General features: G+C 37.3%; 6 protein-coding genes across 7 annotated transcripts; 5 read left to right on the forward strand and 1 right to left on the reverse strand.

Moving 5' to 3' along the window:
* Positions 1 to 1,061: 1,061 nt before the first annotated feature.
* Positions 1,062 to 38,533, forward strand: LOC119776643 (FYVE, RhoGEF and PH domain-containing protein 5-like). Of its 2 annotated transcripts, none has more exons than XM_038275188.1 (21): positions 1,062 to 1,382; positions 4,445 to 6,845; positions 14,588 to 14,729; positions 15,575 to 15,633; positions 15,740 to 15,770; positions 18,120 to 18,271; positions 18,817 to 18,973; positions 20,729 to 20,819; positions 20,942 to 20,992; positions 21,374 to 21,432; positions 25,200 to 25,271; positions 25,525 to 25,593; positions 28,628 to 28,711; positions 28,851 to 28,930; positions 29,025 to 29,121; positions 30,328 to 30,465; positions 30,639 to 30,741; positions 33,906 to 34,042; positions 34,124 to 34,222; positions 35,167 to 35,321; positions 37,283 to 38,532. In XM_038275188.1, exons 1-21 carry the CDS (start codon positions 1,373 to 1,375, stop codon positions 37,317 to 37,319), a joined length of 4,224 nt encoding a protein of 1,407 aa, XP_038131116.1. In that variant the 5' UTR covers positions 1,062 to 1,372; the 3' UTR covers positions 37,320 to 38,532. The 2 variants fall into 2 exon arrangements, with proteins under 2 accessions (XP_038131116.1, XP_038131117.1); XM_038275189.1 differs by having other exon boundaries at positions 1,290 to 1,382; positions 34,124 to 34,249; positions 37,283 to 38,533.
* Positions 38,534 to 46,462: 7,929 nt separating this feature from the next.
* On the forward strand, positions 46,463 to 72,028 carry prkcda (protein kinase C, delta a). Its single transcript, XM_038275237.1, has 18 exons — positions 46,463 to 46,579; positions 53,977 to 54,106; positions 54,241 to 54,440; positions 54,529 to 54,595; positions 55,677 to 55,833; positions 56,347 to 56,378; positions 56,565 to 56,650; positions 60,990 to 61,119; positions 61,203 to 61,303; positions 62,299 to 62,392; positions 62,518 to 62,648; positions 62,756 to 62,929; positions 63,012 to 63,103; positions 65,832 to 65,894; positions 66,953 to 67,091; positions 67,197 to 67,385; positions 70,552 to 70,680; positions 70,783 to 72,028. The coding sequence occupies exons 2-18, from the start codon at positions 53,998 to 54,000 to the stop codon at positions 70,939 to 70,941; spliced, it is 2,052 nt and encodes a 683-aa protein (XP_038131165.1). The 5' UTR covers positions 46,463 to 46,579; positions 53,977 to 53,997; the 3' UTR covers positions 70,942 to 72,028.
* Positions 72,029 to 72,850: 822 nt separating this feature from the next.
* rft1 (RFT1 homolog) lies at positions 72,851 to 77,362 on the forward strand. Its single transcript, XM_038275191.1, has 10 exons — positions 72,851 to 73,063; positions 73,134 to 73,219; positions 73,316 to 73,438; positions 73,994 to 74,285; positions 74,475 to 74,609; positions 74,691 to 74,951; positions 75,038 to 75,182; positions 75,269 to 75,374; positions 75,465 to 75,714; positions 76,882 to 77,362. The coding sequence occupies exons 1-10, from the start codon at positions 73,001 to 73,003 to the stop codon at positions 77,044 to 77,046; spliced, it is 1,626 nt and encodes a 541-aa protein (XP_038131119.1). The 5' UTR covers positions 72,851 to 73,000; the 3' UTR covers positions 77,047 to 77,362.
* Positions 77,363 to 79,848: 2,486 nt separating this feature from the next.
* On the forward strand, positions 79,849 to 80,993 carry mustn1a (musculoskeletal, embryonic nuclear protein 1a). Its single transcript, XM_038275269.1, has 3 exons — positions 79,849 to 80,013; positions 80,091 to 80,217; positions 80,724 to 80,993. The coding sequence occupies exons 1-3, from the start codon at positions 80,005 to 80,007 to the stop codon at positions 80,819 to 80,821; spliced, it is 234 nt and encodes a 77-aa protein (XP_038131197.1). The 5' UTR covers positions 79,849 to 80,004; the 3' UTR covers positions 80,822 to 80,993.
* A 1,718-nt stretch (positions 80,994 to 82,711) lies between these two features.
* Positions 82,712 to 89,853, reverse strand: ruvbl1 (RuvB-like AAA ATPase 1). Its single transcript, XM_038275270.1, has 11 exons — positions 89,713 to 89,853; positions 88,792 to 88,878; positions 88,566 to 88,698; positions 87,201 to 87,352; positions 86,831 to 86,920; positions 84,944 to 85,093; positions 84,790 to 84,853; positions 84,497 to 84,695; positions 84,306 to 84,408; positions 84,146 to 84,237; positions 82,712 to 83,040 (listed from the first exon to the last, which is right to left on the reverse strand). The coding sequence occupies exons 1-11, from the start codon at positions 89,851 to 89,853 to the stop codon at positions 82,881 to 82,883; spliced, it is 1,371 nt and encodes a 456-aa protein (XP_038131198.1). The 3' UTR covers positions 82,712 to 82,880.
* Positions 89,854 to 90,580: 727 nt separating this feature from the next.
* Positions 90,581 to 106,014, forward strand: eefsec (eukaryotic elongation factor, selenocysteine-tRNA-specific). Its single transcript, XM_038275262.1, has 7 exons — positions 90,581 to 90,884; positions 95,172 to 95,379; positions 95,504 to 95,600; positions 96,559 to 96,723; positions 98,120 to 98,743; positions 102,278 to 102,434; positions 105,519 to 106,014. The coding sequence occupies exons 1-7, from the start codon at positions 90,581 to 90,583 to the stop codon at positions 105,698 to 105,700; spliced, it is 1,737 nt and encodes a 578-aa protein (XP_038131190.1). The 3' UTR covers positions 105,701 to 106,014.
* The last annotated feature ends 38,165 nt before the right edge of the window (positions 106,015 to 144,179 follow it).

Below are 144,179 nucleotides of genomic sequence, written 5' to 3' on the forward strand. Positions count from 1 at the left end.
ACTGTGACAAGCAAGAGTCTTCCTTTTTATTCAGAGACCTGGACCAACCCTTCACATAGTCCATTATGTAACATGTCGATCCATTGCCTATTTTCCAACAATATGAGCCCCATGTGTATGTTAAGGCTCCATTAAACATTTGGTCTTCTCTGGAAATATTAAAGACGTTGCTCACTTAGATACAAATACAGAAGAATGCAGTGTAATCCTTTAGGTTAATGTAAGTAAGACAACAAAAGACAAGACAACTAAGGACAAAGTCATCTTTTAGAATAAGCAAATATTTCACAAATATTAACATGGTAGAACATTTTCAAAAATAGCAAGAATTTAGTCACTTTCTATAAAATTTGCCTTAGCTGTTTAAAATATTGCATTAAATGCATTTATCTGCAGAATTAATATTCCAGTCCAAAGTAAGACAATTAAGTTTAATCAATGGATGTTTGTTTTGTTAGTGGACTGTCTGCTCTACAGCTTCATTAAGGCAAGCTGATTCTGTCAAAGGTTAATACTATCATATGTTTTTGTGAATCAGTGTTATTTTCTTAGAGAGAATTAATAGGATTACTACACAGCTTTAACTTCATTAAAACGTCAAATCATCTGCAGTACAGGCATTGATCACAATACCTTTACAGGCATCATAAAGGGGACCTATGGGTTAGGGCATAGAGTTTGGAATCCTTAGGCTATGAGTTCAATCCCCCCTCTCACAGCCTGCCACTCTGGGTCCCTGAGCAAAAGGCCCTTAACCCCACACTGCTCCCCAAGGGGGCCGCACAATGGCAGCCCACTGCTCCCCAAAGGGATGGGTTACATGCAGAGAGTTTATTTCGTTGCTCTGTACTTGTGACAGTGTAATGACAAAAAATAAAAAATAAAAAAAAAATAAATAAAAATGAAAGCATATCCCTGCATCATCCAGTACAGGGGATAAAAACAAAAAATACATAGAAACAAACAAAAAACCAGCTGATCAGCTTTTAACTTTCGCTGGTACTGGGATGTTACAGCTTTCGGATGTCCCTGTACTTGTCCGGATTTGCAGCGCCTGTGTGTCTGACTCTGCGGAGAGATGTCTGTGTCTGTGCGTGGGTGCGTGGGTTATCAGGGCGCGGATCGAACCTCCACATTTGGTTTCCAGTCGCGTCCTGCGCGCAGTCTGACGCGCAGGAGATCAGCTGAGCAGGGAAAGAGAAGAAGCCGCGGTGTTATACTGGCGCAGTCTCTCAGCATCTGCTTGGGCATTTTTAACAAAGTTTAGAGTCGCGTTTTCCGTCCTGGATCCGCTTCCAATCGTTTTGCTGGAAGGCTGGTGCGCCGTGGCTGCTTTTGCGGAGGGGATGTTGGAGGAGGTCAACGCGCAAAAATGAACACAGGTGAGATTATATTTATGTTCATTTCGTGTAACATTTACAATCACAATAATTAGAAATCTCAACATGATTTAATCACATTTTCTAGAAAATAGAGGAATATGGATCGTTATAGTTACATGATATCACGTTTTGCTTTTCTTACATTTCAATGAGGATGAGAGCTTTTCAGTATAAGAAACAATACTCCCTTTGAAATAAGTTAGTTTCTTTCCGTTTTACCATTTAAATGTACAAATCTAAATGTTTAATGAATATAATATTGATTTTTAGGTCTAACTGTATGTAATATTGCATATTAAAAGTAAAAAAAAAAACCCACAATGTTTTATAAAGTTAACAGTTTAAAAGAGCAACCCGTTTTTTAAAGTTATGTATTGTGATTAAGGTGCATCTATAAGCTATATAAATGAAATATTTTTGCTTTATAGAGGTTTTATGGATTGTTTTATGTATTGTTCTTAAAGCTGTAGTGGCCTCCTGACAGGAGTCTCTCTGGCTTGAATCACAGGAAGTGAGTCAGGGAAATCCCTCAGACCTCTTTGTATTCTTTTTGGGACTGTGTTAAAGCATGCATTACTAAGTGCTCCATTGCCTTTCTGTAGCACCAGATTTAAACAAATTGACTGTAGTTTTAGAAACTAGACATCCTATTGACCAAGACTGGCCAAGGAAAGGAAATAGTTTCCTTTTTTGTTTTTTTCCCCAGCTGTTCATTGGGATTAAGATGGCTATACTCTGCTGGAAGATAAAAAACTTAGTTTAGGTTATTTTTCTAACCCAGTCCTGTGGTGGCTATTCTAGAACCAATTTATCGAGGTGGGGGTCAACATTTTTTCATTGTGGCACAGAGCAATAGCATGATACAAAAAAACAGGGCAATAGTTTTAAATTTGCTCTATTAAATTAGGTACAGAACCAAAGAGCCATTTGTAGCTTTAGAGACCCCAGATTAAGGGAATGAAAACTGTGATGCTATCTCAGTGCAACTGAAGCTAAAAGTGCATCACCTTCATATTAAAATCATTGTTGAAATAATACTGTAAAGGTAGAAAAGGTAAATAGATCCAAGGGAGTAATCAGGTTGGGTTTCTTTGCCAGTGCATACAGTATCATCATTGGTAAAGTATTCAGTATTATATCTTCAGTACAGGTGGCATAACAGGGGGCAGGACCAGTTCAACAGGGGTACTGGCCACTGCTGGTCCCTGTGTAGAACTGCCCATGCAGTTCTGGGTCAGTATAGTATTTTATTTCCTTTAAAGCTAGTGCTAGAGCCAGTTCCTTACTGGTTTTATACAATAACTGTTTAAGTCTATCACTAACTTAATTTCTAAATGTTTAATATGAGCATTTAACATATTTATCCCAGCAAATAGATTCTATGGTATTACACACAATGACTTAAGTTCTTTAACAACAAAAAAAAAGACTGACTTAGTAAATGTTTTAGAGAAGAACTGGCCTTTCTTTGGTCAGTGGTACCACCCTCACTGGAACACAGGGGTTACAAATGTTTGGGGCATCATTCATTTATATCACCAACAGATTGACAGTGTTTTAGACTTGGCTTAGAAATAGGTTTTAACTGTGTCACAGCTGTGTGCAGCACATTTTCCATCTTAGGATCTGTAATGGGTTACATTAAAATAAAAAGTGGAGAGAACACAAATTACCTTATGTTATTCACAGCAAATTAGTCTGTTTACTGTGGAGTTTAAGATATGGTGCTCACAAACATTTTAATTTTATAATTTTTTTTCCTAATCTCCATCAGCCAGTATTGGCACCTTTTGTTTCTGACAAACATTTGTTGATTACAAAAACCAGTACCTCAGGGACAGAGAAGGGGCTTACAGCAGTTTAAATACATAGAACCGATGCTAAGCAAGAGCTACAACCATTTTTAGCACAGAACATAGTTGAAAAGTCCCAATATGGACTGATTATTTAAGTCAACAAAGTTAGGTTGTGGGTTAGATATAGTGTATTAGGTTAGGTTCTCAACTAAAAAAAGTATGCCTAATATCGATGCAACCTAAGAATAAGATCAAAAGGATAACCCATGACCTGGATTACTGGTAATATTTAAATTAAAACAGGTGACCCATCCATTTCTATATTCCATTTAATCCTTGCAGGGTCACAGATGGGTCGGGCTTATCTCAGTGGTCAATGGAAGCTAGGCACAAAACACTCTGGGTAGGTCACCAGAAGGCACATGAACACTGGGGCAATCTAGAGGAGCCTAAACTCTAAGATGCCTTGTTCTCCACTCCCTAGGCAAGCACACACAAGATAAAAATACAATTACCTCAAAGAAAGAGCAAAGCAGAAAATTTAGTTATCTTTTTCCCTATAAAGAACATCTTAAAAGATCACATCAGAATGCATATAAATGCATAAAAAAATGAATACAATCATTGTGTGCTCCCAGTAGCAGCTAAAAGCCTATGCGGTAAAACTAACTGGAGTTTAAGATATGTTTGTTTTATTAAAAATGCTGGAATGTCTATTCTGCTCTTCAAATCCAAACTAAACAGGGTTACAATTTTTTGTTAAAATGAATAGTCTTCTGTCCAAAACGCACCAACCCAGGATGTAGTAGTTTGTGGAGTGTAAATTGGTTAGGTTGTGTGTGTTCAAGAGGCCAGGCCTTTCTTGTTCTTGTAAAATCAACAATATCAAGACCAACTGCTGGCAGAGTTTTGCAGTCTAAATTTAACTAGTACCCATTTGAAAAAGGAAATGTGGGTCAATTTTTATGTCATTATTTATACTTTACCTTCGCCAAATATTATTGGCTTGCTTGTATGGTAAAAGCATTTTACTACCTGGGTGGTTAGCATAGGAGATTGCCTACAGGAAATTACTGTTACACACATTTTGTTCAGAAAGCGTTTCACCATGATCCTAGAGTTAAAACTCTGACACACACCATTTAGTTCTACATTTTTTTGTAAATTGTTGAGCCATTTTAGGTCACAGGAGCACCATACAAATGACCCTGTAAGCTATTTTAAAGTCAATAATCTTACAATTTCCTTTTCCTGTTGTTCTTCTAGACTGCACCCGACCTTCAGTGGCTCCAACGCCAAGATTTGTTTGTCACGCCAGCCTGAAGCTACCTTCCCCTCTTACTTCTGCATCTAGGGGTCCTAAACCTTCAGTAGCCCCAAAACCTAAAGTCAATGTAGCTTCCAATGGCAACCTGGAAGGATTCAGTAATGGCAGGGCAACAACTTCTGATGGAGAGGGTTGTGAAGCGATTGTGAAACAGAATGGTCTAAACAAAGTTATTATGAACCTATCAACTGGCAAGAAACATTTGAATATCAGTCGTCTTAAATTTGTCAAAACAGATTTAGAAACCATGTTGAAAGGGACTGAGGACAGTGGTGGGACTGAAGAGGAAAAGGAAGAAGATGAAAGTCAGAACGTGGATGAGGACTGCAGACTAAGAGACAATACCCTTAGGGAGGAAGGTTACTCCCCGAAAACACTTTGGGTTAGTGACGACAGGCTCACAGCTGACTCTGAGGTCACAGAGGAAATGATTGACTCAGATGACATGGATGCCGAAGGTTGTGATGGTGGTGAGGCACTGGCTGACACTGACGGCCTCTCAATGGGAAGCATTTCTGTTCATAGTGCTGAAGATGGGTTGTGTTACCACTCTGCCCTGAAGCATGAAAGTATTCAGACAAATGGAGACAAAAGTACCACGAATGATTTATCAAAGTCCTCTACTAAGGAAAATGGAATCTGTGTTAGGGACAGAATGATGGACACTGATGCAAAACATGGAAGAGAACAAGAGTCAGGTCCTGATTTTTGTTTTAAAAGCCAGAAGATCATGTATGCCCATCAGATTAAGGAAAAAGAAGAAAACCTGCAGGAAGATGGTTTGTGTAACATATATTCTACAAAGCACAAACAAGTCTGTCATGGAGATATTGAGCCATTCTACATCAGCTCTGATGACATTGTTAACATGGAGGCTTCGCTTTCAGAGGGAGGCATTACGCCTGTAAACGTAACTGGAGTATCAATTAGAAAATACATAGGAACAGCAGAAGATGGACATTTGATGGACTGCGTGAACTTTGACAAAGATGAGGAATATGTCAATAAAGACAAGGTTATGGAAATGAAAGATGTATTGAACTATCTGGACAACCAGGCAAGGCTCAGACATGTTGCCATTTCAGTGCCAACAGACACAGACACCTCATTGACGTCTTCTTTCTCTGAGAGCCAGTTGCTATCCCCAAATGATTCAGATGTGTTTAAAGACGAAGAGGACATGGACGGTCATATTGTGCCCTTTCTGGATGAGACCATTGACATGGAACACAATGTTACTGATGAACATGTTTATGAAGAACCTGGAAAAAGTTCATGTGCTGAAAGTGGTACTGCTTTGGATGGCTGTGCTGGCAGTGTTCGAACACGCTCTTTGTCACATTGGACCACCGCTGCTGTGGGTGATCGGGGAGTACAATTCCTCCACAAGACCTACGTTAGTGGATTAGGACAACCTGTACTGAGCAGCAGCCCAGTGTTAGATTCAACGAGGCATAAGAGCTATTCCAAACCTAAATATTTGTCCCTGTACCCACGGTCCTTGTCCATTGAGGGACACCATACACCTCTGTGTATCTACAAGGAGGGATCTTACAGGCATAGAGATGGCATTTCTTCATCTGAAAGCTTCTCCAAGTGCTCTCCTCTGTCATCTAGTGCCCTGTCCACACCTACTTCTTTAATGGATATTCCTCCTCCCTTTGAGCTGTCCTTTATTACAAAGAAGCCAATCACAAAGAGTTCCCCCTCACTTCTCACCAGGGATGATTCTGCAGAGAAGGACAGGAAAAAGAAATCCTCCATTAAGCGCTTTCTACTTAAATTTGGGTGGAAAACAGACAGTAAGTCAGGAGTAGATACAAAGCCTTCCTCTTTAAAATCCTTAGTCGAGGTGCCCGATTGCACACCAAACAGACTTCTGAATTTAGACAGGCAGAGCATTAGTGGTTCTCCACAACTAAATTTAAGTCCAGCCAACAAACCTCAAGGTTCACCTGAGCCTTCATCCACCTTTCTGTTTTACAAAGAAGGTAAAAGGAAAGGGAACTCTGCCTTTTTAAACCGGAGCGTTATTCGAGTGGAGTCCTTCGAGGACCGCTCCAGGGTGCCTTTTGCTCCTCTCCCTTTGACCAAGCCTCGCTCCATCTCCTTCCCCAATACTGATACCTCAGATTATGAAAATGTTCCTCCCCTCAGCTCAGACTATGAGAACGTTCAGGTGCCACAGCGAAGGCCTGTTCAGCAGATGCCACTCACAAACTTCTTTAATCATCCCAGCCGCGTCTTGTCTACAGCGAATGAGACAGATGGCTATGTAGACATGAAGAGCCTCCCTGGCTTTGAGACAAAACAAAACCTACCAGAACAGGAAACTGAAAGGTATGTAAACAAGTTTCTCCATCACCCTTAATTATCAGGATCTGTACTCAGTCATGTGCCACTTGTACATAAAGGTTTATGGAATTAAGACTGATATTTGTCTAGTTATATGTTTTGGCACAACTGAGCGCCATTATTTCCTTAAGGTCAAGGGGCTAACAGTTATCTGGCCCTTTATTTAACTTTTGAGAAGACAAATTCTTCACCTTTTCATCTTTTATTGTGATAAGTAACATTTTTATAACATCGCAGTGACCAAATGTTTTAGAAAATGTCCAAAATCAAAGCCTTATTCAGCCATGTTAAAATGCTTATTTTAGTATATTTCAAATATACAAGGTGTCATGATTCAAATGTGATATTGTTCATATGTTTTGTGGTCATTTTAACAATATTTAAGATAAGATAATCCTACAGATATTTCTGGTTACATAAAAGACAAAATGGCTGTTTAGGCATACTTGTGCTGAGGAAAAACATAATTAGTTGTATCAAAACTATTAGTGTTTTAAAACTTCAGCTGCAGGATTTGTGTAACCTGTTGGTTAAGAGGTCCCCTGCAGGTAGTCTGACTTACTTTAGTATGTAATGTCATCCACATTACATCATCAAACATCTCCCCTGATAGGGTAAGATTGAGCAAAAATCAGCATCATGATCACGTCATGTAAACTTGCTTTAGAGCAGGGGTGCTCAAGTCCATTCCTCAAGAGCTGCCATCCTGTAACTTTAAGATGCATTTCTTCTCTAACACACCTGAATTGAAAGGCTCAATTCCCTCATTTAGCCCAGCAGAGGCAAGGTAACAAGCTACTCATTTGATTCAGGTGTATTAAAAATGGGGTGCATCAAAAGGTTGCAGGATAGTAGCTCTTGAGCACTGGACTTGAGCACCCCTGCTTTAGAGAGTTTTATTTAGTGGTAAGAGTTAAATTACTATGCTTAGATTCTTCATCTCACACAGATGTTGTCGTTGTCAATATTATTGTTTTACAAGGATAATTCACAGTTTATTTGCACATTTTGTCAAAAAACTGAGGAAAGACATCTAAAAAAATCAGACCAGTGTGGCAAAAGACCTTACTGATTTTCTTGTCTAACCCCAGTTTTACACTAAAAGGTATTGTGGAGGATTGTAAATGCACATCCCTGTATCTGCTCCTGAGAGGCTACACCTACTAAATGCGTGTGAGATCATGCACAAGCCAATTTTTCTTCGGCACGCTCTGTTTAAAAGTTGGTGTTCTCATAGCTCATACAAGCTTACTGTGCCCGAACATCCGCCCTAACCCCTAAATCCCTCAATCACTATATAGAACTGGGACTATATAGTGGACTTTATAGCGAACCGTTTGGACAGATGATCAGTACTTTTTGCTCCCTGTTGGTCAGATAACTCCTCCCTCATTGCCATCTTAATTATTAGCTACCACTGTCGGGTAGTGACAGCTTATGGCGACATCGGGCTGCTGTGACAGCAAATCCCATAATACTTTGCGTGGAGAGCTCTCAGCGCAAAGCATTCCAGGATATATCTGCCGCCTCTGAGGCCTTTCTTTTCTGCTCACACACTTCGTACACACTTTTTCTCTTACAACCGTCTGCTATTTAACCACGGTGAGAAAGGCGAGCTTCAATGACTGTTTGAAACCATTGCTTATCATACATATACGCCTGAAAAGTTACATGCACAGAAAAAAATAGCTAACTGGTGACGAGCATGTAGGACAGCCTTACATAAACACATCACCAGAATGATTGACAATTAGGAGGACCACTTATTTAGATGATCCACCCAGAAATATTGTCCTCTACACCTTTAATTGAAGGCAATGCTGTCAAAAATACAAGCCATTCTAATTAATGCTGCAATTTCCACTTGTTCAAGGTGTTGTGGCAAGACACCGTGTCCTGACATCTGTCCTCCATCAGAGTCTATTTTTCATTGAAACGGAGAGAAATTAGTATATTTTAAAAGATGAACTTAGCCAGAAAGGAAGTCAGAAATAGGTAGAGGAAAGCAGATCCAATACATTTTAACTAGAAGGAGCAATCTGGATGCATGAACAGATCTCACAGTGCGGATTGTCGCACAGTACAATTGGTGATTGATGACGGAGCAGACATGGAACGTAGTCTGTCCGAATCTGCGGTTACTGTGTGTCCCAGTGTGTTGTTAGGACATGTTTGATGGTAGAATAGACAATGCTGGTGTAGGGGCGGTCTTTTCATGTCCAAGTTAAAACAAGCTGGTTTCATTCACCATCTCTCCAGTGGAGAAAAAAAATGTCTGTCTCACTGATTTGTAAGATAGAGCTTGTTGCCTCTCCACTGGTGTTATTAGCTATTATGATCAAATATGGTGTGTTAATGTGTACTCATCCCCCCCAGCATTCCTGCCTGCTTTGCCCGTATCATGCGGACCTCTGAAGATGAATAATAGTTGGAGCTGTTTGGACTCATTGCTCTTTTCCTGCCAGTCTGCTACAGCGGGCAGAGATACAATCTAAGTGTGCTCTGTAGTCAGCAGAAGGTGTCGGCAGAGCTTCCCTCTTCATGGTTCACAGTCTCCTGTAATTTATGTGCCTGTGCAGCAAACCAGTACAACATAGGCCAGTAAGAAATAGCAATTCCATTTGAAAATATTGCTAAATACAGTATATCCCGAAAAGGAAAAATATACTAATGCATTAGCAACTAGCAGAACTGTAAACAGGGCAATGGAAACACTGTTTATTTTTGCAGGTTGTGAAGTTTGAGTCAATATTTAACTAATTCCCCAAATTTGTGAGTCTTTTAATAAAAATATGTATAACAGCTGATATAGAAAGGCAGAAAAAATATGTGATTGGTTAAGTCGATGGATTTCTTGAAAGCCAATTGTGACCACATATGAAATTAAGACATAGTTTACAGTTTGATTTGGTTGCTGGCAAAACATAATGATATGATGAACACATTTTACTTTTCAATATTTTTGACAAACTTAATACTCTTAATATTATGGAGAAGAATAAACCAATTTTTATTACAGTCAATTTATTAGGTACACCTGTTCAATCTCTTGATTACACAAATCTGAGTGATTTGAGTATTTTAGAAAGTGTTGATCTCCTGGGATTTTTTTCTGTTTTGCAAGTTACTTTCTCTCAAATTTACCATGCATGGTTTGAAAAATGGTACATATGGTACGATTGATTTGTACTGGATGGTAAAATGTTAAGTGTTACCCAAATTACTGCTTATTACGTCCAAGCAGTGGCTTTATGTTCTCACCATTTCTCAAATAAGAGCAGCAATACTTGAACATATTTTTAATCAGTATCCAGCCAAAACGATGTTTCAAGTAAGAGCATTTGGTAAAAATGCCAATAAATTACTGTGTAATTGTTCGATCATAGTACCTGATTTAGTATTTTAAGATGATATTAGAGAGCAAAAATAAGAAGTTGAAAATATAAAGTTAACTTCTGGCAGTTTAAAGGGTAAAAAAAAAAAAAAGAAAAAAAAAAAAAAAAAAGTAATAAGAAAAAAATAACACACTCATCCATTTTATGTACCAATACTTACAGAAGCTAATGTATATATTTAAAATAGGGCAAAGACTTTTTTGAGACGGTTTCAACTGTTTATTTTTTCTGGAGTTCCAAAATCAGCTGGCTGCGCAGATAGAAAATAATAAGCTCAATACAACTTCTCTATAATTTAACAAAAACAACCTATGCATGGTTATATAAATAAAAGATATAGTGCAGTAAGACTACTCCTAGAAGTACATATTATACAGAAAGTTAACGTCCATCCACTTCTGCATTCAAAGTATATAAAATACCATCCCTGAAACCACAACAAACTGAAACTGAAAGCACTAAGGCTGTAGGAGAAGGTGGCACCAACCCATCTCTGGTCAAAAAATGTACACAGACCGTATGCATAATTGAACAATAACAGATTGGAAAATGTTACTTCATTAAATATCTTTTTTAAGGTTATAGGGTCTAAAATTTGGAGAAAACAGTGAAACTATCATTTTCAGATAGCACATATTTTTAGCCCCCGCCTACCTGTGAATTGTTGTTAACTGTGTCTATACTGATGTATTAAAGTACTGCACTGTAGCTTACAAATCTTCCTTTTGCAACTGTCAACAGGATAATGAACTGCATTAAAAACCTCTGATCTCCTAAAAAATATTAACTTTGCAATGTCAGAGAGATTAAAGTACTCCATTGGCCTTTGTGGTCGCCAAATCTCAATCTTTAATATGATCGAATTGGACATTTAGATCATTGATGAGGAGTCAAAAAATCTGCAGCAAGTGTGTGATTCTATTATGTCACTATGGCCCAAAATCTATAAGGAATGTTCCAGACAACAATCATTGACAAAAAGATTGAAGCAGCTCTGAAGGCAGGAGTGCACACAGTGAAGTGTTCAGTTCTTGTTAAGGTTAGAATGAACATGGTAAGATAACCTCATTAAAATGGTTACCAAGATGAGAGGCTTCTCAAAGATTACTCAATTTATTTAACCCTTCATTTACCATTCAGGATCTAGTCTGCGGTTATAAATAGATTTATTTTACATAATATAATAGACCTACCTACCCTCCCAACAACAGACTACATTTTTTTTAAGATAATCAGAAACAGAGGTAATGTACCTCAGAAAACAAACACTTTAATGAATTAATAATAATAAATCAGAGGTGCATATTACCTGAGTAAATTTAGTTAATCATAGTACTTCAGTCATATTTTTGAGGATCTATACTTAATTGAGTATCTTTAAACCCAGATCTTTTCTTTAATTTCTTATATTAGAGACAAAAAATGTGCTTTTACATCTTTGTTTAAAAATCTGAATCTCACTGCAATTAAGATATGACCAGAATAAATCATGAAAGGATATGTTTATTTGGAATCGACACTTGAACAAGAGAAGAAGAACTGGTCCTTTCCCCCCCTTTACTTGTTGTTGATGGTGAAGATAATGCACCACAATATTGTTTGCAGGTTGTTGTTTTTATAGTTTTTAGTGTGCCTCTTAAAAAACAGAAATGCCCATGTATTTTATTCCTATAAAGGGGTAAGGAAGTTATTGAAACCAATAAATTTTACTCCAAATATTATCCTAAAATTTCATAAACCAAAATTACTGCTAAGCCATTTCATATTATTGCTGGTAAAGTCTGATTAAATTTATTTCATTTTGCTTGTAAGTTATTTTGACACAATGTACTGTTTTTTGTTTTTAGGACACATTTCATAGTTTTCTAACAGAAGACACATTTAGTTCTCTCAGGCAGACAGTGCAGCAGTGGATGCACTTCGTTCTTACATGTCAGGCTTTTGTGTTATTCTTAGTTCTTATGGCCAGTTCTGTTTAAACCTGTCTTTAAACAGGTTTTAAATAAATTCTACCTTTATTGTTTTTACCAAAGAGAAATAATGAAACCAACAAAAACAGTTTGTTTTACTTATTTTCAATTGCAAAAAATACTTAGTACTTTTACTTTCCTCATTATTGTGAACTATTTTCTAATTTTTACCTTAAGTGCTTTTCTTATCAGCGACTTCCCCTTTCAGCAAAATTGTTTTCTGCCAAGGTATATTTAATTTTCCATAGTTATTTTTTGACTACTTTACAGACGTCTGCACAGAATACTTCATTATTCACTCACACTCAGGACTATGAGACCCTTGAAATTTTAACAAATTCCAAGATCCCTCACAGTACTATAACTAAATCTTTCTGAGGGATCTGCTCTTCCTGCAACACTTTAAAATTTAATTTATATTTACATTTGGGTAACTCTCCTGTACTACACTCCTGTGCTGTGTTCTCCTTTAGGGTACACAACACACTAGCTCCCATGCACTAATCACGAGCACAGTTACACTGTCAAATGGTTTGATCATATGTTAGAGTCTTACTTGCTTTCTGTGATTTTGTCTCTTTGTTTTGGTTTGGGGAATGCTATTCAGTGACAAAGGATTCAGGGAAATGTTTGACCTCAATAACGCAAAAACCCTAGAGACTGTAGCAGTAAAGCTTCAAATTTTTGAATCCTCCAGTTGATCAACAGTTTAACTTCCACCACAGGGTAGTTAATCTTGTTTGTATGTTTAAAGCACATTACATATTTTTTTCCTTATAGTTTTACATGAAATACATATGATGTGGCTAATATCCAGTTAATTCCTGTTTTAGGCAGAGGTTATGTTACATTTGAAATATAGTATATGTTGCTTTTTCACAAAAATGTAATCCTTGTATATATATATATATATATATATATATATATATATATATATATATATATATATATATATATATATATATATATATATATATATATATATATATATATATATATATATATATATATATATATATATATATATATTACAGGATGATTTATTGGTAAAATATTGACTTAAAAAAATTCTGTCTCATTTTATGAGATTTGAGGGAGTTTTGTGTGCTTGAGCTTTTGGTGAATCCTGCTTTTACCAGCGCTCTGTAAAAACTAATTGGAAAGGAGAATCGTATTGCCTGCAGAAACCATATTAGTTAATAATTAGTTCGTTTAAAATTCATCAACAGTCATGCTTGATTCATGATTTCACCTTAAATCTTACCCTGAAGAAATATTGATTATTATTCTTTTATCTGCTTTTGTGATTTGTTACTGTACAACTTCCTCCTGGAGCTTTTTCACGTCATAGCAGCCAAGTTAGGAGTGGCAGCAGTTTCTACAGAAGTGATATAAAAGCTTAATATAGAAAGTGTTCATGTGCTGTAGTCTCCTAACTCCAGCCCCTGGTGTCTAATTCAAAGTTGCTTCCAGTAAGCAGTAATGGGCCATGCAGGGTTTAATGTGTTTGACATAGAAACCAGAACAGCTCACATATTTGGATCGTATGGTGCTAATTTGCATCTCAGTGGGATTAAATCCAACAGTGCCGGGAATAAAAACATGGCAGTGGCATTGCTAAGAGAGATATACATTTGGAGGAACATACTGTTACTATCCATTCGATTAAAAACTTGACTTTATTTGCTTTGTTCACATTTCCAACTGAGCTACGACCATTAGTATATTCATTTTGGTTTCCCTGCAAAAGAAATGCTTGCAACATAAAGTACCAACACGTGTCCCTAGATGGCTGCAGTTGTCACTGGAGGGTGTTCTGAACCATTTTATTGCTTTTTACAATCCCCCCATGTTTTATTTATTTACATTCTCTTTGAACACTAAATATGCTTATTATAGTTATAATTCATTATAATTGTAGAATAACCTGAAGGACGGTAAATTAGATTTTAATGTTTCAATTAAATTCATGTGAATTGTGTATGCATGTATGTATGTGAATGTATTCTCACAACTTGCTGTTAAACAAAGAGCGATGTAAGGTATACAAGAAATCTGACTGCAGAGACAGAATATAACATTTCAGTTTGTAGTCTTGACTTGTTTAATACTTTAAGAAAACAATTTTTTAAGCAAATGTTAGCGGTACCATTGACAAAAATTATGGGAAAGTCTTAATGTGTGTTTGCTTTACCTATGGTCTATTCATATAAATGGCTTTGAATTGTCTTGTAACTTCAATGTGCTATACAGTTAAACTTACCTTAAAGGTCAGGTCTTATTAGGATGCTTGTTTCTTTATGTGACCTTTTCTAGATACCATAGTATATTTTCCTTTTTATTTAATGTTCTCTTATCAAAGTGCCTACACAGAAGCCTACAATGTGTGTGCTGTGGCTGCTGGTGCAGTTAGTGACTGTCAGAGGGAGACAGTTGGGGATGAAGATCAAGGACGCACCTCTGAGGAAGAAGATGGTGGGACAGACGTCAACTATGAACGTCAGGTTAGCCTCCACAAATGCTGAGTCAGGGAGATAGGAACTAAATGCTTTTAATGTTGTTCCTTAGAGAAACATTTCTACAATCATCTGTCCTTTTGCCTAAAAGAAGGATAGGATGTAAATGCATTCATTCTTGCAGCAAAGTAGTTATAGGGTACCTTTATACAATATAGTTTTACTAAATTTTTATAATCAAGGGTAAAGATAAGCAATTTTTTTATTTTTTCATAAAGTGCAGTTAATGGCGACCTACATGTATTTCTGATGGTACCTGATGGTACCTGGAGCATGCTTCTGATACTGATTGGATAGAGAAAGGACATGATAATTTGATTACAAAACCTTTGGTATGCAACCAAAGTGAGCTTCTGGCCTAGAAAGTTGTGGGAAGACAAGGTCCTTTAAGACCTGTTGTAACAACAAACAATGCCTTTATTCTCTTTGAGAATAGCTTATGTGTTTTAACAGAATAATTATAATTCATGTAAACCTTATTTTTTCTTTCCAATTTATACCAAACAATTTTATAGTAAGAAGTGAATTTATTCATTAAGTTGTTTTCATTGGGGGGACTGTAGTTCCTTTCACAGAATGGTAAAGAGAAGGAAATTAGAAGAGTTAATAACACAACAATGATTCCTCTTGTTTTACCTCCTTTTATTGCATAAATATCTCACAAATCCAGATTTAGAAGCAGATTAATGGATGATAATGGCCTTCTTCCATAATGTCCCTCTTAGTAGGAATTTAAGCACTTTTTTGATAGCCTGTGAATAGGAGAGACTTGATCCATCAAATTCAAGTCCTAACACCTGAAGTTAAAACTTATTTGATATCACTGTTTACAGACTGATGGTCGATCCAGGGCCTTTTATATCGTTAAAGAACTGGTGGATAAAGAGAGACTGTGAGTATAAATATTAAGTGTTTCATTTCTAGTTTGTTTGTCTAAATTAACATATTTCATTCCTTCATGAAACCTAACTCAATCTGTGTTTATATTTTGGTGTTAGACATGTGGAGGCCCTGAGATTGCTTCAAAAAGTGAGTGAAGTTTCTTTTTCATTCTTATTGAACTCAATGTATGAGTGTTATAAATGCATTTTGTTTCTCAAAGTTAAGTGCTTCGAATTGTTGAAATGGTTTTGATATCAGGCTAATAGAGCCTGAGTTAATATAAAAAGCAAGTTGCCAATGATGGATTTATTTATTAGGGGGAATAGGCTACCCAAACCAACCTGGCCATATGGGAAAAAGTGATTTATACAAGGATTTATACAATCAAGAACTTTCTTAAATAGAACTTGTCTTACAGCATAAAGTAGGCTTCAAAAGTAACCCTCTATACCTTACTTAAAGTAATGCAAGAACATGTGTGAAATATCCCTCAGCCTGCAATCTCTGAGGTTTTTGGACTCCCTTGAACCACAGTGAGAGCATAAATATTGGCAAGCCTTGCTACACAAGATGGACAACAAAACATAACATAAACACTTCCTTATTTAAAGGAATAGTACACCCAAAACATGATTATCCTTCATTTTCTACTCACCCCCATGCTGAACAAAACTCTGGAGTACTTTTTTGATATCTCAAATGCATCTGGAGATCGGGGAGGCTTCTTGCTGTCTGCTGACATTCAAATAATGGAGGTCTATGGCGCCCGAGACAGAAAGGTCCACAAAAGTCCACAAAAACGTGTCAATATTCCTCCATACTGCTCGTCCAATGTAATCCAAGTGTCCTGAGTGGGTAGCATCCAGAATTTACTCGAAACGAAGTCATTTAGAATGTTTTTAGAGCATAAACAGTAGTGTATAGGATTTCCTAATAGCGCCCCCATGCGCGCTCACGATTCTACGGAAGCCGGCAGACCAAACCAGCGCATTCAGCTCGGCAAAGAACTCATGCTCTTCCTCATCACTGAAGTCCTCAGACATTTTTCTTTCGTTGTTTCTTTCTTTGCACAGGTAAACAGCACATTTCTTCTTCTACGCTTGCATTATCGGCAGAGCAGACGCTGAATGCGCACTTTCTTCCGGTTTGGTCTGCCGGCTTCCGTAGAATCGTGAGCGCGCATGGGGGCGCTATTAGGAAATCCTATACACTACTGTTTAGGCTCTAAAACGTTCTAAATTACTTCGTTTCGAGTAAATTCTGGATGCTACCCACTCAGGACACTTGGATTACATTGGACGAGCAGTATGGAGGAATATTGACACGTTTTTGTGGACTTTTGTGGTCCTTTCTGTCTCGGGCGCCATGGACCTCCATTATTTGAATGTCAGCAGACAGCAAGAAGCCTCCCAGATCTCCAGATGCATTTGAGATATCAAAAAAGTACTCCAGAGTGTTGTTCAGCATGGGGGTGAGTAGAAAATGAAGGCTAATCATGTTTTGGGTGTACTATTCCTTTAAGATAATTTTTCATTATTCAACAGTAAGAAAGAGACTTGGGTAAATAGTTTGGAGACAATAACCACTTTTGAAAAAACCCACACAAAATCTCATGTAACATTTGCCTATAAATTAAGTTTTCAAAGCAGGTTAGTCAAAGTCAGAGGCTAAACATGGTGGTTGAGGGTTGATTGTTTGATTTTGCTATTTTAGTTACACCAATCCATACTTTAAAAGCTATTTAAAAAAAATCATTAATTAGTTTTTGTTGATTTATATGTGAAGCTTGTTTGGACTGAGGCCAGACAATGGAAAGTCAGACGTTAATAAAAATTTGATCAGCTTAAATGAATATAAATCTAATATGTTATTATATGGTGGGATGTACTTTATTTTTAAAGTTCCGTTTTGGTTAATAGGCAGGTTATGTTGTAGATGCTGGGAAACATTGTCTTTCATCTGAAATTTTAATTTGATCACTTTTAAGCTTCTTTATCGGATGCTTTGACTGGACATACTACCTTATATGTTTAGACCAGAGGTAGGCAACAATAGTCCCCCAGGGCCACTGTCCTGCTAGAAAAAGCTGTAGGACAGTGGCACTCTAGAACTGATGTTGCCAACCCCGGGTTTACACTCACCTACTTTGTGCACCAGAGTCTGACTTGTAACACTGAACTGTTTTTGTTTGCTGAATGTTGTTTAAATTACATACATAAAAGTAGTACCTCAGTGGAGTTAAATATTGAGCAAACCCAGCTCTTTGACTATCCCTCTATTGTGTGAATTAAATTGGTAATACCACTGCAGCTTGAGTTCTCTTAGAGGTGATGAGATTTCTTCAAATAATTCCAATTTATAATGCCTGATATGACTGGTTATTCTCTGGTGGAGAAGGACAGAAAAGCAGAAATGAGGCTGTAAGCAAAGTGTTGATGTTAGTATTAGATTTATACTTGAACTGTATTATCTATTGAAGCTCTCCACTTGTTTCAGGACTTTCGGAAAGCTGTAGGATCTGCTGTCGGCGACGATGGGCAGCCTGTGTTGGATGACGACAGACTCAGAGAAATTCTCAATGAATTGCCTGACATCTACATGCTGCACCGCAAAATCCTCACTGATCTGGAGAGTCGAATCAGACATTGGTAATTAGTGATGAACTTTGTTTTGTCATCCAATATTGCAATTGAGATTTAATTTTGATTTTCCTTTGCACCAACCAGAGGCATGTAGACGTTTCACTCCAAGGCTTTACTGTTTTCAGGCCTTGAAAACGTACTTGTCCAGATTCAAATTTAGCAGAAATTTACTCTTACTGTTGTGTTGAAAAGTGCTTCCTTCTTTTCTTTTTTTTACTTTATTCATCTTTGTACTCAAAACAAACAACGTTTGCTCTCCTTCATTAAGTAATGTCTTTTGAAACTGAAGAGTGTTGATGTTGATATCAAAACCTGTTAGCATTAAGGTATACTACTGTACATTCACTGATCATAAATATATAGCATTTTTTTAGTTTATAACCAGCAGGTCACTGGTAAGAACCAAACAAGCTGAAGATCTATATGCATCTGTATAACCAAACACATTTCACATCCATAAGAAAATATCCTCTTCCATGATCTCACATCCGTGAACTTGGACTGACATGGTTTCCTCTGCATAGTTCTACCTTTGTTTTCTTTCCATTCAGGGAGGACAGCCAAAGGATTGCTGACATTTTCCTGTCCAGGAAAGCGGAGTTCTTGGTCTTCACCACTTACATCGGCCACTATGACAGAAGTATTAGTTTACTGGAGGACAGCTGCAGAGCTTCACCTGCGTTCGCAGCCATCGTTCAGAAATTTGAGGTCAGACCTGCTGTTTCTCTTATTCAAAGTATAAAATCTTTACTTGTAATTTTACAGTGGGTACGGAAAGTATTCCGACCCCTTTACATTTTTCACTCTTTGTTTCATTGCAGCCATTTGCTAAAATCAAAAAAGTTCATTTTATTTCTCATTAGCGTACACTCACCACCCCATCCTGACAGAAAAAAAACAGAAATTTAGACATTTTTGCAAATTTATGAAAAAAGAAAAACTGAAATATCAAATGGTCATAAGTGTTCAGACCCTTAGCTGTGACACTTATTTTTAACACTGTCTATTGCTGTCTATTTCTTCTCCTCCTTGAGATGGTTCTGCTCCTTCATTGGAGTCCAGCTGTGTTAAATTGGACTTAATTAGGAAAGGCACACACCTGTTTATATAAGACCTTGCAGCTCACAGTGCATGTGAGACCAAACGAGAATCATGAGGTCGAAAAACTGCCCAAGGAGCTCAGAGACAAAATTGTTGCAAGGCACAGATCTGGTCATGGTTACTAAAGAATTTCTGCAGCACTCAAAGTTCCTAATAGCACAGTGGCCTCCATAATCCTTAAATGAAAAATGTTTGGGATGACCAGAACTCCTAGACCTGGCCTTCCAACCAAATTGGGCAATCGTGGGAGCAGAGCCTTGGTGGGAGAGGTAAAGAAGAACCCAAACATCACTGTGACTCAACTGCAGATGCAGTAGGGAGATGGGAGAAAGTTCCACAAAGTCAACCATCACTGCAGCCCTCCGCCAGTTGGGGTTCTATGACAGGGTGGAGGGACGGAGGCCTCTCCTCAGTGCAAGACATATGAAAGCCTGCATGGAGTTTGCCAAAAAACACACGAAAGACTCCTAGACTACGAGAAAGAAGATTCCCTGGTCTAATGAGACCAAGATTGAACTTCTTGTTGTTACTTCTAAGTGCTATGTGGGGAGAAAACCAGGCACTGCTCATCACCTGACCAATACAATCCCAACAGTGAAACATGGTGGTGGTCACAATTTAAGAAAAGATTAATGTATGTAATTACAGAGATATCCTGGAAAAACAAAACTCAGAGTGCTCAGGACCTCTGACTGGCCTGAAGGTTCACCTTCCAACAAGACAATGACCCTCAGCATACAGCTAAAATAAGAAAGGAGTGGCTTGGGAACAACTCTGTGACCCTATTTGACTGGCCCAGCCAGAGCCCTGGCCTAAACCCAATCGAGCTTCTCTGGCGAGACCTGAAAATGGCCGTCCACCAACGCTCTCCATCCAATCTGACAGAACTGTGCTGAGTGTACATTAATGAGACATAAAATTAACTTTATTTATTTTAGCAAATGGTTGCAATGAAACAATGTGTGAAAAAATTAAAGGGGTCTGAATACTTTCCGTACCCACTCCACTGTACCTTTAAATTCTTGGTGTTCTTCTAATCTGACATAGCAGATTAGAAGAACACCAAGACCAATCACTTCATCTATAAAAGTATTGAATTGATAATATTTTTAATTAATACATAGAATAATGATTATATACTTTTATATGATCTTTTATTTATTATCAACAGGAAAAGTATATTTTAAGCTGGGCTGAACAGCCAATCAAAGCAAAAGTGGTTACTTAAAAAACAAATAAGAAGACAGATCATATTTTGCAAATATATGCAGGGAAAAAACAAAACCTAAAAACTTTTGGAGAAATTTATGGTCTAATAAAACTAAATTTAATATGAAAGCTGTGCAATTTTTCATTATTTAGGAGCAAAGCCCAGTCGGGGAGAAAGTTTCTTTTAAAAATCAGCTCCTGCAAGTTATTGTACGTGTGGCTCAGTATCGCCTGCTCCTCACAGGTGAGTGAATTACAAAAAATATCCCATTTTTACAGATTAGATCTAAGGTGAATTATACATGATAGATCCACGTTTCTTCCTCTGGAGACACTTAGTTGTTTTTTTCCCCACTCTGCACACAGATTACCTGAACAACCTTTCCCCTGATTCCAAGGAATATGAAGACACCCAAGGTACAGTTAACATGCTGCTAGAACACAAACAAAAACAATCTTTACACTCTTTTAGTGCCAGGAGAGCTCTTCATGACTCTGTAAGGCTTTATGTTCACTTACCATGAAACTACCATGAAAAAGCCAGTTTAGATCTTTTTGTTTCGAGTGATAACCCACTAGAATGCCACAGCAGCTTATTTCTGCTTATAGAAAGATTTGTGATACATCGGAAGGCAAGTCTCTGCAACACTATCTGATGTGTCACTGCTGATAAGGGAGGAATCTTAGTCAAAACACGCCTCCAGACGTCTCTCCTGTTGTACCTTTGACATGAGGATAACGATTTACAAAACAGTTGTAGAGACTGATCTTTCTTTTATTTGTGTATGTCCTCCACAGCTGCTGTAGCAATTATGTCGGACATTTCAGATCAAGTCAATGACAGCTTGATACAGGGGGTAAGTGTCAATTCTACCTTTGACAGAGAGGATTTATGGGTATGAAATGAAGTCGTCTGATTTACCTGCTTCCTGAATAAACACATGGTAGTACAAAATAGGTAATCCTTATCTCCAAGAGTATAAATGATGTCAGAAAAGAATCCTGAAGGACTACATGGACACAAATAAAATTAATAAAAATAAAAAGGGTTAATGCAAATGTGTCTCACTTCATCAAGTGGCCAATGTGACCAGTCACCCACAAGAGCTTCTACTACCAACCTTGCATATAACACAGCTGAATAAAATGTCCTTTATGAGCCCTGAGAGAAGTCACATATCATCAGTATACTAACAATGACACAAAAGTTACGTATCTAAGTTCAGGCGTTTGACTTTAATCTCATTATGTAATACATACATTACCAAATATGATTTTTTTTTTCATTATAATATAGGGCAGGGGTCTGCAACCTATGGCTCTTTGGACCAGGGGCGTTGCTAGGCACAAAGCTTTACTGGGGCACCGGCCCCCTAGTGCATACGCCCCTCCTTCTATACATAAATACAGACAAGCACACTGCCCAACCCTGATACATTCCTACCAAAATTACCAGTTGAGATAATAATGAGTATAAGAGCATATTTGTTTTAACAAACATGAACATTTTCAACATTGCAGCTATAAAAAATAAGACATCAACAACTTTGACATATAAAAAGTTTCCTTATACACATTCTGAAGTAATCATTAATTCCTAGGTTACAGAGTTTTAGTTCGGGGGAAATTTTAACTCATCCTGAGCTAAGTTTTCCTTTTATTTTTTGAGCATTAAAGTGTACCTCCTATTTATCATTTTTGCAAAGTGGTCAATCACTTGTGACTCAGCTTAGAAAGTTCTTCCTTTTCAACTGATAAAATAGCAAGATGATGGAGCCTGTCTTGTCCCATTGTGCACCTCAGCCAAGTGTGGATCCTTCTCAACACACTGAATGACCTTTCACAACTCCAGCTGTAGACTGGGATTGTGATGGAGATCTGGATGACCTGCGTTAGTGTGGGGAACATGGTGTTATCAAGCAAGTTGAAAACACACTGCATATCCTTGATGACAAGGCTTTCTTTTTTAACCAGGAAAAGCTCAAACCATTTTGAATTAAATTAACGTTTTTTTTACTCCAAATTTGTGCTGGGGATTGTGGGACAACTTCACTTGTTTAGGACCATCATGCTTTCCCCCTAAGTCACTAATCACCCCTTCTTGTTTGTGGAAGCTGGTTGTTGCATCCTCATCACCTTCATGGTCCTGTCTCTCCTGTCCTTCACCTGTCTCTTGCCTGTCAGTCTCGCCTCCTCCTCCCTTTCCTACTCCAGCACCTGCATTCTCATTCTCTACAGCAAACATAAAAAAAACGCAAATTTATAATTATGTAAATATCTATCATATTACTTATAACGTTCCTAATGTAACTGGTTACATTAAATCACTAATTCATTACGGGACCTTACCTCTCTCTCTCTCATCTTGTTTTACTGCTTCCCTGTCTCTGCGTCGTGTGAGGAATTTCCTGATATCCATCTACAAACCAATGCAGTAATTTTCAGTTAGTAGCCTATAAATCATGTGGTTTCACTGGGAAAATAATAAAATTGACAGGTAAGAAACTAAACTAAAAAATGCGTCGTGGCCGCACAGTGTCCCATCCAACTCAGTTGAGAGCAGCGTGTTAATTTACCTGCAGTTCATGCAGTGACATGCGCTGACGTCGGGGCGCTAATACATCCTCAATTTGGAGTTACCAGCACACTTGCTGCGCATTTGAGTAGAAATATACGTCTCCTTCCGTTGGAAATATCTAAATTGATGCATTAAAAAAATGTAATACTGTTGCAAATATTCATGAGATTTATACTGGGGCACATCTCATTTATACTGGGGCACGTGCCCCAGTAAATGGGGTCTGGCGACGCCGATGCTTTGGACCCTCTTTAAAGTAGATAAAACTTTTAAAGAAATAACCATTGGTAAATTTAGTAGTCTTTGAAGCTTCAGGTTTTTTAACGAATATTTGAACTGAAATTTCACAACAGAATGGCATTAAAAGAACCTGGATTTTGGAAAGTATGTTTTATCATTTTTCGCAAACTATATTCTATAAACAAGGCAAGTTTATTGGTGTAGCACAATTCAGTACATGGACAATTTAAAGTGCTTTACATGAATTAGACAACAAAATATAAGAAGAATAAAAGCAGAGTAAAAGCAAATAAAGATAAAAAAACATGCTAAATGCAGGTATTAAAACAATTGCATCACATCCTTAAACTATTAATACCTCAGTTAGCAGTTTAACTTCAACAGTCAAAGGCGGTTCTAAACAAATTGGCTTTTAACTTAGACTTTAAAGAACTCAGGCTTTCAGCACTTTTACAGCTGTAAACTAAAAGCTGCTTCTTCATGTTTGGTTCTAGTTCTGGGTGTACAGAGGAGGCTGGAAGTAGAATACCTGAGGGGTGTGGGAGGTTGATACACTGACAACAAATCTGTTATGCATTGAGGTGTTGATACATTCAGTGATTTATAGACCAACAGAAGGATTTTAAAGTCTATTCTCTTAGCTACAGGGAGCCATTTTATGGACTTCAGAACCAGGCTGATGTGCTCTACTTTCTTAGTTCTAGTGAGAACACAGGCAGCAGCGTTTTGGATCAGCTGCAGCTTTTTGATGGTCTTTAATTGGCAAAATCGTGAAGACACTGTTGCAGTAATCAATTGTTCTAAAGATAAATGCATGAATTGTTTTTCCTAGATCCTGATTGGACATTAGCCCTTTAACCCTGGAAATGTTCTTCAGGTTCTGAAACGCTGACTTAGTAACTGCCTTTATGTGCCTCTAAAGGTTCATGTCTGAGTCCATCATGACACCCAGATTTCAGCCAAAATCCGTGGTTTATAGCTGTAGTAGCTAAAGCTGTGAGCTAACTCTTGATCTCTCCGATTTTGGTCCGAAATTTTATCACCTCAGTTTTGTTTTTATTCAGTTAAATATGCTGCCTCCACATATTGATCTCTTCTAATCATCTAGCCAACGCTCTGATGGGTTCATGGTCACCTGACATTGTGATGTAAAGCTGTGTCGTCTGCACAGTATACTATATTAATATATATATTTACTGTAATCTAAGCCCATCCATCCATCCATCCATCCATCCATCCATCCATCCATCCATCCATCCATCCATCCATCCATCCATCCATCCATCCATCCATCCATCCATCCATCCATCCATCCATCCATCCATCCATCCGTTGCCATGTATACGGTACATAAATATGGTTACAACAAGGTTCCCTTTGAGCCTGTAAAAATGTATATTGTATAAAACCAGTAAGACTCCAGGCTATGTTACCGTGTGACAATGAAATGCAGGAAAATTGAATATATTCCTCTATAACCTCTTTATTATTGTATGTTCCTATTTTAATGAAAATCCTGTTTGCTAACACAACAGCCCCACATAAAGCTCTGCTACATGCTGGGTTCTGCTACAGCATCTCTGTAAGCCTGTAAGCATTCAGAAGCAGTTTTATAATCACTAGCATCTAATGTTTTTTGTACCTACTCATGCAGCCCAAATAAAAACACTTTCATCTTTATCTAAACTCAATAAGATGTAAGTCTGCTGATTCAGGTGAACAACCGTAGTTTCTAACTCTTTATCTCTTCTCTTGTATTTTGACTTCTCCTCCCTATCACTGCTCATTGCTTTGTCTGTTTTTCAGGAGAACCTGTTGCGTCTGATCAACATAGCATACAGTGTTCGTGGCTCACGGGACCTGCTTCATCCTGGCAGGGTATGACTGATAAGAGCATTGTTTTCTGTCTGAGTCTTTCTTTTTCGGTCAGCCCACCCTGTCTGCCCTCCACCGCTGTTTGTTGGTGCCCTTTTACACAATCAGTGAGATGGGAATACCCTACCAGGCTGCCTAAAATAACACTACCAGACGGCTGCAGATGCACTATGCTTGTCAGGATCAGAGGAGCAGTAAGGGGTGCCTTGTTTGATTTCACCATTTTTTCTCTCTCTCTTTTTTTTTGAACTGTCAGGTTTTTTTGAAGGAGGGGACCCTGATGAAGGTCAGCAGGAAGAGTCACCAGCCTCGACATTTGTTTTTGGTAAAGGCTACTTCCTGCTTGTGCTTGCATTACACTACAGCACGTACAGTTTATCATGGTATTTTCATGGGAATGTAAAAACATGTAAGGTTTACAGATATTTAAATAAAAAAATATATGTTTAAAACATAGAGGGAATAGTTCTCAGCCTGATCTATTTTCAAGTCTAGACTGAGCTTGTAGGAGCAGGGGTTTCCTGGCAGGATGTTTCTGAATGCTAAGTTCCTGAACCGGTGCTTTACTGCCGGTAGAAGGAAGGCTGCAGGGATCACTCAGCTCCCTGAGATCTGTAAGATCCACACAGACATCCTACCGTTCTTCATGTGTCCGTGTTGTTAGCTACTTAACTCTAACCATATTCAAATAATGTTTGAGCAAACATAATAACAGTGCGTTGAGCCAGTTTGTGGAAGAGGTGCACACCCTATACAGATTTTAAATTACTTGACACATTCAATTAAATAGGTTTCGACCTATGACTGTCACTGATTTAATTTATGTTCTGTCGGGCATTTCAAAAATAATTTTTGGTGATTTTGATGAAGCCAGTTAACAGATTTGATCCATGTTTTTAAGATGATGATAAACTTATAGTGACAATTGAAGGTGCTTAAGAAGTCATTAATATTTTTTAGCAAAATACAAGCACATTTTTGCCGTATATCAGAACATAAAGTCTTTCCCTGTAGCTTTAGATGACATACTGTATGTTGTGAATTGGTGCCATATAAATACATTGAACTGAAGAAACCTGAATTAAAGTCATAGCCTTTCAAATATCACTTGCAAATGAAACCTGTTTACTAAGGCTGTTTTATTAAACAGGTGCATTAAATTGTGCAGCTGGAATCCTAGTCAGCACACAAGGGTATTGCAATGCATTTAATTATTTTAAAGAAGATATAGTATATATTTAATGATTTTATGGAACTTATAGTAAAACTTAAGTTTCAACAGTTGCAACTATATTATCAATCTTGGGGCTGTGCAGTTATCTTATATTAGGATATACTTTTCTCTAGATGAATGTAAATTGTTATTGAAATAAATCATTTTTCAAGTAACAACAAACAATACATTCTAATTTGCCACAGATGCTAATATGGATTTGGGTGTGGACCTTGGCTTGGTCACTCCTGCTCATAAATATGCTAAGGTTCAAATCATAAATCACCATCATTGTAGCTCTGGCTGTCTTTTAGGGTTTCTGCCTTGCTGGCAGGTAAACCACCAGGATTGTTTTTTTAGGATTGCACTTTAATTACCCCATTCATCTTCCCATTCTTCTGCTACATAATAAAAAACAAAACAAAAGAAACCCTCAGCATTATTTAACCACCATCATGTTTCAATGTCTTCTCCAATTGTCATTTTTTTTAATCATAGATCATATTCTGCATCTAGGTTACAATTCTAAAACAGATCGGTCTCATGGTTTTGTGCAGTTCTCTTAATAGCTCCTTAACATTTATAATCAGATGATAAAAGCCTCCCAATATTTTATTTGTATAGCATAAAAATGTTTTTGTGGTTTTAAACTTGTTTAAGTTAAAATTTATAAGTTAAAAATTAAAAATTTCGAGGTATATTGGCTAAATGCTTCAAGAGCTAATCTAGTGATATGAATTATCCAGACAGTAATCCATTTCTCCTCCCTGAGTAAAAATGTCAATACCTATATACGCTGAAGAGTCAATAAGTTGAAGAAATTAGCTGGTTTTACTTATAGTTTGAACCAGTCTGGCTCTATAATCTGGTTGAATTGTCTCTATCAAGTGCCTTAAGTGTTGTGAACAGAGATGGGAAGTAACGAAGTACAAATACTTTGTTACTGTACTCAAGTAGATTTTTCTGATATTTTTACTTTACTTTACTACTTATTTTTATGGCGACTTTTTACTTCTACTCCTTACATTTTTACACAAATATCTGTACTTTCTACTCCTTACATTTTAAAAAATTGGCTCGTTACTTTAGGTTTGAATAATTTCAATGGAGTTAACGTTATTATTTTTCACGTCATCAATACCAAATTCAATCTAATTGGATGGGAATCTACATTGCATTTGACGCACCACTACAAGATGAATCGACAGATTCGGCGGTATTCATTCGCAGCTTGGTGGCGGTGGCGTTAACATAGTAGTATGGACGACGAGATGATTAAAAATGAACACAAGGGAGATCTAGTCCTATTGGCAGACATCCATTTAAAATGTAGGCAACGGCATGAAAAAAGTGGTTTCTACTTTTACTTTTATACTTTAAGTAAATTTACTTAAGCCTGTACTTTGTTACTTTTACTTGAGTAAAGAAGTTTAATCAGTACTTCCACTTTTACCAGAGTATTTGTTAACACAAGTATCTGTACTTTTACTCAAGTACGGAAAGTGAGTACTTTTGCCATCTCTGGTTGTGAATTAGCGCTATATAAATATAGTAAATTTAATTGTCCTTTAATTGTAAGTTTGTTTTCATTAGAAGTGTCTCTCAAACAATCACTTCAAAGCAATAACCAGGAGCAGGAAGATAGTTTAAAAGGATGTACCCAGATGTGTGGATAATGAGTCAGATTATGTTCTCTTAATGTAATAAAGGATGCTAGGATGAACATTTTAAAAGATCCAAGGGTACGGTCTTAGAATCAATCTCTTCCAAAGCATTTTTTTTTATCATTTACATCTTATGCTTGAAAGTTATTGTCCTAATTACGGTCCCAAATGTCTTCTTTACTGGAAAACTATGAAGTTACCTTAAAAGGAATTAGATAGGAATCAAATGCATAATCTGGAGACAGTGCAATTTTTTTTTTCTATACATGAGAAAAGGTGGTCTGAGAAAGCTCTAACTACTGGAGGCTTTTTTTTTTGTCTGAAGTGACATCTAGTGGACAGTTGCAGCAAATACAAGAGTCTGGTCTGGTGACTTTATCCCCATTTTTTATATTTATCCAGCCGCTAACATTTACTCTTGTTTGCAGCTGTTTATACCTTTATTCTTCAGGGTTAACGGTGAATGCTTTGTCTCCTTTTAGATGAATGACATTCTGTTGTACACCTACCCCCAGCAGGATGGGAAATACAGACTGAAGAACACATTACCCCTCAATGGGTTGAAGGTCAGGTTCTCATCTTTTCTTGTCTTCACTTTGATTTATAATCACAGTTTTTCTTGACCGTGTCTCCCAATGCTGTATATTTAAAACATATGCATTTAATCTGTCTCTCACATTCGAATATTTGTGATTAAATTAACAGGTCAGTAAACCAAACATCCCAAATGTCCAAAATGCCTTAAAGATAGAGGGATCAGACATTTCCATTGTTTTGTCTGCCAGGTGGGTCAGGCTGAAAAAATATTGTAATTATAAAATGAATACATAAACCGACTGAGATCAGATCAGTAGAGTTGTGTGTGTTTCCATTTTGCAGCTCTTTCCTAGAGAGGGAGGACTGGTATTATACTCTTAATCGCACTGTGACTGAACGAGAGAGAGGTCCTGTGGCATTAAACAGCAACTCTGGAGAGGTGAGAAAATCACATGTTCATGCACCAATGCACCATTGTGTTAAACTCACATGCAGACATCAAGGGTATAAATGTTGAATGAATTCTAGAGCTTTAATGATTGAAATAAACTGTCTGTTATCAAGGGTAAAATGATTCAATATATTGACTCAATGATTTAAAGCAATCATTAGGTGCACATAATTTTTTTTTGAATATTCTTCTCTAACCAAAAATTGTCCATGCATACAGGTTTAAAAATATATACATAGTTCTGGAATGATGCATCTATGATTGGATTTTTTTTCTCATCAAGGGGTATGAGTTAATTTAAACCTTTTAATAGGGATCATTTTGTTTTGTTTTTTCCCCCCAGAAGATTCATGTCAACCTATATCATTATTATACGTTAGCACAGTTTATTTCATTTTGAATGTGGTACTACATTATCAAATACACTCTTACCATGATGATGCCACTACCATGACTGACAGTTAAATTGGTGTTTTAGGATCAAAAGACCCTCACTTTCCCTCCAACAAACATATTTATCGTCAGAATGCAAAACAGCAGCCAATTTCCATCACGGCTGAAGGTATTGATTCTGTAGCAGGGGCCTTTATCTTGATCTTCATCATTTCTAGTGTCACCACATCTACTTTATATTAAAATTGAACTGCAGTCCCTGAACTGTTCTTGGATATACTGACCATTTCCTTTAATCTAAGATAGATTCCTGAAACCTGCAGAACATTGTGTTTTTCTAACAGTAAAGCAATCGCAACGGAAAGACCAAAACTAATTTCAGAATGGATTAAGCTGGCCCATTTGAAGGTTGGCCTCCCCAAAGTTTAAAGTGTAAATAAAACCTCCCCTTTCTATGAGAAGAGTGGTCAAATATTCACCCTGATGGCTACAAAATGTGGTTAAGGTGAAACCCATTAACTCACACATTTAGTTAAGGTATTTAAATATAAAAGTATTCATCTAAAATTTTGATTTTGTCTGAAATACTGTCTATTTTGTAATAAATTTAATTTGACAAAAAAAAATCTTCTGTACCATTTGCTTTTTAAGACACTGAAGGCCCCTAGTTTACCACATCCATGCCTGTTATTAGTGTATGAAAATTGTTAGCTGTTGATGCACCACAAAGAGGCTGGATATACAACTTCCCATCAGTTGAGTAGACAAAGCTCTGAATGTTTTTTCTTTTCTGTTTTGCAGACCAGAGATCGTCTTTGGCTGTCTCTGGGAGAAAAAGCTCCCACACTTGTTCCTGTCTCACAAGTGATGATGTGCATGAACTGCACTGCAGATTTCAGCCTCACTGTACGCAGGCACCACTGCCACAGTTGTGGAAGAGTAAGTTATTTAGAATAAGATACTCTAAGAAACTCCTCTCCCCACCAAAATATTTTTGACCTTGCTGAAAGACCATTCAGTCTAAACTACAAGATTAAACTACAAGATGTTTAGTGGATGAAATGCTGCTAACGTTGGAGGTTGATTAATATGTCTTTGTTTTGTTGAAACAGATTGTTTGTCGAAGCTGCTCCAGGAACAGATATCCACTAAAATACATGAAGAACCGCATGGCCAAAGTGTGTGACCACTGTTACAGCGAGCTAAAAAATAGAGGTAATAAAAACAACATTTGTTAATTGAAAACACATCTTTAATTTATATCTTGTAATTAAAATATCCTAAACCTTTTCTTTTTAATTGTGTTCAGGCTTTTTGCTCCATATAGATTTGGTCATTCCCAAATCCAAAATGTACAAATATGTAAAAATGTGTGAAGGATTAAAGGCTATTAAAGTACAAAAGTATACATCTAAACACTGTCCAAGAGTTAAGATATTATTCCTGGTGCTTTGAACACTGGCATCAGTGGACACTACAGACTGACATTTTTTCGGGACTCCCGGTACAGGATTAAACATTAACAGGAGCAGACGGGAGCGGGACCAAACCAATAGTAACTAAGAAAAACTAGGATCAATGGCAAAATATAAAATAAAATAGAAAGAAAAAAAATCCAGTACTGGCGCCGCCATTTTGTAGTTTTTTCCTTGAAGCCTACACTGTAATGCCAGTCAAAAAACCTTCACGACCCAAAAACCAACAGCGCTTCCCCTCTGAGTTTTTCACCCGCGCTCAAAAACAACAATGGAGGGACCAACAGTTACTACAGTTAGAAACAGGAACTTAACTGACCCTTCATAGAAATTCAGATTCAATGTATTGGCAGAAATTTTATTGAAGACAACAAGAATGGGAGTGGTGCAGGAGCGGGAGTCATTCTGAATGGGAGCGGGATGGGAGTGGGAGTAATTTCACCAGGAGTGGGACGGGACAGGATTTAGATTTCTACTCTGGCCCAGGATCGGGACGGCACACAATTATTTTCTGTGGGAGTGGGACGGGACAGGAGTGAAAATCCACTCCCGTGTCAGTCTCTAGTGGACACCCCAATGGTCTTCTATGAGTTCATGAGGAGAATATTTATAATTCAGTTTTATTTCTATAGTGCCAATTCACAACACATGTAATCTTAAGACACTTTACAGTTCCCCAGATCATACAGTAAAATTGGATCAAAGTTTTCTATCAAAGGAAAACCACTTGATTGCATCGACTCACTGACTGGAAGGCAATCCCTCACACTAAGCCAGAGATGGGAAGTCACGAAGTACAAATACTTTGTTACTGTACTCAAGTAGATTTTTATGATATTTTTACTTTACTTTACTACTTATTTTTATGGTGACTTTTTACTTCTACTCCTTACATTTTTACACAAATATCTGTACTTTCTACTCCTTACATTTTAAAAAATTGGCTCGTTACTTTAGTTTTGAATCATTTCAATGGAGTTACCGTTATTATTTTTCACGTCATCAATACCAAATTCAATCTAATTGGATGGGAATCTACGTTGCATTTGACGCACCACTACAAGATGAATCGACAGATTCGGCGGTATTCATTCGCGGCAAATCATTGCAGCTTGGTGGCGGTGGCGTTAGCATAGTAGCATGGACGACGAGATGATTGAAAATGAACACAACGGAGATCTAGTCCTATTGGCAGACATCCATTTAAAATGTAGGCAACGGCATGAAAAAAGTGGTTTCTACTTTTACTTTTATACTTTAAGTAAATTTACAAGCCTGTACTTTGTTACTTTTACTTGAGTAAAGAAGTTTAATCAGTACTTCCACTTTTACCAGAGTATTTTTTACCACAAGTATCTGTACTTTTACTCAAGTACGGAAAGTGAGTACTTTTGCCATCTCTGCACTAAGCATGCTTGTAGTGACAGTGGAGAGGAAAATATATTGTGGTTTATCCAGTGAGGAGAAGGTCAGCAGGAGTGCTGTATGAAAAGATTAGTGGAAGACCTAACAAACTGGCACCCTGCTCAGAGATGTTAAGTTATTCAGTCTTCTTTCTGATATACCACAGGGATAAATGATTACTGGTGTCCAAAGTTGTTATTGAAATACAAAAGAGGGCTGCAGTAAGGTGGATGCTGCAGTATTTGCTGGTTTTCTGATCACACTTGATTTTCCGCTTGTTTATTTTACCAAATAGGTATAAGAACAGAGGCTGGAAGTCTCCCAATATAACTTTTTCATTTCCCATACATTACTGATATTGTAGCATTGATTATTGACTGATATCGACAATGAGCCGATACTATATCATATCATCATCCATCCATCCATTTTCTGTCATGCTTATCCCAAGCGGGGTCGTTAGGGGTGCTGGTGACTATCTCCAGCTGTCTACGGGTGAGAGGCGGGGTAGACCCTGGACAGGTCAGCAGTCCGTCGCAGGGCATGACAGAGACAAACAACCATTCACACGCACGCATTGATCACCCATGCTTTTATAATAATTTTGTAGTGTGGAATGATAGAAAAGGCCTGATCAAATGATATTTCTCAAACAGAAATCATAACGTAACGACATCAGGTATGAAAATATCTGCCCCATTTCTTATTCTCCAAAGAGTTACAGAAATTTTGAATAACAGAGGATAGAATTGAAGTGTTTCTATGGGCTCTCTAATATCTGAGAGTTTAGAAGCAGGCTGATAATTTCTGATATTCATTTTTTAGCTGATATCTGATTTCCATAATCGGAAATCACTACGTTATACTCATAAGACTTAAACTGCAAAAGCTGTTATTATGAGGTCACTGTCTATCCCACCACTCAAACGCTAGTGAGTCAGGAGAATCTTATACTGTACTTCTACTGTGCAGAGGACCTTTAAGTGCTCACCCAATCCATTTTAAACATTCTGAATGTTTAGTTTTTTTCAGGAGAATTATTTTTTTTTTTATTCCAAAAGCAGGGAGTTATGATCTGCCATCCCAGCCCATGTCATCGAATATACATGATAGTGCCTTTAGTAATACCGGGATGTTTATTTCATGTCATGGACGTTAGAAATTCTCTTTTTCAGTTTCAGGTTTTGTATTTTGAAGATGATGTGAGTTGCTGCTTGTGTCTGTAAGTTTTAGCACCTGCTTTTGTCTTGCCTGTGTTTGGGTCTTATTCTTTCATGAAACCAGAACTGACTATTTGCTCATTACATCTGTAAAAAGTTTAGGTCTTATCTTACGTCAGAAAAATATCTTTGCTCTTGTACTTATCTATCTGAGGAAATGTAAGATTCCGGTAAGGACATCAGTCAGTAGTAACAAATGATTCACAGATATTCAGCCATTAATCATACCTCCATGTCTAGTTTCCTGTTTTGGTTAAAAGGAAACTGTTTGTCTTCACAGGGGGAGAAATGTCCGAGGCTTCAGGCAAAGATAGCCCTCGGCTGAGTCGCTCCAGCCGTCCCCTTTCTACTGTTTTCCAAAGTATTCATCCTCCTAATATATGGAGACATCGAAAAGGGACTGCCTCTTTTACCCAGGTATATTAATGAAGTACCCCACTCAAAAAGTGACGTTGTTTCTGTGTTGGGTTAATCAAGGAAATATGTGTTGATGTGCAGCCAACAGTGTCAGAAGAAGGCTCCATCAGTGGATCTCTGCAGCGGAGCAAGACAAGCAAAAGGAACTGGAAAAAACTGTGGTTCCTGCTCAAAGATAAGGTGCTTTACACCTACAGAGCCCAAGAGGTGAGGGGAAGCATGCAATCCCCTTTAACCTGCAGAGTATAACGTGTCTTAAAAAAGTAATCATACCATTTTATTTTTCCAGTGCAACTGATACCATTTTTTTTATGTTTCCTGAAGAAACATATTCATATTCATCCCTCTTTTTTTGCAGTTTAAGGCTTTCCAAAGGCGCTGCACATGTGTGTTTACCCCCTTTTTTTGGCATATTATATCAAGCCTTAGCCTTGAGGTCTGAAAAGACACTTGGCTTTCTTAGCACATGAATATATTTTGTTCTAAACATTTTCATTGTAACCATGGCTGTGTGTTCACCACCATACTCGGGCTGAAGGATAAACCTCTTTTCCAGAGTTGAGTTTTTTTACAACCTCTAACAGGTCTTTTTTTGGTCACTGCTGAAGAAAAGCACCCCACACCATGATGCTGTCAACACCATGTTTTGCTGTAGGAAATTTGTATTTAGGATTTAGGAGGATGTGCAGCCATAGTTTTCTCAAGAGTTCTGTTTTGATTTCAGAGGACCGGAGCACAGACTTTCACATGTTTGCTGTGGCCTCTACATTACTTTTTTGCAAATTTGCACTTTTATTTAGACTGAGATTAATTATTGGATGAGTTCTAAGGGGATTTGGCAACAAGAGTTTATATTTAAATTTTTTAACAGTACAGGGGTCTGAATAAAAATGCTAGTTCTTCTTTTGAGTTTTTAGTTCATTTATTAATTGTTAAACAATCCCAATATAACAAATGTAAGTTTATGGCTTTACCTTGATGAAATCTGGAAAACATTCCAATGATATGATTACTTTTTAAAGATACTGCATTTACTCTTAAAAAGAAAATGCATGAAACAGCACAACTGAATACGTAACAAAAATACCACTTGTTATTAATACCGTAACTATCTTCATCTTCAGGAGAAGGTAGCATCAGAAAGTTTACCCCTTCTGGGTTTCACAGTGAAGCTTCCTGACCAGCAGGGAGGAGATGCAGTGTCCAACATTTTCCAGCTTTACCACCAAAACACTTTGTATTACACCTTTAAAGCTGAAGACAACCTCACAGCTCAGAGGTGAGAAGCATGTTCAACTTGGAGTTTGTATACATTTAAAAATGTTTTCTTTCTGTGCTGTAATTATGATGTTACCTTCTGGAACAAATGAAAGCCCATTAAAAAACCCATTTTCATCTGCGAGGGGGTCAACCCTGTTAGTCTTTAGCTGAAGTTTAATTTGTATACCTATGTGGGTTTATAAATAAGTTGGAGAAAATCTCAAAAGTAATGAATTCAAAGCTTTTATCTTAGAATAGATTTAACTTTTTTGTCACCTAGGGGAAATTGGTCATGGATCCAAGTGTGCAGTGCATAGTAGTAGCTGCCATTAGAAACAGTAAATATCCATAAAAATAAATACCAGCAGAAAACGCACAAATACATTACATACAAACTCATAAGAATTAAAAATAAATATTTAAAAAAAAAAATACAATACCAAAAAATAACAAGCAGGACACCAAGTTATTGCACACTTCCCATTTCTCACATACAGATCTATTTAAATTTTTAATTTAAAATTTTGATGGAGCTTGTATTCCTTATGAAGTATGTGGGACGGGTCCAGCAGAACGCTCCGTGCTTGCCTGAGTACAGACCGCTCATAGATGGACTGAAGGGAGAGCCTTTTAGTCCTCTCCATCATCTTCATAGCAGTCTGCACCAGGTGCTGCAACTTTGAATTATACTGTGTGGAGAGACAGCTGAACCAAGGCGTCATCCCAAACCTGATGACACTCTCCATCACTGCCTGATAAAATAAAAACATGATGTTCTGACTGACACCAAACACTGTCAGCCTGCAAAAAAATACATCCTTTGGTGTAAACGGGAACATGTGTCAACATGATCACCCCATCTAAAAAGGTTATCTTGGTGGATACCTCGATACCTGTACAGGACAAGGTGACCTGTTTGTTCTCCTCCCTGTTAATGGACACAGATATCTTGGATTGTTGGAACTTTGTGATACTTAAACTGCTATTGGTGAAAGAATGCTGACTGACAGAAGCAGTGGGTGGGATTGTGTGTTTCAGATCTATTTGATTTGGGCCATTTGTGTCTGTAAGCAATTAGAAATCTTAGAAAATATAGATTAGGTGCAGGGTTCCTCAAAGCTTAATTGTTCTTTATGTGTACCCTTTCAGTAGCCGAGTAAGTTTGTCCATTATATCAGAAAGTTGATTAGTCAAAATTTTCTACAGCTTAATCTTGAAAGCAAAAAGTCACGGTTCGTGTTTCAAAAAGAGCAAGAATAGAGATTAAGATCCTAAACTTAAAGAAACTAAAAGCTAGAATGTTGTTTTTTCTTAAAAGGTCTGTGTGTCATTGATGACATTTAAATTAAGGCTATTACTAAGTTATCCAACTGCAAAACAAAAGAACTCCTTGCAAAACAGATTTGATGAAACCCAATGTGTTGTGTCAAATTAGGAGCTAAAAAAAACTGATGCAAAATATTATTTCAGATGTCTGTAACTTCTAATGTCTGTAACCTTTGTCAGAATCCTGAACAACACAAGGAAACTTATAATATTGCACCAATTAACAAATTGTTGCATTGGCTATGTGTTTTGATTGGTCTTGTAAAATATTAAATGATCTTGGAGCAAAGAACATTTCTGAGTTGCTTGTCAGGTAAAAACAAACACACACTACTTGGGTCATCAAAATCCTTTAAAATGAATTTTTTGTTTTGTTTTTTGTGAACATGTATAATTAACCATTATTCATGTTCACTAAATGTAACTCAATAATGAAATAGCTATTTTTGTAAGGTTTGTATTTTATATTTCTTTTTGTGATTATTAATTTTACAATATATATAATTTGAATGTCAATATGTTTATGTATTTGTATTTCCTTGATTTAAATCTATTGGATAACCTCAGAATAAATTGTTCCTATAAAAAGTGCTATAAAATACTGACTATGTATAGTTAACCTGCAGTTTATTTTGTCTTTTTTGCTATGCGCAGGTGGGTTAATGCGATGGAGGAAGCCACAAACTTATAGAATCCACCATTCTGCAGCCTTTATTCTCCTACAAACCCTGGTCTCTTAAAAAAAAGTGACTGGGTGTGAACCAAGCTGGAAAGACGATTGAGAAGGCTCTCTTCTGTTTGTTGGCATGTGGTGACCTGCCTTGCTAAAGTGAGGGGAAGAAGACATGGTGTTCTTTAAAAAAAGAGGCCAAACTCGACCTACTTTGTCCTTCTGCAGCGTCCCCTCCCTACTGATACGGCAGGTGTTATGCCAAGGGCTGCAGGAGATGTTGGCCCAGATACCTGCCAGTGTGGAGCACGGCCTGTCAGCTATAACTCACTGCCCCATTTCTAGGAATTCATTGGATTTTACATATTAAACAAGTAACAAACAAACAAAAAAAAGTTAAAGAAATGTTTGGACAGGGTTAATTTATTAATCTGAAACTGAACAAAATGGCAAAAGTACTTATTTTGCCGTTTTTTACATAATTAACACACTGAAGCCTTAGCCAATTATTGCAAATGGACCCATCTTTTATTTGAAATTGTTATGCCTTAATTGCAACATGTGCAATTTTTTTTTTACTGCATTTAAAGCACTTGCATAGAATGCAAGAATCTGTTTCATGGCTGTGTACCTTATTGTTGGAGATAGTTGTTTGGGTATATCCGTTTTTTTTCTTTCCTGCTTGCACAGATATTAAAGGTATATTTCAGGATTTCTGACAAGAGAAGCAGTTGACAATTTTCCTACTGTAAATAAATGTAATAAAGTCTATATTATTTGATCCATGGAGCTGAGGGTACCAGGGTAAGGAATAGGCTAAGGTCAAACATCTTCTGTTTTAAGAGCACTCATATTTCAAACTTGCATTGATATCTCTACTCACAGGGAAGTTGGAGGTTGTGGCCGCCACTGATCCTCCTGCATGAAACTTGGATGAAGCACGGAAAATGTTTTAATTCTAATTTAAAGTGGTGTAAAAATACTTCAATTCTATACTGCTCTGTTTTCTGCTAGGTACAGATAAACAACAAATTATTAATAACACTGGAATATTTAGGTTTACCATACGCTTTAAATGTAACAATTTTTTTTAATGGGGGCTAAAGAATAGGGTGATGCAAAAATATCAACGTTAACATGAATATTGCCATTAATGATAGGGAGGTTTTGACTGCCAATAAGTACTGAAAAGGAATACCGGTATATATATATATATATATATATATATATATATATATATATATATATATATATATATATATATATATATATATATATATATATATATATATATATATATATATATATATATATATATATATATAAAACAAAGTTATTCTTTTAAAGCTGAAACTCAGTTTTTCTATCCTTTGAAAGTTAGCTCATTATGAATTGATTTATTGATTTTAATGAGGGGTTTGAATAACATTTGCCTTAACAGCTGTTAACTTATTGGGAAGCTCTTAGTATGTGTTTGCACATAAACATCATCAAACAATTACATACTCATTTTAAGAAAACAGCCATAAACCCAGTGTGAATGTCATAACAATTTAAAAGCTGTAAAATAGCATTTGCATAAACTGCTTGTTCTTTAGGATTATAGCTCTAGGACTGGATGAAAGCCTCATGCTGTGATACAAAGTAATCCTGATTTATAGTAAATGAAGAGGCTTTGAGAGCTTTCAACTGAATAGAAAATATTAAATCTGCTTGGCAATCAGAAACTTTGAACTATACCTTTAAGAAATGATTAACAAATAAAAGGGATGTGCTGCACTACAGAGACCAAAAATATTGTCTACTTGCTGGAAAAAAGTATGTAATTATTTGAAAAATCTTGTAGTAAGTGCAATGTAATTTCATATTTGTGTAAATTGCCATCATGGCTTTGAATGAAACGTGAAACTCAGATAATTGATGGCTGCACTGTTCTGTATAATCGGTGTCTATCATTTTGTACCGTACCCAATGATTTGTAAAGTTCAGCATTTTTAGACAAAGTAAAAGAGACAAATGATCTAAAACAGCCTCTATGCTTTTTCCTTTTGTGTCCTCTAGATGGCAGGTGAGATTAATTTAAAGTGAAACATGGTGTTACCTACTTCCTGTCTCTTTGCACTCCTTATTCTAACATGTAGCAAACCAAAACTCTTGTTGCACATGTAGGACTCTGCATACTATGTGTCTGCAATGAGGCATCAAGCTGGCAGACATCTCAGATCACATTCTGAGCTACTGGAAACGACGCAGAAGAGACTGAGGAATATGCAGCCTGTGTGCTGTGCGGGCAATGAAAGGCCAGGCCTGCTCTGCTTCTCATCTCCCCCCTGAGGCTGTATGACCCAGAATAATATCAAGCACAAAGTTTGCTTTCTGGGGCTGCTGAAAAGTTGCAGACACCTCGTCCTACATAGAGGACAGACCATTTATCACTCTGCTCTGTCTCTCCAGTCCCAGTTCTGCTTCTTCTTCTCTTCTTCCTTTCATCTATTGTGCCGTTTTTTTGCCTACTAATGATCCCCTAAGTAAGACTTTACGCATTTTGTCATTTTACAGCCGCATTACCTCATGTATTTAATTTGGATTCTGTGGGACAAATTAAACCAAAGTATTGCATATTTTTAAAGAGGAAGCACCATGAAACCTGGTTTTCAAATGCACAGCAAACATTTGTATTCAACATTCTTCTCTTTTATACCTCAAAATCCAGCTTAGCCAATTGCCTTCAGAAAACACCTAGAAAGTAAATACAATTTACTTTTGTGTAATTTATTTCATAGTGATACATAATTGAAAATACATTGTTTAAATGAAGAACATCTCAAGAGAGCAAATAAGTTAAAGACAGTGCTGTGGTCAGATGAGACCAAATGTTTAGTTTCTGCCTACATACAGAAAGCTCCAAATATTCACCCCTATAACATCCCACACTGTAGTGGGAGCCTCTGCTTTTTTCAGCAGAGACAGGAAACCTGCTCCAAGTCAATGGGGAGATGAACTAAGGTAGACACAAAAAACACAAAGTTTGCAAAAACCTGAGAATGTTAATCTTCCAGTATGAAAAGGGGATAAATGTTTAGCAAGACCTGCAATGTAAGGTTTAAATAAGAGTATATTCATAGATTAGAACAGTCAATTCAAAGTCCAGACCTAAATGCATTAAAGATGGTGCCAAGACTTTTAAATGGATGTTCACAGAAGCTCTCCAGTCTGACAGAGCTTAAGCAATAAGGCAGTTAAGAACTACACAAATGTTTTAGTTTCTTTAAGTGTGAAACTAGAAGAGGCAATGAACGGTTGTTCTATAAAAATTGAATTCAGTAGCGCTGAATTCAAATCAATGGCATACAGTTCTAATTTTCATTTGTGAAGCATTTTTAAAACTACTTGTCATTTACTTCCGTTTTATAAGTCTCTGCTACTTTGTATTTGTAATGTGAAGAAATCCAAATGAGTGGTGCGACAGGACAAAATGTGGAAGTAGCTCTTTAGAGTTCAGTGCATCTTGCAAATGGAAGCCTTCATGTTTTTCCTCTCAGGCTGAAGAGGTTTTTAAGGTTCAAACAAAATACAGACTGATTTCTTTAAATTTATCAGGCAGTGAGCATTGGCAAAGAAGACCTTTGCTGTTTGACTTCTTAACTTCTGCTTTTATTGCTCATTAAATGCAAAGAAAACACAGATGCAGGCTGCCCCTTTAATTCTTCCTATGATCCTATTAATTATGAAAACAAGCTATTAAAGTTAGCAGTTCCCACAGTGCTGTGGAATCTCTTTCACAGTCATAAAGCAATCTTTCTTGTACACCACTCTAGGCGGCAGCAAATGCAGAGAGAAGCAAATAATCGATTGTTCATGCAGCCCACTCAATAAGGTCAAATGCATTCAGCACTGTTATATATGCACAGCCTCAGGAGTCATTAAAGCTGCAGCAAACAGGCCAAAATATGTTTTGGAGCTGCACTTCCTCCTCTGTACCTTTTTTTTAAACAACAATTTGAACACCAGCTCATTTAAACTCTTCTAATCACAATTTAACATCAGCCGTCTCTGTCAGTCTGAGATGGCACAGCACTGTTTGAGGGTAGATGTTTTAAGCAGCGACACTGTGGCTTTTCCTCTTTCACACTGCTATGTGGGCAGCGTATCCTCAGCGGGATGAGCAGTGATTTTTTTACAAAGTAGCTGGGTGTTCATTAGAAATGTCCTTGCCCTCTCGACATTGGTTTGACATTTCTGGGTTTGCACTTGTATTGTTCCTTGTTTCTCTGCAGCCTTCTGAGATGCAGAAAGAGAATAGAAGGACATTCTCTTCTGTCCCAGTTTGCAAAGTCTTCACAGCCTACACCGCCAAGTCAGTGTTACACCTTTTCCACCTCCCTTGAAGCTTTAAATAGTCGTCTCTCCCTCAACAGGACAAATGTAGAGACATTAGCACATTCTGCACCGCAACTTGAGGATTTATCATCCTTGCTGCCTTTACAGTGTAATTTTTGGTTTATGTTGGTTAAATGAAAGCAGGATGAATGGGAAGACTTTATAATAAGAATAGAGTCTAATACCCCAATGAGTTTATGCATTAATCTACTGGAATATAAAAGTGTTACTACTGAGAAAACTCAAAACTTATTCTATTTTTTGCCACCAAAACTACCATCCAAAACTTTAACAGCCTCTTGATGACTATTACTTTAGATTTGTTTAAAAACCCGACTGCTACACCATAAGGTTGTGGTTTTATTGAAGGATGGAGGGAGTTATGGGGAGCAGCAAGGCAGATTAAAAACTCTTTTTATACTAGAAGCTGTTTCCAGGCAACCCTCGATGGCTTAGCAAATCATTGCTTCAGCTAAAAAACACATAAGCTCCAAGCATACTTTATAGCAAAATATGTCCCTTTATTTCTGCAAATTATTATAGCTACACAGATCTGTATATATTTTATGGACTTCTCTACTAATACATCACAGTTTTTGTATGTTTTATTTTGGACAAAACACACCATCCAAATAACTGCATTAACAGAAATGATTTAATGAAAAAAAAAAAAGGTGAAAACAATTAACAGTGTTCCATTGCAGTAAAGATGTATTTGCCCCAAACACATTTTATCTGTTTTTTATTTTTCTAAAAATTTTAATTTTATTTATATTAATATCAGCCAAAGAAAGAAAAGGAAACATGGAATGCACCTCGCAAAGTAATGATTTTTAAAAATTAAATATACACCTGATTACTCTCTGACTTATAGAATCAAGAAATGAAACGTAAGCGAAAATTCAATCTAGAAGACTCGGCTTCTCAGCTTATCGGCTTCACCTGAACCACCTGTGATGTCCTTCGTTCAGCTTCAGCCAATCAACTCAAGGGCCGCACCTTCTCCGAAGCCAATCATCTAGCAAGATCCCTTCATTTAGCTCCAGGCTGAGCTTCTCTCTCCCGCATGCAAGCGAACCTTCACCCACCTCCTTCCCATCTCCTCCCTCATTCTCAGTCCCTCTCATCCTCTGGCTTATTCCACCACCAGTTTCCGGGCATTGGGGAAGACCACACTAATCCTTTTCCTACATTACTCATCCAAGTGAATGTCGATTCTCAGCAATAAAGTCTTCCTCCAAAGAAGTTATTTCATTTCTGTCCTCCATCTCCCCAAAAACACTCGGCAGATGGCTGCTAAAACTGAGCCTTGTTCTGTTTGAGGTTCCTTCCTGTTAAATGGGAGCTTTCCTCTCCACTGTCCCTGCATGCATACTCAGTGTTAGGGATTGCAGAAAGTCAATAAGTCCTCATAATCAGCTGGTTTTCCTTAGATAGAAACTTTTTTAAGAATGTGATTGTTTACCTGTATGAATAAATTGAATAATACTTTTCTAACTGTAGCTTTTCTCTGTGTGAGTCTCTCTATTTAGGCTCTATTTAAATAGCACCTGTCTGACAGCATGATGTAGACTAACTGATCTTGAGGTTGTTCTTTGTTTGCTTATTCTAAATCTAAAATTCATACATCTGCTTTATCTAAACAATTTCTGTTTAAAATATAAAAGTTGTTTTTTTCCCTGTACACAACCTTTTAGTTTGTTAGTGATTCTTTATCAAACTCCTGCTGGGATACAACGCTCATTTTGGTAACTAATGTTTTTTTTCCTTGCAGCCCTGTAATGCTGATTGTTGTATTTCAGCATTCCTCTGTTCCTGGATTTATGAACATAACCACCAGCTTAACACAACACAAGCTCTACTGTTATTGAAAGCTCCTGTTATTAACTTTCTGCAGCCTGCAGACCTGAGAGTGCAGGGAATCTTTGTTGTCAAATACAGCGAAAACTTGCAGTCCTGCTGATTTCCACCATTCAGGCATCACCTCGCTGAATGTTCATTAGCAGAGCCCAAATAATTTCAACATATTTAAGCCTGTTTTTCTCACCAAGGAGAAACAATCCTTTTAAGGGTATGAGAAATCTCTTTCATTCAAACTGTGATTCACTCCCACAAACGTGTCATGGGGAGCTTAAAATAAAACTGTGCGCCCACACACCCCTCATCACTCATCTTATTGACTGGACAGCTGACTCTAATTTTACCTCCAAATTAACCGCATATTTAAGCGCGCTTAAAATTATAATATAGTAGATCTCAAAAACGAATCAAATAATTTTTGTTGGCCTAATTTTTTCGGTTTACCCTTGGTATGGAAATCTGTCTGCATCTCGGATCACAGCAAGCATTTAAGCTCTTGCTCCTGAAATAGAACATGTTCCAATTTCAAAATCCCCAAATCCCAGATCATTTAAAATTCCTCAAACATTTAGATGTGAATGTGTATAAAATTTGGGGAAATCCCCTCTACAAACTTACATTATAAAATATGTATGTATTTTTTAAAATCACACTCCCTGCAAGATGAAAATTATATGTAATGTTAAAAAAACTCTCAGGTGATACAATTTCAAATGTATCATCTCTATGCTGATGGAATTTCTGTGAGGCTCTGCAGGCGCTTTCCAATTTCTGCGCACAAGGTTTAACATGCATCCCATGGTGTGTGATAGCATTGGCTATGTGAGGATATGTGTGTGGGTGTGTGTTCTACAGCAGGAACAGATCCAGCATGGTTTCTTGAGTTTTCAAGGCGGGTCTGTCAGAGCTAGTTTCCAACACACATACACACCTTGACTTCACTGTGCTGCAGACTTCCTGTCTGCCATGAGTCAGGAATGGCCTCTTATGTAAGTTCAGTTGGGAAAGGTAAGACCTGGCACACCTGTGTCTTGCAAGTCTCTCCATACCAGGTTCAGTTTTACATTTATATCCAGCAGCAAATACAAGCCAGTGTAAAAATGTAGCTTTGATTGTGAGTCATCCCCAGGAAATTTGTCATTCCTTATTTAAGGCTCTTTTGGCTTCAAAATGTATTTCTTTAGTGTAATTAGATCAGAATAGCTCACTTGGCATAAATCACCCTTATTTCTTTGCCTTTTGTATGTGTGTGTTATTGAGAGAGGAGGTGGACGCATGCAGAAAGGATCAGAAAGGAATTTGGATCATTTGGCGTGCATATGTCTAAAGAAAGCTGAAATAATAATACAAGAGGCAAATCTGTCACCTCCACTTAGCGCCGGTCAGCCCACAAGATCTTGTTGCTCCAACCTCATAACTACCCCTGCAGACTTCAGTGGCACCCACGTGACTCCACCTCCTGCCACACAAAAACTAACTTCCCCCACATGCCAGAATGTAATCTAGGGCAGCAAATTCACCAGCAATGCAGATGTGAAGTTAAAGCTGCCAAGACAGTTGTTTCGCTTCCAACCAGGTGAGCAACAGGTCTGCAGTGATGAATCCACACCACCACCCAGGGGGTGATATAAAGAAAACTACATACAAGACTAAGAAATGTTAGTTTGTGTTGTTTTAATGGGGCTGCAGAGCAAATGAAACAACGCCCCCCCCCTCCCCAAAAAAATGTCTCCTTATAACTTTGAATTAAACCAGATATTATAACTGTGCGTTTTCCACTCAGTCTCTGAACAGAGAGGCTACAGATACAGTGTTTGCATTGCAGGTAAACGTCACGGCTTACAAAGAGGAGCGCCTTATGGCAAGCTGTTTAATCATACAATTGAGGGTGAGGGTTACGTATTCATTTGAACTGCTCCATGTGAAATTTGACACTACAGCTATTCTGAATGCAATTAGTCGTAATTGAGATGAACATTTTAAATATCTCAGACATCAATCTATCCTGGTAAAAGCAGGCCTACTTTAAAATCAGTATATCTGTATATTTATACACCAATGAATATGAACAGAAAATTTGATTTAAAAAGGTATGTTTTTGACTGGCAATTAATAAAGACCACAGAATCCACCAATATTAAGTCCAAAGAAGTATTTTAGAATAAATTTATAGGTAATTTATTTGATTTCATATTTTTTTTTTTGTATTTTTTTAGTATTTCAAAGCAGATTAAACTTCATATGCAGTTATCCAAGCTCTGGTCCTAGTTTATAATACATTGTTGAGAATAATCATTAGAATACATCTATAGTCATTTTAATGACTATAGATAGAAACACTTTCTGAACCAAAATGCTTTTTGAAAGCTTCAGACTTGAAAAGAGATCATGCTCACTCAGTTTTACCCAGGTTTACATATTTTGTCCCTTAAACTATCCTAATGTATAACTTCTGATCAACTAAGAACATTCTTACACAACCCCAGTTCACCTCAGGAAGAAGGAACAAACCTGCAACAACTATGTACTGAAATAGTTGTGATGTTATAAACACAGAAAACAGCTGATTAATCTGTGGGTTTAAGCAAAAAAAGAGCATTCATCTTCCAGTTTTCGCTGGATCTGAGAAGCATTTTGATCAGCAGAATTTTGATAAAAATAAAATTCAGAGGATAGCGTAAAAATAACAAAATAAAGAACTCAAAGGATCATCTCACAATTCCCGAAAACATTTTGGTATTTCCAGACCCATAGTAAAATATAATGTGGGCTCATAAGATAAAATTTGAAACCTTTTGGGAAATGTAACATCTTGCAACTGTTAAAAAAACCAACATGAAATATGGCTCTGGAGAAGAGCTTTATTGATTTGGAGCATACTTTTAAAAAGTTAGGGGCTAGATGATATGGTAATTCGGCCTGCCATACAGGTGCCACACTTCCTCAACACAGAATCACAGAGCGAAAAACCGAGAGGAAGAAAAGAGTAACTTTCATGAAGCTGTGGTGAAGAAGAGGCGCAGCTGACTTTGCAGTACGAGGTGAGCTTGCTGTTATACTGGATTTTAATCTTACTTTATCAAAGTTCGAGCCTTTTGGGGTTTCGTTTTGATAGAAAACTGGTTCAAAGAGCGCACATAAAGGTAGCTGTATGTCTCCTTCTGCGTCTTTCATCTGTTGAGGAACAAACTGTAATCGTTGACTTAGGGCAGGCGCTGGAGTTATTTTCTAAAAAGTAAATTTTCTGTCAGGTCTCTTTAAATAAAACGCTGCAATTTGAGACTTATATAGAAACAAACGAACTATAATAAAGGGATTATCCAGCATTAACTTTTTAATTGGAAGAGTTCTCTGTCGCCTTTGTCGTTTGATTTTTGTAAACTAAATTATCGGGACGGGTTCGGGGATGTGTCAGACTGAGCGATGACGCTGCGGGGTCGATCACGGAACAATATCAATATCGACAGGTGAGGCAGTCATCCAAACTGTTTACAATAGGATAAACTCTACATTTGAGATGGAAGATGAAGGGCATACAACATGGCATACGGAAGTTCGGGATGACAACATGGACGGGGTGCAGAACCTAAAAGACAAAAAAAAAAAAAAAGACCTGTCATAAAGACACTGGCTGCAGGGTGATGATGTTTGAATCCGTGTCAGTCAACTGACAAGCGACCACATCCGCTGTTGCATAAACAGAGAATCAGATGCACAAGCTGAAATGATTGGCAGTTTACTTTAGGTGATCATGATCGAGATTTAATTGATAATTTATAGGTGTCTGGACCTGCCGTTTCTGTCATCTATTATTGCTGTAATTTGATGGCTGAGTCACTCAGAATAAGAGGTTCTAGTTTAAACTAAACCATGTATTGTTGTTCAGCTTCTGTCATCTGAAGGGACAGCTCAGGATTTCTGTTAGAGGTAAGGTAAGGTATAAGGTATTTTAGCTAAAGAAATTCTCAGAGTATAGAAAAGTTGCATCAAAATACAATTTAATCAAATTGAAATGAGATTTATGCAAAAATGTGAATTTAAGCATATTGCAATCTGAAAAACTCACACTAAGAGAAAAGACAATTAGGAGAAATGTATTGATACAAGACTTAGGCAGGAAACATAGCGCTTAATTTTGATAGATATGCATGAACAGGAGCAAAGAATAGGGCTGTTTCCCCCCTGGCCTGAAACTGGTGGTGGAGTGGAGATAGATGAAGTTGGTCAGTCTGTAGACTGCTGGTTAGCGGGACGGTCTGCTGAGCTTCATGGGGAGATCCAGTGGATTGCGTGAGCTGATACTAGAGCTTCACTCAGGGACCCGGAAGATGGAAGTCCAGTTGGATAACACAGGTTGAGAGAACTTGTCCATGATGAGCAAGCATGAAGCGACAGTGGAGAGGAAAAACTCCCTGTTGGGAAGAAACCTCTGGCAGAACCAGGCTCAACATGGCGGTCTGCCAAATTATTTATTTTTTATTAAAAAAATACCTTTGCGACCTCTAAATTATATTATATATACTATGTAGCACCATGGTCGTGGCACAATATTCAAAACTCTCTGCAATTACGGACTCTTATTCCACTACAGCATTTTAAATCACTATTGAAAACCGCTTGCACAGAGAATTGTAACTGGTATTCTAGAGTCTAGTTTATGAATGATTTTATTATGTTGTCCTGTTTTCTTATGTCTTACTGTACTGCTGCCTCTTGGCCAGGTCTCCCTCGAAAAAGAGATTTTCTCTCAAGGGACTTCCTGGTAATATAAAGGTTAAATAAAAATAAATAAATACATAAATGTAATAGGTAATGTTGTTATTTATAATAACATAATTATATTGTTTAATTAGTATTAAAATTCTGATACACAGACTCGAGCAAATATTTTTGATGCAAAATTTTGTAACTGTTTTATGCAAACTTGTTTATTGTGCTGTCTTTGCAATTTATTGTTGTAAAATGAGCTGGTTAGTTGGTCATGTTATCAGCTCTGGTACCTTACAGACATTTGGCTGCTTTATTTTTTAAAAGTGATACCTTGAATAATACATGAGTGGTGCTTCTTTATTTTATGTTTAATGACTTTAGTTGATTTTCAGCATCGGTATTTCTTCAAAAACTCAAATTAGTTGTATGTGTAGGGGAGGTAAAAATTACTTACCCTATTTCAGCCAGCTGGCAGGCAGTGCATGGTTAGAGGCACACTGATTATCTAGCATTTCATTAGGACCTCAAACGGTTGGTATGGAATTACATAAAACTTCTATCGGTTTAAAGTCATATCAGAACTAGATACTAGTAGCTGGTACATGCCTAGTTATCACTTCTAGTGTCCCACCAGCATTAAATTAGTTTCCTTAGTGTTCTCATTTGGTCTCAGTCCAGATTAGTTGCTCCTAAGGTTAACTGTAAAACCATATGAGGACCTAAGACCAGAGTGGATGCCAGAGGAAATTTGTAAAAAGATCATGCTGGTTAATGTGAAAACAAGTACTTAAAACATTAATCAATGAGATAATTATCATTAGGAAGCTGATCACCATGTCCATGGAAAAAGTGATACTACGTGGCAAGTTAAGTTTATTTATGAAGCACATTTCAAAAGCAAGACAATTCAAAGAGCCTTAGATGGGACAAATTAAATAAAAAGCACATTGCAATGGCATAAAGGTAACACAAATAAATAACAAGCATAAAAGGAATAATGAACATTAGAATATTATATTAACAAAGAGCTAAAATGGTTGATGGAAAATAAAAAGGGAAGTTGCACTCCAAACTTAAATAAATCAAACCTCATGCAAAAAAAAAAAAAATGTAAATCTTAATTTAAAATTTAGGATTTTAGAGCTTCTTCAGTGTTCTTGGACTTTATCGCAGATTAGTGGAGCATAAGAACTAAAAGCTGTTGCTGCATGTTTGGTTCTGGTTCTGGGTATGCTTAGCAGACTTTAGTCAGAAGACCTGAGAGGTCTGGATAGTTGATCCAAACACAGCAAGTCTTTAATGTATTTTGGTGCGGGGCCATTCAATGATTTATGGACTAGCAGAAGTAATTCAAAGTCTGTTCTTTGAGATACAGAGAAGAGCTGGTCAAGGACGACCCAGTTTTCCTGGTGCTCTAATAAAATAAAGGGATCCAACAGTGTAGAATGCTGCCCTAGGTCCAATAGTACTACCTGGTTCTTCCAGGTTCCAGCAATGATTGACCTGTAATAAATGCGCATTAACATTTATGCGTTGAAATCAGATTTATTTTTAAACGGAAAAGAAAAGCAGCATGTTAAACAAAAATAGAACAGTTTTAACTATTTTCTTTTTTTTTTTTGGCACACTGAGATATTCTTATGTTGGATAAGTTCCATTCTCATTATGTGTTTCCTGGACAAATATCATAGTTCCTATGAAAAAAACCCCCAAAACATTGCACAAATCATCAGATTCTGGTAAGAGCGTCTAACAGGAACCTAACGACTTACATAATCATAATGTTCATTGAAATATTCGTTACATTTGCATATGAATCCCTTAAAATTAATTGAGTTTGCAGTTAGTTTAAGATTATACTTCCGCTTCGTTTCTGGCTGCAAATTGTATAAACAAGAAGAGTTAGAGCAGTGAGATGTATGCTGCTTATAATCATAATTTTACAAAATATTTTCTAATCTATCCCTTTAGGTTTGACCACACCCTGTATTTTAGTTACTTGTTCATTTTTAGCTGAAGTAAAAGTTTAAAACCCATAGAAATGCAGGTATTTTCATTTTCTATGTAGAATTATACAACCTTTAGGCTTAGAGTCAGAGTTTTAGAGCTGCTATGTGTCAACTGTGGTAACAGTGTACAGGGATTTCTGCTCATAATTTAAGCATACACAAATAGTTTGGATTAAAACCTAAAATGTTACAGATTACTGTACGCTGCTTTGTGCAAAAGGAGCCGTGAACTTAACAGATGGGACAAATCGAAACGGCACAGAAAGCAGTCAATCACTACTGCCCTCAGTCACACAGTGTGCTTATTATTGATTAACTCTGAAAAATCCAATGACATCACTGCCAACAACAGGAGGGAGTGGAGTTGCTTTTCATCACGCTTTCTTCCTGGTGTACCACTCTTCTTTTGATTTGATGTGTTTTGGTTCTTTTTATTTTCCAGTCTCATGGGGGGGGTGGGGGTGTTCTGAATACCATTCCGGGCTGAATGTGGAGCAATGCAAGCCTGGGTTTAGAATAGCAACATGTTAAAACTTGCACTGCCTTTGTAGTGAAGGCACACGCCTTCGCTGCTGAAACTGTAAACTAAAAGCAATGTGAAAAACAATAAACAGGAGCGGTGCTGATTAATTTGTTATGTGTAAAATTTTAAAAATGCTTATGCAAACCAACTTGGGAATTCCAAGCTAGCTTATAGCATTGGGAAACAATTTAATTTTAATCTCTGATTAGAAGGTATAGGTTAATTCCAGCAGCAAATGAACCATGCAAGTTGTGCTGCTCTTCATACAGGCTGATTTTTTTGACTGTGTATTGTTTTCTCATCCAAACACAACTTTGTTTTTAAACGCATGTGAAATATTATCCGCCTGCTTTTCTGTGTGATGTTTTCATTCAGGGATTTTTTTTGTGAAGGTTTCACTCTGATTCATCAAAAAGCCCTCAGTCCCGCCCTGCTGACGCAGCACTCTTTTATTGTTGAGTGAAGCTGCAGGTGTTTTATATGCAGTTAATAATATGTTTTATGTGTGAGCTTTAAGATAGTTTTGCTTGGCTTTGATGGTGTTGGTGGAATTGGCATCTTGAGGCCTGTTATATAAAATCGAAGATAAGATATAAAGTCATGATTTTCCAGCTACCCTAATTAAGCCACAAACCGGTCGAATAAAAGCAGTAACACATTAGCTAGCACTAGATGGTTTATTCTCTACAGCTAGTCCGCTCCAGACCAGCTTACTCTCTCCTGGTGCCGTATCTGCTCAGTCAGTAGCACACAGATCAGAAAAAAAATTGTTTCGTCTGTGATATTATTACCCCATCTGCATAATCTGGTATTTTTTTCTAAACCTACATAAAAAATAATAAAAATATGAACTTTTATACAGCCAATTTCTTAATAATTTTAACATTATTATTAGGGATGCACGATATAATTGGCCCCCTATCGGTATCGGCCTTAAAACTGGATATCGGACATCGGCCACCCCACCGATATTTAACCCGATATTTGATCAGCTTCTGAGTTTCTAAAGTCTAAAAAAAAATAAAAATACTACTTCTTCTTTCTCCTCAAAAACTTCTTTTTTACAGACTTAAAAACTTCTAAAGATGAGGGAAAAAATATTGATACATTAAAATATCACAATATCTTCATGTGCTGATATATTGCCATTTAAAAACACCATATCAATCTCTTTTACTAATGAAATATTGCTATATGTCATCGTTATGCTATGAAATCCCCCGAAAATTCACAAAATTTTGCCATATTTTTATATGTTGATATTTTGACGCGGTATCGATCTATTTTACTAACAAAATCTCACAAGAATTTGCAAAATATCACGAGAGTTTAACAGAAAGATGAAATTTCACGAGATTTTGAAAGTAAAATAGATCGATACCGCGTTTTTAAAAATCTATTTGAGATCAGCATATGAAAATATATTTGAGTATATTATTTTTCAAAGTGTCAGAAATGGATAACAAAACTGCTATTTTCAGTGACTACTTATTTTTGTCCAGCTTTAACATCAGTATCGATATCGGTTATCGGCTACATGAGTTTTAAAATATCGGCATATCGGATATCGGCCAAAATCCCAATATCGTGCATCCCTAATTATTATGGTAGCCTATACCATCCATCAATTTTCTAGCACGCTTATCCCAAGTGGGGTCGCGAGGGGTGCAGGTGCCTATCTCCAGTAGTCACGCTCACACTCACACCTAAGGGTGTCCTGTGGAGAAGCCAATTAACCTAACAGGTACGTTTTTGGACTGTGGGCGGAAGCTGGAGTACCCGGAGAGAACCCACACATGCTCAGGGAGAACATGCAAACTCTATGCAGAAAGACCCTGGGCTGGGAATTGAACCCAGAAATCTGTTTTTCTACTTTATAGAGAGACTTTTTTATGTACTTGGTAATGGTTTTCATATAAAGAGGAAATTACTTGAAATATTCAGTGGTTTAATACTGCCATATTGGCGTAAATGGGCAGAGAATTTTCTTTTCTTTTTTGTATTTTCTTAAAATATTTTAATAATTTAAAATGCCATCAGAGGGGTACAATTCAAACAAACCCTGAATATTTGCTTTGGATGACAATGACTGAAGCCACACAGGCACAAATTAACAGAAATTGGGGAAAATGCAGTCTTAATGCTAAGACACATTACATTTCAGCATCAGTTTAAAAAAGGAATAATTTTTTGTATAACAGGAATGAGGGTCGTTAAAAGTATCCACACCCTGAAAAATATTGATACTTAAACTCTGTTTCCTGATATGATATTAATTTAATTATTAATATTACGTTGTAGGTAAGGCTGTTGGCAGCAGCACACTTTATTGTTTCCTGGAACAACCAAGAGAATCTTTCAATGAGGCAACAAAATAAACAAAAACGTCCTTCTAAAAATGTTCCAAGCATAGAAGAAATGTCATGGAGTGCTCCAATTTCTTTAGATCTCATATGACCTGCTTCACTGACTTTGAAAGCAGCCCAGGATCCTTAAGAAACTTAAATAAGCCAGCAACGTCCTTATAGGGGCTGAAGCAAAACTCTGAGACACAATGCAAAGGCATAGCTGTATCTTAATCAATAAAAACTTCAACAAATGTCCGTAACAAAACCACTTTTCCAACTCGTTCTTCGGTATACCTCACTTCCGCTTTCTCCTTCAGTAACCAAGCGGCGCTAGAGTCATATCAATGCCGGCGTCTTTTTAATAGCTACCTAATCTGGGTTCCCTTGAAATGATTACATTGACCATCGTTAATAATGTTTTGGTCTACAAAAAATACTAGAAAATGTCAATATTGTGTTATCTCCACTTTGAAATATTGTCAATCTTTTTGTTATATTTTGATCATTTATATTGCTTGTATTTGCATGCTCATTTAACTTTATGCCTTTAATTACTTGCCATTTTTTATCCACATAGTATGAAAGGTGGAAAAAAGTATTGAATATTTTCCTGGATATCACGTCGACTTTGGAATTTTAATATTGTTACAACCCTAGCAGGGATAATAGCAGTGCAGAAAATCTGTTTTTCCAGCAGTTACAAAAGCAACATCATCAGTGGAAGCTATTTGTTGTGTGTGATTCTAAATGGCATTGTGTATTAACTACTATAAAGATTCTAGGCAATTGCTCAAACTGTCTGAATGATAAAGGCCACCTCAATAAGTATGTGTAACTGTCTGTGAAAGGTTCCTCTGGCACTCATCACCATGGCTCCTTTCCTGAGGATCGCCTTTAACTCATTTGATATGGGCATATTGCCACCTTCAACTGACCAGCCCTTCTGTGCAATCAAGTTGAAGGAAGCTTTGACTACAGGTAAGATAACCTTTGCATTGTTTGTTTTTTTTCTTACACAAAGTGCCTTTTCTTTTAGGTTTTCTTATTTCCTGTATTTAACAAGACTGAATCTTACATTGTTTCCATTGCACTTGTTTCCCTCCCCCGCTTAGAACGAGGTAAAACATTGGTTCAGAGAAAGCCTACCATGTACCCGGCTTGGAAAGCCAGCTTTGATGCACATATCTACGAGGGCCGTGTGCTCGAGATATTGCTTATGAAGACAGCGGAGGAGCCACTTGCAGAGGTCACTGTCGGTGTCTCTGTTCTGGCTGAGCGCTGCAAGAAAGCCAACGGGCGTGCCGAATTCTGGGTAGGACATAAAAGCTCCCCATCCCTCCTTTGGAGAAACGTGTTAGGGATTGTTAATCTATTTACCTGTTTTATTGCTTTGTGTTCAGGTGGATCTCCATCCTTCAGGGAAGGTGATGATGGCAGTGCAATATTTTTTAGAGGATGTGGATACAGGTGAAGAGAATTGAATAAGAAGTTACAGTACCTTACAAAGTGTTCACATGCCTTCAACCTTTTACGTTTGGCATGTCAAAGACACAAACTTGAACGTATTCTGCTTAGATTTTATGTGATGGACTAACAACTTACTCCATGAAGGGAAATAGTTAATCTGAAACATGTAAAAATTCAGTGCAACTCATTAAAATAAAACAGCCTACCTATCTGTAATGTAATCTCTGTGATTACAGATGTTTGAAGGATTTGTCATTGTGCATAAAGACCATGGAACAGAACAGACAGGTCAGGGATATAGTTCTAGAAATTACATTTTCTAGTTTTTTACGATAAAAATACACTAATTTATAACATAACCAAAACATATGAAGACATGGCCTCGTATCTAAACCAACAGGCCAGATAGGAGGCCAGAGGCCCATTGGGTAGCTCAGATGGAAGCATCTCTTCCCAGGACAGAACTAATAGAACAGTTAAAAACTCCACAAATCTGTCCTAATGAAAAAATGCAATTTATCACTTGTAGGAGACACCATAAACGAGTGCTTTGGTCAGATGACTAAACCAAACATATAACAACATACAAAGCGGATAAACAGCATTTCAAATAATCCTGGACATTCTTTCTCCATGGAAAAGCATAGTGGTAGCAGGGTTATGTTGCATGGGTGCTTATCCCCAGCAGGGAAATGGATGCAGATCAGAGGTGATTAGAAAATGGATGAAGCTAAATACAGGCCAAACCTGTTAGAGCCTGCAAAAGACTGGAGACTGGGACAGAGGCCCATTTCTCAGCAGGACCACAACCCAAAAGACACAGCAAGACATAGAAATTGAGATCAAAGACTGTTTTCAGATGCTCTACCTTTAATTTGAGTTTCAACTATTTTGCATTGATCAATGCGTATTCTTTATTGAGCAAAGGAAGCAGTGATTCTACAAAATGTTTGTCTGTTTGCTGCATACTTTAGCATGAGCTACAGTGTAATGCTCTATAAGACTGTCTGTTTGTTCTCTGTCTCTCTTGTATGGGTAACACTTGTACAATGACTGAATGGCGTTTTTCTGTGTGTTAAAGAAAGTAAGCATGCTGTCAAGGAGGAAGAGGCTCCTACACTGAACCGTAGACGAGGGGCCATTAAGCAAGCGAAGATCCACTTCATAAAGAACCATGAGTTCATCGCTACGTTCTTCAGACAGCCCACTTTCTGCTCCGTGTGCAGAGAATTTGTGTGGTAAGTCCAGTTAACATGTCAGTATTTAAAAAAAAACAAAAAACAGCTTAGACTCGGATGAACTGAAACATCACTGATGGTAATTACGAAGCAATTATGTGGGGGACATACTGAAATGAAGTATTACATGCATGTTTTTTTGTTGGAAAGCATTTTGGACAAATAGGTTCTTAATAAGCCTATCTATTTCTGGCTTTTACACTTGTTGAATAATTTAAAACTTATTTTGTGTATCAAACATACAACGAAGTCCAAAAATCTAAATTACACAAATGGATTTTGTGTCTAGCAACCCTTTAGTTTCTCATAAATTGTTCCACATCCAGTCTCCATTTATTACTCAGTGATTTTAAAGTGTTTTTATGCAGGAAATGATTTTACTTAGAAGTCCATTTCCCTTGATATAGAAACTAACTCATGAGCTAAATTGATGTTGAAATTGGGATCATTGAATCCTTACTTCTCTAAGAAATCATGGAAATGGATCCATTTCAATCTTGTTTTCTTCCACAGGGGACTCAACAAACAAGGCTACAAATGCAGACGTAAGTTTACGGTAATATTACCATTTTAGAAAGAGACAAAATATCCATGCCGGTGGCTATAACTGAAATGGGATCTTTTAATGGTAAATTTTGTTATGTGTACCTGATCCCAGATGAAACATTTTCTCTATCATTTTGGACACCTAAAAAAGTAAAATTCTCTGTAAAATTGTTTTCTTTTTACAGAATGCAATGCAGCAATCCATAAGAAGTGCATCGACAAGATCATTGGCAGATGCACTGGTACTGCAGCTAACAGTCGGGATACCGTGGTATGTGACATGCTTTTTCTACAGCAAGTGTTCTCCATTTGCTGTATTCTCCAGCTCCATGTGGTCTTTCTTTTCATTTTTTTTATCTTCTGTTTAATCATGATGCTTGTTTTGGTCTTAATGCACCAGGAGGTCTATTAGGACCAATTAAGATCTTTCAATCAGCACTAATGATCTGAGAGCTCTTTATCTAATGCGGGACCATTTGGTACATCTTTATATGCATTACGAGAGAGCTGACACAAAATGCTCAAAATACAGGATACATTTAAAGTATAAAAATAAACTGCAATCTATCAGTTTGATTTGGTTGGATCCAATTCTTTTTAGGTATTTTTGTGAACATGTACTTTAATAAAAAAAAAAAACACCTAAGGTTTGTAAGAGTGCAACTTAAAAGTCTCAAATTCAAATTTCATCATGCAGTGTATATATATGCGTTTAAGATTATATTAACAGAGGTGTTCAGATTATTACATCCCTGGATCGGATTTTCATCTTGATTACATAGAGTTTAGGTTTAGGCCAGTTTGTAAGCTGTTCAAACACAGTAAAGCTATGTTCACTAGAACGTATATTGAACAAATTCCAAAAAAACTTTTAAAAAACAATCTACTGTTTAAGATGTTTCGCTTCCCATCCAGGAAGCTTTTTCAATTCAAAATGTCAGGAATAGCTTGAAATCGAGGTTGTATACAGTAGCCCAACAATGGCATTTGAAACTCGACGCTATTCCTGACATTTTGAAATGAAAAAGCTTCCTGGATGGGAGGTGAAATGTCTTTAAACTCGGAAACCAAGTCCAGTGGATTGTTTTTTATTTTTTTGGAACGACTATGACCTGGATGACTGAGAACCTTCACCAGTATATTGAACAAACAGATGGGGGTTAGAGGATAGCTCCCCAAATCACCCCTTCCTGTGGAAACCTCCCTAGGGACTTCTAACATACTTTTGGTCCTTAATTTAAAATTTCCTTTCCTCTGGGAAAATGACGTTAGACTTCTTAGCAAGAGTTCAGACCTTTGTCTCGTTAATTCTCGATTGGATATCTCTCGTCCATTGGTGTTGTAACCCAAGGAATGTGATTCAAGTTCTGACTCAATTAATTTGATTCAGTTTATTTATAGCACCAAGTCACAACACATGTCAACTCAAGGTCTTTTATGTAGACATTTCAATCAGATCATACAGTCAGACTGGTTAAATGTTTTTATAAAAAAAAAACAACAACTTATAAATAGTAATCAAGTAATTCACTCTGCAACCCTTCACACCAAGCATGCGTGCTTTGAAAGTAGAGAGGAAAAACTCTCTTTTAACGAGAAGAAACCTTTCCCAGAATGGGGCTCTGTGTGAGCGGCCTTCTGCTGAGGCTCACTGGGGTGACAGAAGCAGACATATGAAAAGAACAAAGAAGCACTAATCAATAAATGTTTTCTATAAAGAAAAGGTAACAGTAAACTAGCTCCATAGGTGGCCCTGTCTAAAAAGGGCCAGTTTCTATGTCAAAACAGATGCACATCCAGTTAGTCACAGTAAAAGCTGAGCCCATAGCTATGTCTTGAATAGAAAAACATACCCAACTCTTTTATCTTTAATTGGAGGTGTTGATTGCAGCAGCCTAGCTTTTATTTCCCAGAAGATGTAACAGCCAAATAGAACCAGATCAGACAAAGCTACTATGAGAAGAAAAAGCAGACAGAACATGAAGTCAGAATTTAAACTAACAAATACTGCAGAATTGGAAAATAGATACTGAATGAAGCAGAAGGAGGAAAAGTGCTCCCTATATCTTTCAGCAGCATAAGCCTATAGCAGCGTCACTACAGAAAAACCTAAGGATAACCGGAGTCACTGCAACTATAAGCTTTGTCAAAAAGAAAAGTGTTAAGCTTAAAATTAAACAGGGTGTCTGCCTCACAGACTAACAGGGGTAGTTGTTTGCACAGGAGATTAGCCTGATAACTAAAATATTTGCCACTCATTCTACCTGTATAAATTCTAGGAACCAGTAGAAAAACTGCAGATTGAGAGTGAAGGGCTCCATTTGGGACATATGGAACTATCAAAGCTTTGTTATTTAGGGCTTTATATCTCAGAAGGAGGATTTTCAATTCTATTTTCGATTTAACAGGAAATCAGTAAAGGGAAGCTAAAATAGAACAAGTATAATCTCCTTTTTTTAGTTTTCTGCAGAAGTCTTGCTGCAGCATTTTGGATCAGCTGAAGGCTTTTAACCACTTTTTTGGGACTTCCTGAAAGCAAAGAATTAAAATAGTCCAGCCTTGAAGTAACTAATCCATGAACTAGTTTCTGAGCTTCACCCCTGAATGTGATACCTCTGATTTTTGCATTATATATTTCAGAGATGAATGAAAAAAAAATTGCAAACGTGTTTAATATAGGATCTAAATTTCCTGATCCAAAAATTAACCAAGAATTTTTACATTATTATCTGAGACCAGCTTAATCCTGTTCCAGATGAAGCGACTGACTAATTAGCTTCTTTTTTAAGAATCGGGTCGAAAGACATTAACCTCTGTTTTGTCTTAATTCAAAAGCAAAAAATTAATTGAAAGGATTTATGGACAAACATAGCTGAGTATCATCAGCTCATGATTCTAATTATTCTACTAACTTTGAGCATATATATATATAGTGAAGAAAATTGGCTCTGGCACTGAACCCTGTGGTACCCCACAAGTCACCATAGAGTATGAGGAAATATTACATTAACACAAACAAACTGTAATCTGTCAGACAAATAAGATTTAAACCAGCCTAGCACTGTTCTCTTAATTCCTACTGAATGTTCAAGCCTTCCTAAAAGATTATTGTGATTTACTGTATCAAATGCAGCTCTGTGTTCTAACAGGACAAGTATAGATACAAGTCCATTATCTGAGCCAATGAGAATATTATTGGTGACTTTCACCATGCTGTTTCCTTGCTATGATGAACGCTAAAACTTTACTGAAACTCTTCAAAAGGATTATTACCATTACAGTGTAATGACACTCATTTGTTTAACAGCTTTCTGCAAGAATTTTGGAAAATAAAGCAAGATTAGATATAATACAGATTAGATATAGTACATATCAAATAAGATTTTCCATCTGGTGTGTACATTCTATCGGAATAAACACAATTCTGCAAGTGGGCTTGTGTAGCCTGAGATAGCCATAGGCTATTCAGCAATTCAGCAATTTCATGAGTCTGACTGGAAGAGAGTTACCTTTGCAAAAAAAACACATCCATTTTGGGGGAAATATAATATAAAATAGATCAATCGCAAGATTCCTGGTTTGGAATCTCACATCGGGAATAAACAATCAAAAAAACATTTTAAAAAACAGAATACTTTACCCATGATGGGATTTCAGAAGGACAGAAAATGAACAAGGTAAAAATAATGATCCTCTTTGAGCCTCACATAATGCAATATATTGAGAGGTAGTGCAGGAAACCGCAGCTTGTTCCTCTCCCCTCTTTAAAAAAAACAAAAACTTTACTTTGCTTTGTGAGAATCACCTCTTAATACCTCACCAGTACCAGCACCAGTAACACGTGGGAAACAAAAATGGAAGTGAAAGAAATCTGTAGAGATTGGGATCTGCTCACCTTGTGTAGCAGGAGCCTGTCTATTTGAACTGCAGTCAGTGTGACATGGAAAAAAAATTAATTGGAGATTAAAGAATCAGACTCAACCAAAACAAGTTGTGCTTAAGATGGCTAATATTACTAGTAAATCAGTTGTATCTAAAATGGAGATGAAAATCAGAAGGCATACTTTATTAAATAGCTTAGTTGAAACTGGATCAAATATACAAGTTGAACGTTTAGATGAAGATAACTTTGCCAACTCTGAAGTCTGTTTAGAAAACTGGATCAAAACAGTCCAAACACATTTCAGCTTTTAAAGATACCTCCAATGCTGCTTCACCTTCCTGAGATGAACCAGGCACAGTCTAGACTTGAATCTTGCAGAAACTCTTAAATGAGCTTAGATTCACAATCCTAAATGCTGCAGTTATCCCAGCTGGCATGCACCTTTTTAAATCACAGGTTTTCCTTCCACTTCAATTAAAATGGTATGTCTAAACCCTCTGTAAACATCCGGCTACTTTGGCTATGATCTTTAGTGGTTGACCCTTCTTCTGATGATCTTTAGTGGCATTTCTGAATGTCTTCACTGACTGTCTGTTAGATAGCCTGCAGTTCAACTGTCTTCTTCATGGTCCAAAAAACACTGTCTTTGTGATAATTTCAGTATTTCTGTGCTCATAGAGGATAAGATTATTACAACTCATTAGAGAAATCCTTGTTTAACCAACAGTTCCAAAAGGAGCGGTTTAAGATCGACATGCCCCACCGTTTCAAGATCAACAACTACATGAGCCCCACTTTCTGCGACCACTGTGGGAGCCTGCTTTGGGGTCTGGTCAAACAGGGCCTGAAGTGTGAAGGTAAAGCACTGATCTGATTCAGCTGATAGTAGTATGTTAGTGTGCTGTTGTGTTTAAAATGCCTCCTTTGATTTTGCTTTCAGACTGTGCCATGAATGTTCATCATAAGTGTCAGGACAAAGTGGCCAACCTCTGTGGGATCAATCAGAAGCTGTTAGCTGAAGCATTAACACAAGTCAGTCAGGTGAGTTGGTTCTAAATCAGCTATTGGTTCTTCTTATTTGACGGTGATCACATCAAAATCAACACATGATAAATAATACTCACCTAAATAAATTGGTTCTGGAAAGGTCAGTATTTGATTAGTTATAATTACCTATATGTTCATCCTTTTAATTTAAAAAGCACAAAGTAAATAATTATAATAAAAATCTAATCAGAACCTTTTTTAGGAATAGTAATATTTTTCAAATCAAATTAAAAAGAAAGCCTTTTTGATATATTGGTTTTGACTCCTCAAAGCAAGAACAAAATGTTCTCATGAAGCTGTGTCAACCTACTCTGGTTGCTCTTCTTTCACTCAGTGTTCTTTCACACAAAACCCGGTTTGTTGATTTTAAATATAAGTTTGTAGTTTCTTGTTTGTTGTGCAGTCCACGCTTCCTCCCTTTTATGTCTCTTTCACACACAGAGAAAACACACTTTTAGCTCATTTTCTACTTTGCTGGAAAGTGATGTGTGAAAAGGGCCACAATGTGATCCTCCACTTTTCAGGTTTTCTTTGGGCTCTGACCTAATTAGTTGAAATTTGACCAATTAGTCTACATTTCTGAGAACTTTGGATACATGAATCAGAAAAAAACTGTTACAAATCTGAAGGAAATACAATCCCATCCCTGTTTGTACACCTAAGGTATCAATTTCTCAACCTTTCCTTGAACTCATTATATGTGTTAATGCTGGTTAATGCATTTATAGACCAGATATGTTTAGGAATTTTATGTTTTTTCTATTATTTACAGAGCTTCACATAGTGTTTTAAAAAGACTTTAAAATCAGGCATTAGTCCAGTTTTGTTCACCCTCTATTCAAAGGTTCCCGTTATGTTTGAGTAACATTATAGTACTTTAAAAATTAAACATTCAGTTAATCTTCCTCTTAGTCTGGATGTTTCACATCTGCATTTTTAACCTTTTTTTTTCTAAAGTTGTCTTCTTTTTAATCCCATAATTTCTTCAGAAATCCACCCGTCGCTCAGATCCTAACCTGCCTGGTCTCGCTGATATTGGAATATATGATGAAGTGAACAAACAACCTGTCCTTGAGAACAATGGTCAGTAATCAGACTTCTGCCATTTTTATTTATATTTTTCATACTGCTCCAGAAAATGTGGAACTTTGAAGCAGTTATTGCGACACTTGTCACCTGATGCATCTTATTATTTGTTCATGTATTAGATGGATCTCCTTACGGCAGACTGTGGGAGGGACCTACCCAAAGACCACAGTCTCGTATCACCCACTTGACTCGTGTCAATGTTGACAACTTTGTCTTCCACAAGGTTTTAGGAAAAGGCAGCTTTGGCAAGGTACCCTCCGATCTTCATTCATCAATTTCCCAATGTGTAGTTGAGAAATGTGGAATAACAGATTGAAGACTCTTACATATGCAGCCATTTATTTGTTTCTCTTTTAGGTCCTCCTTGCCGAACTGAAGGGCCGTGGAGAGTACTTTGCTATAAAGGCTTTGAAGAAGGATGTGGTTCTGATGGATGATGATGTCGAGTGCACTATGGTGGAGAAAAGGGTCCTAGCTTTAGCTTGGGAAAACCCCTTCCTCACCCACGTTTACTGCACCTTCCAGACTAAAGTACTCCTTCTCCTCAAGTTAAAACCATTTGCAATGCTTTACTCTGCATGCTCTTTGTACTAAATTTGAGTCTTACCCTTAGGAGCATCTGTTCTTTGTGATGGAGTATCTGAATGGAGGCGATCTGATGTTTCACATTCAGGAAAAAGGGCGCTTTGATCTTTACAGAGCTACGTGAGTGACACCAGCCATCATTTCTGAATGTTACTCTCATAAACAGTCATATTTCGAACCAGTAAGTTCGTTAGTGGGCTTCTCATTGTGAAGAAAAGAACATACTTCCTTCTTGTCATCATATTGGTCTTTTCTTGCACATGGTGATCTGCAGATTGGCTCATGTCCATTAGCTTCTTTCATTAGCAGACGGGCCCTGCAACGAGCGAAAAAAAAAAATCTCTTTAACGCCTGTGTACCGATGTGTGTTCGTGGGGAGGTATCAGTTACTGCCACCCACCTCTCATTGCACTACGGGAATCCCTCCAGAAAAACAAAAGGCAAGCTGGTGGAATGAAAGCGTGAAGAAGCCCAACATTTGGCAAGAAATTCTCCTAAACAAAACTTTTAATGTGTAGCAAGCGTGTTCATACAAAATAGTTGATGATATGAAGTGAAATGGTAATGATATATACCGGCTCAGATTTTATTAAGAAAACCTATTACTTGAATAGTTGATAAAAGAGTGTTTGGAAGACAAAAAGAAGGCAGCAGAGGAGTCAGAGATTATATGCTGGCAGCGGGGTGTCATGCTTTGGGCTGTCTTTGCTTCAGAAGGGACAGAAGCCAGTCAGAGCTGATGGGATGATGGAAGGAGACATATATGGAAAATGCAAAAGGCTTAATACTGCTGCAGAGGGTCACCTCCCATCTGGGTGGTGAAGCTGTCTACACAGCCAAAGCATTTTTGTACATTAAATTTGTTCGGTCAAAATCCAGACTATTAATAATTAGGAATCTGTGGCATGAATTAAAGATTTATGCTCTAAATCAGATCTGAATAAGCTTTTTATGATTTTGCAAAGAAGAAGGGATTAAAAAATACCTAACAGTATCTAGATGTTTAAAGCTAGTAGAAACATATGAAAGAATCTGTAATTTCTATATAATCTGGTTATATAAAGTATTAAATCTTCGAGACTGAAGACATACTTTTGTCACAATTAACTTATTTTTTTTATTTTTTATTTGAAAGCTTTATGACCATTTTCTTTCACTTTAACATATGACATAAAGACTGTAGCTTATTTTAAAATGTTTACTCTCGGGATTTAAAAGTGGTTAAAAACAACCCAAAACTGTACAATTTTTTTTTTGTTATAGTAGCTAAAAGTTCTGTATAAAATGTATGTTTTACAATGTTATCATGTTTTTATTTTCTGAATTCGAAGTAGTATAGTATTTCAATTCTATTTTATATAAAATCCCAACCAGGGACAGGAGTTGAACATTAGCTTTAGTTCTAAACTATATATGCAGCACATCAGTGACTTGCTTTGCTTTGTCGCCATGTTTGTTTGCATTGTTCCAGTCAAATACACATGAAATTAAATAAAACTTAGCACATACATAAAAGGAATCTTTTTGGCTCCAATGTGACAAAATTTAAAAAGACATAAAGTAATGTTATCACTTTTGCAAGGCGCTATAAAAAACAAGAGGTTTATAATACGGTGTGTAAAGAGTGAAGGTTTCGGCACAGCTGGTGGCAACATTGTTTCATCATCTGCTTCCTGTTAGCCAGGATAACAGCTGCAACTTTCTAACAACTACAGCATGCAATCACTGGTTTCCCCTTACTGCAGCTTTGTTAGTTAACCTAGTAGTTGTGTCTTTGACATGTGTAACACGGTACTTAGTAAACATGGAAACCGAATCCTGTGCTGGCAATTGTTTAATCCTCCTGCATTGAGCAGGATATTTTATCCCTCCTGAAACTCGCCCCTTTTGCCATGCTGCCTTTTGTATTGTTTTAACAATGCAGTAACTCTTTAGTTTTACTTTACCCTGTAGAATGTGTTTGCTTGCATATTCTGCCATTAGAGTTTCTACAATCTACTTCAAGTTAGACGTTCTTGACTTTATCCCTAAAAAGGCTCGCTCTTGTCTCTGACACCGTATACATCCTGTTTTCGGTGGTCCGAGGAGCCCAACTAAAACAGAACCATTGCTTCACACAACTTCTGTGTATGTTTTCCTGTTTCTACACAGCTTCCTGTACAAAAGACTAATTGCATGACACATGCAGTCAAGTTTGAGGATATTGGGCATGATTTTGGTACATAGAACCTTTCGGTTTCTTTATTATTATCTTTTGTGTGGCTGTACTAGCCGACTCAGTCAACAGAGAGCTGTATGGTTATCCATCGTATCTGCTTATGCAACACTTTTCCTTTAGAAGGTTTCAAATGACCTTTTTTACCCACACCAAACCTGTTCTCTCCACAAGTACTTTTGAAGCTGTGAAAAAGTCTTTTTAACACTGAAGCTAAATACACAAGCTGGACTGTTTTACGGTTCATTTTCCTCAGCTTTGTTAAGCAAGACTAGGTATAAGCTGACATGTTATTTGGTTCCTATCAGTGGAACCTGCTAAATGAGCAGGAGTTGGATCGGTCTGCCGATCGCTCTCGCTGCTGAATTGTTTCACCTGTCTGATGGAAGGAGAAGCAGGTCAGGGATAGGCTAATCTTTCAGCTCACACAAGCTCTTGGGTTTCCCATTATGAGAGCGTTAGTCACTTGTATTCTACACCAAACAAATGTCCTCCTGAATTATTCAGGTCTGAGCTGAAATGAGTGTGGTGTTCAGCTGTCAGCTCCCTGCTTAGGCGGCGGCACAGAGCTGCAATTTTCCATCAGAAGCGAGTGACTGATTCCTGGCTGTCTCTGCTCTCTTTCTCCCTCAGGTTTTACTCTGCTGAGATCTTATGCGGCCTTCAGTTCTTGCATTCTAAAGGGATCATCTACAGGTCAGAAATAAGTCCTAATTAACAAGAGAGACAATATTAAAACTGCTTCACACATGGTCTGCTTTTTTTTTTTTTTTTTATCAACCTCAAGCTGCTGGTATGTTTTTCACAGAAGCTGCTTGGTTAGGTAATCCCACACATTTCTTAGCTCAGAAAGTTTAAAACCATTGTGTGGTAAAGCAGTCACGAACAACGGCTGTTAATAAAACTGCACGTCCAATAGCGATGGGAGGAGAACCCTTATTAAACACCATTATGCAACTGTTTTAACATAAAGGATTTGTGAAGCTACAGAATAAATACAAATGTGTTCCGGTGAACTGGGTTCTTACAGTTCTTCAGCTGCAGAGTGATGTATTTCACGTTTTTCTTCCTGTGATTGTTAGAAATGATGAGAAGAGAAAATTAATTTTAGTTTCTCTGATGATATGAATAGTACATAAGATCCACTAAAAAGGGGGCTTTTAATCCAGAAATGTTATGTAAAGGGGACTGCTGACTGGGTGTCAAGGAAAACTGTTAGAAAACACAACATCATCAGATGCTTGTTGCTTTTCATTTCATAGAAAGGACAGAATTCAAGTTATTTGAGAGCCATTATGTTGTTCTAGGGATCCATGTCATCTGCAGAAAAGCTGAAGTCACTATAAACCCCTCAGCAATACCAAGGAACAAGTATTTAGTGCATATTCTGTTCTTCAGTTGGACCAACTTTTTGAAATGTTTGAGTCTGTTTTAAACTCCTTATTGAAATTTTTCGGGTTTTAGTCTTCCATTGGGTTTTTATGAGCTGTAAGCCATCATCAACAAAAATGCACAGAAATACTTTAACCACATTACCTCTGCAGTATATTTAATCTATATAATTAAAAATGTCTATTTCTGAACAAAGTTATTAAAATATATTACCTTAATTATTCTATTCTGATTTATTGAAATGCACCTGGAGTCACACATAAAAAAAACATTATTGGTTTTTAATGGTCTGTGATTATCTTTACACAAAATAGTTTAATAGTCTTGTTTAATTCTAATATTCTTTGTTTGATCATTTTCAGAGATCTTAAATTAGATAATGTGATGCTGGATCATGAGGGCCACATAAAGATAGCTGACTTTGGCATGTGTAAGGAGAACGTGTTTGGGGAGAATCGGGCCACGACTTTCTGTGGTACTCCTGACTACATTGCTCCTGAGGTAAAGTTTTCACTCACACCCTCTTTTTTTTTTTTTTGTTAGAAACACAATCATGTTTTATCCACAAGTAAAACATCTCACTGAAAGCTCTCTATTTCAATGCAGATCCTGCTGGGGCAGAAGTACTCCTTCTCAGTCGACTGGTGGTCATTTGGGGTGTTGCTGTACGAGATGCTGATCGGTCAGTCACCTTTCCACGGCGACGATGAGGATGAGTTGTTTGAGTCCATCCGCATGGACACTCCCCACTATCCTCGTTGGATCAACAAGGAAGCCAAAGATTTGCTTGAACGGGTTCGTACCACAGGGTTCATTTCAACTAAACTCCAGAAGCAGACAACCAATTATCGTAAATAAGCTTTAACTGATTATTCAACAACCTCAAATTGCATTTAATGCACTAATATATCATACATTGATTTTTTTGTTTTTACTCCTAAAACAAATCCTATATAATACTATTGTATCTTGATAAAATTAACAGCTTATACTAAATAAGTACTGCTTATCAGAAATCAGGGAAATTGTAATAGTGGCTCATTTCAGGAAGTCAGACTTTCATATTGATTCATTAGACAGAATAAAATGTTTCAACTAATCATTTCCAATGATTTTGGTTGATGAAGGCTTACTTTGTAGATACCAGATCTGCTTGAGGTTCTTCCATTTCTTATGACGTCATCATTCAGCAACGCTGCTCGGACAAACTGTATTGCACCCTTTTCTTAAGAGTCAGATTACTTCTGAAGTCTCAACATATTATTACCCACATTTGCTTTTATTTTACATTTCATTGACAATCTACAGTAGCTAAAAGTAGAAAACAATCATTCTCAGTCTTGTAGTGAAGCACCGCCTTCTAACACAGAATGAGCTGTGCCATTTAACAAGGTGACACAAAAAGTCTAACCTTATTTTTTTGAAACATCTTAGAAATGACTGTTGTAGAGATTTTAGATAACAACATTTATTCTACTTGTAAAAAATGAACGGTTGTTGTTCAGAAGAAGTTAAAAAGTAGTGTAGCTTAATAACTAAAACATGTTTAACCTTTTAGCTACTGAGCAAAGCTAGCCACAGCGCTACCCAGCTTTCCCCCTTTATATCATGGTCTTGCAGTTACTTTTCTCCCCATAAATGCATTTTATCAGTTTTGTTATCGATGAGGTAAAACTTCATCGGTCTTTAGATACGCCGAAACTACAGATACCCCCGACTTGGCACACAGACGATGCATTGTTATTATCCTTGTCCGGGCAACTAAAATGTTTCACGTCACACGGCAATGCTCAACCACTCACATAGTGTCACTGGCATGCACAGTCCCCGAGCAGATCTGACCACCTGATCTGGTACCTACAACGGCTTAAGTTTAGTGGAAATTTTTTTTGGGAGGATAGGGTGAAGCAGCAGCATGGAAAACTGTGGCTTTGAGACGCATATCAAGCAAAATCTGTTAAAAAATTTGTTGATGAGAACTAAAGCTAGAGTAAGCACATCTAGACCCACGTTTGTATTGATCCCACACATTGGCTACTAATGTCAAAGTCCTCTTGTCAAGTCACTCCAGAACCTGAGGGAACCTCACAACCATCTTGCTTGTGTTCAGGAGAAAAAGACTGGACAGTTGCCCAGGGGTCAGAAGCCCTCTTTGTCGGTGAAATTAAGTGTGCATTTTATTTGTAGACCCAGGTCCCTAACATGCAGGGGTGTGGGAAAAAATTGATTTGGCGACAGCTTTACTAAAGCTACAAACTCTACTAAAGCTCCACTCGGCCAGCTTAGTCTTTCCATCACTGTTTTTTTTATTTTTTTTTTTTCTGGGTTGGATTTTTATGTTGCTGCTCAGGAGGTGGTGTGAGGAGAGTCAAGTAGAGCTGAAATATGATGTGAACAGATTGCTGATCACAGATAGCCCATGTGATGGTGAAAAGAGGGTTTAAATAGAGGAGGTGCAGGAAAAAAACAAACTGAAAAGATGCTACATATATAAAAGGGACAGTGGGGGGTCAGGGGGTAGGGGTTCGTCCGGCGAGTTGCTGGTTTGAACCCCTGCTGCATCCATCTCTGTCCTTGTGTGCTTGGGCTTAACCCACCTTCCCTGCTGACAGTCCGCCTAGGGCAGCTCTTCCTACAATACCTCGCCTCTATTAGTAGCTGTGAATGAGTGCCTTGGGGTCGTGGGACCTGATATAAAGTCTTGAAATATTTCACTCTCTGTGTAATGGGTACGTATATGTTTTGTTTCTGAATTTGATGTATAGTGTACTTTATCACCGTACTCAGTACCTATAAATAAGGCACATGGAAGTGTTAAAGACTTTGTTTACAAAATGAAATGAACATAGTTGATTTTGAGGTTTTAGCTACAAGTTTTACTCCTTCCAGCCAGTAAGTGGTGCTCTCATGCTCGCCAGCTCTTGTTCTAACTTTCAATTGTACTGATTACCAGCTATTTGCAGGTCTGCCATTGTTAACACTAACCTTGGTTAGTATTAAAAAAACATTTGACTTACCTGTCCAGGAGGACAGCGATAACCTCTGCATGGCTTCTGAGCCCCTTTGCTTCCTTAAGTCGGCACCAATGCGCAAAAACTAAAACAATGTTCACACTATCACAGAGCCACTATTCCTGTTGGTTTAGAATCCTTTGGTGTAAATATATATAGATATTTTGGACCTACCAGAATGCATAAAAAAATATTTTATTTTTATTTCTTTGCCGTAAAATTCATACTTTCCTTTGGTACCACCCTAGACATTCTATAGATGTATTATTTTTGAAAAAGAATTATTTTGGTTAAAAAGTTGCAGCTATAACCTTTAAACATTATCATGCTTTACACTTAGAAATCAATATTTTGAGACTAATTGATGATAAACCTGTAAATTCATGATACTTTGGTTTCACTGAGTTAACACACAAGGGCTGACAACTTCAAAAATAAATGGTGAACTGACTTTGCCTTAAAACAGGAAGGACGTTTTTATACCCACTCCTGGTAAAATAATCCAACATTTTAATGACAGTTACTTTTGACAAAAATTTAGTTAGCTTTTCAGTTCTAAAATTTTTTTATCTGTCTTTTTGCTAGAGTAATAAATATATAACACTTTTGGTTTCCACTTCATAGCCTTTTTGTTTTGCAACAGGAAATGTTAGCAAATTAGTTGTTTCTTGTAAGGGAGGATAGTTAGTAGGCAGCGTGGAGCAACACGTAGGGGAGGGGCAGCAGTGTTATTGAATGGCTTTCTGAAATCTTAATAAAAACCACTTTAAGCCACATTAAGGGTGTCACACAATTTTAGGTATTTCTAACTCTTTTTTTTTTTTTTTACTTTGGTGCATCTTCTTACAATAATCCGTATTTACCCAAAGCCCTGAGAAATAACAACTGGGGTGCAGACATAACAAAGCATGTCCTAATTTAACCTTTATAACTTGTTTTCCTCTTTGCAGTTGTTTGAGAGAGATCCGTCGCACAGGCTAGGGGTTGTTGGAAACCTGCGCTCACACTCCTTCTTTAAGACCATTGACTGGCAGTCCTTGGAGAGGAGAGAGGTTGACCCACCCTTCAAACCCAAAGTGGTATGCTCCATCCTTTTTTTTTGGCTAGGATCCTGCTCTGTTATGTGATAGTGTCCAAATTATTTTCATCTTTTCTGAAATTGGTTTTCCTCTCATTTGCAGAAAGCACCAAACGACTGCAGCAACTTCGATCGTGAGTTCCTCAATGAGAAGGCGCGGCTCTCTTACAGCGATAAGAATTTCATAGACTCCATGGACCAGTCTGCATTCGCTGGCTTCTCCTTCATAAATCCCAAGATGGAGCACCTTCTAGAGAAGTGATAGTTTTCTATCATCAGACTCAGGAGTTTCTCCTGTTGTTTTGGGATCTTTTTTTTCCCAACTTACAGACAAATAAAGTCTTCCTCAAATTAATCAGTATTTATGTAACTTTTATTTGAGGTGCAAACTATTCCCTATTGGTACATATAGAAACAAAATGCCTGTACTGTATATACTGATGTCATCGTCTTTTTGTGCATGCTTATTATTGGTTATGGCTGTGAAAGCCTTTATGAATAATAATAATATGGTGGGAGGCTGAAAATCCTATCCTTTCACTTCATGTAACATCAGTGCTACTATCTTCAGCCTTTGTGTTTCCTTCTTCACCTCCAACTGGGTGTAAATGGAGATAGTGAATAATAGAAGGAGGAAACGGCTCATTGTGTAAACAGTACTGTGTATTTCAGTTGTAGATTAATCATGTAAATCAGGTGAGTGCATGTGAATGGCTCAGAACAACAGCATTTCAAACTGTAGATAAATAAGGATATTATCTCTGAAACCTCTGAGTTGTTGCTTTTGACTTGACCGCTTTAAAGTACAATAAGATTCAGCTTAGGTCGTGTTCTTGACCGAAGATGAAAAGATTAAATTTAAACACCACCGGCTGCCCATTGCTGTATCGAATGCTGCTATATGTAGAGGCTGGGGAAGTATTTGATACAGAGAGATTGATAATAATGTTATCTGAATGTAGCTATGCAGTCAAGTCTAGCTAAATTGCTGTGTAAAAATGTTTTAGATGTATATTTCTGTAACGTGCATTGGTTCGGTAATGATGTATTTTCCTTTTTTTTTTTACCATCTCCATATTAACATCCGATTTTTAAAAAACAGTCAGCTCCTGAGATTGCTGCTTTTTTGTATGTAACAATAAAGCTATTAGAGGTGTAGCTATACACATTCTATGGGTGAATTCTTATTAAAATGATCACATTAGTTTTGAGTTTGTACATGGGGAACAAATGTTTTCAACACTTTTATTTCAAGGTTAAATATATGTATTTTGTTAGATATTTTATGTAAAAGACCATCAGAGAATGAAGCATAAATACGAAATAAAACTAAAGAAACTTATGGTTACCATATGTTTTTCCTTTTTTTTTATTGAAGTCTGAAAATTAGGGTTTGTATTTGTGATCAGTATGTAAAATCTAACAAGTCAGTAAATGGCAATCACTTTTTGTATTTATATCTTCAAATAAATGCAGCTGCTCTGAAAGCTACATTGGTTTGTTAGAGAACATACATAATCAACCAGACCACAGTGACTGGAGGAGCTGCAGAGAACAAGAGCTCAGGGTAACTTTCACTGGTTTACCCTGCAGTCTAGTAAGGGAGGAGAACCAACAGAGGATATCTGAGATGGAAAAGGGTGCTCTCGTTGGACCAGACCAATGTGCAGTTTTTTTGTTTACCTATGTCCAACATAAAATATGTATTGCATATGAACTGCCCCGAAAATCATCACCAAGGGGAAGCAGAGTGGTGCAACATCATGCTGTGGCCCAAGCTTTTTTTTTTTTTTTTTAGCACTGACAAAAGCTGTCACGAATTTATTTTGACTGAAAGACTAGTGTGGTGGTTTATCCCACAGGACAACTTTACAGTTAATAAAATAAAAAAAACGATAACTTTATATCAGAATGCTTTTCAACATCTCTTAAAAAGTATTTTCAGACATTGGCAGAGCAAACACGTATCTATGGTGGCCTAAATTGTTATTTAATATTTATATAAATAAAAATAATTACTCCTACTCCTTTATTGTAAAAAATTAATCTTTATTTTTAGAAATAAAGACAAACGTCCAACCGGGAGGCATTATAACCATGCCTCAAATCGTCAAAGGGAGAACTACGCCCTCTTGCGGGGACACTTAAGAACAAACGTTTTACGTCATCACCCTACGTAATTCCGTACAATGTGTACGGAAGTAATTCTACTCAGGTTGTATGAGCTGTTCTAATCAGTGAGTAAAGGATGTTTTTCCATCCTAAAAACACTCGGGTTCCTCATTGACATAAAAACAGACCGAAGGTTTCAAAGTTTCAAAATGAGCACCCAGGATATCCTGAAGAATGCGTCCACTTTGGCCTCGTATAACGTGTTGCTACAGGTGAATAATTGCATGTGCTCCGAGTCGGTCTAAAGGTTGTGTTTCTGATTTCTTAGTTCGTGTTTCCCAGGTGATGTTCCGCGTCCTCACCTTCCTCCTGAACGCTTTCACGCTGAGATTCGTCTCCAAAGAGCTGATCGGGGTGGTGAACGTCAGGTAAAAATAAAGATGCTGAGAGAGAAAAACAGGAGGAGGGGGGTTTCTGCTCACCTGCTGCTCTAACTTATACTTCTGTGTATCTCTATGATTCAGGCTCACGTTGTTATATTCCACGCTAGTGTTTTTATCCAGAGAGGCTTTCAGGAGAGCCTGTCTGAGTGGAGAATCAGGGACAAACCGCAGCTGGAGACAAGTCATCAACCTCCTATGGCTGACGTGAGTTACTCATACATGAGTTACGGTAGGTGCTGATAAGAGCAGATATGTCTCAATAGGAAACATTAGATTTGTGTGGGGTTTAATAACAGCTGGGAGTACTTCAGGATTGAAATAACTGAAGACCGAAGAGTTTGATGATTCTTAAGGTCTGAACTGTGGCTTGGAAAGGTTCATGTCCTGAACATCAAAGATAAACTATGGAGATCAAACAATGCAGATGAAATGCATAGCTTAGTGTAGTTTAGCTACACGTAGCTTGTTTTTTTTTTTTCTTTCCTTCCCTCAGTTTACTTTGGCTTATCTTAACTGTCAATAGCAAAGCTTCTCTCAGGCTCCATTCCCTTATTTCCACTTAGGTTGCCTTACCTTGCCATGGCTTAATTGACCTTGCCTTGTCTTAGTTACCATATCTTAGATTAGCTTCCCTTTCAATCTCTTAGTTTAGGGTACTTAGTTTTACTTATTGATAAGCCTATTTTAGCAACCAGTCTATATCATATTTCAGCATCCCTCCCTCCCCTCACACACAGATTCTTGTGTCTCACTCTTCAGAGTTCCTCTCGGTGTGTTGTGGGCCATTCTTCTTGGATGTGTGTGGCTGTGGCTCCTGGAGGTGCCAGATGCCCAGACGGTCCCTCACTATGGTCCTTCTGTGGTGCTGTTTGCCTTCTCAGGGGTGCAGGAGCTCCTGGCTGAGCCCCTCTGGGTCTTGGCTCAAGCGCACATGTTTGTGCGACTGAAAGTGATCGCTGAGAGCTTAGCGATGGTCGCCAAGTGCAGTGTCACCGTGGTGTTGGTGGTATTCGCGCACGATTGGGGTCTTTACATATTCTCTGCTGCCCATGTAAGACAACAGTTCTCTGCGAATAAAACGCATACCGATGTGATGTGATGTAGACTACAGACCATAGTCCATGTTGTGCACAATACAAATACACTTAGCACCCTTTAGTTTTTTATGTCTCAAAACATTGAAGATGACGTTTTTTCCTGGCATTTCTCAATAATGTGTTACCTCGTGTTTCTCTTTTAGTTGGTGTACACAGGATTTTTTGTGGTATGCTACGTCGTTTACTTTATTCGTTTCTTGGGGTCCAAAGAAGCAGAAAAGAAGAAATTTCCTCTGCAGCACGTCAGGGATCTGTTGCCTTGCAAAGCTAAAGGAGAGGTTGTTAATTCAATGCAGATTGTGTAATGATTGAAGTCACCCAGTGCGCTCTAACATTCCAAAAATCTGCTGTATTTACAGCCACTGGTAGACTGGACCGTGGCCCGGCTCACGTGGAGCTTTTTCAAGCAGTCCTTCCTGAAGCAGATCCTGACAGAGGGGGAGCGCTACGTCATGACCTTTCTTAACGTCCTCAGTTTTGGCGACCAGGGTATCTATGACATTGTAAACAACCTGGGCTCCATGGTGGCTCGCTTCATCTTCCTGCCCATCGAGGAGAGCTTCTACATCTTCTTTGCCAAAGTGTTAGAGAGAGGACGGGATATAGAAAGTCAGAAAAAGGTCTGAGGAGGGGGTGCGAACAAATCAAAACACAATGAGGTAGCAATCCCTGCTTTTCTCACTTAATATTGTATTTTCCTACACAGGAAGATGTAGCGATTGCAGCAGAGGTCCTTGAGTGTTTGATGAAGCTGGTACTGGTGATCGGATTGATCATCACCGTATTTGGATATGCATACTCTCACCTGGCTCTGGATCTTTATGGTGGCGCTCTGTTAAGCAGTGGATCTGGTACATGTTCCAAACTCAGCAGAAATTCTGAAGAATATTTGATTCCCTTCTGTTCTCGGTATGGTAATCTGTTGATTTACTTCAAGGACCTGGTTTGCTGCGATGCTACAGCTGCTATGTTCTCCTACTGGCTGTGAACGGTGTAACAGAGTGCTTTGTATTCGCTGCCATGAGCCAACAGGAAGTCGACAAGTAAGTAGTGAGACAAAACAGATGCTCATAGATCTCACACAACCCGGAATCTGTTACTTTATCTCTGAGTTTTTTTTTTTTTTTCCCCAGGTATAACCTGGTCATGCTGGCTTTGTCTGTGTCCTTCCTCGTCCTGTCTTACATGCTGACATGGTGGGCCGGCGGCGTTGGCTTCATACTGGCAAACTGCCTCAACATGGCCCTACGGATCTCCCACAGCCTGCTCTTCATTCACCACTACTTCCAGTTCAGTCAGTGGAAACCTCTGCGAGGCCTTTTGCCTTCCCCGCTCCTGCTGGTGGTGCTTATCCTGAGCGCTGTGGTTACAGCAGTTTCTGAGGTACTTCTGAAATGGTTTTATCTTTTAATATGTTTATATTTATGCATTTAATGTTTATATTTATTTAGAGAGCCTTGAACATTTTCAATTTTTTTTGCTTACATGTATTTTACTGTAGTATGCTGGTAAAGATTCTCAGTCATCCAGGTCATATTCATTCCAAAAAAATTTTAAAACAATCCACTGGACTTTTTTTCCAAGTTTGAAGACATTTCTTTTCCAATCCATGAAGCTTTTTCAATTCAAAATGTCAGAAATAGTGTTGAGTTCGATGCTTTATAGAGTGGACCAAAAACAAAGCCTGGTTTTGGCTTAGAAAACAGGCAAAATGAACCGGAAAAACGGATCTGACCCTTAGGAATGGGCAGTATATAGCTCTTTTATAGACATCAATCAGCATCAAGAGGCAGACCCCTTCTTCATGTTCAGTTTGCGTGTTTTCTAAGCCAAAGCAAGGCTTTGTTTTAGGTCCACTCTTTTAAGGTTTGACCCCAATGCCATTTCTGACATTTTGAATTGAAAAAGCTTCCTGGATGTGGATTGATCTTTTAACTTTTTAGAAAAAATGTTACTGGTGGTGTATGCCATAAAATAATGCAAACTCTGTTTACATATGAATGTGAAATGATTTAAAATAAGTAACCCACATAGAGAACTAAAATAGATTTTCCTACCCAATCCCATAAAAAGAGCTGAAGAGAAAAAACTAAGGTTTTTCTTTTGCATAACAATAATACAGATCTTATCCTGAATCTAACCTCCTCTATACAATTTCCTTTTAAAATGTTGCTCGTTGCCCTTGTAAGACATGGTGGTGGCAGCATTATGCTGTGGGGAAGCTCTAATATAGCAGGGAGAATGAAGTTGATCAGATTAACTGGAAAAAGATGGATGGAGTTAAATACACGATCATTTGGTGGCAAAGGTTAAATTAGAAGCAAGACAATTACACTAAAACAATCAGAGCTATCACTGAATAATATAAAGTCAAGGAATTATTGTGTCCGATTCACAGTAATGTACTTCTAAATGTATATAACAAAAAACAAAGATGATATATAAGATGACAGAATGTAATAAAGCTCAGTGTAATAAATATTTTAGCAAGAAAGTGCTATGCGACATTTTTTTTCATATGAATTCAGCTACTTTTGTTTCAATTTTCAGGCTGCTTTCTGCTGCAACGGCGGCTGGCTGCTCAGGATGCTCCATATCTGTGTGGGAGGAGTTTGTTTGCTTTTCGTCCTGGTGGCTGTTCTTTTCACAGAGACTCGGCTCGTTCAGTTTGTGAGGACACAGCTGCTGCCCCGTTACAGAAAGAAACAGACTTAATCACACAAGAAACTGCTGCTGATGGGAAACACAAGGAGATTAGAAACTGGATATCAGTTACTGCCAAACAGACATAAAGAGGACGGGAAGTTTATTTTAATGTAATTGTTATTATTTACTCTTAAAACATTCCTGTTTGAAATGTATTAAAAACATTATTTTTGTTTTAGGATCTATGTATGAATGGAAACAACGACTGTACTTGAAAAATACTTCTGATTTCTGTTACCAACCTTTTTTGCACAGATTAAACAAAACAATGTAACTGGGATGAAATTGTATAAATGTTCAATGCTACGAGAACAAAACATTCTGAATGCTGAGTTATTTCAGTTTGGTTTATTTCTTTAGAGCCAACTAACATGTAATCTCTTATTCATACTCTACTCACAGAACCCTTTTAAGTGCAAACTGAATTCAAACCAATTTTATTTGATCTAGTTAGATTAATATCTGATAAAACACCGTTAATTTCAATCCTGGATAAATCCAAAGTAGTAATCATATAATGAGGATTGGTACAGTTTTCTAAGGATTTCAAATGGACTGCTAATTGGTAAAAACAGTTCAGCCAAGTGCGTCAACAATCACAATAAGTTCTGTCTGAATAGTGCAGGCAGTAAGCAAGGAGGTAGGAAAAGGGAGCAGGATGCTTCTTGTCATGGTTCCTTTAGCATAGGGATGTCCTAGCCTTCGTATATGTTGCTGAGAAGCTGTAAGGTTTCCCACAATCTTGTGTGAAAGGATGTGTAGCCACAGCCTACCTCACAGAGTTTAAAACAAATATATTATTTCTTCACAATACTCTTTGTGACACATGCAAATTTTCACACCATATATTTTGGGTTTTATAATGGAAAATTTCCCTCATTTTTTCAGTTCTTTTTGCCGTAGGATTAGTTTTGACTTGCATCGCCTATGTGTGGTTCCTTCAAGTGATAACATGTGTGACACTTACAGTAAGGCTGTCCAGATTAATCAAAGCAGTATGGAGTCCCTTTCCTATCCAAGATAGAGTTCTTACCATTGTGAAAGGAGCTAAGAGCTACAACTTGCCTAATTCAAAATTGACCACTTCCTTTGCAGTGCTTCCTTAGTCTGAGCAAGCATTTAGTGACAGTAGAGAGGAATACCTTCCCTGTAAATAGTCTTATTCCAATGGCAAAGTGTCTAACTAACCTGCTGAATTCAACAGGAAATGCTCTAATTTTAAAGGGGTCATAGTATGATTATATAGGGTATTTAGCTCTGGTCCTTAAGGTCTCTGAACAGGATGTTTTAACATTGGTTGGGCTGAAAATGGCGTATTTGCTGTTCTATGCCCCCGTAATGCAAGCCTGGTTAAAAGCCCCAGAATGAAACAACAGGTTTTCTTCCTTTTATGGTATTCTCATGGATATTTAGATGGGATGTGCGCTGATTGGTTGGTTTACAAAGAGCAAAGCTGCTGAGCAAAGACGCATCATAGCAACAAGCACTCACTCACTGAAACAATAAGTTGTTAATATGGTGACCAGACCACCGACACAGTGATGGTATCCCCGCCTGCCCTGTAAGGCAGGAAGGATCTTCTGATAGACAAACATAATCCATGCCTGTTGAGTCTTCGGGAAGACTGTGAAAATTTGCATTTACATCAGTGATTCTGGCTCATTTTCAATAGAGAAACTGCTCGCTTTGTCATTCTTGAGGAAGTAAACCGAACTGTAACTGGTAAACAGCTAAACTGGTGTCTTACACCTACCTCTGTTCATGTTCTTGGGCCAGTGAACCAGTGGGCTGGTCTGTAAATCTCAGGGCGTGACAAAAGGACAGGCCAGAACCAAATAAGCCAACATCCCCGAGTTGACGTCAACTCGGGGCTTCGTTTGGATTCGCCCGTTTTATGGTGGAAGTTTAATATTGTGAGATTTGCAGAGAAAGGAGGTGTCGATGGGGTTTAAACTTCTCTGTACGTCTATTTCACCCACTGAACTAACGTTATTCATCTATGACAATGTAAACTCGGTTTTGCATGATATGACCCCTTTAATAAAAATGGACTTAATTTGAACTGAACATATAACCAAACCTGAATCATCTTACATAACAGTAGCATCATTACTGGGATTTAGTGAAGAGGTAAAGTTAGGGAAAAAGACAGTTTACATTTTTAGTACTAAACATGTAAACTGTCTGTAAATCTGAGGCTTCTTTTTAGATCAGAATTTTGCTTGTTTGGAAAGTTTTAAGCATCAGTGAAACCCATGTGATTTTGTTGAACGTGAACGAAAGAAGCAAAACCCTGATCTCTTTCTCTAGCTTTGTATTTTCAGGTTCCTTAAATAAGTATATAAGGATGACAGCGATCACATTTTAAAGGATCTGTTCAGCGAGCCCGACATGTTGCTGGGAAACACTTTCCAGTGATCTGTTGGTCTTTCTGTTTTGCTGTATTTAGATTACACACAATCTAAACAATGATGTCGGTTTGGGAATCAAGCAGGAGGACTTGGGAAAGCATTCTTTTACAATGAGACATATTTCAGTTTGTTGTACTGTGAGTTGGAATTGTATTTATATTGTATAAGTGAACATTAGAAAAGAGTCTGCCGAGAGGTTTGATGCATTATAATATACATTTAGTCTGTTATGTTTGTACTTGGCAATCTTCAAAAGCATTCCCAACGAAGTTTAGTCCATCAGAAACAAATAAAAACCCTTCATCCTACATCTCTGGGATTCGTTAGGTGAAGTTTAACGGCACAAGTTTCAGTCGTGATCTCATCATTTTGTAATGAGACTGTGGACAGGAGGAGCCTGCTCACTTATGTCCAGAAAGCAGATTTAATGTTCACTAGGAAATCATTGCCAGATTGTCTGTTTATGTGAGCGAGTGCCGGGGGCAGCCTAGCAGAGAGACAGCTGTCAGGAAGAGAAGAATATCTAAAGCTGAGAATCTGCCTTTGTGTGAACACCATGTCTCAAGTAAGAGTTAAAGTTTTCAGTTTTCAGTGGCCGCAGATTTGTAGATTAGTTTAACTTTTATTTATTTTTTCTCTCAGCCTACACAGGAAGATGAACAAACACAGCGTCCTGCGGTGAGAGAAGAGGACCTTACTGAAGCAAAGAACAAACTGGGTGGGAGTGGGTCCGTGAAGGGCAAGACTTTTGAAGTAATGGAGGAGTGTGGTGAGGATGATTTTATACATGTTAACACATTTATGGTAGTGCTATTTGAAACTATGTTCACTACAACTAGTTGTTTTTTTTATCTTTTGTATTTGGTTAAATTGGAAACACATAATGACTGTTAGGGGAGTTATGTACGATGTCGTAGTTTCCAGTCCATATACAGAAATGGGGTTTAATGATGGGACATTCCAGTCTTATCCAGGGGGATTAAATATGAGCATACTGCAAAAAAATCTAATTAAGTGCATTTTATTCTTTAAATAAGTGAATATATTCTTGAATTGAGGAGGAAAGTGAGACATTTTGCCAATGGAAAAAGACAGTTTACATTTAAAATAAGAGGAAAACAATTGTCTCATTTACCTACTCAAATTAGGGGAAATACACTTCATTTAAGACATTTTTGTTTATTTCTAGATCGTTTTTCCAGTGTAGTCGCATGTTTATGTAACAGCTTGTCTGCTATTCAGTGAAATCTTCTGATTTATCTTGGTTCTCTGTAGAAAAAAAGGGTAAAGCTGCACCCTCTGTGTTCAGTGGAGCGAGATCTGGGGCAGAGACTGCTTTCAACACCCGCTCGCCTCGAGAGCCCAGGAAGTAAAAGAGAAACATCCTCAGCACGGATGATCGCCGCCTCTTCCATGTGAATTGCATGCGACCAATTGTTTTCTCTGCCTGTGTATTGTGGCCGAAAACATTATTTTATTGTTGTTTCATATCATGCAACTATTACCAGCAGAGGTATGTTTAATAAAGCTTTGAGTTAAGTAAAACTTCTATCATCAATTAATTTAAGCACAGATTTGAAACAGCTATGTTTTACTCAGGCTTTCTGCTGTATTTCAAAGCATAAACATCTGGGCTCTGTACAAAAGTTTCTTTAAAGATATCTTATGAGGATTTAAATTCCTCTAAAATGGGGAATAAAAAAGTACACAAACAAAGCAGAACTAAATACAAAATAGTTGGCAAAACAAGAACAGCTAAGCAGGCAAGAAACAAAGAGGACTCAAATATGTAAGAATTAGAGTAGTTGAAGAAAAGAATGGGGGAAAAAAAATATTCCTAACATATCAAACAACAGAAATAAAACCAGCTTTTTGTTTAACAGATTCCTAAAGTTACTAAAAATGAAACCTTAATCTAAATAAACTACTCATAAATCATAAAGAAAACATACAACAGTATGGGTAAATCTCTCCTTTCCTATCCAACATGGTTTCAAATGTAATGGAATCTAAAGTTATCAGGTTGGAAGATTCTTTTTTTTGTCAAAAATATTGTCAGGAGGAGCTGCTATGAAGGTACATTTGTGTCTTTATTATTATTCAATTAAAATTGTTTGCAACTTTTTTGATTGAATGATAAAGACACAAATGTCCTACCCATTATAAGGCCCAATCAAAAAACAATGTTACTTCAATTTAAAACGTTTCTTTAAAAAAAAAATATATATATATATAATTCTTATATCAAAGAAAACATTTTCAATCAAAGAAAAGCAGTGTTCTTATGTATTGTTTTGAGTCTCAACTATATTTTTTAAATTCAAATACAGTTTTCTTAGATTGTAAAGTTTTTCTTTTTCCTTGAAGTGAAGGTGTTTTAATTGAAAATATATTTTTTGATTGAAGCAACCTTTTTTTAATTGAATAATAAAGACACAAATCTACCTTAATAAGCTTCAGACCTTATTTAAATGAATATGCACTATAACTAAAAAATATATTCCTAAACTTAACAAATCGGACACTTCTTTATGCAGATGCTCTGTCTGCATGGATGAAGTATTTATCATGTCTTTTCAGAGCCTGAAAGCAGTTTGACCTACTTTCTTATGCCGCCGATAGTTTTGAACACCAGGGGACAGTTAATACACTTTGCATGATGTAGTTGTGTCCCAATTTTAACAATATTAAAACAATTCATAATTCAGTCATTTGTTTTGAAAATAACAAATAAAGTAAAAAAATATTCGTATTTTCTTATATCAGTGTAGATCTGAAACATGAGAAATGAAGAGTGTATAATTTCTAAAGTTCTCTTCCTGAATTTTTCCTATTCTATTTAGCACAAAGAAAAGTATATACCTCAGTCTTTCTTTGAACACACTACTTTAGCCAAGTTCAATAAATAAGAAAAATTATGATTCCAACTAGACTTAAAATTGGTAATGTTGCTTTTGAATTTTAATTCAAAAAACATGGATTAATGAAAAATGTTTACTTAGTCATATATACGTAGTATTTTCCAAGTTTAAAAGGATTGCAATTTATATATTTATGTAAAAAGGTCCTTCCTAGTGTTTAGAGGCTGTGTAAAAACAGATTTTTAGCACTCCCTATCTCCCTTCACCTGCACTATATTATATTGAGCAATAGGTCAATTACTAAAAGCTTCACACTGATAACAGTGATACGCACGTATTCAAGTTATGTTGTTCTATATTTAACTCTTTGAAAGGTATTAAAACTGCAAAAGACACGAGGAGCAAAATGAATGAGCTTTTTTTTTTATTTCAAAAACTTAAACAACAAATATTAAAACCATAAATCCATTAGAACAGAACTACAACAGTGAAAGGCTTGAGATGCAAAAAAGCAAAGCAGAGAAAGAGAAGGTGACATCTGAGCATGGAGGGGAAGAAGCTAGACGGACTTTCATTTCATAAACTTGTGGTGCTGATCTTGAAGGATTTTGGCTGATGACTTTGCATCGTAGAACAACTCATTAATCTCCTCGACCTGCTCCCTTTCCACGTTCTCTTTGCCCTGAACGCGGCCCAGCAGGTTGGCTGGTGTTAGTAACTGGACAGCATACCTGAGAGGACAAAGAAATATGTGCATCAGTGCAAAGATCACCAGGCACACGCCAACAAACCCCCACCTCAGGCCTGGCTCCAAAGTGGAGTCCCGGCTCCTCCATAATTGCTGGCATTATGCTTCTTTATGGGGGCTTTTTGAACTGCTCTTTGTCATCCAGAGCCTGTTTGCCTTAGGAGACCCTACCAGGGGCATTTATGCCCCCGATAACAGAGCCTCTGAGATCATCTGTGCACAGAAATCCCTCCACCACATTAAGATGGCAGTTCAAGCAGGGCTTGTGTGCAATTATTTATAAATAAAATAATTAAAGGTCTACACATCTGAAAACATTTAAAATGTATCTTAACTGTTTTGATGTGTGTGGTTAGTCAAGTGAGTTCCAATATAATTATGTGGATGTGACCATGTTAAACAAAAATAAAATGTTTTGGCATTCATTTTTTGCACATCTGGGGAAGTGGTGGCCTAGTGGTTAGGGCATTGTGCTTGTGTCCCAGAGGTCCTGAGTTAAAGCCCCAATCCCACAGACTGCGACTCTGGGCCCCTGAGACCCTTAACCCCACACTGCTCCCCGGGCGCTGCACAGTGGCAGCCTACTGCTCCCCAAGGGGATGGGTTAAAGGCAGAGGGTTCATTCCGTTGCTTTGTACTTGTGACAGTGTAATGACAATAAAGTTCTATTCTATTCACACAGATTTCCTTCAATTGGATACAAAATGGGTATGAATCATATAAATAATGCTTTTTTGAGTAATTTAACAAAAATAAAATATAAACTTTACATAGAATTAAACAATTATTTACTGGAAAGGTGAGATAGTTACTGTAACATGTTACTTAACATGTTCGTCCCAACACTGCAAAGCTGACAGGCAGGTTGGAAAACTATTCAAATTGATGAATCAAACAACCATTTTGATGCAAAGACAGATGGATTATCCCCAACTGTCTGATTCATTTTAAATATAAATACTTCAATTTCAGTCCAGGATTACTAAGAATTTACACAGGTGTGTTAAATTTGAAACCTTCCCAGTAAATCCAGTAAATGAAAAAAAACAAAACAAAAAAAAGAAAGGTGAATCCAAGGCTGTATCTACCTGAGGGTTGTTTTGGTACCGATTTCTGCCAGATGTGTGAGAGCCTCCTCACTGATGCTGATCCCTTCGGTCTGAGCACGGATCTTGATGATCTAAAACCCAAAGCCTCGTTAAATACATATAACAACAAGTTATAGCCCAGAGACCCTGAAAGACTCACCTGCTTCATCTCCTGTGGTGTGTACAGCATGGTGCGGATTATCATGACCCGGTCCAGTAGGTCTAGAGGGATCCCATGTGGAGAGCTAATGTCCTCCGTCCCCCTGATGAACAACAGCAATTTTTTTTTTTTTGTTTTTACTCTGAAACTTTTTCTTCCTTCCTTATCCAAAAGCACATCTGGATTCTCACCTGATCAAACATTTTCCTCTGTTGGAGGCGAACACAACGATTGGAGCAATGCTACTTTCCAGAGCTCGATGAAGGTAAGTGAAGCACTCTATGTCAAGCATGTGAACCTCGTCCACAAACAGCACGCCGGGTACCAGCTCAGCCACACCCTGGTCTATGTAGCGGTTCACCACCTTGTTGATCTCCGCACGAAGTTTATCTGAGGCAGGAAAACAACAGCAGTTCTTCAGACAGTTAAAGATGATCAGCATTGGGCATTTATTTGCCGGGAGTTTGAAGATGCCTTTCAGTACCTGTGATTTCTGTCTTTTTGGGCTTCATCAGCTGCCCCATCATAGAGAGTATGTCCTGACCTCCCTGGAATGAGACATTTCATGCTTACCAATCTTTCTCAATATTAATAAATAACTTCTATTTCAGGGATGCAAATCAGAACAGTTTATTAACCTGTGGCCGGGCATTTGCAATATCCAGGTCATGAAGTGTGACATCTTGGACTATCTCTTTCTTCTTGTGGACGTCACCTTTAGGAAGTGGTACGTACTCCTCTGCCTCAAGGTCAAACTCCGTTGCAAAGGTGTCACAGCGACCTTGTCTCTGCAAAGACATCACAATAAATAACTTCATTAACCAAGAACATTTTTTTTACAGCAGGGCCAAAGCAGGAGGACTGAAGCAGGTGTGTGATGCTGCTGCCAGCTCATTGCAGAGAGAAGACTTCTGGCTGAGGGATCAAATGGGTCATGAGGCTGCTGTCAACAGTAACAAATGTGCCACCCAGGCCCCCTCCTTTGCCATCCAACTACAGCAGATCCGAGCCTCCACAGCCCACCTGCAGCGACTAAAAGACCCGTCATCACTGCCTGTCTTCGGGGGCCACCGGCCAGCTGCGCTGAGAGATGTACAGATAGACAGAGAATGAAGGGCTGCAGGAATGAGTAGAGCAGGACTACAGCCGAGCTCCAAACAGGGCAGAGGGATATGAAAGCAAAATGCCACCATGAAGCGGACAGGAGAGAGAAAAATTAACTTTGGTCTCATAAAAGAAATTCATTTTTTTATGAAATTAACGCAATCCATTGTTTATTATCATTCCATTGAGCATTCTTTGTTGTTGAGTAACGGATATCATCTGGCAGGGGATGACAAAAGTACCTGGTATAACGGCGTGATGTGCTGTGCCACTGGTAAAAGATTCTAAAATGCATTTTTAACCTCCAAAATTCCTGCAGTCCTTTTAATAAAGCGGGCTGAGCATATATTAGGTAACACTCCATTATAGCCTTTAGAGATAATGACCTGATTAAGCATTAAACTAATACTGCAGCATACCATCTGCAGACTGTTCTAGGTTCACTGCACACATTAAGCCCACACACAGAGACATCTACACAGAAATTTTGAATTAACATAATATTTTCATTCCAATATAGTTTCATCTGCAAATCTGATTAAAAAAAAGGCATCTTAATGTATAAAAAACAATTTCTACCATTTATTATAAATATAATCACAAGGATTAATGCAAGGTAATTGCTCTACTACAGCAGATGTTTCAAATACAAGTATTTAAGACAACATTATGATGACCATCGACTATCTACAGGTCATTATGAAAACCCTGAGTACAGTGAATAATTAACATGCACTAAGTTCCTACTAATATTTCAGGTAGAAATGTCCAACTTTGTACCTGAATTAAATGTTCAACTTTTGCAGACTCCGCTTTTCAGAATACTTGGTCCTGTATTTGTATTATCAAATACAAAATACAGATGTTCTCCAAAAATGTATTGCCCATACCACAGCAGTGCTGAGCCCTGAAATATGGAATTTGCAAAAAAATGTGCAGGATGTTAAATGAAAGTCTGTTGGGTATAGAAAAGGAACCACAGGATTTGGACATAGGCTCTGATGCGTCAATGGGGATGGTTTTGTAAAAGCTACAATTTTAGGTAGATCCTAAAACAGTTTCAGTGTCAAAAACAGTGCAGCACGTTTTATTTTTTATAGAACATAAAAAAAAAACAGAAAGAATTTGTCTAGATGGCAGTAAGAACTGGAAATCATTGTAGCCAATCCCTTCCTAAGCACTATAGAATCAGATTTCGGCTTTTTAGTCTTGAACAAGCTTAGAAAAGCATAAAACAATGAAACATTTACATGCTTACAGTTGATACGAAGGAAATTCTAATTAAAAATCACTATTTTGATTGAAAAGAAAATTAACAAAAACCAGCTTCCTCTTTTTAACACATAATTCCTGCTATATAAATATAACATATTTAACAATTTTTTTACACTTTAACAAAATGTGAAATACTCAAAAGTTACCTTGACAGCGCCGCTGTTAGCTTCGATGTAGATGACATCTCCCACCTCCACACGCTCTTTCTGAAGACTCTCATAAATGCTGGGATCCAGCTAGAGAACACAGCAAAATTTATTTTAGGTCGACACCACATTCAATAATATTACAAAAACTATACTTTAAAATGAACATCTTGAATTGTAAATCAAACCCCTATAAGTAAAGCTCAACATAGTTCAAGTTACCAACTTGGCACAATAAAAAAAAAAAAAAAACGTTTATTGTTTTTGTTTTCAATAATTGTACAAATTGTTTCATGAAGTATTTAACATGTAAAGATTATTTATTCAATGCAATAGAAGTACGGATAAAGTGTAAACCTCTAAACCTGACCTTGAGCTGCTTGGTGCCCTTGGCTGTCTTCAGGCCGATGATGACATGGCTGATGGTCTTTCCGTAGCCACCCATAGGATTCTCCGTCTCACATGGGGTCAGCTCTGTCACCTCCCCTTCATACACCTCTTTTGTTTCTTTGATGCGCAGACCTGAACATATACACACACAAAAACTTCATAATGCTGATAAATCAAGTCTTTATATTCCTGCATCAGCTCAGCCGCTACATCTTTCAGGCTACTGAATAATTCCTTTTATAACAGGGAAGAACGTGTGCTTGTCAGATAAATGCCAGAGCATCAGTGTAACATGATCACACTTCTTTCACCCAGGCTGTAGATCTGAGTACGAGCAGCACACAGGTGCAGGGTCCTCCATGTTGTGTGTAAGAGAGCTGGGCCTAAGGCAGGGGCTGTGTTGCAGAGCTGTTACTGACAAGGTGCTGACAAATTTCAGGATTAAGTCCAGCACCCCAAAAAATCAAATCAATCTAGTAGGTGGAGCAAATGTGCTGTTGATGAACTCTATTTAAGCCCCATTTCCTCTCTAGTGAGCGGGAGGATTCAGTCAGATAAAAACTCTCTCTTCTGTTAGAAAACCTTCCTATAAATCTACTATCAATTTCCAGCTTAAGGAAGGAGGATGCTGATTTCCACTGACAGTTCTTTGTTTCAGAGAAATGCTTTTTTTTTGGCACTATCTCTTACTATTTAAAACACAAACTGCAATAGAAATGGTGTTATCAATACCAGGTGGACATTAACACAAAATGTGTTGCTTGTTTTTTGATGATGCTATTTGGTCACTTAAGCTGTCAAACCCCCCCAGAGAGCAGCTGATTTTATGCTACAATTAAATTATACAACCATAAGTTACATTAAAAAAAATACTTATAATTGCACTTAGTTTTACAAAAAGGTATCAGAGTAAATGGGAGGGAGTGCAATGCGTACTACTTGTTTCAAATATGTATAGCAAAGAGGGTTGTGACTTCACTGCAGGTCAGAAAAAAAAAATAATAATTTCACTCATTTGACTTTATAACCATATTTTTTTTTTTTACTTAAACCTTGTTGAAATTATCTTTGCAGAGAGTATGCGAAGTGATGCAAAAGCAATAAAAAGGGGGTGGATTTTACTTTAGCCTTTCTTTATAAAAAAAAAGACAAAAACACCTCTCAAACAGTGAGCTCTTTCTTTTCCTACTGCCAGTGCAAGAGACTTGCATTAATAGACAGACTTTTTTTTCCTTAAATAAAATAATTATCTCTTTTATTAAAGCATTAAATGTGCTGGTGTGTAAATAACACAGGTTCATTTAAATACAAAGAGGTTAGGAAAAGAGCTCTTTAGCATACTTACCAATTGCTCTTCTAAAATTCTCCATAAGTACTTCTGTTTTCTTTATTTCAGACGAGTACACTTCACTGCCGACCATGGGACAGAAGGGCACTTTGTTTCCTAGCTCCTGTGCCATAGCCAAAGCAAGGGCAGTCTGCAGGTTGGAAAGCAGACATAACAGTCACCATTCAACTTAAAATTCCCAGTTATTAAATTCATATGTAGATCAACACTTTGGTAAACTGACCTTTCCTGTTCCGGGAGGTCCTGCCAACAGAACTGCTCTTCCTGCCATCTTTTTGGAACGGATCATCTCAACGATGATCCCGCAGGCCTGGAAACATTACGCGTAATTACATCAATATACCGGTACACACACAAAAAAGTGCATGCTTGCAAAAACAATTACAAGCACATTTCCTTGGAAGTGTAGTTATAAATGAAATCTTCTTTAAAAAGAAACAAAGTATGAAACAAAAGATTAATGAAATTTACTTTCTCAAGTACATCTAACAAGAGCAGATAAGTAATTTTAATGACCATCAAAAGGCCTGCAGGATACCAGGAACCTTTAAAAGTTGCACAACTAAACTTGCAATATTGTAGCCAAACTCTAGTTTTTTTGAACTGATTACATATTTGTAACCTTATTTGTCGGTTCGTGAGAACATTTACATTAATGTCCCTAACCATAATCAGACCTTCTAATAAAAACAAAACCAAAAGTATATGAAAACTCACAGTTGGTTAAGGTGTCTTAAGACCAAAACAGAGATAGTACTATTGTACTCTTTAGGAAGCTATCAGTGTAGGTTCTACAGATATATGACTTACATTGTTATCATCATGTTTATTAATATTTGTTTATTCTCATATCAGCATCTCAACATAACATGTATATTTTATATTCTTCATACTCAGGGAGATATTTAGTAAGATATTGAACAAAACAGGATTTATTTTATTCCATATTTCATAAAATGAGGACATTTTAACCTCGCATCCTTAAGCTCCAACCTAGAGATAAAAAGCAACCTGGCGATGCTAACAACGTTAGCATATGTAGTAAATGGGGCCCGTGCAGTGTTAAAGCCGAAAGATATCTTATTCAATGTTTTTTTTTCACTCAGAGATAAACAATAACAAAGTAGTAAAAACAGAATATTACCTCTCTTGCAGCCTCCTGCCCGACCAGTCCGCATGCCGCCTGCTTAGCATTCCCGGCCTCGTCAAGCCCCAGACCTTTGACGTGACTGTGAGAGGCAATCCTTTGAGTTTTTGTAGTACTTTTTACTTCCTCTATCTTCATAGCTGCGTTATATGTGTTTATGTGAAATGCAGGGAACGCTAGTTTCCTTAGAAAGTGATAAAATGCTTCTTTTCGATTGATTATTTCAAACCGCAGCAGTCGGCGCCGTAACTCAAAACATAGAGAAATCGGTTTCCATGTGGGTTACTAGGGAAAATTAGCGGAAGTGCTCCACTGAAGTTCCCGCCTATTATGGAAAATGTGAAAGATGATTGGCTCAATTGAAAACTTTCTGAAATATCATTGGTTGAAAATAAATCGTAAGGAAAAAAAAAAGGAAGTACCTCCGTTATGGTTCCGGTGGTGTTTCTTTTAATTTGTCGTAGTGAAACAACAAAAGAAAAAATAATATAGTAAACATTTAAAAACATTGTACGTGTAAAGTTGAAGAGAGATTTGATGTAATTGACATGTGGTTGTAATGCAATTTAAATGTTTTTATTTGAGAATTATTGGAATTATTTGCATTTTTGTTTACTCGTTAAAGTGGTTCCGCTTTAGCTTGTTTTCCAAGGATGAAGTACTCCACTAACTGGAAGGAAGTTCCTCTCAGTTGTAAAGTTGTTTGTAGCCGCTTAATGATGTTAGTTGATTCATGTTAACAAATAAACAACAACGACGGGGGGGATTTGTACTGAAAGAAACGCGACGTGGTGAGACCACAGTCCAACTTAGACAGAAGCAAAACACGTATGTTAGGTGAAGCGATTTTCAGACAGTGGATAAAATGACCGAATCAGCTGACAGTCGGGCTAAAACGCTGAACTTTAATATCGGGGTGCTCGGACATGTGGACAGTGGGAAGACCTCTCTGGCCAGAGCACTGAGCAGCACAGCCTCCACTGCCGCCTTCGATAAGAACCCACAGTCCCGTGAAAGAGGCATCACGCTGGACCTGGGCTTTTCCTCCTTCACGGTGGGCTGCCCTGACCACCTGCTGGACACCACGGGACAGCTGCCCTATGACAGCCTGCAGTTCACCCTGGTGGACTGTCCGGGTCACGCCTCTCTGATTCGGACCATCATAGGAGGTGAAATCTGAAGTTTTAATACATGTTAAACTTGCTTTCATTAGAAAAAATAGGGGTCACCATGTTTTCATTGATGATGCAGTACCCTACTTGATTGATTGATAGAGTTAATTGATCTCACAGTGGAGAAATATCGGCTCAATAGTCATAAAGTGCCAAAAGGAGGAAGGAAAAAGTGAGATAGGATATATGTGCAGCATGCACACATATATATATAAGCTAAAGTCTTTTATTTAACAGCGTTATTGCACAGGGTATTAAATGATATTTATATAAATAGGTATTTCTATCTATCTATCTATCTATCTATCTATCTATCTATCTATCTATCTATCTATCTATCTATCTATCTATCTATCTATCTATAGATAGTTATTGCAATGGGTATTAAATATTAAAAAAAATTGCACAGGGTATTAAATAGTTCTTGCACATTAGTTATTGCAGTTATAGTGTCACTTTGTAAAGTCTGATTACAGCAGGGATGAATGACCTGTGGTAGGGCTCCTTTTTACAAGCAGGGTGTATAAGTCTTTCATTAAAGGTGTAGCTCAGCTCCTCTACAGTCTGCTGCAGAGGGTGAGAGATGTTTTCCATGATGTATGTAAGCTTGGTCAACACCCTCTTCTTAGCCACTCCACTGAGTCCAGAGCAGGCTTGGACTGGGAATGATTTTAGGCCCTGGCATTTTTCCATCAACATATCTTTGCTAAATATTCGATCATAAGTTCGCCAAATATAAGAGGAACATTGTAATTTGGTTTAAAGAGAATATTTTAGTTTTACTATCATTTAGTTTGTTGGAAGGGTTTTACATTTTGAAGAAATAGAAAATTACAACCATCACAAGGATGTGCATGACAAGCAAGGGCTATATATACTGCATGCATCATTTAGGTAGTTAATGTTGTATTACCTCTTGAGCTTGTTGAGTTATTTACTGTCACAGGTAGGTGCTTCAGCCAGAGAGTAAAGTGTTAGGGCCAGTATGATTTTAGCAGGGCCTGTATCACAGATTACCAGTCCGAGCCTGATCCAGAGCACAGGCTATGGCAGAAGTGACCTTTTATCACCAGTTTGTTCAGTCTCTTTAGAAGTCTTTATAAATCTCAAATTCTGTTCACATAGAGGTATCGAGCTGAGTTCTGGATTTTTAATTATAAATTTGGTCCAAACCGTATAAAAACACAGAGAAAGACATTTATTAACATTGAATACTGAGAACAAGATGTCAGCATCAATATTACCGGTGACATCTTTTTATTCAACATGCAAATAAGCCACATTAACTGCAATCAAGTTTGCAAAAAAGTTAGCTTTTTGAAATCAAAAAGTTATTATATTTGGTACCCTTGTGGTTTAACTGTATGGAAATTGGTCGTACAGAAAAAAAAAAAAAAAACACTACCAAGGCCTTATTACTGCTGAAATGGCATTATAGCTGCAGCACTCCTATTGATTTAAGATCTGCAAAGTATTTTGCACAGCTCGCTAACATTGTTCCCACAGTTGAAGTGTTGGGATGAGTGACATGAGTGTGGTTTAAATTTAAGTGAGTTCACAAGTGCCTCATTGTTAACAGCTAGTTTCTTCTGCCATCATTGTAACCAAAACTGGATTTAGTTATATTTGTCCACTTGGAGGCGCAATCTCTCAGCACATAAACCAAAATGACTGGCACAGACTTGGGTTGTTGCATGAGCAGAGACTGTTTATTTGGCTCAAGTACTGCAGAAAGGTCATTATTGGTTTTGTGTTAATCTCTGTGTGAACTATGTGATTTCTACCTCATGTCTCAACACACGCTTCTGTAAATTACAGTTGTGAGAGCCATCCTGCATATCTGAGTTTAGTTGAGGATATTTATTTGCCTTTGTGTGTCCAAAGTTGGACACACAAAGGCAATAGAACAAAGCAAAGCAAAATAGAGAAAAATAGAATTGGGAAACAAAGAAAACAAAATCTCAGGGAAATTCCACTAAATGAGATCTACCGTATTTTCACGACCATAAGGCGCACCGGACTAAAAGGCGCACTCTCAGTTATGTGTCCCATTTCTGTATTTAACACACACATAAGGCGCACCGGACTATAGGGCGCGTTTTTTATATACAGGTACAAGTCCTCTACTACCTTTAAATACCTCTACTGCGTATTTAAAAATACAGCTGTGTATGACTGTGCTTTATTCATGTATTTATTACAAAGTATTAATCAAACCTGGCAGCTGGCCGTGAGACAAACACATTGCAGATGACACAGCGCTGTGATCACTCCTAAATTAACTTAAAATCCTGAAACCTGCTGACGGAATATGTTCGCTTTTATTGCCGGTATCCTGGTGCCTGCAGCTAAAATTATTTAGATGAAAAACACCTGCCAGCAGCCGCGGTGAACCCCAGGCTGCCCAGCCTACAGGCTGCTGATGAAGAGATTTCTGCTGTCAGCGCACCGCTGGTATGTGGGGGTCTGAGCGCCTCCGACAGAAATAGATAATCTGGATGAACTGACTGCAATTATTAAGTTTTCAGGTGGCCTTTCTCACTTAAAAACATATTAAAACTACTTCATTCCCACTGATCACAGCAAATATAGCTGCAAGATTTAGATTATTTAGATGAAAAACACCTGCCAGCAGCCGCGGTGAACGAAAGGATTTCTCCTGTTGGCGCACCGCTGGTATGTGGGGGTCTGAGCGCCTCCGACAGAAATAGATAATCTGGATGAACTGACTGCAATTATTAAGTTTTCAGGTGGACTTTCTCACTTAAAAACATATTAAAACTACTTTATTCCCACTGATCACAGCAAATATAGCTGCAAGATTTAGATTATTTAGATGAAAAAACACCTGCCAGCCACCGCGCTGAAGAGGAGGAGACGCGCCCACAGGCTGCTGTTGAATTAAGCTTTCAGGTAGAAAAATACAGCGGGAGCAAAACTGAGTATGATTGTGCTTTATTAATGTATTTATTACAAAGTATTAATCAAACCCATCAAAGTCATCATCCTCTGTTTCTGAATAAAACAGCTGCGCTAAATCAGACATGCCAGTTTCCCCTTCTGCGGTGTCAGAGTCACTTTCCGTGCAGCGCAGCTCCTCAGAAATAATGCCGGCTTTTGCGAAAGCTTGAACAACAGAGCCAGCAGACACGTTAGTCCAAGCATCTACAATCCATCCGCAAACTGTGGCGTAATCTGCCCGGCGCTGCCTTCTTATCCTGAAACTGTGGTCTCCGTCGGTCATCCATCGCTCCCACGCCGCTCGCAGCCTTACTTCGAACGGCTGCTTCACACCGATGTCGAGCGGTTGAAGCTCCTTTGTCAGACCCCCGGGATAACGGCGAGCACAGCGTTCATTGATTCACCTTTTTTTCACATCGGCTGTGAGATGGGCACGCAGCGATGGTGATGCGTGGAAAAAACCACCTAGTCTTCTCACATACACCTGCCTCAGCCACGCATCCATCCAGCCTTTTCCATTTGCGTTAATATCATATGTCATCAGAGCGCTGTCTGTCTCGCTGGCAGCTCCCAGATCAGCTTCTCTGATTGGTTGATGCGGCGCGTCCAGCAGCAAAACTTCAATTTTTCCATCTGAGCAGCAGCAGCGCGTTGGCGGTGCGTCAGATGCTTAAACGCTCCCGACGTGCTGCACCAAAATGCGCTGCGGGACCTTTTGCTGCACCTATATGCGCGTCAACCATTGACTTTGCATGTAAACTCGCTGCTTCTGCTGCACCTGCTGGGTCCGGTTCACACCGATGTCGAGCGGTTGAACAGCGAGCACAGCGTTAATTTGTTTCCCCATGTTTTTCACATCAGCTGTGAGATGGGCACGCATGGAGTTACATATTAACAGCGATGGTGAGGGGTGGAAAAAAAACACCTGGTCTCCTTACATTCAGCCACTCTTTCATCATCTCCTCAATGAGGTGGTCTCAAAAGTCGCAGTTACAACACACATAAGGCGCACCGCACCATAGGGCGCACCGCACATTTTGAGGGAAAAAAAAGACGTTTAAGTGCGCCTTATAGTCGTGAAAATACGGTAGTTTTAACCTTCAGTCTTTGCTCTTACTCTGCTTCCATGCACCCCTTTTCCTTCAGTCTCCTGTCCTGTTCCCTGGTCCTTTGGACATCCTCTGTTTTTGTCTGAATTGCTGTGGTCAGCTCCATGTTTATGATTTGAACTCCTTTCTAAGGATGTAGCCCTTTTCAAAGAGGAGGAAAGGGAAGCCCTGTGTCTTTTTGTATTCTTAACACGTTTCTTTCAAATTTTTTCAGGTGCTCAGATCATTGACCTAATGATGCTGGTAGTGGATGTGGTGAAAGGAGTTCAGACCCAGACTGCAGAGTGTCTGCTCATAGGAGAGCTGACCTGCCCCCGCATGGTTGTTGTCCTGAACAAGGTCGATCTTTTGCCACCTAACAAGAGGCAAAGTGCAATTGAGAAAATGACCAAGAGGTTGCACAAAACACTGGAAAGCACCAGGTCTGCGTTGATTTATACAACTCTGTATCCGGGGTTATTTAGAGGGGAACTTTATGTGGATAGCCTCACCACCTCAACACACCATCATGAAATAATTTTAGCACCACTGTTTTCTGACGGACAGGTTTAAGGAATGTCCAGTGATTGCTGTGGCAGCGAAGCCTGGAGGCCCAGAGGCCCCTGAAACAGAGGAGCCACAGGGAGTACCAGAGTTAATTGAGGTATAGTGGACTGCTAATGCTAAAGTTGGGTTGTGTGTTCCCATTAATTCAACAGGGAAATTGCTTGAATTTTGTTTTATATAATGCAGAAGGTGCCGTTGTTTGGTAAAGTTAGGGAAATAATCTCCCTAATCTTCTGTGTTTAAAAGAGATTAGCATCCTTCAATGTTTTCAAAGCCTAAAATTTATGTTTACTAAACTGTTCCTAAGAATTTCTCTCTGAAGGGACAAATGGTCTAATCAAAGATTTAGGATTTCCACGCAGCATTTTAAGCTCAAAATGAAGGGGGTCTGAAGTCAGGCATCTTACGGTCTCTACAGAAAGAGACTGGTCCTTGAGGATTGAAGTCTAAGACCTCTTACCTTTTACATATTTGTTTTACAGCAGCATGAGACAACTCCAAGTTCGTCAGAGTTGATATAAGCCAGAAGTAATGGAAAGTTATGGTCACTTGTTGCTGTCAGCTGGCTGGGTGCATGCTACCGTGTTGCTGTGTTTATAAGAATTAAATATTTGACTATTTGGATTATAATTATCCTAAACAGGTTAGGAGGTACAGCAGGATAGCAAACAGAGCAGATACTCTTTACCAGCTGATGTTAAACTGATATACATACTATTTGTTATTTTACTATACATATAGAGGCTAATGGGGGATACAAAAGGTTTGTTACTTTATGTTGTCCAACATCAGGTGGTAGATGTATTTGCCTTTTCTAAGTAGTCACCTGTATTTAACCAGGTTGATCGAATTTGGGTAGTTTGGGACCAATTTATAACATAATTGATAAACGAGTTGTGGTAGATCATCCTAGCTCAGATAAGGCTTGTTATCAGTTTCACGGTACACTAATTGAAGCTAATTAACACCTCTGCATTTTGTGTTTTTTTGTCTTGGAAAACTATAGTAGCATGAAAACTATTTAAACATTTGTTTTTTATGTTTGTTTCTTCCAGCTTTTAAAGAAACAGACATACCTCCCCAAGAGAGACCCTAAAGGTGACCTTCTTATGGCTGTGGATCACTGCTTCTCGATCCGTGGTCAGGGAACGGTCATGACCGGGACCATCTTACAGGGGTCACTGGCCATTAACGACACGGTGGAAATCCCAGTGCTAAAGGTTCGGTTTTTGACAGTGGAAATGAATATGTGGACTCTGCACTGATCCAAAAGTTCAAGAGTTTCTGCGCAGTTGACTTGTGACAGTGACTAGTTAGTGTTAGGGAAAGTTGAGGGTAAGTGGTGGTGGGTTTACAGCAAATCCAATGTTTAATCAAGACCACATGCAAAGTTGCAGCTTACAGTTGTCCTGTCAGCCTCTTGGTGGCAGCAGATAGCTTAAATAGCATTTTATTATCCTTCTGATTTTGTTCAATAGAATGGAAGAGTAGAATGGAACAATCATTGTTGTCCCTTAGTAGCGAAAATGTAGTGATAATCATAACAGTTTATAATAAATATTGTGCAGGTAATAGTTATTATAATTTTATTTTATTTTTTAAATCAATTTATTTTTCTTTATTCCTTTATTTGTCAGTGACACATTAATGAACATTTCTGTAAATATGTCAGTATTAGAAAGGAAGCTATTTTTTAACAGTTGTCCCTGGGCAAGGTGTATAACAATTATGAAAAAAAATTGAAAACGTAAAAAATTAAAGCTACATACTTACAAGGCCACGTCATACTGTTTAAACAGAGAAATTAGCATAAATATGTACAGATATTTACAAATATCTAAAATAATGGCTTGAGTAAAAACTTCTAAAACTTGTTTCAAAACACATATTTTCAAAGAGAAAAATAAAACAATAAATAATATTAAGCTGATTACATTTTTTCTTCCCTACATTTAAATAAGTTGCCAAATAATCAGAAATCTTCAATTATCTTTATTGTGCTCCTGTGACTTTTTTGTTTGTTTTTTTATTTATCAGTGGATGAAATAAAAAAATCTTTTAGGTTTTGTTGTTTCTTGAACTGAGTTTTCAAATCAAACAAATTCATAATGATAAACTTTTCATCAAACCAAGTTATTTGATGGATACATCTTTAATTTACAAGAACTCCTTCACTTGTTAACAAAACAGAGGCATTTTAAAGTTGTTTATTGTCCTGTAGAGTTATGTAGCATCAGAATTTTTTAATTTTATCTTCCATTAACGTATTCAGTTTTTGAAAAATAATATTTTGACACATTTAAAGAAAAGGAAACATCTTTAACATTTAGGTTTTGCTTGTTTAATCATATAACTTAACTTTGAAAGGCCTTTATTTCAAACTACAACCATCGCATTATTTCAGTTTTTGTCTTTTAACAGTGTTACTTTACTACTGTTGTTTATTCTCTGCGTATTCAGGTTTGTAAAAATAAGGCAAACATGATCACAGATTAAATAACAGTAGATGAGTAACACTTTTAAGCTTCAGAGTTTGATGGTAATAGTTTTAAAGGTTAGTGTTTTTGTGTGGGGAAAGTGTTTTTAGCCCGGGTATTTATTATGCTTCTCTGACAGGTGACCAAGAAAATAAAGTCGGTGCAGATGTTTCGGAAGCCGGTGTCGGGGGCCATGCAGGGTGACCGTGTAGGCATATGTGTGACACAGTTTGACCCTAAGCTGCTGGAGCGCGGTTTGGTGTGCACCCCGGGATCCTTGCGTACCCTCTTTGCAGCCATCATCTCTGTGAGGAAGATCGGATACTTTAAGGGCTCTCTGGCCACCCGAGCCAAGTTCCACATCACAGTGGGTCATGAGACGGTCATGGCTAAGGTGACCTTCTTTGGCCTGCCGCCCGCTGAGCACAAACCTGCGCCCTCAGAGCCTTCCTCATTGGAAACACCTTTCATCTTCGAGAGGGAGTATTTCTACCAAGACGAGTATGTTGCCGGGCAAAGAGAAGAAGCTTCTGGGCCGGACCCAGAACAGTGGGCTTTATTGGAGTTTGAGCGTCCTGTTACATGTCCCACGCTCTGTCTGGTGATCGGCTCCAAGCTGGACACAGATATCCATGCCAACGCGTGTCGTTTGGCCTTCCAAGGCCGCTTGCTGCACGGGTTCGAAGACAAAAGCTATGCTGAAACTGCTCTACCTCGACTGCGCATCTATAAGACCAAACACAAAGAGGGACAGGTGGAGCGGGTGAGTGGTTGTCCAACTATTAGCACTATTTTGAACTAAATGGCAAAAACAAATTGAGGCAGCATTTGAGGAGGCTCAAATAATTGGTTTGACAAAAATATTTTGTAAACAAAACACTAAAAATAGGCTGGAAAAAAGTACAGTCCTTTAGAAAAGCTTTTCATAATACAACCCAAATCTCCAAAATGTTTTATTTCAATTTTTTAATAACTTGAGAAACACAAAGTAGTAAAGACAGACTGATACATCAGCAACCCAATATATTAAGCCGATATTGCCGTTTTTTTTTTATATATATGTGCATGCGTTGGCCACCAGCCATGCTTTACGACTATGTTGAGTGAATGCATCGCCAATCCCCTCCATTTGCTATAAGTTTAATATTTTGTTTGATTTGTTAATAAATACCTTTTTTTTTGTTGATTAAATTAAGACCTGTGTAATATTTCTGATAATTCTTTAATTTTAACCTGTAAACAGAGGAAGAAAAAGCCACATAGGCTCCAAAAATCTGCCTAAAAATATCAGCAGCACATATCATATTGACATCTGTCTCATATTGGTTAGACAGATGTCAAAATAATCAGTATCAGCAATCTCTACAAAGTAGTGTGTAGTATTTAAGTGGAAGGTACATCATTTAGTTTTTAAAAGGATTTAACAAAAAAAATCTTTAAACTGTGCAAAACATTTTATTTTGCTTCCTCAATCAAAAACCTTTGTTATGAGTTGTCTTAAATTAATTAATAATTGTAAATGTAAACACCAAATTAAATTGGAGCCTTCCTTTATATTAAAATGCCTTAATTTTCGCAATATCAGTGTGTTTAAGAATGGCTTGGTTGGTTGGATTACGTGGATTTAAGCTGTGGTAGGTTTTTATATTTCAAAGGACATGTGTGAACTCTCAGAATTAAAACAATACGCCTGGTTTGTTAAATGCATTAGAAAAATATGAAGGGAATTATTTTATAAAAAATAAAAAGGCTATGGTGCAGTCATGTTGGAAGTTCAGCTGTTCTGTAAAAGCATCTCTGGTCTAATAGAGAGCATTAGTGAAGAGACCCAAACCTTTGGCCTACATCCTAAACTCTCTACAGCATGGTGGTGGCAGCATTGTGCTGTGGTAAGGCTTGTTTTCAGCATAGATGGGGTCTATGGAAGATGGATGAAAATAGGCAAATAGGGAGGAAAAACTATTAGAGTTTGGGTGGAGGTTCAAATCTTTCTATGTTAGAATGACCTCCACCTTAATTTAATTAGGAAACTTTTACCAGACTGAATTATTAGCTGGCTGTACTTGAGCTATTTTGCAAAAGAAGAATAGGTAAACATTCTAGGTCTTGTGCAAAGTGGCTTACTTTCATCATTCATATGTGCTTTTTTCCTCCTGCCACAGTTTTCCACTAGCTTGTCTCACTGTCATTAAAATGGCAATATGATACATTGAGGTTTATTGTTGAACAATATGTGTTCAACAAAAATGTTGAAAAGTTAAGGGGTGTTTGTCGCCTTGCAATGCATTGGAAGTAAACACTGACTTTTCAAAATCTCACTATCCTCTGCAGGCTCTTCTGGTTTGCAAAGTAAAGTGCAACCCTCTGCTGTGCCTGATTCTGAGACGTCTTCAGAGATACTTCTTAAATGCATTTCATGCTATCCACTGTTTGATGCTGAGGGCTTTGTGCTTAGGTCAGGACCACCAGGAATTTGTGATGGTGTTTTGAGATCCAGGCGATCTCTCCTCTGAACGTTGTCTCTTTCCCTCACCGTCACCTAGCGCTCCTTCTTCTCGCCGTTGTTCTTCAGATGTTTCTCATGTCTGGTAGCAGTGGAGCGTGCCTCCCAGACAGAGACCCCTATTGTACATTCACAAACAGACACGTACACAAACAATCATACATATGTGTCCACATGACCCTCGTTTTAGGCATGGATGGTACGCATGCCTAAGCATGCGCTGCGACAGAGGCGTGCGTGGGTGGCCGACTGACGCCAGTCGCTCTGGTCCCGTCTAGCTGTCAGAGGCTGGCGCTGTTTGGTCACACCTGGTTGGCACAGGAATATCCACACGTTCCTCGTTTGTCTGAGCATCTTTCTCTGTCTCTCTGAATGTTGTTTTCATTCCAGCTTGTTTGCTTTCAGATTAGGCTCCAAAACATGAACGGCGTTCTTACTAGACATACTGCTGATGACTTTCATCATGCTGTGTGTTACAGTTCAGTTTCTCCTTGCGGGGCCTGGAGCAGAGTCATCAGGAGTTCAGGGGTCAAGTGTGTGAACTAGTTTCCTGCTTCAGCACCTCAGGCTGTTGACAGCCCTCGTAGACGCTGGAGTAGAATAGCATGTGCACGGGGTCATGCGCTGGTCGTGTGACGTCGCATTCGTCGCTCACGGCGTCTCGCAGAAATGACCCAGCTATGCCTCAAGACTGAAGAATTCCCTTTCTTAAAGAGTACATTACTGTCATTATTGAGATGTCAGGAATCAGATGGTCTCTTGGACATGTTTAGCAGCAGTAAGATGTTTTCTTTGTATCAGCAGATCAGTCATGCTTGAAAGTCAAATGTTCAGGAATGAATGGAGGTCAGGCAGAAGAGCGAGGAAGCATTGGCAGGGGAGAGACAGAGCGGTGCCCTGCAGTTGTCAGATTAGCGGCGGGGTTAGATGCACTTAGGGACGGGTAATAAGAACAATTACAAATAAGATGCACTAAACTGTGTTAAAGAATGCCTGAGATGGCTCAAGGAGGTGGACCTAGATCAATGCGGCCTGACTGCTCTTCTTCCTCTGCAAAATCTTGGTAATTAAGAAAAATTCAGTTTTCATTCATTTAAAACCTGATTTATGGAACACTTCTCTCATGTTGGATAGTCAAGCAGCCAAAATCCTGCAGTTTATTCAAATTTAGTCAGATCACAACCAAACGCAGAGCAGCAGCCTTGGAGGTTGGGTGTGTATTTGTAACCCAGTTTACTCTGATTACCTAAAATAAACCCACTGCATTCAGTTTGCCTCAATCTAATTGTCTATTGGCATAAATGCAGCCGTTCTATTAAGGCCTCATAGGTTTGTTAGTGGAAAAATATCTCAAAATTACACATCTCAGGGAGCTTTGTTCAGGTCATCATCTGACAGTAGAAAGGATTACAGAACTGCAAACCTACAAAGATATTTTTGGTAAAAGTGACATTTAGGGTAAGGAGAGCAGTTATAAGAGAAGAATGTATACTACCACTGGAGTAGCAGTAAAGCTTAACGGCTCAGGTTTTTGAAGCCGAGAGGCAAACTAATAACTGTTCCTTGATTATGTGGCCTTTATAGACGTGTCAAGAAGAAGATGTTCTGTTTGCATTTTACAAAACGTACATAGAGAACAAAGCTAATTTATGCATTGGAATGGTCTAATAAAAGTACAGACAAAAATCCATTTGGGAATATTTTTACAAGTAAAACTAGTTTGTGTTGATTTGGCACAATCTCCTGACTTTCATGGAGAGTTTTGAGCTCATGGATTTGTTCCTTCTGTTTCAGGTGACGGACGATTACTCCCTGATCGGCCGAAGTCTGTTCAAAAAGGAGACAAACCTCCAGCTCTTTGTGGGGTTGAAGGTCACTCTGTCGACAGGTGAGAGCGGAGTTATCGAGGGCGGGTTTGGACAAAGCGGGAAGTTCAAGATCCGTGTTCAAGGTGAGGATTTATTGCTGCATCTGTTTGCAAAGTGTCAAAACTGATGTAAACCGGGCATCATGTATGAGTCATGGATGAATAACACTTGATTTAATATTACCTGAGCCTCCCTTCTTGCTAACATCCACATTCAGTCCACTCTCCATGGGTTTCCTCAAGCTGTGGGGCTCAGCAGGCAGTATTCAGGATGTGGCGAGAGCGGCGGGCCTGACATCCAGAGCCACATTCCCAGCATTCCTCTGGGGATCGCCTGTGTTCCGGGGGAAGTCTGATCGGTGTTTATTTTACCTTCTGTTGCTCTGCACCGGGAGGGAAGAGAAAACAAAAACATTTAGGAAACAGAACCTGGCCGACATCCTCCTCACTCCTTTGTTCCTGCATACTCAAACGTCTCATATATACTGACGAGCAAATACTCAGGCAGGAGCATAATGTAGACATTCAGCAGAGTCTCCATGAGGCTGTCAGTTTAGGTTAAGGTGTATCTGTGAAGGGCTGTGCCTCCTGCAGCAGCCTTTGCTTTCTGTTGAATCTATAATGTGTTGTTTTCCAGTAGAAGAGGCGGTTGAATTGAAGTGTCTGATTTAATATCACTCAGAAATGCTCCCTGTTGCAGACATCTGCTCTTCACACTGACAAGTACTTCCAAACCTACTAGTAATAATTTTGTCTTTCTTACTTTAGAGTAGATTGGATCATGTTGCTTAAAGGCTCTTTTGATTTGAGATCAAAAGAGCCATTTTGCTTTCAGTCCAGCCAAATTACCTTTTAATAAAAAACTTTTTAATTTTGTTGAGTGCCTACTGCATTTATATTTTAGGTTTTGAAATGAGAAAAGCATAATGTAAAAAACAGTTTCCAACGTAATGACAAGAAAAAATTCATTCTGCTATTGTCATTTTGTTCGGAAAAATCAACTCAGAAATTCACTGAAAACCTACTAAAGCTTCCAGAGGAACTTAAGCCTCCATCAGGAGCCATTATAGAGGGTCAAAAGAGCCACTTCTGGCTCTGATGCTGCAAGCTGAAGATCCCTGGTCTAGACACATGCGTTTTTAATTTATATTTATCTATATGGCATAATGGAATGAATTATGTTTAATCAGCCATGCTGACTAATTTTTGAGCCAGAGTCCCAGGAAGGCTGATAATGTGAAATTTATTAAATTAATGCAGAAGTTAGGAAAACAGTGGGCTGTCCCCTCTGCAGTGGCTCTATCTGCAACCTAGTTCAGACAAAAGCTGCAGCTGAAAACAGAGTCTCTGAATCTTTTATGGGAAGACGAAAAGGAGTACATGAAGACTGCATCCAAATTTAGGGGCTCCAACCCACAGAGTTCCCATTTGTAGGCTGTCCAACCATGTGTCCCTCTTTCCCCCAGATTTGATGGTGTATCGGTGTATTCCACGCAGCCCACCCATCCGATAATTAATTTCAGGTCAAGGCAGATTGATAAGGCAGAGGAAGGTGACAAATACTGGGATGAATTCACTTTTTTTTTTTTTTTTGAGAATATGTAGAGCTATATATCTGCTTGGTTTATTGAGGTTTTACTCAACTGCAGTCGGAGTCCAGCTTTCTTTTTAACATAGTTGCTGATCTGCTTACAGCCAGATTGCCTCCCAGCTGTCAGCTGACTAGACAATCCAGGTTTGCTTTTTTGAATAGAATATGATTTCAAATCTCCTGTTTTTTTTCTCCAAAGAGTGGAATTAAACATTGATGTAATTCAATCAAATTATATGTAACACTTGAGTTTATTTTAGTGTTTTATTGTTACTGAGCACATGATTCAGCTGGGAGTAAAGTTAAGATTGATAATGGGAAAGTTTTAATAAACCTCAATGTCTTACTGGAGGGCAGGACAGTAAAATTTAAAATCAACTAAGGCTGGAGCAATCAACTATTTTGATAATTGCTGAATCTGGTATTTCTTTGATTAAGAAAAAAAAATCCAACTTATGCTATCATTCATTGTGGGTTGAATTAGATTGTTCAAGCAGAAGCAGTAAAAGAGACTTTGGTTAAGTTTGGTATATTAAACTTTTGTCACAAAATTTTTCGTCACATTTTTTAAGTTGCTTTATGCTAAATTCAGGTTTATAAGACTTTGTCAATTGTTGCTTGATGGCAAAAGGACTCCCCTGATTTCAGAGAGCCAAACCCAGAAATGTGTTTTTTTTTTTACTTTATCTAGATGTACTTGTGAGAAAACATTATGACTTGTCACATTTGTAAGATTAGAATCTGCTTAATGTTCTGGTTAATGCAGAGTTTTACATATTATGAGTCTTGACCCCACTCAGATACCATATTTTCAACTTTTAATGCTTTGAACATCACATGACTCTCTTCTTGGTAAGTTCTTGCTTTGATTATATTGAACCTATTAATGTTTTATTTACACATTTTATCCCGATTTGAATATGTCATTTTGTGGAATTGGGAGGATTTACTGCCTGTGTGCAGCTCATAGCCCAGAGTTAACGATGATACAGAATTCAAAAGTCATTTAGCATTTAACAGAATTCGCTGTCTGTATAAATAAATACATTTAGTCCTTCAAAAGGTGACTGAGCAGCTCAACATAAGGCCGGTCAGTTTACCTCTAATGATTTGTCACTGGAGGTGCGTGAGCGTGTTTTCCAGTACAAAGCCGACATATTCATCTGATCGTAGATAACAGGCGGAGCATTCTGGCTGCGCTGCAACCATAACAGCCCTCACCTTGGCACGACGATAACAAGAAGAATGCTGGCGCCGTCATACACGGGGTCAGACGGCCCGCATGAATAGCAGTGAACCCAGAAAATTTTTTAACTGCTGTGTGCTGGAGGGGAAAGCACACACACAGCCTAAAAAACATGCATGAAAACAAACCTCAGATTTAAGGTGGAATTTGTTTTTCCACGTAAGAGCAAACTGCTTTTAAGCTCATCCTGAAACACCTGCTGCTATTAAAAATAGATCCATGTCCTATATTACATGTATGTGATGATTAAAACAAGCAATGAGAAAGTAAAACATGAGTTACTTGTTATATGCTTGTCTTCTCTTGACCTGCCTGCTGCTGTTTTCCTCAGAGGGTCTTCGCCCAGAGACCAAGCAGCTGTTGTCTTCTACCTCCAAGAAGAAAGGGAAGGGTTGCAGCAAGGGCGGGCAGGCAAGCGAAGAGGAGCCCAAATCAGATTCCCAGCCTGTTAGCATTCACCTGCATTTCAAGAGATATGTGTTTGATCCCCAGAAAAAGATGATTCAGTCTTGACTCCCTGCATAATCGTAAGAGGGGGGAAAAGAGCTGCTTTAGAGGTCTTTAAGTTGAAGTGAATAACAGCCCCTGGAGTCAGGGCGGCGTTAATTTGATTGGTCTTTTTTTCTTGAGGATGGAGACAGTCTGCAGACATGAGATGGTTGTGGAATGTTTAATGCATGTGAAACAGTGATTGTTTTATCTAAGGAGCTCGAGCTAATCCTCTTTGCCCCACTAGAGGGAAAAGCTACTCTTCTCCTTTCAGTACATGTTTCATGTAATGATCTGAAACTGCCAATGTTTGCTGATTTTTTTTTCTTCTTCTGCATCCCATATTTTGCAGTACTTTATCCTAATTGATAAAAATGTAACTAGTCACAGCTTTTTCCTTATGTTTACTTCCAGTGTATCTGTGCATCTCATCAGCAGGGTTAATGTAGTTTTCCATATTTGTCTAATTTTTTTTTTTAATTTCTTCATAACTAAGTTAAATGCCACATTACTCTATGATCTGTGATTATTCTGTCTCCAATCAAATAAGAAAAATAAAAGTGTGATTTAAAAAAAAATAAATCTCCTTTAATTTTTTCATGACTCTTTTAACCCAGGTGTTTATATACACCATGTAAAAAGTCACATAACCTATTAATCTGACATTAAACCAAGTAAACTTTTCTTACCCTTTGTTTGGTGTCCACTTAATGAGACACAGAAGGGACGATGTCTGGATTCCCTGTTTATTCTCCATATAGTATAAGTATAATTATTTTTTCTATTCCAATATTTTAGTTTTTTTTTATATATGATATATATATATAATATTTATGCGATCAGCTTTTCTGCAGAATACTAGTCACTTAATGTTATTTAGTGTTTTAAAATTCCTTTTGTTTAGTGAAGTTGCAGAACTGTCAAAATAAACTACATTTCCCTTCATATTAAAAACTAGGTAAATATCTACTTATCTGAGTTTATTTGTTCACACATAAATAAAAATCAGAAATAAAATGGGCTGGGATGCTGAGAGTGGACACCCCTCTGCTATATGATGTCAACAAACTGCCCCTGTGAACAGCAGCTCTATCTATGCAGGAATCTGGAAGTCAGAGAAAATTGGAGGGAGGAGTCCCATGAGGAAGAGGAAGACACTGGAAGAATTGTTCCTCTGAGTGACAGTCCTTTTAGGCTTATCTCCACTCATCCCTCCTCCAGCAAACCAGTCCGAGAAGGAAAGAGGAAAAAGTAGCTCTTTAGTCCTTGTCTTTTCAAATTCTCTTTCTTGTTCCGGCTCTTCTTTCGTTCTCTATCCATTCTAGTTTAATAGGAAACATCCTTTCTCACACTGCCATTCTTAGTATTAATTACCTTATAGATGATAACAGCTGTTAGAACTGTTACAGATGGGTTGTCCTTATAACCTACTAACTTTCTCACATTAACAGGCAAATACATTCTGAATTGGTGTTAAATAGTCAGAGGGGGTGACTATTGAGCCACTGTGTCACAGTCACTATATCCTTCAGACCTGTACCTGAGTATTGCGCCAGTTCTAAAGCTTGGTGGTGGGAGCCTGATGCTTAGGGTCTATTTTAATGGCTAGCCATACTAGCACACAAAGTGTATGAAATAATGAAGGAGAAAGATCCAAACGCGAGTAAAACTGGTCATTGAAAGGTCATAGAACGATGCTGATCTCAACCATTAAAGATTTATAAAAGCTCAGTTTGTTTCTAAAGTGCAACTTATTGTGCCAAGAGGACTGACAAAGTATCCCAAGTAGGTCCATCTGCAACAAGGTATAAATCGAAGTAAAGTGATCCAGCCACAATTCTAAAAATACTTAATGGCTCCAAAAAAAGCATGTCACTCCTGTAAATGTTAGATGTTTATATAAATATATATTTAATCCTTAAAATACGGTATATGTTTGAGTTCTTGAATTTGAGAAAATCCATAAACTGAAGGTTTCTGCTGTCTCTCGTTTTCTGCTGTGTTCTAAGTGCCTGCTTCGTGTTTGACCAGGAAGTCAGGGAAGAAAAAAATGTTACAACCTAGACGTTTCCATAGGCTGCCACATGTGCATGCAATTCTTGGTTTTAAAATGTAACTCCAGGAGTTACATTTTGAAAAAGTGAAAAATGACATATCAAAAGTATAATAAAGTGGCCCTAAATTACTGTAACATCATATTCATGCCCATCACGAGTGAGTTCTGCTGAGTTGAATTCTATATAGTAGTTAAAGCTGAATTTTATATGTGTTCAACCTTACGGGTTGTTAAAACTTCCAAAGTTTGTACCTTTAACTCGTAACTAAATTTTTTACAATCAGTCAGTACATCAGATGTGTGACTGTGGAGGCACAGCATTATTAAAGCTAAAGACACACCCGCTTGTGTGGTTTTCTAATATATTAGGTCACATGGATACCAACTCTTGAAAACAGAGAAATTTAAGCAATTTAAATGCAAAGACATTTCTAGTGAGGAATAAATGTGTTCCTTCAGAAAAAAGTAGCATTTTCTAGAAGGGTTTTTGAAATAGAAAATAATTTCATATCAGCCATTTCACCGGTCGGAATATTATAGCATTGAGATGGAGAACATAAAAAAAATGAGAACGAGTCTTGTAAGTTATTCAAGTTCAGTTTGAGACTGAAAGATGCTAAACACAGCCTCTAAAACCTTAACATGACATCACAAGACATACAAATAACAGGCTCTTGCTGCTATTTATGGGGGATTCTCTAACTATCAAAAAATGTGTGTCCCAAGGAAAAAAAATTACTCAAGCTGCATTTAAACTCAAAAACAAACTAACAAAGATAGAATACAAAGATAAATTAGTATTTATATTAGATAACTTTTTATTTTATTTTTATGAAGTGTTTTTTCTATATGTCCTTTGTCCAGGTTTTATTAACACATAAATTCATTTTTTAATGACAAGTATGCTATTGAAAGAAAAAAAATGTATTTTATTTATTTTTATCAAAGGAACCCCTTAACCTTTGTCTTCTTGCAACCACACGAGAGCTCATGGCACGATAACAGTGTTAGAGTAGCTTTAACCCGAGAGTAGATGTATATATATATATATATATATATATATATATATATATATATATATATATATATATATATATATATATATATATACATTTATATATATATATATACACTATATTGCCAAAAGTATTTGCTCACCCATCCAAATTATTGGAATCAGGTGTTCCAATCACTTCCATGGCCACAGGTGTATAAATTCAAGCACCTAGGCATGCAGACTGTTTTTACAAACATTTGTGAAAGAATGGGTCGCTCTCAGGAGCTCAGTGAATTCCAGCGTGGAACTGTGATAGGATGCCACCTGTGCAACAAATCCAGTCGTGAAATTTCCTCACTCCTAAATATTCCACAGTCAACTGTCAGCTGTATTATAAGAAAATGGAAGTGTTTGGGAACGACAGCAACTCAGCCACGAAGTGGTAGGCCACGTAAACTGACGGAGCGGGGTCAGCGGATGCTGACGCGCATAGTGCGAAGAGGTCGCCAACTTTCTGCAGAGTCAATCACTACAGACCTCCAAACTTCATGTGGCCTTCAGATTAGCTCAAGAACAGTGCGCAGAGAGCTTCATGGAATGGGTTTCCATGGTCGAGCAGCTGCATCCAAGCCATACATCACCAAGTGCAATGCAAAGCGTCGGATGCGGTGGTGTAAAGCACGCCGCCACTGGACTCTAGAGCAGTGGAGACGCGTTCTCTGGAGTGACGAATCGCGCTTCTCCATCTGGCAATCTGATGGACGGGTCTGGGTTTGGCGGTTGCCAGGAGAACGGTACTTGTCTGACTGCATTGTGCCAAGTGTAAAGTTTGGTGGAGGGGGGATTATGGTGTGGGGTTGTTTTTCAGGAGCTGGGCTTGGCCCCTTAGTTCCAGTGAAAGGAACTCTGAATGCTTCAGCATACCAAGACATTTTGGACAATTCCATGCTCCCAACTTTGTGGGAACAGTTTGGAGCTGGCCCCTTCCTCTTCCAACATGACTGTGCACCAGTGCACAAAGCAAGGTCCATAAAGACATGGATGACAGAGTCTGGTGTGGATGAACTTGACTGGCCTGCACAGAGTCCTGACCTCAACCCGATAGAACACCTTTGGGATTAATTAGAGCGGAGACTGAGAGCCAGGCCTTCTCGTCCAACATCAGTGTGCGACCTCACAAATGCGCTTCTGGAAGAATGGTCAAAAATTCCCATAAACACACTCCTAAACCTTGTGGACAGCCTTCCCAGAAGAGTTGAAGCTGTTCTAGCTGCAAAGGGTGGACCGACGTCATATTGAACCCTATGGATTAGGAACGGGATGTCACTTAAGCTCATATGTGAGTCAAGGCAGGTGAGCAAATACTTTTGGCAATATAGTGTATATATATATATATATATATATATATATATATATATATATACATTTATATATATATATATATATATACATTTATATATATATATCTATATATATATATATATATATATTAGTGCTGTCAAAATTATCGCGTTATTATCGCGTTAACGCGAGGCCATTTTAACGGCGATAATTTTTTTAACGTGAGATTAACGCTATGTGGTTTTATGGTACAATTTTCCAAGTACATCCCGCTGCAGCCTGCGGGAAGGCGGGGCTACTTTCCCCCAGTGTATGCATTTCTCATAGGCTTCAAGAGCGGAGCTCCTCAAGGAAAAAAGACGCTCATACACTGGGTGACGCTAGTGCCTTTTCTTTAAGCCCCACCACCAACAAACAAGTTGAGTGTCTGGTAACTAGTAGCAACCTGAAATACGCTGAGAAAACAGACTACTGAGGTGAAATGGAATCTGCTACGGCACGCTTGCTGTCACAGGTCGGTATCGTGTGTGTGTGTGGGTGGGTGTGTCTGTGTGTGGGTGGGTGGGTGTGTGTGTGTTCTCATTTTTGTTAAGAGTCTGAAAAGTAACTTTCATAGACTACCTCCATCTAGTGATGTCCGTCTATTGATTTTGATGTATTGATTGAAAATTGTTCATTATTATCTTGGTTAATTAACATCTAATGTTAACTGTACTACATTTTATAGCAGTAGGGTAAAATGCTTGTCTTTGTTCAAAAGACTGTATTAACTGTAAAGACTGTCTTTTACATCAGCCTGTTTTCAGGGCCTTTTTTTTGGCTACATATTTGTTATTTTTTGCTACATGCCATCTTCTTGCCATATGTTTCTATGGCATAAATCAGTATCTGTGACCTGTTCTCATTTAAAAAAAAGAACATTGGCACAAACCTAGCCTGTATGTATTTTTTGTATGTCATCGAGAGTATTTAAATGATTTTCAATCAGAAAAAAAATGTGCGATTAAAATGCGATTAATCGCGAGTTAACTCAGGCATTGATGCGATTAATCGCGATTAAAAAAATTTAATCGATTGACAGCACTAATATATATATATATATATATATATATATATATATATATATATATATATATATATATATATATATATATATATATATATATATATATATATATACTTAACATCTTAGTATGTTCCTTCCTAAAATTATATATTTTAAAGAAATGTTAACCTTCGTAATTTTCACAACAGCAATTTCCATCCCGGAATGATTAATGTGGTTGTAAAAAGGTTTGTTGCTAGTGTTTCTTCATATTGTGATGACGTAGAACAAATCAAAATATTTATAAAAAAAATAAAAGAAGTTTGATTTTCTGAAAAATATCATAACTCAAATTTGACTCCATTAAAAATGGAAATAGACTGCAGTGCTCAACATTAACTTTGTTAATGGTGGAATCTATCTGTCTATAGAAAATGATAGTTTTCACATTTATATCTGACCTTTTTTTAAGAAGAGTGCAAAACATTATCACAGGAATGCATATTATTCGTTGTAAACTGCATAAGATAAATATTCCACCTGGCTGTTGCACCTTGTTGGTACTAGAGGCAAAAAGAAAGACTGGGAGAGAATAATTTCCATTTGAACCATTATGAACGACCCCATACTCTCCGCTACAATTTCCTACAACCCCACCCCCATTTTCAGAGATAAGACACAACAGTGATAGTTGCCCCTTCAATAACTTTGTCCTTTCTGCTGTTGACATTCAGGTCAGTCAGGGGGTTAAGGGTCACTGTCTGAGCTTCTGAATGTTTATAAATGGAAACTGGTCTCTGATGAGCACAGATAACAGATATTTATAAAGAAACAGAGAGTAGAGGTGGCTGGGTTATTGAAAGGGTATTCATCACATGAAAAACAGTTTAACACAAGAGAACTGGAAAATACCAACTGGCATCTGTTTCAGTGATAAATGAATACAACATTAATCATCAAGTAATGGGAGTGTAGTTAGACTGCTTACGTGCTATTTTTTATTAAATATATATGTTTTCCGGACTGAAGGATTTTCATTGAAAGTTGATGTCAATTTCCCTTATTTCTCTTTATTTGATTTGTTTCTTTCTTTGCCATACAACGCTGTTCAAAATAAAACAAACACAAAAAAGGATTCAACATTTGCTTCGGTTTTTTAATGACATAAACCATGCTTTGCCATCAGACAGAATGCATCGCCCTAATAAGCAAAGACACAGATAGAATCACCCCAGCCCCCCTGAATGCTCTCAACACTTTCAGGCAAATGTAATTAGCTATGTATAAAATGGACGAAGTTTAATTAATACCCCCACAGCCCATTCAGATGGCTTTTTCCATTTCCGGTGCAGCTTATCTCCAATCCTCCCATCAGCTGCATATGTCTGTCAAGGTGTTTTGTTCTTTGCATATGTCGTCATAAATCAAGCACATGACTGAGAGTCTCAATGCTACACCCACAGCTGCTAATAAAGGCTTTATACTTTTGTTAAATAGATCGGAAAAAATAGGTAATTGCATCGCTGAATCAGTCAATTATTAACAAGTTTTTACTTTCTTTAAGCTGGAATTCTAACAAAAGGAAAACATTTTTCATAAAAGAAACATTAAAATGATTCAGCTAAACAGTATTGCAATATTATTTGTATTAAAGCTAATTCATAATTTGAATTCACATATATGTAATCACAGGATACCATTCTTGCTTTTCTAATTTCATATAATTTTATTTTATTTAAGTTACAGATTTAGCCAGGTATTTATATACAATACTTGAATTGACAAATAATTTTTTTTCTCTCATGTTTATATACAAAATCAAAAATTTCCTGTTTAGGGACAATTAGGATTACTGACGAAAAATTAGATTTTCTCAATACAAGAGATGTAGGAGAATTTTTTTTAAATAGCCTTAAAAAGGGCTTGATATTCAGTGCTTTGCATTCATATGTTCAGTGTTTGGGATTTTTTTTTCCTTACTTCCATTTTTATGCCTCAGGTGAGATGTTTTGGGTATCTTTCCAAAAGCTTCTCACAATAGTATTATTGTCATTTTGGCCCGTTTCCCCAAACAGAACAAGGGTAAATTGATCAATGCAGTTTTAAAAATTCAGTTGCTTCGTATTCAAGTCCCCTTTTAAATATAACACAATGTCTGACTCTTATAGTTTTATGTCACGTTCGGATGTATAACAGTGCCTTGAGTTTTTTTTAGATATTGGAAGTAATAAAGTTGTTCAAGTATAACATTTAATATATTTTAGATTCAGTAAAAGGAATCAATGTACTTTTCTTTGAAAAGATTTTTGCAGCTTAGTTTTACAAATAAATTAAACATTTAATCACTGGGTATCTGTTATGATTCTCAAGATTATTCACGTGAGCCAGAAATGGCAAGACATCTCTGAGTTTGAAGAAGGGTAAATAAAACAATCTGTCATGTTCCAGAGGTTGGGGTTTGGGATTTTATCCTTTTTGTGAGCATATTTTCACTACTTACCTACTGTTTAGAGTCTCAAGAGCCACTTTTGCCCTCAGTCCAGCAAAATAAATAAATAAATTGACAGCCATTATTTATTTTTTTATTATACACCGTATCAGGCTTTTAATTTCTTAAGAAACACAATTTGAGTATTTTTAGTTTTAAAATAAAGGAAGAAAAAAAAAATCAGCGACAAGAAGATGAATTAAATTTCCATTGCGGGATCCTAATATTTGGGGAAAATAAATTTTCAAACTGAATAAAAAAAATAAAGTTCTTCAAATTTGCATTTCTCACATTTAGAAAGTAAAGCAAAGGTAAAAACAAAAAATCCCAATCCTCTCTGACCTGAAACAGAACATGTTTACTGTGATTCAAAGCATGACAGAGAGGATAAGACTGTTACGTGTCTTTTAATATGTATGGGAATATCTTAACTATATATGCTCCTAAGCTGCGTGCACTTCCACTCAATGGCTATAATATAAAGCTATTTAAATTTATACAAATGGAATTTGAAATTAAATTGTGGCAAAGATGACTATTTTCCTAAGTTTTGCCATGTATGGCAGCATCATCATGACAGGATTGTCAGGTGTGAACAACCAGCAGCTTTAACTCTTTAATATATACTTCATCATCTCAGTTATATTTTACAGCATAAAGGTTTGGATGGCAAAGTTAAAATAATTCTCAATATATTATAAAATGAGTCAAAAGCTACTTGCTTCCACACAGTTTAATATAGTTGAGGTTAGGCCTTCAAGCTGGCTGATTACTGTAGGTGGCATCATGACTCAATGCATACAGCCCTTTTTTTATGTATAACTCTTATAAACTGTTTAACTGGTAGTGACACTTTATTACCCATGTTCTGTGTTTTATTGTAGTTTTGCAAATGTTCAGGAAAAATACACCATCAGCAGCCGTCTCTAACGTTCCTGGGTCATGATTCAAACTTAATCAAGTCAGCAAACCAACCGTTAGCTGAATGAAAGCAGAAATCTGTTTATTCATAAAAACATTTTTTTTATAATTAATCTTTTTTTTTTTTTTAAGCACAAAACTACCAAACTATGATTTATACTAACTAGTTTCTAGAGATAGTTGTTTTAGTTTCAGAAAAGCTTTTCTGAGATTTGTTGCACATTTTTAAATGACTCTTTAACTACACTGATTAGTTTAAACTCTAAATTCCTTTTCTATCTTAGTTTATTAAAGAGCCCATTAGCCAATCTGCCAGCAAAACAGATTTAACATGCAAGCAGTACAACATAATGGAAAAAAAAGCTTTTAAAACCTCCATTGTTCTCCCATCATCGCCTGGTTGTTTGCATATCTTTTCCTGTTTCATTTACACAGACAGAGAAAAAAAATCATGCAAATTAGTGCTGGCACCTCAATAAAGAAATGTATTGATGTTTCCATACCACATACAACGGTCTTTTTACACTGGCATTACCATCCTCCTTCCTCTTTATTTACAGACAGGGAGGGACATTCGGTGAAAGATAGACGTTGATGGCTGAAGAATAACAGTCAATCGTTACACAGCTGAGATCAGCAAAGTCCAGTATTTTGGGTCAAAGGTCCGCTGCAGCAGCACCTTCAACAAGATCACTTGGTTCTTTGTATGTGCACATCAATACAACTTTGTCTTTCATTTATACCCAAACAAACAGGCATAGGGGAAAACATGAAAGTCAGAAGTACTTCTTGATAACAGGCATATTTTTCAAGGATTTGGATACAGATTTGAAATAATCCTAAAGAAATTATACCCTACCAAGCCAGTTTAAAGATACGTAGCACTCAGTTTTGGTGCTACAAACTAGGACTATTTCCAATAGAATTTGTTTGGTTAAAGGTTCAGGAGAACCTCTTTAGCTGATTGGGTTACTAGTGCTAATTATCCAAAATTAAAAAGTTGTAGTAGATGCTATGAGAAACCACAACATCTTATGTTTTTAAGCTCTTGTTCCTTTTTCAAAGATGAAATGGTGAATTCTGTCAAAACAGACGTGATAGTGGCAGCTACACTTACATCCTCCTGCTCTGCCATGTTAACTTTAATTTAGTTGTGGACTTAGAAGCTCTTGTTTTCGTCCCAGCTATATGTACAGCTTTCAAATATAATACTGCAATATGATTGGCCGAAAAATTTTGCGTTGCTCTCGAAGGGTTAAAGTGGATGCGGGATAAGATGGACTTTCATGTGTTTGTGAAATGGAAAAATAAAACGCTGGTTAAATTACTGTTATTCTTACAAGCGATGCGTAAAATATCTGCTTGATTACACATTAAAACCGAATATGTGAAAGAAATAGAGACATGCATCAGTCCTGTGTAGGTAGCTTGTTGGAGATAGAGACGAGCTTTTTCACAAGAGGTTAGTGTAACTTTTGCTTCAGCTGTTTTGATGCTTTATTGTCTTCTTGTGCTTTAAGTTCAGGCTTTTTTTTTTTTTATCAGTTACTCTGGTAAAAAGAAAATGCTTTTTATTTGTAAAGGCATGAAATGTAATTCAGCTGCTAAAGTTTAAGGAAACATAACCTAAAATGTAAATAAGAGATGTCAACAATTAGCCCTGCCAGAGGATTAGACAATCAATTTGGAGCATAAAGTTTCAATGTAAAAAAGAAAAAAAAAAAGAAAAGGAAAAAAGTCTTCAGAGCTTAAAATTCTGAGGGAAAAACTACAAATGCTTGAGTTTAGGAATAAACTTGATCATTGAGGTTTACAACTGCCATTGTAGAGAATGTAAAATGTTATTTCGATTGGCAGCACCCTTTCTTCATTAGCAATTTTTATTATTAAAATTGATCATGACAAGAAAAACAGAATTTACCTCTAAGGCCACAAATTGGTTTACCAGCATTTCTCACTTAAAAAACACCAAAGTTTAAAGAACTTTCACTTGTTGAAATAGGAGGCACCACCGACAGGAGGCGAGGAACTGTGGTAGCGTGATGTGTAATTGTAATTGTGCTCATGCATTCAACTTGTACCATTGAAAACGAAGTAAGAGAGCCTCTGCTCTGCTAGGTTTCATTTTAAGAGTGCTCTGTATTAAGCTACACCCATTCTAGCATCAGGTTTTTGTACTTCCTCTGAAGAAAATAATCCCCACAACATGACACTACTATACGCATGTTTTGGGTTGATATGTATAATTTCCGAATTAAATGAAAAAAAAAAAATAGGTCTCATCTCTTCAGGACACCTATTTTATGGCTTACGGCAAACTTTAACGAGGACTTTTTATCATTTATAACATATTTCTACTCCTCCTTTAAGATCAAATCTGTGCAGTATGTGATTATATTAAAAACATTTATTTTCTATAGGACATGAGACTGTTTGTTTCTTGTTTGGTCAAGACATTGTATTTAATAAAGATGCATTTCAGGTAATGTTCACTATTCTTATTACTTACTATGTAGAGGATATAGTATATCCTATACCTGTCCAGAGGCACAACACAATCAAATTTTAATTATTGTTCACCGAAATACGTTTTTTTAATATCACAGCTCACATGATGTGCGCTGTAAAGGTTTGAAGAAATTATAGGTTACTTTCAGATGGACGGCCATACACTGCCACATGCTAGATTTGTTTTTATTCTGTTTTTATTCTATCTGATCTCTGAAAATATAGTAAAGCAAACTACTTAATTGGTGTAGTAACGATTATTTAGCTGACTGAAAACACCCCAGGTTTTTTTAAATTGTTTTTTTTCTGTTTAGTTTTTCTTATAAATAAAAAAACAAGGATCAAAATAAAGGGATTTAAGTTCAAATCTACCTGTTTTGTCTTCTGTTATTCTTTAAAATATCCATCATTTATGCCCTCAGCAGAACATAAAGTGTAACTGTTGTAAAATTATAGAATGCTCATTTGAGATGCTGTGCAGACACAAAACTCCTCCCAATAATAACATTAAGAGAAAACAGTCATACATTTGAAGGAAAGGCCTGCAGCTCTTCCCTTTCCAGGGTTCTGTTACTCCTGAGTGGTCTTTAGACTGAATAATTCAGGATTTAAAACTGTGGGGTCTAGCAGTGAACTTACTGCTGGCAGGAGTCATGTCATCTCTCAGTGGTAACAGGAAAACCAACTTACACTCCAAAGCATTAAGATGTGTCAACTATTCTTGTTCTTTGTGGTTGTTTTTTCTCTCAATCCAAATAAATGTTTTCAAGGTTGTCTTGGGGAGTCCATCAGAGGTTGATGCTTTATAAGGTCAGACCGTTACTATTTCTTTCAGTCATTTGATACTTTTAAATATAATGTTGTTATTTTAATTCTTTATTTAGCTCTCTTTAATTATTTGTATCTATGCCACTACAATGTACTTAGGTTCAGGACTTTGAATGGTCATCACAAAGAAATGTGCTACACTATATTGCCAAAAGTATTTGCTCACCTGCCTTGACTCACATATGAGCTTAAGTGACATCCCGTTCCTAATCCATAGGGTTCAATATGACGTCGGTCCACCCTTTGCAGCTAGAACAGCTTCAACTCTTCTGGGAAGGCTGTCCACAAGGTTTAGGAGTGTGTTTATGGGAATTTTTGACCATTCTTCCAGAAGCGCATTTGTGAGGTTGCACACTGATGTTGGACGAGAAGGCCTGGCTCTCAGTCTCCGCTCTAATTCATCCCAAAGGTGTTCTATCGGGTTGAGGTCAGGACTCTGTGCAGGCCAGTCAAGTTCATCCACACCAGACTCTGTCATCCATGTCTTTATGGACCTTGCTTTGTGCACTGGTGCACAGTCATGTTGGAAGAGGAAGGGGCCAGCTCCAAACTGTTCCCACAAAGTTGGGAGCATGGAATTGTCCAAAATGTCTTGGTATGCTGAAGCATTCAGAGTTCCTTTCACTGGAACTAAGGGGCCAAGCCCAGCTCCTGAAAAACAACCCCACACCATAATCCCCCCTCCACCAAACTTTACACTTGGCACAATGCAGTCAGACAAGTACCGTTCTCCTGGCAACCGCCAAACCCAGACCCGTCCATCAGATTGCCAGATGGAGAAGCGCGATTCGTCACTCCAGAGAACGCGTCTCCACTGCTCTAGAGTCCAGTGGCGGCGTGCTTTACACCACCGCATCCGACGCTTTGCATTGCACTTGGTGATGTATGGCTTGGATGCAGCTGCTCGACCATGGAAACCCATTCCATGAAGCTCTCTGCGCACTGTTCTTGAGCTAATCTGAAGGCCACATGAAGTTTGGAGGTCTGTAGTGATTGACTCTGCAGAAAGTTGGCGACCTCTTCGCACTATGCGCGTCAGCATCCGCTGACCCCGCTCCGTCAGTTTACGTGGCCTACCACTTCGTGGCTGAGTTGCTGTCGTTCCCAAACACTTCCATTTTCTTATAATACAGCTGACAGTTGACTGTGGAATATTTAGGAGCGAGGAAATTTCACGACTGGATTTGTTGCACAGGTGGCATCCTATCACAGTTCCACGCTGGAATTCACTGAGCTCCTGAGAGCGACCCATTCTTTCACAAATGTTTGTAAAAACAGTCTGCATGCCTAGGTGCTTGAATTTATACACCTGTGGCCATGGAAGTGATTGGAACACCTGATTCCAATAATTTGGATGGGTGAGCAAATACTTTTGGCAATATAGTGTATACAGGTGCTGGTCATAAAATTAGAATATCATGAAAAAGTAGATTGATTTCAGTAATTCCATTTAAAAAGTGAAACTTGTATATTATATTCATACATTACATACAAACTCATATATTTCAGATGTTTATTTTGTTTAATTTTGATGATTACAAATGACAACAAATGAAAATCTCAAATTCATCATATCAGAAAATTAGAATATTACTGAAGACCAATAAAAACAAAGGATTTATAGAAATGTTGGCCAACTGAAAAGTATGAACATGAAAAGTATGAGCATGTACAGCACTCAGTATTTAGTTGGGCCTCCTTTGGCCTGTATTACTGCAGCAATGCGGCGTGGCATGGAGTCGATCAGTCTGTGGCACTGCTCAGGTGTTATGATAGCCCAGGTTGCTCTAATAGTGGCTTTTAGCTCTTCTGAATTGTTGGGTCTGGTGTATTGCATCTTCTTCTTCACAATACCCCATAGATTTTCTATGGGGTTAAGGTCAGGAGAGTTTGCTGGCCAATTAAGAACAGGGATACCATGGTCCTTCAACCAGGTACTGGTAGCTTTGGCACTGTGTGCAGGTGCCAAGTCCTGTTGGAAAATGAAATCTGCATCTCCAAAAAGTTGGTCAGCTGCAAGAAGCATGAAGTGCTCTAAAACTTCCTGGTATGTGGCTGCGTTGACCCTGGACCTCAGAAAACACAATGGACCAACACCAGCAGATGACATGGCACCCCAAACCATCACTGACTGTGGAAACTTTACACTGGACTTCAAGCAACGTGGATGAAGTGCCTCTCTTCTTTTCCTCCAGACTCTGGGACCTTGATTTCCAAAGGAAATGCAAAATTTACTTTCATCAGAGAACATGACTTTGGACCACTCACCAGCAGTCCAGTCCTGTTTCTCTTTAGCCCAGGCAAGACGCTTCTGACGCTGTCTGTGGTTCAAGAGTGGCTTGACACAAGGAATGCGACAGCAGAAACCCATGTCTTTCATACGTCTGTGTGTGGTGGTTCTTGAAGCACTCACTCCAGCTGCAGTCCACTCTTTGTGAATCTCCCCCACATTTTTGAATGGGTTTTGTTTCACAATCCTCTCCAGGGTGCGGTTATCTCTCTTGCTTGTACACTTTTTTCGACCACATCTTTTCCTTCCCTTCGCCTCTCTATTAATGTGCTTGGACACTGAGCTCTGTGAACAGCCAGCCTCTTTAGCGATGACCTTTTGTGTCTTGCCCTCCTTGTGCAAGGTGTCGATGGTCGTCTTTTGGACAACTGTCAAGTCAGCAGTCTTCCCCATGATTGTGTAGCCTATAGAACTAGACTGAAAGACCATTTAAAGGCTTTTGCAGGTGGTTTGAGTTAATTAGCTGATTAGAGTGTGGCACCAGGGGCCATCAATTTTGAACCTTTTCACAATATTCTAATTTTCTGATATGATGAATTTGAGATTTTCATTTGTTGTCATTTGTAATCATCAAAATTAAACAAAATAAACATCTGAAATATATGAGTTTGTATGTAATGTATGAATATAATATACAAGTTTCACTTTTTAAATGGAATTACTGAAATCAATCTACTTTTTCATGATATTCTAATTTTATGACCAGCACCTGTATATATATAAACTTACCTTGCCATAAATTAACTCAGAGATTCAGAGGTTCTAAACTAAGAATAATAAATTAGCATTTTTAAGTCAAGACAGATAAGTTGTAATTCAGTAATGTAAAATAATATGTGTCTGTAGGTAAAGGTATAAAGACATATTTTTCATCTGGGCGAATAATGTATACCTTACTTTATTATAGCTTAGTTTACCATCCCTTTTCACAGTTTAGTTTAGCTACATTTTACTTGGCTTTTCTTTCCTTCCCTCAGTTTAGTTTGGCTTCGCCTATTTGTCAATAGTAAAGCTACCCTCAGGTTCCATTCCCTTATCTCCCTTTAGTTTGCCTTACCTTGCCATGGCTTGTTGAAGCTTTCCTTGCCTTAGTCACCATATCTTAGATTAGCTTCCCTTTCCGTTTCTTAGCTCAGGATAGTTTATTTTACCTTTGGTTTAATGGTTTTTAGGTACCATTCTTTTGCATAGTTTAGTTTCATCCATACCTATTTATTATCCTGTGCAAATTTTAAGCCATTGCAACAACAAAGCAAGCTTAAATCAGAGGCTTAAATCTTTTTTTTTCTTTCTTTTTTTTTTACTTTCCGATACCCATCCCAGGGTTTTTGTCAGTTATTATGTCAGAGCAACCTGTAGTTGGAGTACTGATGTTTTAAAGAAGCTTGAGGCCCATCTTTCTAAGTGCATTCCAAGTCAGATGCAAAACAATTACCTATTTGTCGTTTTCCTGCGCAAATTTTGGATCATTGACATTTTTTACCCAAAATTTCACATGTATGTAGCTCCTGGTCCGGGACACTCCAGTGACACCAGTAGTTTTCAGTTGTATATCATTCCTTCATCTCAAACTCTTTTCCCTTTTTTTCACTTAATGCAATGCTGTTGGGGCTTTTTATTTTGCGACCCATATAGGATAATTTTCTCATTGTGACCTGAGATAAATTCTGTTTTACCCTGACCTTTCAGAAATCATGTATTGTCACACTTTGTCATTCAAGCTGTAACACTTAAGGATCAGAATCATGAAAGAGCAGAGCAAGTGATAGATGTTTATAGGGGATCTGACACTCCAGACATGAGTTGCCACTGTTTACGTATGTATACTCACCCTCTGCAATTTCTGTTTATGAAAGCAGTGGCTTGCTGCCAATCAGATACGAACTCTGGGGTTAGGGCAAGGACAAGTCTCCTGAGGGAACAAATAGAGATTGCGTTACAAAAAGAATAAGAAAACAAAGAAGACATCTCTGCAACGAATAAAATCAGTGAATGCACGTATTTATTTAATTCTTTTATTAAAATATTCAGTGTTAAGATTCAACAGAGGAAAGCAGAAGAAACCAATTTTGAAATCAGTCAGCATTATGATTCTTTTGGATGAGAAGTTTTAGGCTTACAAGCACTGTTGATATGACAATGCTTAGAGAGACAGAGAGATGCAAACACACTGCAAAGACATAAACAAAAAGTACTGCAAAAAACAAAAAGTAGTCTAGCGATCTTGATTTATATAACACTGTTCTGCTGTTCTGACTTGATAGACTGGTGCTACACTGACAGAGCTTTAAAGGGGAACTGTAAAGACAGTTTGAAGTGTCATTGTTGGTCTAAGGAATTAATTCGGAGAGTGTTTTGTTAATCTGAAAGTTAATTGAATCATACAGTTAAACAGAATCAAGGCCAATATTAAGTTAAGTTATTGGTCATTAATCACAATAGAAATAGAATTAGGCTAGAAATAATTTTGAACTTAAAACCTTTCATTTTAATCCTTAGAATAAAATAAGGAGAAATATAACAAAAAGGGTGTTTTAAAGTTATCATATGCAAATAAGCTAGGTTAATTGTTTGTCTTGTCGCTTGTCCTAATTAAACGGTCACTGAAATTGCTCTGGTCCTGATTCTTACTACCTTAACTTGCAATTTTAGAATTGGTCACTGCCTGACAGAGATGGCAAAAGTACTCACTTTCCGTACTTGAATAAAAGTACAGATACTTGTGTTAAAAAATACTCTGGTAAAAGTGGAAGTACTGATTAAACTTCTTTACTCAAGTAAAAGTAACAAAGTACAGGCTTGTAAATTTACTTAAATTATAAAAGTAAAAGTAGAAACCACTTTTTTCCTGCCGTTGCCTACATTTTAAATGGATGTCTGCCAATAGGACTAGATCTCCGCTGTGTTCATTTTCAATCATCTCGTCGTCCATACTACTATGCTAACGCCACCGCCACCAAGCTGCAATGATTTGCCACGAATGAATTCCGCCGAATCTGTCGATTCATCTTGTAGTGGTGCGTCAAATGCAACGTAGATTCCCATCCAATTAGATTGAATTTGGTATTGATGACGTGAAAAATAATAACGGTAACTCCATTGAAATGATTCAAAACTAAAGTAACGAGCCAATTTTTTAAAATGTAAGGAGTAGAAAGTACAGATATTTGTGTAAAAATGTAAGGAGTAGAAGTAAAAAGTCGCCATAAAAATAAGTAGTAAAGTAAAATAAAAATATCAGAAAAATCTACTTGAGTACAGTAATGAAGTATTTGTACTTCGTTACTTTCCATCTCTGCTGCCTGATAGCACAGCTGCTACAACACAACAAGAAAAAATGCTGCTGAAGAGAAATACAGCATTCAAAGAACAATGCAGCTAATATAAAGCCTGCTGCAAACACCTAAATTATGCTAACGTGCAAAACAAAAGGAAAGTGCTAAAAGTAACAAAGAAAACTACTAATTAAGAGAAGCTCCAAACTAGCTCGCGATAACAGAAGTGCTCCAGACCACTAAGCGACTGGACTAGACAATCATCCATTCATACAGGAACTATAGCTTGCTGCTTTTCTACACTTTCAGTTGTCTTTGCTACTTGCAGCTTTTTGTTTTTGTGCTTTTGTGTATTTGTGTCTTAGCATCTTTTATGTATTTGCAAGTCGTTTCCACTTTGCTGCTGTCTTATATCTATAACTATATATTATTTCCTTTGAATATGTTTCATTTGGTTACGTTTTAACGTAATTTTGATTTCTGTTTGTCTCAGTTCTTTTTGTTAGTGCATTTTGTGTTCGCTGCTAATTAAGGTAAAGTTGCTTTGCACCCCCACAGTCACCGTTCTTGGTCCTTATGATGGAGTTTGAATTTGTTTAGAATACAGAGGCCTAAATACCATTCACAACAATTGAAAGCCATCCTTCCTTTCACTTCACAAAGATGCATTAGGTTTATATATATATATATATATATATATATATATATATATATATATATATATATATATATATATATATATATATATATATATATATATACAGCGGCGTAGGAAGCGAGGGGGACGGGGGGGACATGTCCCCCCCAATATAAAAGCCAGGTGGATATATCCCCCCCAAAAATTGTACCGCAAAATATTAGATTTTGGCAATTTTTTAACTGTCGTGCTTTTATTTTGAAGGCGCAGCATAGCGTTACGTCACTGTACTCCCCCTCCCCTCTGTGAACTGTTGAGTGTTTGAGCACTCAGAGGGAAACAGCAATACAGAAAGTCAGAAACTTGTGAATGAGGTAAAATGGTCTGTCGGGAATGCTGCTATGAATATTGCTTATTTATAACGTCTTGTTGTCAGTTCACTTTCATATATAGAAACTGAATCTTTTTGGTTTAGGCATCTTAGTCTTGTAGGAAGAGGATTAGGGCCACTGAAAAAAGTTAACTGATTTTTAATTTTTTTTAGTTTAACATGGGGGAAAAAGTCAGAATTCTGACTTTTTCAGAATTCTGACTTTAATCTCAGAATTCTGACTTTTTTCTCAGATTTCTGACTTTAATCTCAGAATTCTGACTTTTTTCTCAGAAATCTGACAGATGGGGGGGGGGGGGGGGGGGTACTATACAGATATATAAAAACAAGAAGGTCTCACTAAAAAATAACCAGAATATATGTTTAGAGTAAAGATTGACTAGTGTTTACACAAGCACACAATTTTAAATCTGCTGAGCTTGCTGTGCAAGAAAATGTAAAATATACGTATAAAGAAATATAACAGGAAGTACTGCTAAAACAAACTAAATGTTAAATAATGTAGATATTGGTTTAAAAAATTCTTCAGATTTGGAAATTTGGAAGGAATACATAATTCTGAAATTAATCAACAAATCTGGTAAAAAAAAAAAAAAATAAATAAAAAATAAAAGTTGCACTTTTTTACTTGAGGAATTTGTTGAATAACTTCATAATTATGAGTTTAACTAGTTGGAGGTAATGCTACACTTCTCTGCTTCCTGTCCTGCTCATAAAAGGTAAACATTATAAATCCACCATTAATTTTCTACACTATTTGGAAAACACAACACAAATGTAATATAACAAAAGTATGTTTAACAACAAACATGTTAGCATCAAGCCATAGCCATGTCTGTTTTAGAGCCTAGCTCTCTCTTGTTTAATGACCTTCTGCTCCTCCATTAATGAGGGGACCCCACGGGCACGTAAAAAGTTGCCTAATTCTGTCATTTTCCACCAATGTGTCACTGGCTCTCTCAAACAACTCACATCTTTGTCAGTGAAGCTGAGTGCTCCACATCTCTGCCTTCATGGTGCCCATCTACATTAAGATCCAAAATTCTGAGAAAAAAAGTCAGAATTCTGAGAAAAAAAAGTCTTAATTCTGAAAATAAAAGTCAGGATTCTGACTTTTTTCCCGTATTAAACTGAAACAAAATGTAAAAATCACTTAACTTTTTTTTTTTTCCAGTGGCCCTAATCCTCTTCCGTAGTCTTGGGCTGATCACTCATCCAATATAAAAGGCTGAAACAGCAGTAGGACTTACTCAGATTTTTTTAAAAGAGAAATGTCAGTGTGAGTAACAGTCACCTAACACAACTTGTGTTGAAATTAGCCCGGTCTGGGCGTGCGTTTTACGAGGATTTTTTATTTTTTGCATGGTTTTGATTTGCCGAAATGGACAGATGTTATACCTGCCGCGCTCCTGATCGTTAGTTAACCACAGGGAGAATTAATTCTAATTCTTAGCAGCGGCGGCCGCATTGGTCGTGCTGCGGACTGCTGCACAACCACTAATTAACCAACTAATTAACTTCTGCATCTTTATTTCCTCAAATAAACTGCTGGCTCCTCTTTTTACACTATAAACAGATTAACACAACATTGACAACTCTGTAGTTTTCTCTGTTCTGTACTGCAAATTGGAATTAAAGGCGCCATTTCTACCAAAGGTCTGGACAGACTGGCCACCTGTCTAGGGTGGACCCCGCACCAGCACCTCCCGACCCCACTAAGGGACAGGGTGTACAGAAAATGGAAGGATGGATGGATTTCTACCAAAGGTAGATATTGGATGAGTGATCAGCCCAAGACTACGGAAGAGGATTAGGGCCACTGGAAAAAAAAAAAGTTAAGTGATTTTTACATTTTGTTTCAGTTTAATACGGGAAAAAAGTCAGAATCCTGACTTTTATTTTCAGAATTAAGACTTTTTTTTCTCAGAATTCTGACTTTTTTTCTCAGAATTTTGGATCTTAATGTAGATGGGCACCATGAAGGCAGAGATGTGGAGCACTCAGCTTCACTGACAAAGATGTGAGTTGTTTGAGAGAGCCAGTGACACATTGGTGGAAAATGACAGAATTAGGCAACTTTTTACGTGCCCGTGGGGTCCCCTCATTAATGGAGGAGCAGAAGGTCATTAAACAAGAGAGAGCTAGGCTCTAAAACAGACATGGCTATGGCTTGATGCTAACATGTTTGTTGTTAAACATACTTTTGTTATATTACATTTGTGTTGTGTTTTCCAAATAGTGTAGAAAATTAATGGTGGGTTTATAATGTTTACCTTTTATGAGCAGGACAGTAAGCAGAGAAGTGTAGCATTACCTCCAACTAGTTAAACTCATAATTATGAAGTTATTCAACAAATTCCTCAAGTAAAAAAGTGCAACTTTTATTTTTTATTTATTTATTTTTTTTTACCAGATTTGTTGATTAATTTCAGAATGATGTATTCCTTCCAAATTTCCAAATCTGAAGAATTTTTTAAACCAATATCTACATTATTTAACATTTAGTTTGTTTTAGCAGTACTTCCTGTTATATTTCTTTATACGTATATTTTACATTTTCTTGCACAGCAAGCTCAGCAGATTTAAAATTGTGTGCTTGTGTAAACACTAGTCAATCTTTACTCTAAACATATATTCTGGTTATTTTTTAGTGAGACCTTCTTGTTTTTATATATCTGTATAGTACCCCCCCCCCCCCCCACCACCACCAAAAAAAAACTGTAAATTGATTAGAAACATTAATCATCTGTCAGATTTCTGAGAAAAAAGTCAGAATTCTGAGATTAAAGTCAGAAATCTGAGAAAAAAGTCAGAATTCTGAGATTAAAGTCAGAATTCTGAAAAAGTCAGAATTCTGACTTTTTCCCCCATGTTAAACTAAAAAAAATTAAAAATCAGTTAACTTTTTTCAGTGGCCCTAATCCTCTTCCTACAAGACTAAGATGCCTAAACCAAAAAGATTCAGTTTCTATATATGAAAGTGAACTGACAACAAGACGTTATAAATAAGCAATATTCATAGCAGCATTCCCGACAGACCATTTTACCTCATTCACAAGTTTCTGACTTTCTGTATTGCTGTTTCCCTCTGAGTGCTCAAACACTCAACAGTTCACAGAGGGGAGGGGGAGTACAGTGACGTAACGCTATGCTGCGCCTTCAAAATAAAAGCACGACAGTTAAAAAATTGTCAAAATCTAATATTTTGCGGTACAATTTTTGGGGGGGACATATCCACCTGGCTTTTATATTGGGGGGGACATGTCCCCCCCGTCCCCCCCGCTTCCTACGCCGCTGAAAGGCGCCATTTCTACCAAAGGTCTGGACAGACTGGCCACCTGTCTAGGGTGGACCCCGCACCAGCACCTCCCGACCCCACTAAGGGACAGGGTGTACAGAAAATGGAAGGATGGATGGATTTCTACCAAAGGTTGATAATGCGTTTTTGAACCAGATGCTTCAAAGCGCCCTGTCCATAATTCTTCAACACACTGTCAGCTCCCTCTGTCAGTCAACCTATATAAATTCATTTTTGACCATTATTGCAAGTTTGACAAAATAAAACATATCAAACTTTGCACTTGTGTGGCCTACTGAATTGTTTTGATTTTCTAGTGCGTATGCGGACACTAAATATGCCAAGGGCTGAAGCCCTTGAAAGACATCTCCCTTTGCTTAATAAAAGACTCCAGTTATTTTGTTTGGTGATATGCTCACATCTTATGAACAAATGCATTATGTTAATTTTAAATGCATTATTTTTACAAACACATTTATAAAGGAATAAAGTAAAAGATTAAATAGCCTTTTTTTTTAAAGTAGCGTACTTAAGATATGTTTCTTTTGAATATTTACGAATCTCAGATTTCCGACATGTGTCCCCCCCAATTGTAAACATATTCCTACGCCCTTGTATATATATATATATATATATATATATATATATATATATATATATATATATATATATATATATATATATATATATATATATATATATATATATATATATTCATGAACACACATTTAAATAAATTGATATTCAATCCAAATAAAACCTTTTAGAAGTAAAAACATTAGGGTCTGTCTTTTGTAGTTAACTGATCTCTAGAATTAAACCATATTATTGCTCTTTAGGATGCTTTAAATTATGTTAATCTAACATAATATGGTATAAAATGCACAATTAGCTTGCTGAAAACATTGTGTTTTTGCTGCTCTCTTTTACAATTTAAATCCTGAAGGTTTGTCTACTGGTACACCCTCGCACATGTGCTCAGTTTCTTTTAGCTGTCCTTGATCTTCTTTGGCATATCAAAGAGAAGCAGAAGGGGAAACCGCTTCCCAAAGTTCACATTTCAAATATTTTAATTATTATGTGCAGCTTTCATTTATTTTTCTAATAATCCCCTGAGGTGTTTGGAAGAATGTTTACTGTCTTTGATTTGCAGTCCTGCAGCTTTTACTCCAAGCCTTAATTAACCTTCAAATGAAGAAATCATAGCAGACAGAAGTATGAGCCCAAGCTCGACAGGCAAGCAAACTGGAACGTTTTCATCCTGGATCTTCCTCCATCCTTCTCACACACAAAACATACACAATGAAAGTGTATTCTTTTTTCTTAGTGTATTCCTTATTCCTTTTTTTGCAACAAAGCCCGAGTAGATCTCAGTTGACTTGATCTCCAGATTCTTTGAACTTCTGTCAGAACTATCTGTTTCTAATGCAGAGCCAGTTAATCTCTTTGTCTTTCTCTCGGTTGTTGTATCTCCTCAGTTTTTCCTATGTGTTATTTCCTTTTGGGTTTTTTTGTTCATTTCCTACATGGCCAGTGAAACATTCCATTATTTTTATATATATGTTCTGATTAGCTCTTCAGTTTAATTAGATGAGCTCATTCATATGAAAATGGGATGCTGATAGTAATTTCCCTCCCTGGCAACTATCTCTAACCTTACACAGTAACTCTTAATTAGAAACCTGCCTGATTGACGCTGGCCATGCAATGTTTGCGTTCATACACACGTAAATGCCTAAGCATTTTGAGCAACAATATAATCAAATTATTGTTAAGTTAGGAGATCTTAAAAACATATAGATGTTTATTTTTTCCATATACATTAATCAAAGTATTTCTTTTTCTCCTGAATAAATAATGATTACTTAAAAAATGGTCATACAGTTGAAAATAACCTGTCATTATTTTATTGCATGAAATTTGATGAACCAAGTCAGAATTCACTAAAATATATTTATACATACACACATACATATATTTATAGATATGTTTATATATATTAATGAATTCTGACGTATTTGTATATATACAAATACGTATTTGTATATATATATATATATATATATATATATATATATATATACACATATATACACATAGATTTCAACAGGAAATCCTTTCAGATTAACATAGATTTATAGATATGTTTATATATATTAATGAATTCTGACGTATTTGTATATACATGCACTATGTTTTGTTGTCATTTTCCTAATTTTGCCTAATCTGCGATTGTTATGAATCTGAAAAAACTCTCATCAGACCTTTTTATCTTCATCTGCTTCTCTTGTTTGTTCTGTAAGCTTCAGGATTGCATATTAATCATCAGGTGTGTGTACATAGCAGTGCTTAACAGACAACAGAGGAGCCCAGAGCGATCAAGGATGACATTAAGCGGAGATACCGCCACTGATAATGCAAAACAGGGGATCCTATTCTCTTCTTTATTCATCTGACTTCACAGCTGTGCAATGCAGAATCAAATGACCTGTTTATTATGCTGCAGTTTTAAAGGAAGTTATATTAAATAATTAAATCATGTGAATATGAAAATAATCAAGTAATTTAAGGTTGATGTCCACTTTTCCTTTTTTTTTTTAACCTTTGAGGAAGTTTTGGGAGTTTTCATCTGTATTATCTTGTTTTCTGCCCGTTTTGAACTTATAATGGTTTGCTGTTTGTTTTAAATCAAATTTAAAATATTTACTGTTAATTCTTTAACCTTATTTAATGTCCCTTGTTTATCTAAACATAAATAATTATAAATGGATGAATCCACTCAATTCTTCCAGGTTCTTTTAAAGGTAAACCGTGGTTAATACAGCAGCATAATCTCAAACAGAATTCCTTTAAAAATGTTGGTTTCATTATTTTAACTATATAATTAAATGACAGGCTGAAGTTTGTTTATGTATACTTTATTAAGCTGTTTTTACAGTTTTTTTCCACTGGATTTTTTCTTTTGAAAAAATAGCAGCTAGGCCAAACTAGGTCATTTTAAAGGTCAGAGCTATAATTTGAAAAAAATAAGAACAGCAGACCCTGAAACACACAAGGCTGGACTAGGACCCGTGTTTATCTTATGACCATAAGAAAGAGGAGCCAAAATCTGAAAAAGAATCTCTGTGCAGCATAGGCCAACATCTTGGGGTCGTCAACTCTCCATATCATGGTGTTTTAAAGCTTTTGTCTGTATGCCAATAACTGTGGAGTGTGGGGTTGATGACAATAGAGACATATAATACTTCTTTCATTATTACCGTACACAGGAAAGAAATGTGGTTTGTTTTTCATCTTACTCTTTTTCAATCACTCACATGAAACACAGCGAATTAATCATGAAATATAAGTATTTGGACTTAAAGGTGTAGAGAGATAAGTTGATCCTTCAAAAAAAGAGGCTCATTTAAATGTCTAACATGCTGCTGGCACATTTTTGCTCGGTCTGTGTGTCAATGGTGAAACTTGGGGGGTTGTGAGGCTGTCTCTACCCTGATGTTGGGGCCTAAGGCTTAAGGGTAGTTTCCCATGGAAATGAGCCATTATAACTGAGGACTTATTTATTTGTCTTTGTCTTCTTTTCCTTGTCTGCAGAAACTCAGACAGGCTGTTAGGGAATGATCTGAGGGACTGGTCAGACGGCCCTGACGGAAGCCCAGCTTGTTTGTTAAATTTCATAAATGGGACCGCTGAACCAGTTAACATAGTTGTTTTATTTCATCAACGATATCTGGAGGGGTTTGGGTGTCGTATTTGCTTCCTATCTGCTCAGACAGCTAAAAACAGTAATCAGATCCCTATGTGACATTGTTGGAGAGAGCACCAAAGTTGCAGGACTGACATCACTGGTCTTCTTATCTTATCATCTGTTGGTTTCTATCCCTATTGCTTAATACTTATTCTAGTTCAAACACACAACGTCAAAGAAAAAAAAAACATTTTGCCCCCCCAAGTATGCATGTTTTGACTGATTTTAAACAGGTGCTTTTGCAACACAGGAGGGTGAGGACTAAATTCAGAAGTAATGCAATACCTTCGCACCTTCGCTGTCAGTTTTAGCCCTTTCCTGTTTTGCACATTCTGAACTATTTCCTCCTCTGTGGTAAAATAAATCAAAATATAGTCAAAGTTTGATGAGATTTTCTCTTATTTTTTATTTTTTTACTTTGATCAATTCAGTTCAATTCAGTGTATCATTCATACCAATCATCACCTCACAGACAGACAGATCCAATGCATATCCAGAATTATACTGCATGCATATAACCAAACTCTAATGGAGAGGACGGCTGCTCCAACCAACTAGGGCTTGAGAGGAAAGAGACATGATGGTTAAATTTAAAGACTGAGTGGTTTAGAGAAATATTTTTGGATGTTTTCAACTCACATGTTTAGCAGTTTTGTCTTATGCGTCTTTATTTTGTTTTAATGTCTCTTTAGGTCAAAATAATAAAATAACAAAATAATAAGATTTAGAAGGCATTGCATCTAAGGCACTTGTTTTTTTTTTTCTGCTTACATTTCTTTGAGTTTTCATCTTCTCTACTACATTCTTTAATGCCTTGTGAGAATGTGTCTGGTGACTTTTTTCATGTACTCTCCTTGCATGCATTGTTTTTTTTTTTTTATTTTATTGTTGGTGGTCCAACGTTCTCCCACAGTCCACAAACATACATGTTAGTTTAAATGAAAATACCAATCTGCTCACAGTCTGTGTGCATGGCTACTTATTTTTCTAATATATCTGTTGTGTTGGCCATGGTGACACATCCTTGATGTTAAATTAATGTTAAATTAATCTAGATCCCCCTATTAAAAGCAAACAACAGCCTGAAGGAATTGCCTTTTTGAGTCAACTTTAAGCATTCTGAAGAAAAAGCTAAGTTGATTGGAAAACTTAGTAAACTCATACATATCATATGGAAAAGGTTAGCCGACTGACTCACTCATCTGGATGTAGTTTTGACTTATGGAAGATACATCCTGAGCTACCCATTCATTCGCTTTGCTTTGCTGTTTTTTCTCTTTCACTATTAACATTTCTAATAAACCGGATACTGCACAGGCTTTTTTTTTTGCTTTCTTTTTAAAAGGAAGCCTCTTAACAACTTTTTCTCCTCCTTTTTATTTTGTTTGAATGGCCAGTGATTATCTTGGTAAAACTATTTTAAGAACTATGCAGACTTTTAACAATACAACCCTTGTGACTTTGCCAACAGGCCTCTGGCCAAGAACACAGCTCATTCAAACTACGTTTTGTTCCCCAACAAATGTTATGCTGTATCGAATGGACAGCGTAGCTATATTAAATTTTGTGTACAAGTTTAAAGAGGGATTATGTTTAAACATGTGTATTTTTAGGTTATATTATAAGAATGCTCTGTCAAGTTAGCTAAGACTATGAAAATGGAATGTCAATGAAGAGCTCTATATTCAATAATAATAATAATAATAATAATAAACAAATTTGCTCGTCATTATGGAGAAATCAAGATTAATTCGATCCAAAAAGTCCATCTAATGGCTAATGAAATTAGTTTTACATCCAAAATCAATCTTAAATCAAAGACATTTAACACTTTTATTGTATCACAATTACATTACATCGTAATATTTACATATGAGTTGCTAGCTACTGTACTTGTAATTTGTCATGTAATTTCACAAAAATTGTTCATGAAAGAAGTGGTTCCATAGGGAAAAAAATGTTAGATGTAACTAGTGATGCTCTAATCGATTTTTTCCCGATCCAAAATAATACCGATACATCTGCTAAAAGTATATCTGATATTACTGTTTAATGAACGATTTGTAAATCATGTGAGTAAAGGCATCGGGCTTGACATAAACATCATTAGAGAAAGGGAACAAATTATTGCTGATGATATCAATAAAATAGAAATGACTGGATCAGAATGTTGGATTGGCGTCATTTATCCAATATCTGATCCAGCTAATTAGATAATTAATATTGTAATACTGGATCAGTGCATCTAATTTCCTCTGGGTTTTTTTTTATTTTTTATTTTTTTTGGCACAGCTACTCTGACTTAATGATGTCTTTGCATTAGATTTCTGTAATTTACCAACAAATAGCCAGACTGGAGAAAAACACAGTTGGTCCTGTCTTTTTGTCTTTCAGTGATCGAAGAATAGGTCCTGCTGTTGTATGAATCGCCAAACATCCACCTCTATGTCACCAAACATCTGAAGGGGATGGTAAAACTAAAGGTGCTCAACAGGCCTATATAAAACATGCCTCAGACCAGTCTGTGGGCACTGGCGTTAAGTTTAATTATTAGGTGCAGAAATTGAGTGTTTTTTCTTAAGCTTAATGTATTTCTGAATGGTTTTAAAAACTGATATTATTTCAACAGGAAATCCTTTCAGATTAACATCGCTTTTGGGTCAGACTTTACTGAACTACTAAGCTACCATAACAAGCTTAAAGGTGGGGCTTCAGGCAAAAATTTTCACTTAAAAATAGAAATACATAAAATAATGAGTCAACATAATACAGGGACAGATGGAAGCTCCAGGTGCGCTCTTTAGTAAAACAAATTGTTGAAAGAGCATTAAACTCCCCTACACATTCCAAAGCACTGAGCTTTCCCATAACGGCAGACTGTAACTTATTCACAATAAAAGATGGTTTAAATAGTGTAAAAATGAAGAAAATAAAGACACAGTCAAGATAAATAGAGGAAGAACAAACCAAGATTGTTAAAGGATGCTGTTTTGTGGTTAAAGAAGGAATCACTAAACTCGGGAGCTTGATATTTTTACCTTTTTCTTTGGGAGACATTGTGTTTTGCATTGTCAACCGACTTTGCTGTTCCCTTGAAGTTCTTGAAAATAAAATCCCTTAATTGCAAAAGTAGCAACACATGTAAAAATCCTTGACAGTTCACGATAGCAGTTTATCCTTGAATTTTCTAACAGTACTTCTAATTATATATATTGTTAATGCACGTGTTCAAAAAGTAGAATCATGTTGATTGCTAGGAAAATCTCAGCATCCAAAGTATTTTACAACTGGAGCGTAGCTGACTGCGAGTCTGTAGATAGCCATCCACAAAATTGCTAACACTCCATAAGCATTGACATGTTCAGATTTACAATCGAGTTTTCAATCACTTTGATGCATTTACTCAGGGCTGTAGACTTTGAAGACCTTTCAATATTTCTGCTCTTAGCTCCAACCATGTGGTAGCTGTTTTTATTCTAATGAGCTATATCGAGTTTTAATGGCATAACTCCCACCTGGAGAAGGAATCTGTGATCATCCATTATTGGGGCCTGCTGCAGAGATAAGGCTCCCATTAGCCGGGCTTGATGATTTCATGGCTGCTGCTGCAACAATAAGAATGACAGCCCATAAACTGCGCTCTCTGAGGCGCTCTGCTTCCTCTTTTCAGGCAAGTCACCAGAGATGTGTTGGGTGGTATTATGTATGGGTCAGAGGCGGTTTTAAATAAGCAATAGTAATAATTGTTAAATCTGCCTGACATCTTCAGTATCCATTACTGCAAAGAGCATGGCAGGGAGGAGATGGAAAAGAAAAAGCAAGAGTGAAACTGGTAGATGGGGGAGATGAGATCAATAGAGGCAGAATGGGGGATTGATTCATGCTCTAAGATCTTTCAGATTAGTGCCTCGATTAGAGACAAATATGGAGGCTCATTCTTTTGACCTTAGCAGTGGCAGCATGAACTAAGGCGCCATAGAGTAATTACATTCAAACCCCAATATCCCACTGATGCTAGAGATTTGTAGATGATTGCTAAAGGACAAAAAAAATGTTTGGATGGCCCAGTTTTAAAGACAGCTGAAAAACCATCTCCTAGTTTTCTGTTCCAATTTTTCTCCTCATTGGATTTCACTCTTCTATTTCCGAGTTAGATTTTTACCTAGAGCCCTTAAAGGAATAGTATACCCAAAACATGATTAGCCTTCATTTTCTACTCACCCCCATGCTGAACAACACTCTGGAGTACTTTTTTGATATCTCAAATGCATCTGGAGATCTGGGAGGCTTCTTGCTGTCTGCTGACATTCAAATAATGGAGGTCTATGGTGCCCGAGGCAGAAAGGTCCATAAAAGTCCACAAAAAACGTGTCAATATTCCTCCATACTGCTCGTCCAATGTATTCCAAGTGTCCTGAGTGGGTAGCATCCAGAATTTACTCGAAACGAAGTCATTTAGAATGTTTTTAGAGCATAAACAGTAGTGTATAGGATTTCCTGAAAGCACGTTCACGGCGCTACGGAAACCGCGGCAGACCAACCCAGACGAAAGTGCGCATTCAGCTCAGCAAAGAACTCATGCTCTTCCTCAACACTGAAGTCCTCAGACAATTTTCTTTCGTTGTTTCTTTCTTTGCACAGGTAAACAGCACATTTCTTCTTCTACGCTTGCATTATTGGCAGAGCAGACGCTGAATGCGCACTTTCATCTGGTTTGGTCTGCCGGCTTCCGTAGCGTTATGAACGCGCAGGTGCGCGCTTTCAGGAAATCCTATACACCACTGTTTATGCTCTAAAAACATTCTAAATGACTTCGTTTCGAGTAAATTCTGGATGCTACCCACTCAGGACACTTGGAATACATTGGACGAGCAGTATGGAGGAATATTGACACGTTTTTTGTGGACTTTTATGGACCTTTCTGTCTCGGGCACCATAGACCTCCATTATTTGAATGTCAGTAGACAGCAAGAAGCCTCCCAGATCTCCAGATTCATTTGAGATATCAAAAAAGTACTCCAGAGTGTTGTTCAGCATGGGGGTGAGTAGAAAATGAAGGCTAATCATGTTTTGGGTGTACTATTCCTTTAAGGATCAGTTTTTAACGATGCTTTACTTCACATTGTGATGCTTATCGGGTGGAGAAAGCTGCAGGGAAGTTAGTATTCTACAAGAACGTGTGTTTTGCAGATGACCTGAGGTGTTTGTGAACAATGGGAGCTTCATTTCATCTGGATGTTCCAGTATGAAAACGTGGCTCATGCAAATATAAGCAAATTCTTATTACAATGTTATCTGTTGCCGCCTGTCTACAAGAAACTGGTCTGACTGGTGAAAGTACCGCGTGACCTTAGTTGTTCTGTAATGGTCTCGTAAGTCATAGAGAAATACACAGATTAAAAACAGAAAAATATGTGGTGGACGGAGAAATACCTTACAAACTCTTGGTATCATTTATCTAAATGTGGATTTTGGTTTCAACTCTAGATGAACTGCCATGTGAATCATTCATTTGTTTTAAAATGTATTTCTCTGTTAATCCAATTCTCTTAATTTCTATAATGATGAAAAACATTCATTTTTTCATTTAAACAAATGAGTATGTTTATAAGCTATAGGGTGAATACTCATCTTCTCCACATACAGCTAAAACCAGGCAGACAGTCTTAAAATAAAAAACATTTTTGTCCTTTCTTTTCCACAAGCCTGGCTTAGTTAGACCAGTTCTGTCAGTAGCAGTTGACATATTTACCTACTTTTCTTAATCCCAAGTTATACAAAGAAAAAGCTTTAAAATCCCTTAATTTCTAGAAAAGATGTATTATTCTGAAATTATTTTAGTACCTAAAACTGGTCTGAAACTGTAAGGAGTCTGATCTCATGTCAAACAGTAAAAACACAAAGTATGTGTGTCTTTTCATACAGCAAGCATGAAAATATCTAGGTTTATTTTTTAGTGACACCATCTTGCTAATGTGTTCATTGCAGTTTAAACTACTGTAAATATGCTTTTTTAGATGCTATTTCAGAAGCTGCTTTTGACTTTGATCATTTTTTTGTGAACTAAAAAGCACAAATTTAGTTTTAAATCCTTTTGAATTGCCCAAATGTTCTTCCATCATTGTTGACTTGTAATTAATAAAAACCTGCGGGTTAATAATGATTGGCATTCAAATTTAATGATGCCAGTTTTGATGCAACACTCGGAGATAAACACTCAAAGCTAGAATTAGCATCGAGGGGAAATCAGCTCCCTAATGGTGCTTCGGTGCAGACGACCATTTTAAATTAAATGAATACATTTGGAAGCCTAATTATTTTTGCTGCTTTGAGCTATTATTCTTCCCTCTGAAAAAGTGAGAGATGAAACAGGAGAAGGAGAATGAAAAATGATCCCAATGAAATAAATGCAGATATATTTGCTGACAATCCTGTCGCCAAAAGGCACAAATTTATTTTCCTCAGCTTTGACTGGCACCAAACAAAAACAAACTCGATTAACCTCACGTGCCCTTTTTAATTCTTTGTTTCCTAGATATTTTTTGCGTTAATTCTTAAATTATTGTTTAAACTTGGAAAACTTTAAATAAAAATTTCAATCTCTGTGAGAAATCATAGCTAAGTGCAGCTTGTCAGTCTTTTGCACTCTCAGTCTCACACATGGTGTTTTTGGCTAAGTGTAATTCAATCAATTAACACTAACTCTCTCCTCCTCCCCTGTTTTCCTGGTGATCATGCCAGGTCATGTTCCACAGCTCATGTGCTGGACTGAGGCCTCCTTCTCTTTTCTGGGAGAAACGGGAGGTGGGTTCACTGGGGAGGGTTGTTCTGTTGCACCGAGGTCCATCTTCTCCAAGTTTGGATTTAATTAAAGGTTCCCCAATCTTCATTTCTCCACTGTCTGTCTATCTTTTTTCTTGCCTACTTTGACACCATCACTTTGCATCTCCTCTCTGGGGGCACTATATATCCCTTTATTTATTTATGTAATAAGGAGATGGATATGGACTCCCACCTAGTGTAAGGAGGGCTAAAAGTGATTGTAATTCTGACAGCAAAGTGTTGTGAAATGTGATCTATTGTCCTTAAAGTGTCTTTTTAGAATGCTGGACAGCAGAAACTGTTATTTTTCCCCTAAAGTTGTTTGGCTGATTAACAACAGTTTTGAAAGACAACTAAAAACAGGTATTATTACAATCAGGAAGTTTCAGTTTCCTGAACTCCCATAGTGGTGACTGGTATAAAAATAACAATGAATTCTTCACCTGGAGGTTTAAATAATTCAATCCCAAGCAGAAAAAATTAGCATCAGTGATTAGCTGCATGCAGTTTGGACCAGTGTTGTTAAGTGAGGTTTCTGTAATGTTTTTTTAGAGGTTCAGCTGAAGTACACCACATATGTGAACTTTTAACATGGAAATAATTACTCCATGTGTGATCCAAGCTACCCTCCAGCAAATCAGCCTCTTACGATTACACTGCTTGGCGCTTGTCTGCAAGCATAAATGCTGTCACACAAAACTTGTGTTTTTTTAACGTACATTTTATTCTCTAAAGCTAACATTCATTATCATTATTTAGATTTGGGAATTTTGGACATAATAGATATATTTGTTGGTAATTTTTCAACATTTTTGGATGCTTAGATACTTTCAAACTTTTATATGAATGTGATTTTATTTGATTAGCCAACATAAAGTAGAACATATTTGTGCAGTATAAGGAAAAAAATGCTTTTTTCCCCAAAGAGTTTTACAAACAGAAATCACAAGTTTGTGATATCAGTGTTTTATTCTGTCATTTCTGAAAATATATATTCAACAAGGGATTTTCAATCAGTCTCTACCAGGCTTTTAAGTTTTTTCATAATGAAAACTGAAACCTTTGCATATTTTTTTGTTAATTAACTCAGTCATACTGCATTTAAAACAATTGTTATATCGTTGCCCTGCCTCTTCATCCTGCTTAAAAATTGAATTTGAGCTTCATTTCGATGACTTTTACAGTCTCAAACAGGTTTTCTTCCAGGATTTTTCTCTATACATCTCACATTTAAATCGTACAGCTTCCCTTTTGCTGAAAAATGATTGTTATTTTTCAGTTTTGGGATGATGTATTTCAGTAAGGCTTTGCACAGGAATTCACAACCAAATCAAAACTTAATGCCTTAAAACAAAAGCAAAAATTGTCCATCATATTTTTTCATTAGCAAAAATTATAACAATAGAAACTGACATAACCAATGCAGATGTTTTAAAGTTACTGAAAGCTCTTTGTCAATTAAGGGTCTGTGAAACAAAGCTGCATTGCAAAAAAACTTTGCAATTTAGGATGCCAGGTTATAGTTAGAAACAAACAAACAAAAAAAAACATATTTAACAAAGATTGTGAAAAAAACAGACACAGAGTTTTGATCCAAAACACCTTCTGATAAACAAAACATGTTTAGTTTAGAAAGATGCTTTAAACTTGGTAATTAAAGCTGATTCTTACTGAAAAATTCATGTTTACTATGGCTAATTTTGCAGCTATACACATGATCTGAAGATGTTTTTTTTTTTTATTGAGGCACAGCTGAAACTGTCTGATAGGAAGAATATTTTCCAACAAAAGCTGACTTTCCTTGCAACTATTCACTTTTCTTTCTTTCTTTCTTTTTTTTTTTTTTTTTACCAACAGTTCGATTGCCCAATGCAAAGTTTTCTTTAAATAAAAATACCTAATTTGGCTGCACAAGGAGCATGCACAAAATGTTTAGGCTCTGAAAGACTAAGACAGAATACATATGAAAAAAAAGAGAAACTAAGGCAGATTGCATGTTAGATCAGAACTTCTGATTTTGTTGTGTACTTCCCAACTTCTTCCTGCACTTGACTCTTAGTTGACCTGACGGCCACCCCTTTTGAAAGGAGTCCAGATCTCCTTCTCAAGCGCTTCGGGCTGCGGGGCAAGAAGACAGGGTGAACTGAGGTTCAGAGTGCCAGCTTTAAATGCAGCCCAAAGTGCACCTTATCGCGTCCATCGGTGCAGCAGGCTGCTGTAATTGCAGCCTGTGATCCTGTTTCTGGCCAGGATTTCATTTTCCGTCAAAAAGATTTTTTTAAAAGTCTTTCAAATGTTCTTCTCCTTCACCCTGTTTAACCTCATCTTCCATTCAGTTTACATAATTGAAAAGAATTTCCGCTCAGCGAAGAAAGAAAAAAAAACATTTAATAAAAAATACTTTAATAAATGTCTTTCAGCTTTATGTATCATTAAATGTAAGTCTCAAAACCAAGTCCATTTAAAGAGAGAAGTGGTGCTTTCTGCTTCACTAATGCAGATTAAAAAAGAATGAAGGGAAGATGGCAGGTTTTGAAATATGCTTAATGTTTAAATCGTTTCCAAAGAAAAAGGTTTTAGAAAAAAAGGTATTTAGTCTTGAAGAGTTCTGAAATGCAAGGAATTTGATTTTCCAAGTCTGGATGAGTATGGGAAAATAGAAAAGATGAATTATGAGAAGTGTTTCCTCTTTTTTTTTTTATCTTACTCAAATAATTTAATAAATTTTTTAATTTTTAATAGATAAACTGATTTTCATATGGATCCATATTAAACTATATCCTTTAGATTTCTTATACCTATTAGACAGATTATGTTGTATTTAATGGAGGTACTGTTGGTTTCACTTGGGTTGTATTACTTAATTTAAACTAATACCAGATTTCTTCTGCAACATTAAGAGTTTTTAGTTTGGCTTCATTGGAACTACATAACATATTTTTCGGTAATATTCAAGAATGTTGAGTTACTGAAGGTAAAAGTTGAATGTGGTGCTGTGGTAATGCGGTCCACCTCTGGGTGTATATATGTGTGTGTTTCCATGATTTGCATGTCTCTGACACCCATATTCATCACCTGCACAGGCAGCTCTTCTTTCTTATCACTTTCTACCTCTCTGATTGGCTTTAATCAGCTCTCTTTGCTCTGATTGGCCTTTATCTCTGAGCTCTGACTGTGATTGCAAGGTCATAATACTTTACTGCAACGGAGCATAAATGGGCTGATAAGAAACTGATAGCAGAGCTGAGCTTCAGTATACCAGAAATACGTCACATAATATATCCTGATCCACATCTAATATCTACTATATACTATCCAGACCTGCAGTTTTAATTATTGGGATATAAAAAAAAAAAAAAAAAAAAAAAAAAAAAAAAAGGACATTTCAAGTGAATACAATTTATATAATTTTTTTGTTTTTATTAGTTTTCCACTTAATGTTCAGTTTAAATTTCACCAATAATTTCAGAAAAAAAAATTAATAACATCCTTTTTTTCAATTGTGAGAGTTTCCCAATAATTGCAGAGGGGGTTGCAAAGGTCTTACAGCTGTTTGTGAGCCAAACTTGTATTCTCTTCTCTTCTCATCATGTCAAGATGAAACATGGACACTGGTTCTTAATGAACAAAAACTATGATCATGGCATATGGCACAATGTATCTCACAAATGAAGAGAAAGTTGTGTGAATGTCTTGCAAGGAATTAAAAAACTTCTATAGTTAGTATGAAATATAAGTGATATTTGTTTTCAGGAAACATTACAATATACACAGATATATTCATTGGCATAAATAATTTCAGTTACCTAACCCATTTTTTTTAAGTCTTCATGATAAAACATAATTTTTATTGTATGCTTGCTTATTCATTTCCCCTCAGCTTATAATTCAGAGACCTATTTTCAATTACAATGTATGCATATATATATATATATATATATATATATATATATATATATATATATATATATATATATATATATATACATATATATATATATTTTTTTTTTCTATTTTCATCTTACTATTAACCCCAAACTGTTATTTTTATATTGTTGCTTAACTTGGATTGAAGCAGCAGCAGCTTTAAACATTCCAACCCTGCACTGTCTGTAGAAAACAGAGGAGCGAATGTCAGGCCAAGCTGAAGGGGACTGAATGGCAAACCATCTTAAAAAACACACCTGGGATTTTCCACATTGGAATATTTTTATTACCCTGAACTCTCTTCCACTGTAACAAGCTGAAGCCTTTGGTTTAATGCAGGACTGCATATCAAACACACACAGATCTCAATTATCATTGTTAATGAGAGAACAACTCTAGAGGAATCCCTCCTCCATCTGCAACCTTCAAAGGCCCTTTAAAAGAACATCTGAGGATCTTTATCAAGCAAAGTTTCTCCTTCATTTGAATAATTCTCTAAATCGGCCATAGGGAGATATGAAAGTGCAGAGTTAGGGCCTAAGTCTTGAAACTCAAATAAAATCTGGGTATTGCTGATATGGCAATGTGGAGTTCAGGTGCATTCCCTGTTTTAACTTCTGTACCCTTTTCATTTTTCTCCCTTTATGTCTGCGGTAAAGTGTACAGATTTCCTGAAAATCCACACAACATATAGATGCTCACTTAGAGGTAAAAGGGAGTGTTGAGACAAATGTCTTAATCACAAATGTTAACAGGGTTTGCATCTTATTACATAGCAGAGTGATGGGTAACAGAGGAGAAGGGAAATTAAGCCTCTGCTCCCTAATGATGAATCTGCAATGTCTACAGACTGGTGGCCAGTTTCATTTTTGCTGGCTGATTTCAACCCCTCCATCTCCCCATCTAAGCTTTGTTGACTAATGATCCTCACATTTATTTGTATTCCTCCATCAGGGCTTGGTGTGTGTCTCAAAGCTTTCTCACAGAATCATTCTTACAAACCAGCCCTTGCCAAAGTTTATCCATCTCGTGAACTTTCTTGTTACAACCTGACAAAGATTTCCTTACTATTTGTTGTGGTTGAGGAAATTTGTGAAAAGGGTACAGAACAAATGTTTCCAGTCCCCTGAGACAATCATTTATGGAGCCATCATTTGCTGCAATTATAACAGTAGGCTTTGAAGTGTATGTCTCTACCAGGTTCTCCAGTCTAGAAAATGAGTTTGATTCCTTTTTTATTTTGAAATCGTATAGTCTCAGCACTTTGGACACAAGCTTTTAACTATTGCTACAAACCAGGCACCACAGCAGGCTCGGACTGGTAACGATTTTCTGCCCTGGTCTTTCACCATCTACACCTGCCCACGTATGGACATCCTGCCTGGATATATGAAATCTCCCCCAATTTGAACCAAAGTCTATTGATCTCTGAGACCATAAATCTAAAGAAACATTTTTTGTTACCCATAGACAGCCATCCTAAACTGCCAGATTGGGAAACATCCCATCCTGGCAACAAGGCACGTAAGACATGAAACATTAGCCTTTAGATGTAAAACCCCATCATGCACTGCAACATATTTTTGCAAAATATTCAAACATAAATTCGCCAAATATAAGAGGAACATCATAGTTTGGTTTAAAGAAAGCATTTTAATTTTATTATAATTTAGTTTGTTGCAAGGATTTTACAGTTTGAAGCAATAGAAAATTACACCATAGGCTAACCGTCACAAGGATGTGCATGACAAGGAAGGGCTATATATACTGCATGCATCATTTAGGTACTTGACATTGTATTAGTTCTTGAGCTCTTTGAGTGATTTACTGTCACAGGTAGGAGCTTAGGCTGGAGAATAAGTGTTGGGGCTGGTATGATTTAAGGAGGGCCGGCCCTCGCTCACTGAAAATAGGACTGGCCCACCGGACAA

Source organism: Cyprinodon tularosa, unplaced genomic scaffold (genome assembly GCF_016077235.1).
Source record: "Cyprinodon tularosa strain WSP-4 unplaced genomic scaffold, ASM1607723v1 ctg95, whole genome shotgun sequence".
Classification (NCBI taxonomy): domain Eukaryota; kingdom Metazoa; phylum Chordata; class Actinopteri; order Cyprinodontiformes; family Cyprinodontidae; genus Cyprinodon; species Cyprinodon tularosa.

What these genes read in the sequence shown, in the direction of transcription:
- LOC119776643 (XM_038275189.1), top strand. An exon ending in TCCATTGTTTTGTCTGCCAG is followed by an intron (nt 28,931 to 29,024) that starts GTGGGTCAGGCT and finishes TCCATTTTGCAG; the next exon opens with CTCTTTCCTAGAGAGGGAGG. An exon ending in TAAACAGCAACTCTGGAGAG is followed by an intron (nt 29,122 to 30,327) that starts GTGAGAAAATCA and finishes TCTGTTTTGCAG; the next exon opens with ACCAGAGATCGTCTTTGGCT.
- prkcda (XM_038275237.1), top strand. Translation starts at nt 53,998, where the DNA reads ATGGCTCCTTTCCTGAGGATCGCCTTTAACTCATTTGATATGGGCATA. An exon ending in TTTAGAGGATGTGGATACAG is followed by an intron (nt 54,596 to 55,676) that starts GTGAAGAGAATT and finishes TGTGTGTTAAAG; the next exon opens with AAAGTAAGCATGCTGTCAAG. An exon ending in TCTAAAGGGATCATCTACAG is followed by an intron (nt 65,895 to 66,952) that starts GTCAGAAATAAG and finishes GATCATTTTCAG; the next exon opens with AGATCTTAAATTAGATAATG.
- rft1 (XM_038275191.1), top strand. Translation starts at nt 73,001, where the DNA reads ATGAGCACCCAGGATATCCTGAAGAATGCGTCCACTTTGGCCTCGTAT. An exon ending in ACATATTCTCTGCTGCCCAT is followed by an intron (nt 74,286 to 74,474) that starts GTAAGACAACAG and finishes TTTCTCTTTTAG; the next exon opens with TTGGTGTACACAGGATTTTT. An exon ending in ATATAGAAAGTCAGAAAAAG is followed by an intron (nt 74,952 to 75,037) that starts GTCTGAGGAGGG and finishes TTTCCTACACAG; the next exon opens with GAAGATGTAGCGATTGCAGC.
- mustn1a (XM_038275269.1), top strand. An exon ending in TGAAGTAATGGAGGAGTGTG is followed by an intron (nt 80,218 to 80,723) that starts GTGAGGATGATT and finishes GGTTCTCTGTAG; the next exon opens with AAAAAAAGGGTAAAGCTGCA.
- ruvbl1 (XM_038275270.1), bottom strand. Translation starts at nt 89,853, where the DNA reads ATGAAGATAGAGGAAGTAAAAAGTACTACAAAAACTCAAAGGATTGCC. An exon ending in TTGCAAATGCCCGGCCACAG is followed by an intron (nt 84,854 to 84,943) that starts GTTAATAAACTG and finishes GTCTCATTCCAG; the next exon opens with GGAGGTCAGGACATACTCTC. An exon ending in AGAGGAAAATGTTTGATCAG is followed by an intron (nt 84,409 to 84,496) that starts GTGAGAATCCAG and finishes GTTGTTCATCAG; the next exon opens with GGGGACGGAGGACATTAGCT.
- eefsec (XM_038275262.1), top strand. Translation starts at nt 90,581, where the DNA reads ATGACCGAATCAGCTGACAGTCGGGCTAAAACGCTGAACTTTAATATC. An exon ending in AAGAGGGACAGGTGGAGCGG is followed by an intron (nt 98,744 to 102,277) that starts GTGAGTGGTTGT and finishes CTTCTGTTTCAG; the next exon opens with GTGACGGACGATTACTCCCT. An exon ending in GTTCAAGATCCGTGTTCAAG is followed by an intron (nt 102,435 to 105,518) that starts GTGAGGATTTAT and finishes TGTTTTCCTCAG; the next exon opens with AGGGTCTTCGCCCAGAGACC.